This window comes from Larus michahellis, chromosome 2, assembly GCF_964199755.1.
Source record: "Larus michahellis chromosome 2, bLarMic1.1, whole genome shotgun sequence".
Lineage (NCBI taxonomy): Eukaryota > Metazoa > Chordata > Aves > Charadriiformes > Laridae > Larus > Larus michahellis.
In genome coordinates this window covers 33,472,491-33,616,669 of record NC_133897.1, presented here as the reverse complement: position 1 = coordinate 33,616,669, position 144,179 = coordinate 33,472,491, and the positions used below count along the sequence as shown (strand labels likewise).

Below are 144,179 nucleotides of genomic sequence, written 5' to 3'. Positions count from 1 at the left end.
AGTCTGGCGCCACAACCCCTGGAACTGGGAAGCATATTGCACCTGCATGTCAGCCCTACACGAGCAGCTCCCTGGCTCACCCTGAAATCAGAGACGGGCATGTGGCAACCCAGGGTGTGCACAGAAAGGAGCATGTAGGAGACAGAATGCCTTTTTTCCTATTTTCCAACATATAAGATCTAAATGTGCTTGTCTTGTACTACCTTGCTAATGCTTTGCTAATTGCTAATTGCTTTGCGTGATACTGTTCTCTTAAATTCTCATTAAATGATACACATGCACGCACAATTCTATTACAATTTTTTTTTGAGATCCCTACCAGCTAAAAAGCATTTAGAGGTGCCAAAACTAAAGATTGTGTCCTGTACAAGGGAAACTGACTAACTAGTGGGTTACATGTTACACTCGCTGCACTTGAGTTTAACATGAGTTTAACTTGAGTTTAACTGCTTTAACATTTCCTTTTATCAGTCTCCATTAGTGTTCATGGCACTGGTGTAACTAGGATCAACATCAGCCAAGCAGCTTGCAAAAAAAGTTCAGACCATTCTTCAGAGATTGGACTCCTGTAGCAGTGCATTGGAAGCAAACCCAGTCTTTAACAAAGAAAATGGAAACTAGTTGCCACAACTGTATAATCATAGAATGGCTTGGGTTGGAAGCGACCTTAAAGATCATCTAGTTCCAAGCCCCCTGCCATGGGCAATTTGGTATTCACCATGAGTTGTTGAAACTGGTTGGGGTGATTTCAAGCAACCTTTCTCTCCTTTTTTAGATTAATATATGTCTTGTCAAGACAGACTGTTAATTTGTTGTAGTCCTTGGCACCAGTCTTGAGAGGACCATGTAGAAATGTAGGCTCTACAGCAACCTTGGCATAACTTGTTTGCCAGGGCCATGTGGCAGGTTAAAATCAGGTTTATATTTGCTACTGAACAAACTTACAAGTTAGTTACCGCTAATAAAGGCCATTCCTGTTAACAGTGAGATTCCACAGATTCCTGAGGCAGTCTGGATGAGCTGGATGGATCCATGTAAAATGGTAGTCCAGGACTTCCTCTGCAGAGCTGACTGTTATACGCTCACACCACATGTGCATTGGTGGTAGGTTATAAAGCACTAGCAGAGATGGGAAAAGACTGGATCAGCAGGTTTATGATATAATGCACGATTAAATAGAACTGGCTATCATCCAGCTTTGTGTGCGACAATCAGTAGCAGGCTAGAATGGCTGAGTAACAGATGGCTGGTACGGATGTTAGAAAGGTTTGTGTTTAGGCACCCCGCGCTAAGCCAGCTAATCTACTTCACAGATGTCCTTGCTTTTGCAGCTGTTTTCTTTAGATGTCCTTGAAAATTCACAATCTGATCCAGGGCTACTCCTAGAAGCACCTGACATGACCTGTATTTCATGTTGCTTTCACAGAGATAAATCCAGTGTTCACTATAAGCACTGTGAGGACGTAGTATGGTGGTTGTATTTGGCTAAAACCTGTCACTGGTCCTAGCATAAGACCAGATCCTTCGTCTCAGCAATCAGTTATATCTAAGATGCTCTGACAGAGCACTTATATCATGAAATGGATTTTTTTCCACACAACTTTCTTGAAAGTGATATATTTAATCAGACAGTGTGAGACTAGCAGATTTTTTGGCTAAGGCAACTGCTATCAAATTCAGCATCCCATCAGGATCTCAGGATTTCTGGTGGAAAAAGGAGTTAAAGTTAGATTATAAGAAATGAGGCAAAAGTAGCAACAGTAAGCCAGACCATCAGGTAGTTGTACCTGAGATGATGAAAAGGGATACTCTTCCTAGGATGGCTGTAAAATATTTGGATATTTCTAGATAAAAGACCTTGTCCAAATAAAGGAAAAATATCTATAGTGTATGAAGCCTAGAGGTTCAGGTAGAGCTACTGTTGCAGGAAGGGCAGTGCTGGCATTGCCAAAGACAGTCTGTCTTAAGGAAAGAGGGCCCCATACACACTGGTATTTTAAAATGTTTTATTGCAACATGTAGCTGTCAAAGTGCTAAGGTATTTTTGAGAAAGGCCATGCTGGACTGTAGCTACATGCAAATATTGGCTGCTACTTATCCATTCAGATACCAAAAGGCTGTGGAAATGGCATTGGCACCAGTGAATGAAATCTGCAGTGATTCTCATGTCAGTTAAATTTAAACACAGATCTGAAAACTGTGAGGTTGTATGGATCCTGGATTTGCAAGGCTCTGCTTCGATAGTGGAAACATTAACCATAATCATAGAGTTTTAACTGCCTGTTGAGTATTGTGCTCTTTTTTCTAGATAGTTTATAGAAAACAGGCCTGTGATATATAAAATGTAGTCCAGTACTTAGATTTGGGCATGTGCTAAAAATATCTGCCTTATTTTCTTTCTGGAAAGCCTCCAGAGAAACAAATCCAAAATTTAAGAAGCTTGTAGGATAGAGCTTCTAGACTTTTTTTTAAAATTTTTTTCTCCACTGAAAATTGGAAGAGTTGCTGCAGGATTTTCCAGTAAAGAGAGAAAGTGTCATAAAATAGTGAGTAGTAGGGACAGAATACATTCCAGCTCACAAATTTTACAGAAACTGTAGTTTCTTCTCAGGACTACACTGAGCGTGGCCCTTCCTTGGTAACCAAAAGAAAAACTACCATGGGGCTTGGAACACACTCAAAAAAGTGATTTGTACAGGAATTGAATTAAGATAAGGTGAAACATTTCCAGAAAAAACGGCATATATATCAGTGCTTTTTTTTTCATCGCTGATAGTCTATTAAGTTATTTCTCTTTCTCTTTGTTTGAATAGATGATCAAGGTGTGTCGCTTTTAGACCTATTGGAACAAAAAACATGAAGCTAAGGTGGATTTATCTTTCTCCAGAATTAATGAATTCAACCTGCTTTTTAGGTAGCAGAAAGAGCGAGCTAAGGTTATGCTTCCACAAATAAAATACCAAGTATAGTGCCAATTCAGATGATCTGTGTGGAACGATATTGCTTAATATTGTTTTACTCAACTGTATATGCAGAAAAGAAGTTTCTCAGTTGGAGAACAGAGTAGGGAAAGAAGGGAGCTTCAGAAAAGCTTGCAAAAGCCTGTCTGGAGACAGTGGGCTTTGGGGCGGAGGTGTTGGCTGAAGGCTAAGAAAGTGTTTGTTTCGTTGTAGGTCCAAGGGAGAAGGATTTTGTACGTTTTTGCCATATGCCTCAGCCTCAGAACTTGGTAGGAGGCAAGGACTTTTTCTGCTGTTCCAACCACATTAGAGGTGCAACATTTCTGCTCCATTTGTGCTTTCCACTGCTAGAATTTAGTAGTATTGTTTCTATTCTAACTAGGGCTCCTTCAAAGACGACCAAGTCTAGCACCATTTTTTCTTCTAATTGAAATATCCCAGCAAAAACAACTATTGGTTAGCCACTCAGGCTAGAAGGGCTACTGCTCTAGCTTTATAATAACACTTTTGCATAACATCTTTCACCATGTGCCTAGCAAACTGCAGGCATCCTTGAAACCCTAGGAAAAGGGGCAGTTGCCTAAGTGTCTTTGAATAACCCAGTACAGTTGAAGAAAGTAAATCACATTAACTTTTTATTATGAGAATTTTGAATGGACAAATAAATGAAATTCTACTTTTCAGAGCCAAACCAGAAGACAGGCTTTGTATAAAATAACTGTCTGCTGGTCAAGATGAAACCGTCACCCTTAGCTTAGAAAGGGACAGTTCAGATAACGGAGCCTTGACAACTGATACCTCCCTTCCTTTCATGTGTTTATATGCTGCATGTCACTAAATTTCTGAGCAACTCAGTGTATTTTCTCTAGTCTCTCTCCTTGTTGCCGTTATGGTCCTGGTGAAGAGAATTTCCTCAAAGGTTAGAAGGAGCCATGAGTGTCTTGCACCAATAGGTGCAGCATTGCAGAGCTGTAAATAAGCCAAATGAAGCAATGACACATCTTGTCCTGTAAAAAATGCATGGAATTCATAAAGTTAAGAGCTATTAGAGTGTCAGCTTAAAATCTCCTCTGAAAAAGGACAAAAGCCAGGATAGGATAGATACAAAGTGACTGCTGGGGAGGGATGACATTAAATAGACCTTAACACTGCTTCTTCCCTATTTCTACTAGAGATTGATGATGGAGGTAACGTCTAAGTCTGCTAACTTTTTCTTCAAAAAGAGAAGAAAGCTCTAGTGTGAGGATGAAAGAAATCTTAAATCTCCTTTAAGGGTTTGGGTCCAGGTTCCACATGGAACCCTGCAGCAGAGCAAGGGCGTCAATCCAGACTCCCAAACTCCTGTTTAAGGCCTCCAGCGCCAAACCATTTATTTGCTTTCATATTTTTTCTTGAAGCTATGGCCCTGCCAGACTCTGCTTAATGTATGAGAATCGCAGGCAGAGGTGGTATGGCTATTCTCAAGCAGCCTACGTAAGCAGCCTACGGACCAGGGTGGAGTGGGCTTAGCTTAAAATCTTTGGAATTTTAGGGATAGACCAGAGAGAGCACAATTAGCGCAGTGTTACTGAGACTCACTAGCACACTGCATTGTTAACCTGCCAGGCATAAAATTCACTTTATTCTTGGGAGTTCGTAATTCCACAAAATCCCCAACAATTTTCGGTTTTAACATCTGAAGAGACCTTGATGATTATAGCACAGGTTTGCTCATGATCTACTGAGAAATTCACCACCCCCGAGATATGTTACTGGCAGGTATGACCTTTTGGGGCAGCTGGTAGTCTGGTTTAATGCTTTGTTTATTTCTTCTTCAAAGCTAAAAAGTAAGTAACACAGAAAGCGGTCGGCCTTCTCTGGTATTAGAAAAGGTTATTTTGATTCTTTGCCATGGACAGTTGATTTATGGCAACTCTGGCAGCATTTGTCTTACCAGCATATGTTTTCAGAAACTAAGGGGTTTTGCAGTACCTGAAATATAACGGGGAAACAATGAGTGTGTTTACATAGCAATTTTGTTCAGATCGGGAGTGTTGAAGTCAGTCTCCTGATTGTCCCCTCCTGCTGTACTTTGTCGAGCAGTGTTTCCAGGGCTTCTGAAACTGTATTCCTTTGGATGAAACTAAACAATTACATGCTCTGGCAGTGGAGCTGACATGGTCCAACCATCACTGGTCATTCAGTCTACTGAACCAGGCTAGAGGTAGCCTGAAATAAAAAGTCCCGAAACACGTAACATGGGCATCAGGTCCTTAGTACCAGATGAGGGGACCAACTACTCAACAGATGCACACTTATCGATCTGTAGTACCAGTGGTACTTTTCTTCTTCCCAGTGGTCCTTTTTATCAGCTAAGTTGTGCTTTGTGCAGAGACTTTTCTGTAGGGTGGTAGTAATTCCTGAAGTTCCAGGAGTAACCGGGACCCCATGATTAAACAATTCCTGTATCAGTACCTTCAATCTAAATATACTGGTGAAAAAAATCACTGCAGAAGAGAAAAAGAAATGGGATGAAGCGATGTGCACAGGATTATACAGATGATCTAATGAAGAGCCAGTGAGACTTCTGATATTATTCTCATAAATTGCAATCTTTGCTGTGCATGAGGTGCCTGTGGGACTATCGGAGACATCTCTTTTTACAGTAGTATGTTTTAAAGAAAGCAAGATGGTATAAAATAGTACCTCTCAATGTCAACTCAAGGGTAGAGCTTCCACCATGCCCACCCCTGCCTCCTGAAAAAAAAAAAAAGATCAATATTGAGTACTACTCCTCATTTAAGATGGCAATGATCAAAGTTCTGACACTCTGAGAATTGTTGCTTTTTCCCAGATCACAGAGTTTTGCTTTGAACCGTATGAAATGTAACAGAATGCAAATGAAAGCGTTTACACCAGTAAATTGGGATTGAGTTGGAACACTGTTTAATAAACTCTATGCAATTGTCTGCACAGTGGTAGCTGGAAGGAAAACAGTGATGTCTCTGCAGATGCAATAACAGTAATCAGCTGAACACAATTTCTGTTCAACACTTGTGCCTCAGACACCTCAGTCCTCTGCCCCATCAACATCTGCCAGCCACTTCCCCTCCAGCGCAGGCCAATTAATCTGTCACAGTTTGGGCCAGGTTGTCCAACGAGAAGACAACAGATGCTCTCCCCTACCTCTCGCTCCAAGGAGAGGAAGAAGAGGTATAAAGAGATTTATGAGTTTAGAAAAAAACTAAACTACTTTAATGAAATATTAATAATAAATTAAAAAGGATATAATGAATGATACCATATAAATAAATATATACAAAAGCAGATCAAGTTCCTAGGAAGATGTCAGGTGACCCTGGTTGCCACAGCAACATGCATAAGTGAGAGCCTCTTGTAATGAACAGAAAGTTGGCTCTGCTTCACCCCAGACCAGGACAGTATACTAAGGTGACTATTGTGCTTCTTACAACATGAGGTTGTATTATTTGGGTTTGTATCAATTGTATCTGACATTCCTTGAGGACAATCTGTTACTTTCGTCATTACTCTTGACCTCCCAAACACCCATTCCACCTGTCTGTCCTCCAGGTTATGCGCCCTGTTTTGTGCCACCTAAAATAATTTTGCTGCTTCAGAGAACTCATCATTAGAATTGTGTGGTATTTGTGCTCGCATGATTTTCCTCTGGGTGCTCTGATGTAGCAGTGATTGATCAGTCAAACTATCCATTAACTACCTATCTGCTTACCTATATTTTTGTCAGTCATTCCCAATTCTTTTGGACAGTGATCCTTGACTAGAAATTCGGAGGACGAATATATCACCTCCTCTCTCCAGAGCGTTGATAATGTAACCAGATCATGCGGAAACAGGTTACAATCAGGCCCGCCCTTAGAGAAAAATCTCTACACAAATGCCCAGGCAGCCACAGGATTTTGGGCCCATCAAAACACCAAGAGGCAGATTTGGCTGATGCTACAGCCTTGGGGCCCCATTGTGCTCAGTGAGGATTTCACATCTCCATGTGTTTATCCATGGCAATTCTATTTTTGCTTCCCTGTATTTATGAAAAAGGAGCTTAAAGCTACATTTGCAATGATAGTATCTTCTCAGTTTTTTGACACACATGGGTCATGACATTTGTGTTTATATGTAACCCAAGCCTAACCAGCAATACGTGCAAAGCAAGGGATAAGCCACTGGAAAAGGGAGAACTATTATTAGCTAGCAATTGACTCAGCAAACTTATCTCTATTTTCTCTTTGTGAGTTACCTATTTGTCCCCACTGGATGCTTCCCAAACCCACAGAAGTGTTTCTAATGACCGCTGCATACCTCTGGCATGAGCACTTCTGTGAGCACGTAATCATGACAGCTTCTCATCCCATAAATAACTTCACAGATAAAATGAACGTGAAGTTTAACAGGACATGAATGAAAAGCAACTTTCAGTCCAAATGACTCAATTGCAGCCTGTATCCAACCAAATTTACACAGCTATTTATTTACGATGTTTGTTACCTACAGAATACTAAAATAATTATACAAGGAACATGTAGAACTTATTTACTTCTACAAGAGCTGGAACGTTATGAAGCTGCAAATGCCCATGTCTACACACAGTACTGGAAAGTGCATTGGCTAATGTCCTTTTGTACTGAAGTAATGCAATTAAATGTTCTTTCTGTGGATGAATCTTACAAGGCATATTTTAAAAGCGTATTTCAGGGTGGTTCTTTGACTTTTGAAACACAAAAGCTTGTGTCAATGACACTGCCTTCATCTTATAAAGTAGCATTGGACACAGTGGGCATACTTCAAGGAAACATTAATGCTTGTCACAGTGGAAAGTTTTTTGTTTCTCAATTGAGCTAAATTCCTTACTCTACTCAACTCTGTATCAATTGTATCTGACATTCTTTGAGGACAATCTGTTCACTTCAATATAGTAAATATTGAATATTTTTATTTTGAATATTGAATTTTAATACAGTAAAAAATAGTACGTCTGTTTTCAGGATATAGTACCCGTTTGGAGCTGAAGCTGTGACATCAGGGAGCCAGGATTTCTGCAATATGATATTGTCTATCTTTTGTCTGTCTGTCTCTCCCCCTTAACTCTCTCTTTCTCTTTTCCTGCCCTTTCCCCACAAAATATCTCTTTTGTATGGGTGAGCAAGGATAATAAAAATAAATGGTAGCAAATGGAAACAGCTCAACTAACCACAAATGTGGCTGATTAGAAAATTAGAGAAAAGTGTCCTACTCTCAGGAGACTTCTGTTCTTGGAAAACAGTAGGGAAGCAGGAGACTGTACTATGTTTTTTATTTATTGTCTCCATTTATTACATTAAAATAAGTATCCCATTTTTGTTTGTGCCTCAAGTCCAAGTGGACAGCAGAGTACAGCAAATGAAACATCCAACACACAACTAAATATACAAACCAAGTCGGCCATTAATAGTTCACTCTCAAGCATCTGGATCCTGAATATACAGTTATACAAGTTGAATTAATATGCTTGTTTACTCACATTCTTCCGGAGCATTTTCAGCCATCAGCCCTTTGCAATATTACACCCAGCCAGGCTGGAGTCTGGTAACTGTTTTTTCTTATGCAGATCCCTAAGAAAACTCCTGAATAAAAAAAATAAAATACAGTATCATTCCTCTTTACTTGCATCTGAGATGTAAGTAACGTGATTTAAAGTCTATTCAGTTACCTGTGTCCTTGTTAGGTATACTAAATACAGTAGAAAGCTGGCTAGCACAGCAATGGTTTGAAACTATTTTGATATTCCTTCAATCTTTAACCCCATGGACTTTTCTAAATCCAGCCTGCCTTCAAAACATTAATTTTACTTGGAAGCAAAACCAAAGCTTATTTTCCACCTGTAGAACTTCAATTCTTTTTTCATGGATCTTTCAAAAGTACCACTTTTATGGGGGAAATTCAGTCAAGGCAGTTTTGTCCAGCCTGAGGACTATGGTTGCAAAGCCTCTACATGAAAATTCAGCCACTGATTAACGCCCTTTTGATTTACTGTCCATTTTTCCTCCACATTTGAGAGGTTTCTGCAAGGCTATGTACAAGCTGTTATTTCACTGGGCTCTCCAACTACCTGTAAAATGTCAGTTCAGGTGTTAGGAAGCCCTTACGCTGAAATCCTTCACAGTTCTCTGGAAGACCCCGTCCTCTGAAAGGAATATTACAATTATTTGAAAACTAGAAAAAGCCAGGATCATGGGATTTACTTCCCAGTGGAATTTAAATCTGAGATCCATAGGGATCATCTGAAGACCATCTATTTAGAATATCCAAATGCCAGACTATGTCAGTATCACATTATACACTTTGATCTATAAAAGGAGATAAGATGTTTCAATCAGCACTGAATAGCAGCTGTCTTTAATGACTTTAAAGATAGAATAGACTATTTCAGCTATTATATAGTGTCATCTTTTAACATCTCAGTATTAGGAGTGGTAAGCTGTGACTGTAAGATATACAGTATGGTATGAGGTGAAGTTAAAACATTTCTGTCAATACATAAACAAAAATAGCATCTGAAATGAAATTTAGAGAATCTGAAAAGAATATTCAGAAAAAAAAACTTGTGAAAACTTATTTTTGGTATTCTTATTTCTCATGAAGCCTCAATTTTGGAACAAAAATTACAGAAACTTCAATGTTTCCCATGAGATAAAAATTCCAGATTTTGACCAGGTGTTGTTGGGAATCATAACAGATAGACAGCTAAATGTCAGCTCCCACTTCAACACTGTAGGTAAGAGGGCAAACACGGACACATAGGCAAAGGAATAATAAGTTGCTGTGGTATTAGGAAGATTAGGACTGCAGTGCTACAGCCTTCGTTTTTATATCTCTTATGAGACAGAGTTCAGAAAAGTGTTTCTTGTGAAGACCACGATCATAGCAATCTATTGATTTAGTTCAAAGCAAAGGTTAACGTTCATTTAGTTACACATGTCTGCGAAAATCAGGTTTTACAGTCCAATACAGCTGACAAAAGCTTATCAAGGTCACATGCCTGCAAGGGGAAACCTGAACAATTCAGAGATAAAGCGAAGAACTTTGTAGCTAAGACTAGTTATTTCACCGGCACAATTTTGGTTTTGGTGCCCTACTACTCTTTAAAAAAGATTTGGAAATCTTCTTGAAAGAGACTCTGCACCCTCTGGGTACATTTCGGGCACACTGAGAGAAAGCTGAGAGTCTTTGCTATCCTGCTAATCCCAAAATTGATGGGGGATTTCAGATCACTCAAAGGATACTGGTGTGGTCACAGAAAGAATTTGCTTTCACTGGGGACTGTCTTGCCCTATAATTAGTAACAACAGAAATATCATGCTCTTTCCCTGCTTTGCTTCTCAATTTTTGCCCCTAAAGGAGGGAAATACATTTTTTCTCACCAGATTTGTTCACTGCCTTTCTATGGCATTTATGATGGGGTTCAAATGTTACGATTTTTTATTGAAAGCTCACGGTTTCTCCCCACCTTCCCTCACACTTCACATTTTTTGACAGCCCGAGCACTTCCTCCCATCTTCTCTTTCCCTTTCTCCTGATTCATCTCTCTTCTTTTCTCCACTTTTTCCTTTGTACATGAATAAAAAACACAGCAAGACCCAACACAAAACACAAACCTTCTTCCTGTTTGCAGCCACCTTCTTCAGAGTGAAGATTATGTCTGTTTCTTTTTTCATGAATTATCACAGCTCTGCACAATGTAACGCATTTGTTACCTATGCCAATTTACTGAACAGAAACACACGGCAAGATTGTTTTTTTGTGATACAAAGCATAATCCTAATGAAATTTCTTCCCAGAGTGAGAGAGAGACAGAAGGAGAGAGGGAGAATTTTCTGTTTTCCTGCTTCCAGCTTTATCTACTTTAGGATCAACCATTCAATCCAAGCTTAATGAAGTAATTAGGTCAGTGCAAGGCAGTTTCCCAAGAGCTGAGCCTTTTGGAATTTTCTGTTCCTTCTTAAATGCAGAGACGTTATCCAATACAGCACAGTTCCTACAAACAATGTTGTGTAATGCACATTTAATCTCTATATAACACAGCACCGCAGCAAGTCATGATCATTCAAACTAAACCTGGTGATATTTCAATGTCTCTCCCATTTTTCTTTTTCCTCTTATTTTTCAGGACCCAAAGAACTTCTTTTTCTTGTAAATATGCTTGTTCTGTATTGCTACCACCGGTTCCATGGAGTTTTTCTCAACGATGAGGAGATTGTGTGTTACAGCTCAGTTAAGTGTGTTTTCACTCTCTAAATGAGGACATTGTGGCAGCAAGCTACCATAGTATCTACACAACAATGTGCACAAAGTTGTAGCTATAGAGTATATGACAAAGAGGTCTACAAGTAACTCACAGTGCCATTAATATATTTTCCTATCAATAAATGATAGAAATGTCCCATGACATTCTACACACTACATTTCTGATACAATTGAATTATTGTTTAGTTGGCATCAGTAACAGTCGGCTACTGCTTCTGTACAAACTAGAAATGCTAGAGTGAAAAAGATACTCCTACGTCAGTTTAGCTATAAAGATTAATTGCTGGAAAGCCATAAAATACTTCTGTGCTAATCAGTTTAAGCAGCAATAATCTCTTTCTGGAACTAGAAATTAATTAATTAATCATCCCAACTGTAAATGCAGTCTAGGCAGAAAAATCAATAAAAACCCCAACCATTCTTTTAAGGTCAGATGTTATCAACCAAAACTCTGCTGTTTTACTTACGCAAGACTGCACATCTAGTTAGAGATAAGGAAACCACTGCTGAAAAAAATCTTGTATATCTGATGACGAATTTTCATAGAGACCTGAAAAAAAGTCTTTTCAGTTTTACTGAACTTGCTTTTATCCTCATCCTTCTCACACCAGTACTGCCTCATTTGCACTGCCCACCCATGGGCAGAAATCTAAGTAGGATCGTCATTTAGCCCAAGGCAAAAGGGCAGTTTTGATCATTATTGAATTTGTAGTTTTAACAGTTGTTATTCTACTGATGGACTTGGGAGGTTTTCCTAAGTATGGATATAACTTCTAGGTAGGGAAAAGTCTTACATATGTTATGGAAATTCATGAATGACTGAGCAATAAGTAATTTTAATAAATAATTTATTAATAAATTAATAAATAATTGAGCAGTAATAACAGCTTCTCTTAAGAAAGGATGGGGTGGGGACACTCAAAGAAAAGACAATAGGTGTAAAAATAAGTAAAGCCATTATTTTTCACACACACTATTACAGTGTGGTACTCAGCACAAGATATACTTGGTACGGAATCCTAAATTGCTACCAGATTTGTCTAAATCAGAAAGATTTATCCAAATCAGAAAGATTTATCCTACAGAATATATTTGAAAGAAAAATCCATCAAAGACTATTAAACACTACTAAGGGCCTCAAAGACAGACTGTTACATTTACATGAGACATATATTCTTACAATTTTCATGCATTCTTTCTCTAAATATCGGCTTCAGTCCTTTGACAGAGGCAGGATCTTTGGCCTTTAGTCTGTCTTTAACATGAGTATTTCTTATCTTCTGCCCTAGCTTTTGCTTTGTATGACTCACTCATCAGTATTTCTGTCAGCAGATGGCATTACTCAATATGACCCATGAATGTAAACAGAACAAAAGGGAGTTAATTGTTTCAGAAAAGGAAGTCTTCATCAGAGTATGGTAACAAAGCAGTCCGATCTATTTTCATTTTGGAAATTCCACTCCGAATGTTAGGCAAAGGAAAATAAAAATGGTTCTCAAATATATCCCTTAAAGCATTACATAACATAAGCAAGAAACTAGCTTTCTGGAAAAAATATGAATTGCAAGTGCTGTATTTAACTCATATCTTTCCTTGAAGTGTAAAATGTATTATAATGCAAATAATTTTTTAAGTAACAATAGCAGCATGATCAAACATTAAAGTGTTTCAGCCAAAAAAAAATTATTCTTGTTTTACTGAGACTCCTTTTACCCCCAGCTGGTTTTGCATAATTAAATCTATCCACAAGGAAATGTCTTAGAAGTGGTTTTGGTTGTTTACTTAAACCTTTTACTTTTTCATTTGTTCTCTCTACATGCTGTCAGGCCGAATGCTGCTCTCTCCCAATTCCATCTCTCAGGGCTGTAATAAAAGATTCAGCTATTGAAATGAATACGCATTGCCAAATAAAATACTCCATCATGGTTAAAAAGGTAATATTAAAGAATCTAGTTTACCAGGCTAATGACTAGTTTCACCATCCTCACTCACGTTACAAATGTCTTGCTATATGAACGCACTTGATGAAATGTGTGTGCCTACTTCTCCTGATAATGGTGCTGGTAGAATTCATTCCTTCTTCAAAAATTCAAAAAGAGATCTGATTATCAATGGGGAATGGCCATGTGAGCGGGAGAGAGAAACTCTTTGGGACTTTCATTCTCTTCAGCAAAGCTGACAGAGATTTTATGAATATATTAATTCCTAAAAAGCAGACCAAACCAAACACCAGAAACTGAATGTCGTCTGAGCTGCATTCAAATCAGGGTTAAAACAGTGTGGCTCGCCTCTGTCTACACTGGATAAAACAACATGTGGGTTTTGAAAGAGAGACAAGGAAAACTGTATAACTGATCAAATTCCTGGTTACGTAGGTTACTTGTCAAGTGAAGTCATTACTCTCTGTGAATCATTCCTTGACGTTCTGATCTCAGGTCAGGAACCTTCTCAGCAAACTTGAGAGTTACCTGCAAATTTACAGGCCTTCAGAAATGGCTTTTTGTTTTACTTTCATAATAAACTTAAATTGACTTTCAATCTGTGTTTCACCATATTTAAGTTTTACATTTGGGAATATTTACAAATACAGGGAATGTGGTTGACGTCATGTTGAACACTGACACTGGTTAAATTGTTTCAAACATCTCACTTAGGTACCGCTTCTCTTCCTCCCCCTTTTCCTCTCCCACCCCCTGAAGGCTTTCACCTTTCTCCCCTTTCCCTTTATGAGGAAAAGATAAACCCCTCGTTAGTTCATTGAAACACACTTAAACCACATGCCTAAAATGAGACAACACAGATGGCAAAAATACCCGTTCATGTGTAAATACACCTAGTGTACAAGCCATACAGAGCAATCCCTTTGGGAAAAGTACACTACTAAGAAGCAACACACATATCTCATGGGCCACTGAAAGAAAAATCATCTATGGGGGGAATATTTTCAAGCAGCATTTTTTTTCTTACAAAAAGAACATCGCTGAAAATTTAACAGAAAACTTTTAAAAAAGTTGACTTAAATTATGCTGTTCATTTTTCCAAATGTTTTCAATGAATGAGGATGTTCAACAGCACAATACCTACAAAGATAATTTTAAAAATTATGGGGGAAAAATCGATATGACAAATCACTAATATACAGTCATGTTCAAAAGGAAGAAAAACTCTAACAAGTTATCTTTGCTCTAAGCTGGAGTACTGCAGCTAAAGATACGATGCTATTCAGAATGTGATTTACATCACTTAAAATTCCATTTGCAAACCAAGTGTATTTAAGAATGCAGCTGGGAAGCATGATTTCGGAGTTCATTTGTTCAATTCTGTAAAAATTTCTTCCTGAAAAGTCTTTTTCGTTGATTTTGTGTCTACCAGTGAGACATAACTTTTCTTAGGTTAGTTTAATAGAAAGAATTGCTGCTGTATTTGTATTTTTGCTTTAAAAAATGGCAGTTTATTAAGACGAACATTTTATGAATGTTTTGCTAGAACTGGAAATGCATTGAAAGCTTTTGTCGCTCCTACTTCTGTACAGTTTTAGGGAAATAATTTTATAGAAATCTTCCTCATCAAGAAATCCCCAAGAAAATTAATTCCATTCAAACATCTGCAGCATTTCTGTGTATTCCTAATTTGGCAGATCTTGCAGGGGTGACTTTCATAATGTGCTTAGCACCACCCTCAGGAAATCTTTAAGATGTCTCCCACAGAACTGGAGAAATGTCGTATCACTACTTTTTAAAATACTTATTTCTTCCTACCAGGGAAAGCTAATGATATGCGACATACGAACAAGCATGAGAACTCATGCATATTCCAAGTTAAAAGAAACCTATAGCCTGCAAAAAAAATATTTCCACAATGGGTAAGATGAGCAGCAGGTGAGAAAAAGATGTATGGGGGAGAATCACAGATTATAGCTACCCATAGCTAATTGCTGTTTAGATGAAACATGTGCATCTGTTTTCAGCAATTAGTGTGGAGATCAATAGAAAACATATATATTTAATTAGACATATGGTTCATTTTAGGGTAATTGGAAACCCATGTCACTTCTGGCTCTCCATATGCAGTATGCTCTAAATTGTTTTCTGGGGCGTATTTGCATCATATGGAAGGTGAAGCGCAGACACCAGCTGATACTCAGATCTCATTGTCTTGTGGTGCTGTTAAATGTAGGCATTTACGGTGACTTAACCAGACCAGAAACCAATAAAACTTTGATTTTGAACGTCATTTAACCCTTTCCCTGATGACTGACCACACTGCATGTCTTGTAACAATACCAGCTGTTAATATCACATCTGTTCACCAGTGTTCCAGTTTACCAGTACTTCGAAGAAAGCTGTTTCCCAAATCTCTAAAAACTAAAGAATTTTTCATTTCAACCCTTCTGAGAAACAGATACATTCAGAATAAGGAAGAATGGTAGTCGAATTATGTTATTTTACTGCTGAATGACTCTTAACCAGTGATTTATGTTTTTAAAAAAAGAAAGGAGATAGAAACAGAAAAAAAATCTTCCATCGAAGTCTGAATCGACAATCTCACTCCAGCTCCCAAGATTTGTCCACTTACATAATACCTGGTTACTGTAGGTCAATCTCCTATATATTAAACTGTAAATGAGGGGAAGCTTCCTCTGTGGTGTCCAAGAGCAGATATAATAAGCAACAGAATTTGGAAGGGAGTTAGTAAAGCTTCTTATTCTCAGTGCCTAGACTGTCTATTTGTGTAAGTGTGATATCATAACATGTGTTCATAAATATTTTAAGTGTTTAACTCCAGTGTCTAACTTAGATTATTTTATATGCTAATTAAAATATTGCAATATTCCTTACCAGATTTTTTATTAATTTAGCAGATATAAAATGAATGAAACGGGAACAATTTAATGAAAATCACAGCTTTCACATAGTTCTTGGTCAGAATACCTCACGTTGTAAGCATCTGGTTCAGGTTAGCGGATCTATTTTAAGCAGAACTCTTAATTAATAGCACAAGAAAGCTCTGTTAGAGAGGGTAAGGGAAGTGGCAGAAGGAATGTTGCATCAACAGTAGTTGACAACTATTTCTTAGGCTTTCATGTTAAAAATTCTGTGCTCAGTCTGATGAAAGATGCAGATACCAAAAAGTATAGCAGTGAAAGTATTCTTTGAAAGGATCAATGGGTACCTTTGACATCTACCTGTCAAATGACCCAGTAGCTAAAGATTACACAGAGGAACTAAAAACTGAAGTAAATCAGATCTCTCTGAGTGAAAGATTTCAAAGCCACATATCAGGAGAGCACGCTTGCAAACAGATATGGGACATTCTCGGTGAGGGAACTTCCAGTCCTCTTGTTTTGTGCCCTGCTAATGTCGGGAAAGGATTGCCGTTTCATGGGGAAAGAAGACGAGCAAGAACGTTAAGGCACCGAATCTTGATTTGGTTCCCTTATATACAGCTACATATACATTTTGTAAAGTGAGACGTTCAGTGTGCATAAACAGTCTTTGTTTCCAGGATTATGTTTCAGGGATGGTGATCTTTGAACCAAATACTCTGGACTCAAAACTGAATATTTCCTCCCAATGCCCTACACTAGAATATTTGATCATATGCACTAACATCTCTTTTCAGTCTAGCATGAGTGTAAGCAAACCTTGGTTTCACTGTATCTTAATGTACTGGCCTAAAAACTTCTGAAGTTGCTGAATAGTCTTTTTATAAGAGGCAGAAGATACAGTTTTGTCACTCCTCAAGTTAAGTAAAAACTTTAACCTTTCTTCCCACTTTTTAGGGAAACATTCTAAACTAGTAGTAGGCGCCATCACCACTATTTTTTGTGAATCTGTTCCTGCCAGAGAAGAAGGTCTGGAAAATGATTCTTCTCATGAGTATTACATGGAAAAATATCTTTATATAATTAATTTGAGGAGAAATTTGGCAAAGTACTCTTCAAAAGAGAACAAAGTTGGATTTTAAATGTCTGAAGAACACCAAAATCAAAGAGTAAAGGATTTGCAGATTTAGAGCCAAGTTTATGAGGAAGTTTCTAGATTGCCATGTTGGGTATAGGTCCTGAAACTCTATCCACGCCTCCTTGAAAAATGTTGAGTCCTTTTCTTCTTGGACTTACCACTCTGTAATGGTACAAGCTTCCATCTTGTACCCTCTTCTCTGTCTTTGTTCACTCCATATTGGTAGAGGAGTCCATTGACCCAAGAAACTTTTGGTCTTAAGGCAACAGCTGCACATAGACACACTTCCAGGAGACAAGTCAGCTGCATTAATTAGTTTTCTCAGAAAGTTACTCTGTCTTAATTATATAAATGGTCTCAGAACAGAGCAGCCAGGGAGCGAGAGTTAGAAATGCCAGGGAACGTCATGTAGTTCCTTTCTCATGCACTGCTTCAAAGATCCACTTTGTCCTGCCTAATATTTTTTTCCTTCCTGGCCCTTTAAAGTGAAATTGTCCAGATCAAAAGTATTATTCTTGGACTGATGCCTATGAATATTGTTGGTAATTGCCCCAATTAGTGGGAACTTTCTAAGTAATGTTGCCATTGAATAAATTGCCATCACTATCTCTGTTTTACAAGGGGAAGTTTCTTTCACTGGTATCTGCATTCTTGCTCGCTTCATGCTGCGGTCTCATATTGTTGCTGTACCGAGGCCTCGGCATGGAGTGCAGTGATGCCCAAAATTAAAAAAGAAAAAACACCTCTAGAAATCTATGGAAAGTGAAATTGTGTGTGTGAAATTTTGTTTTCGCAGTTGACAGAAGAGCAGCTGTTTCAGCCAGGAGACAGAGCGTGCTGTGCTGAATTCCCATGCAATGCCCTGTCTGCGGCAGGAGTAAGGGCACAGCTCACATGACAGTCCCGGTCCCCTTTACAAGAGATATTAACAGTTGATATCCTCCTCCCCTACTTTATTCAAAACAATTTTATAACTCAGGATGTCATCATCCTTTTTTGGCTGACAAGGCCAGGTTTATTGCAAGGGCCACTTGGCCTACCTTTGCCCCAAGAGCATGTTCCCACTTAGGCTCTGCTGGGCTTCTTGGCTTTGTCTTGGCCACATAGCAGGATGTGACCCACAACTGATGGACATGAGTAAAAAGCGTGTTCAGATCAAGATGCTTAAGTGAGAGTGTTGCTCCAAGCTCTCACTCAGGTGGTGTCTATCTCATCCGTGTTGATAAAAGCACTGTGTAGCATTGGACGTTGTTCCGAGAGCAGTCCGTGGAGGAAGGCAGCAGAGCAGTGTCTGTATGAACAGCTCTGCCAGTGTCTTTGTACTCGCCAGGAGCCCTCGCCCTCGGGCCCGGAGTTAAGCATTGGACTGATTCAACACCTTCTGCACGTTACCACCCACACAGAGATTATGCCTCTGTTCAGGCTGAAAGGATTACTGTTTACCTCAGCCTCTGCCATGGGGTAGATATTGGCAAATATTGACTTTTATGTGTCTAGCATTGCTAGAAGAATCAAAGAGAAAATAATCCAAATGAAAGGCTTCGGCTCCATCTTGGTATTTTTTAAATTTTATGTGCAATTTTAACATTTTATGAGGAGTGATGAGCCTATTCTCTTCTCTTTAAACTGATTTTAAAGAGAAGATATTCTTTTGCATCAGGAGGATAGGTGCAGACCAGGTAAATGTTTACGGATGTAACTGCGTTGCCTAGAGATCAGAGATCCGTGCTAGGAAATGCAAAACTACTGCTGCCACCTCAGTGAAAAGCCCACTGCTTGTAGCCATCTCACTAGCAACATCTCTGAAGACTTAACTGCTCTGGGGAAATGGGAAAATGTCATCTCCTCCCAGCCTGAAGTTATTTAAGTGCTCCAGTGTCAAGCAATATTATTCTGCTTTTATGTTTTTCTCCATTAGACAGCTGCTGGCTCTGCCTTTATGGGAAAGCCACCCTTGAAGTCACTTGACCTCTTGGTGCCTTAGTCAACACAGATGGAACATTGAATAAAACCAGGATGTTGCTAGAAATCATATGACTCATTTGAACTGGGGAGGGAGGACATTTTTGGGAGGTGTTTTTCTTTCTCCTTGGGTAAATAGGAGTTCGGCTTATCTAATTATATGCAAAGGTATACAGATTCTGTTTTGCAAGAATGTATTTTCACAGTCCATCAGTCATCTTTAAAAATTCAATAGCTGTATAAGAAAAAGTAGCATACATTTTGATCTGAAGCAATACCCTATACTTCCTGTATCCAGATACCAGGATCACTGCACGGGAAGAATTGGCATATAGATGATATCTGCTTTATGTATCAAGACTTTAATTTGTTTTATAATTATATTTAGAAGTGTAATTGAATTCTTGTTGCATGTAAAACAATTTAATAAATTGAAAATACAATTTTTTCACAGAAACAAAATGCCACAACCTATAGTGATGACTTTTTCACTATCATGACCCAACAGCCTCCCCAAAGAGCTGCCAGCAGTTGCCTGGAGGTCATGAGCTTGTTTCCTTCCCTTTTTTTCTGGCTTTCTGCCAAAGCAGATTTGTTCAGACATTAAAATCAGCTCTACTTACTGCTTCAATATACTAACAATACCTAATCATCCTACTCTGCCAAATCATGGAGTGGATTTACTGAAGTACCATGGGAAGCAGGAGTAAATACACAGTGTTGCTTTAAAGGCGGGCTGAATATAAAAAAATATGGAGCTGTGAAGTCAAGAACCATGTGGCAACACAGGTGGAAGCAGTAAAGCTTGAAACCTCAAACTGGGAAAATGCACACATTATCTATTAATCTGTCAGAAGGACAATGTCTCACTATTTTTCTCACATCTACTTGATTGAAGTCAAGTAGGTTCTCCATTGTTATACCTTACTGAAAAGAAGAGGCATTTAAATATTAAATTGATGTGAAGCTGTCAAATGGTGAGCAATTCCAGAAGGCTGGCTCTTTCGTTTAGATGCTTGTAATGCCGACTGAGGAGCTCTGGAGGTGCATGATAGGAATTCTAGTACATCGTTATCTATCTGGACACAGAATATCTCTGCTTGCAAGCAAAGATCAAAGTAATTTTGATTGGAATGCAATGTTCTAGCATCGCTTGTTATTGCAGTGCACTGCTAAACAGTGCCTGGTCAGAAGTTTTCCTTTCATGATCCCACACAAGCACTTTCTTTAGCTTTGGCGAAGGGAGCCTTCACCTCATCGCTCCTGATATTTTCATTTAGCTTTCACATTCGATTTCAACATCAGAAAAGGCTACATTGAAACCACACAATATTTACAGCTTCACGTGACTTTTGGGACCACCAATACATTATGAAAGGTTTGTGAGGTTTAGCGGGTCAGTTGACAGCCCTGGGCTGCACTATCTTCTGAACAGGAAAAGATTGAATCAGGATGATCTCAGAATCCTAAAATGCCTCTGATGCTGTGGCCCTCTTAAAATTCTGTCATCCATTTATTGGGAGAAATAAACTCTGTAATAATGGCAGTAAAATAAATGGCTGCACACACAGTATGAGAAAACTGCATATACCGTACGGCTTGGAATTCCATAAAAGAAGCACAGAAAAAACAGATGCGTCAGTGAATCAGAAAACAAAGGACAACGGTTAATTCCAGTGGAGAGGATACATAAGCAGTTTAAAGACATGGCTGGAAGCCCAAATCTTAAGAGAAAGCCTTTGTAGAAAGGGTGACATTAGTTAGCACGGCTATAAAGTAGGGGCTGTGTTCAGTCTTGAGGTCTACTGGTTTAGGCTCACAGAAGGTGTTGATGGTCTCACCGAGAAGGGACCAGCCCACCGAGAGGGACAAAGCACAGGCTTGCAGCTGGTGCATACGCCAAGTTCACATCACAAGCTCAGGAGTCCTGGGAAGGATTTTCATCTCTCCTTCCTTCAGGGAAGACGTGACTCAAGATGGAGCTGTGCCTAAACACCGCGATTAATCTCCATGTTAACATGACAGATACTCTTCGAGTGAAATGTACTCACAGCGCAAATTGTATGGATAAGGCTGCTTGTTATTTACAGCGTACTCCACTGAATCCCAGCTCGCCTCAGTTAGTGATGTGTCCTCTTAAGTACCCTATTCATAAGGCAAATAAAGTTATATTGACCATGATCACATGTTTGTTTCATAACCCCTCGCCTATTGTGAAGCGCTGGTAGATCGGTGTAATTCAGAGACCTGCTTCTTGACCTACTTCAGTGATAACTGCTTTTTGTTCCATCCTTTGATAAACATCATTTCACATCTGGAAGACAGTCCCACATATTTGAATGTCTGTAACAGATGTTTTGTATATAATTTAAAAATAGTTTTTAAGTGAAAGTTTAAAGAGTTGCTGCATATTACTTTTATTGTTGTTTTTATTGAAAACAAATAATTTGTAAGTTTGCTTCCTCCATCATTACAGTAGTAGAAATGCACAAAGAACTCCAGTTATGTGTAACAGAGGTTTCTACTCAGCAGAAGTCACTTTAATGAAGTTTCATTGAATAGCATTTTTATTAACCATTGATGCAAAATCCTGATGTAGAACTTCCCCCTCCAACCCTATACTAGAAGCAATCATCTCATATTGAATGTCCTTGTAAGTTATAAAAAGAATATATGTTCCTCACAGGTTGTAGGTAGCCAAAAGTTATTGTTTGTCAAAAAATTTTATAAGAAGGGGCTTAAACTCTGATATTAATGCTGTTACGGCAAGGATTATTTTGTATGCAGACACACACTCTGTAGGCATAAAACTTAAGAGCAGACTTCACCCTCCAGTCTCTTTCATTGATATTGTCTTCTACTAACTTTAAAATCTCCGTTGTCATGATTTCTCTTCAATTCCTAGCATGGCAGAACAGAAACCAATGCAGCAGATGATGTCAATAGGCCTTTATATTTGAAATCTCAAGGACAAGACAAGCATGGGAACAGCACTGTTTTCAGAGACCTATTTGGCTCTCTGCGAAGCACAGCTGAATCACACTAGTCAGTGGCACTGTTGCATCTGTTCTGTGCATTTAAAAAGAGTTTCAATCCTCAGTGTGCTTTTGATGGTACACATCTTAAAGACATGTGTTCTTAAGGAAATCCATTCTCACCCAATAGTGGGAAAGTAAATAAAAAAGCCTCACTGTTCTGTAAGTGTTAAAAGTGGCTAAACTCTGTTACCTAAACAAAAAGGTTCTTTTTACCCGCATCTCTGTTCCACTCAAAAGTACATCTGCAGAAACTACTGTTTCATAAAGTTGCTGAATTGTTCATTGAATTAGCCAAAGGGATTCTGAACTTTATTGCTAATGGGACTGAAATAGTTATTCACGATCCAAATATTCAATTCCTCAAAAACAGTTAAGAAAAAAAAAACACGAGATCTTCATTTTGCAACAATAATAGTACAAATATATGCTGGAAAGTTTATTACATTGTAAATCACTGCTATAAAAGAGTTTTCTTTGGAACAGTTATAAAATAAATTGATGAAAGAAGATAAATAGAATGATTCATATCTTCATGTGAACTCTGCTAAACTGCTTATGAAGTGAATGAGAATTAGTGGTTTGTAAGAAGTCTCTGCTATCTTAGCTATGAAGTTTTGGTGTTTGACGGAAGAGTCTGATTGAAAATAATGACCTCATCTACTGATTTACAATTGGCCATTCTGTTATTAGGGATATAATGAGGCTTTCTGCTAATTAGAGCTTATTGGGGCTCATTATCTAGAGACTGACATTTCCCATAAAATAAGAGGGTATGCTGGAGACGTGTATGTCGCAGCTATAGTCTGGCATTCTGGTATCATTTGAGGACTGTAATTTTGAAAAATAACTGTAGACCTCATGGGCTGTGAAGAGGAGGAAGCAGACAGTATAAAGGCTAGGCACTGTGCCACTGTAAATACAGAAGTGTTTGCCATCCATCACATCTCTGGTCTGGGCAATACCCAGATTTATGCCTCCAGGCCAAACTCAAAATCAGGTTGCGTGCCTCTCAAAAACAATTAACTGAATCTGGTATTTGTTTAACCCTTTATTGCTTATGGAACTTATATGAAATGTATCCATAGATAGAACCACAGATGCTGCCTGGCATTCATGGAAACCTGAAGAAAGTAGAGTATAGAAAGTGTTCAGCTTAAAGAGCAGTAAGACTGAAAAATATTTCTTCCTAAATGTGGGATCAGAGAGAGCTAAAAAAGCAGTATTTGATCCTCAAATATTGCAAAGAACCTTCTAGAATAATTACAAAATTTTTTTTTTTCCTATTTTCTGCTTTCATAGGCTTTTGATACATTTCAAAATGTTCTGCAAACCCAGTGAAGTCAGTGAAGTTTCTTAGGTATAACTGAGATTGAAAATACACCTTTCTGAGCTTTGTCTTGCTCCCTCTTTTGAGAGTAAATGTAGACACTTGCAATTATGAAAAATTCCTGTCAAACCATTTGAATTTTCAAATGTTTGTGTAATATTTGCAAACAACTCTGTGCAGTATTAGGCCTTGCTCTGTTCTGCTGCTTGAAGAGTGGTGCATACAAAAGGTACAAATGTATCTCTCCTGGCTTCCTTCTGAGCAAAACAATGACTAACCATACATTCCTTTTCCTAACTGTGTAGAATATCTTGGCACATTTCCCACCTTCAAGTGTTTGTATGTCTCAGTGGAGGCATGCGGTCTGACAGCACCTTTTAATATTAATACAAACCTTGCCGTAGCAACACAAGTGTTGCCACAAAAAGGGTCACTCAAGTCACTTAGAGAAATAATTTTAATTACTATGGGGAAAATTCCAGATTAAGCCCAGCTTCCCAAAATTGTTGTAAGACACACAGTTGTTTCAGTCCCAAAGTCTGGCTCAGTATTGCATTCCCCATCCATTTGCAAGGAAACATGGCTTCATTTTTCATTAGATCTTAATAGTAAGAAGCAAGAATACACAGGACTCCAGCTCTAATTGCCAGTAATTTGCAGCACTTCAGAGTGATTTATGGTCAACACAGAGAATTAACCCCCTTAACCAATAAGGTCTGTAGGCCCTGACCCTCAGTAGATGTTCTTTCCCTTCATGGCAGCTCTCAGGAAAGAGTCTCAGTAAGGGTGGTAAACCTCCTCCAAGTGCTCAGGGCCTCCGCAAGGGGATGGAGGAAAGGACTCAGCCCTCAGAGCCACTTCAGTCAGATGCAGGAACCAGCTGGCTGCAATCGTCAGTACTTCAGGCCAATCTGTCTGATACGTTGTAGGACATGGAAGAGGGAATTAATAAGAAATGGAAACCAAAACATGCACTAACACATCTAGCAGTGCCGAGCTGAGAACTGGGTCAGGCAACGGACAGTTTTTATAACCTCTAAGTGTACCTAACTTCCTCCTCCTGTAAAAGCAGAGGACTAATGTTCTCCTATGTGAGTCTGACCATCATTTTCATTATAGGACCATTAATTACAGTGGCAGAGGAGACCCCAGGTACATAGCAAGCAGTTCACATGATATGTCCTTTAATCCATCCCTTTACTTACTCTCTGTTCTGTGAATCATTGGCACGAGATTTTCCACAGGAAAAGTTGAAGTTAATACGTGAAACCCTTGACCTGAAGAAAATAACACTGAAACCCTCCAACCTCATGCTAATAACTCCTACATGACTCTGTTGTCCCTGAGTTCAGGCCAGAAGAGTGCTACAAATACAATGAGAAAGCACCTCTGGTTAGGCCACGCTGCCACCTCTTCTCCAGACCACACCGTTACTCCGCAGGGTAAGGCAGATTCCGAAGCAATATTCACTGTGCCCTTGTCTTAAGTTTGCCCATGTATTAGGAACAGAGGGGATATCAAAAACCACAGGCAGAGGAGGGAACTCCAGCAGTTCTCTGAGCTCAGCTACCCTGAGGAAGCAACTCTTTTCATGCTTTTTCGAGAGAACACTAAAGAAGAAGCAACAGGCTTTTGTTTTTAAATGAGATGCACCAGACAATTTAGCTACTCTTTTTTTAAGCTTTGTAAACCCAAATGCCTTCAGAAAAAATTTTCAGAAAGAAATTGTGGACTCTTCAGAGCATCTCTACTTTGGATTGGTGCTTAAAGATGAAAAAATCTCTTTGCCTTTTGAAGTCCACTCATCAGTTGTCAAGGAAAGTAGTGAGGAAAATTTATAGGATGTGTCTGGTACTTTGGTCAAACATGAAAAGATTTATCAGAAACAAAAGAAACCATCGAGTTTACTTTTATCACATGCTCAAGGATCACAAAAAATATTTCACAAGAATCAAATAGCTGGAACGGGCGCGGCTGATCTGAAGCAGCATGAAAAGACAAGAAAATTCATCTGTGCTGGGATCTTAAACTGCCGCTTGATGAGTATTTTGTTTGATGACGACAATTTCTTTGCTGAAGCTGAGGGAAGGTGCTATGAGTGGCAGCTACGAGATGATCATGTACAGAGTCTGTCCCCATTGCTGTTGGCAGCGTTGCAGAAGAGGCAACTGTGAAAGTATCATTATCCATGTGAAGACATGGAGACCACTCCCTTCGAGGGACCTTGGAGTTGAAAATTGTCCCAACGGGATCCTCAAATAGCTAAAAGAAGGCATCATCGTGGACGAGCTACATCTCAAAGTTTTGTCCTGAAAAACACGCAAGCTAGAAAATTGCTGAGCTGCGATGAAGTTATTAAGGCTGCCAACTGAAACATGCAAAAGAGTAATCTTAAAAGCCACCACCCTCCATGTATATATGGCAATAGGGATTTCAACTAACTAATTTAATTGCTTCCAAGACCTGATTACTTGTTAAGTGTACAGGATGGTGATGAAACAGCTCTGCTGAAGAAGTCCAGGTCCTCCAATATCCTGTCAGTTGAGACTTGGAGGTACAGCACTAGAGCCTGCTGTGCACTTCCACCTTCCACTGAGCTGGGAAATATACAGACACTACCCCACATAGGCACTATGGTCCTGAGGATCACAGAAAAAAGCAAGGAAAAAAAAATCAGTTCTTTCCTGACTAGCATTTGAAGAGTTTGCAGTAAATACATCTGGGGACTACACACTAAATACAAGGAGAAAAAAATAATTTGAATGCATACTTATTAGGGACACCTTATCTATGCTGAGCATTGGACAAGGCAAGGGTGGTCTGGGATCCTACCTTAATGCATACGCACAAAACAGCCGGGTTATAGTCACAAAGACAGCCCTTAAGTCTTCCGTTTCCTAACTTCTGAATTATGTGGCTTTTAATTTTGTGTTTTTTCAAGATTTTACACAAGACTGTGTGTATAGTTTTAACGTATGGAAGCCAAAGAGTTCAAATGAGGAGATACAGCCTTCCTATAAACCTGCTGAGAATTTTACTCTTCCTTGAAAACCACAAGAGTTCTTGCCAGAGGTTAAATGGATTTTTGTTGCAGTGTAGATTTCTCACTAGGGCAAGTGACTGCAAATCAAGACATCCTCCTTCTGTTACAAACTCAAGCTACAAAAGTTTGGAGAGATTGATTAAACTTACCTTTCTGTCCATTCAGCTCATACTCCTTCCTGACTTACTTTTGATGCTTAAAATCTTCAGGGCCTAAATTCTTGTATGTTTCTGTCTAAATCCTGACATCATAAAACATGCAAGTGTGTAACTCATGACTAAGCACTGCATGTTGCAGAAATATGTTAGTATGCCTTTCCTCTCAACTCCTTTTAGGAGCCTATGTGATGCTTATCAAGAAAAACACATTGATTAAAGCCCATGTCTTCCTCTGTCCTTCATCACTGAGAAGTCCACGTTGAGAGGGCTTAGGCAGGATGGGGCTATCGAAATACAAATCATTCCTCTGCCTGATCTGTGTGTGGGATTTAAAACTAGATCCTCTAACCACTGCAAAGCTAGAGATGTTCAGTTCCAACATCCTCTCAGTCTCCCTTGCCTTACTGTGTAAAAAATACTTAAATATTCATTGAGCTTGGACAAAGTGTGAAAATTACTATATTTAGATCCCAACCTCTGCTCATACAGCTACTAATGTGTGTAAAGTGGATCACCTTCAACAAAAATAAAAAAACTTTGCTAAGCCTGTTCTATGGTTTAAGTGTAAAGGAGCTCTCTTAGGAAGAAATCAATTTTATTTCAAAGCCTTGCTCTAAATCACATGTAAAGAGGAATTGAACCTAAGGATTCAATGCTTTTATTTCACTACGATGACAGCCTTCCTCTCTTGGCTTTTATAACAACACTTCTGCATCTACCTTACTTCGGAAAATAATTCGTGGCTATAAAGTATACATTAAAGGAATCCTCTGTCCCTCTACTCAGTAGTTTGCAGATGAATCACCTTTTAGAAAAGAGCTAAATCCTACTCTTGCCTGGGAATTCCCTGTTGGCCATTTTAAGTTGCCTCACATGCATCTGGCTGTCTTTTCTGAGCCTCCTGGGCTCCAGATATTCAAATGCACTCTATCAGCTGCCTGGCACTGATTTGGCTGTTGAGGATTGCCCATTTGCGCAACTGTGACTTAATTCTCCCATAGGTGCTCAGGCCAGACAGGAGGCAGGGTGAATGGCTCTAGTGGCTCTTTGGAGGTGGCAGGGACAGCAAGGGTGACACTGCCACCTGGGTGGGGTAGAGTGCCCAGAGGGGGAAAGTCTTGGGAGCCCCAGGACCAGGGGGTGGCACCAGGTAGGGCATAGCCCACCCCTCTCTCTGACAGCACCTGGGGCAGAACCCAGCCCTGCAACATCAGGGAATTGTGCAAAAGCCAAGTAGAAAACATACGGAAAGAATGAATTCAGGTAACCTTGTAAAAAGACTGCATTTAGAAAGATGAAAAACATGGAAAACAACCTGGGAGCCTAAAGCAAAACCTATGGGCACTGCCAGTCTTTTTCTGTGCAAATAGAAACCTTTGGCCAAGATTTGAGGTATGAGGTGTCTGTTAGCAATACTATGGCTAACCAATATCAGGTTGGTACACTTGCAATACTTTTATTTTATGAAATGGGGTGAAGTCAGACTTTCAGAACTTCTTGCACTTGACAAATACTAATGAAAATACTTTGGGTTCCTCAGAATTCTTATCCACATTTTTCTCTCCAGTTCCCATTCCTTCAAATTCCCCTAAGAAAATGTGGTCTCCTAGACTGTGTACCAAGCAGAAGCTTCAGGTAAACCCTTTCAGGGCATTGCCTCCCTGCTCCGTTTGCTATTGCTCATTTCCTTTATTTGAAGAGAGAGAGGAATGTGTCCTGCCCCAGTGAATCTGCTCATCACAGTACAGCAGAAAGCCAGCAGTACACTTGTTGAACCAGGGCAGCTAAGCTACTCTCAAAATACTTTGCTGACCCGTCAGTTATGGCAGTGTGCTTTGCATCTTTTATGGTGATCACAAGAAAAACAAGAGCTGGCAAAGGTAGTGTGTGTGATCCTCATGGCACAGCTTGCAGCTGCAAGTGTCCATGAATCTTTGTTTTGCGTGCATACCGTAAATATGAGTGAAGTTTCTTTCTTTGAATACAATTGTCAGTCATCCTTCGAAGCATAAAAATGTTTTGGGATGGAGTAAATTGCAAGCATGCAATTAATTGAATTATTTTTTTGCAGCTGAGCTACTTATTGGATTCCTCTGTGCTTACGTTGCTCAGACTTTTTTACTTTGCTTCCTGTTCGATGTTTGTTTTATGATGTGTAAATATATCACAGGAAGGCTATTGTCAAGGGATACATGAAGCTAACATTTTCTAATTAATAAATTAAGAATCAATAGTAGGTTACACCTAATATTTCTGAGAATCCAACTTGAACTTTTAAAATTGATAACTCTACATCATCAGTGACTAAAGCTAACAATGATTCATTCTCCTTCAGTAAACTGTGTTTTGCTTCCATAGGCAAATTTAAGACTTTTTCTTATATAACCAGAAAAACCAAGATTAGTGTTTGAAAAGGTACCTCACACAAATTAAAGAAATGAATTGATAGAAGAACATATGTTAGAAAAGCACAGATAAAACCCCAAAACTTATTAAAATTGAAATACCTTGTTCAGGCCAAAATATATTTCATCCCTATTCTGTAACAGCCTTGAAAAGGACTGGATAGTGTCAACATTAAGCTTTCGGCTAGTGCACCTGAAGTGCAGTAAATATGTTTTGCTATTATCTGTACCTGTCTGAACTTGCTGTGCTACTCCAGGGCTGCTCTCCGCACTAGTGTGTCTGATGGCTTTGCTTGGAAACAGCCAGCCTGTATGGTGGGAAATAAACGGGTCTGTGGCACACCTACTTAATTTTTTTGTTATGCCTGCGTTATCAGAGAAGGAATGTACACATTGCAACCTCTCCTGTTTTCTGTTAATGTAGAGTGACTATAGCATTCTTTCTGGATTACTCTGCAATCTGCAAGAACAAGCAATTACAGTAGGTACAAGGTATTACCTATAACACCAAGCTTACACTTATCGTGTAAGCAGTGAGTGCTTACACGATAGCCATGCTCTGCAACTTAGTTATCTAAAACCCTGCCAAATATTTTAAAGACCCGTTCACAGGGTTCCCCAGCAGTATAAAAAAAAAGAAAAAACAACTTTAAAAACCCAATATCAGCAGATGATATGTAGCCGCTGTGTTTTTAGCAGATCTGGGCACTGAAAAGTACCAAAGATAATGGTTTATGAGACCCCAAACTAATTTTTCACTTAAAAGCACAGTGGGCATTCTGTTACTCAATGCAACTAAACCAAAAAACTTTTGCTTCAATAACATAATTGAAAACATCAGAAAAAATAAACAAGTTAGTCATCTAAAATGAATGCAAGCCATCTTTGATCCTCAGTTGGACATTTCCAAGAGTATGTTTCATTCTGATCTAAATTACACTGGGACACCTATTTTTTTACACCGTAGTGCTTTTTGCAGCTTCTTAAAAATAGACATTAGTAATCACTTCCCATGTTGAAAGCTGACTATTTCTTCTTGCTTTATAGCCAACTCCTTACCCATGACAGAAATTTACCATTTATGCTCTTGCCCATTTGTTGAATTAATATTACCTCATTACCTTAATAATAAATATATTTCTCAAAGGGAATTTAATTCTGTATAGGTTATTACAGGATTTTTATCAGCCACTTATTCATCAACCATCTTTTTGTACATCCACTCAGATAATTCTGATAAATTGAGCTTAATTTTCCATGTGTGGAAGATACAAAAGAGTAGTTTAATCACTGTGGACAAGACACCAGGTGTGCATGAGGGTTTGGGCTCTTGTAAAATTACTTTTCAGCTCTCCTAGGAGTTGTCGGGGCCTCTTCCACTCACATTTGTAACCCTTTACAGCTGGAACTAAATTCCATTGGTAGTACTCAATTTCTCCACACAGGTGAGCTTGTGATTCCTCTGGCAGTGGTGTGCAATGAGTTTGCCCCAGGTCACCTTTACCCACAGAGCGCCCTGAAACATCCTTTCTTCCCCCTGTCAACCAGTCAAGAAGACTTGCTCTCCCCTCTCCTAACTCCTGCAAATGTGCTCTGGGACTGATGGAGGATTGGGTACAGGGAGGTGAAAGATATTCAGAGAGAGGAAAAAGAACGGGGAGGGGACAATTTATCACATTGCCAGCAGCTGATGGAGAGCTTGTTCTTGCCCAAGAGACCCTGTGTTCCCTGTAAAGTACAGGCATATTACCGAATATAATGAAAAAAAAAAATGTATCTTTGCAATGGCATATGATGCATTAAAAAAACTATACTTGAGCCTCCATCACAAAAAATCTTAAGCTCAGCATCTTCCCTGAGATAACATCTGTCCTTCATTATCTTCACATTCAGTCTTCTCTCTGATGTGTTTGTGAATAGCTCTTTTTTTCTGTGATAAGCCTGACATTACAGACTCTCACTTACACTAGAAAACAAGGGTTCTTTTTGTTGAATTACCGGTACTGAGTCTTTCAGAGTTATGTTTTTAATGAAAGTTTCCATAGATGGTGGATTTTATTTGGATGGCATAATACTTCCATAAAAACCAGTAGATCTTTATTGTTTCCATATATACCTCTTACAGTTGTTTTTTTGAGCTGGTCACAGGAAAAGCTGATGTCATGTAAAACTTCTATGAAGGGACCCTTCCAAAATTTTTTGGATCATTATCACAGAAATAGAATAGAGAAGAAAAGTGTCTGAAAGACCAGAGAAATTTTTATTAACCCACCTTTCTCATATTGAAGTACAAGGCCCAGCTTAGCTGTTCCTGGCCATGCTTACTCTCACGTGAGCCACAGAAAAAACAGAGAGTGTGGTGCTCGCTCTAGACACGGTTAATTTTAGTGCTAGGTTTTAATTTCAGTATCTGCAGATCTCTACACAGAAAACGTCCAGACACCTACATAAAGTGAGTTCTAGGACAGTGTAACAGATACACGTCTTCCTATTCCCTTGGTTAAATCAGAGGTGAATAGTATCTGTGGTTTTGGTTTAGCAGTGTCAAGTATGTAGGATCTCAACTCCATGTATCTGGAGAAGATATGAAGATGTTTCTGTTTCCCTAACTTTCTGAAGATACTGAAATAGCTGCATGAAATAATTTTGACGCTATTAGGCAAGCGTAAGAATTTTCCATAGTAACTTAGGGAGAGGGGCTGGATTCTTCTCATGTGACTTTAGGCATGCAAGTAACAGTTGCTGTGTATAAGCTGGTTGCCTAGGCTGCTTCTGCAGGCACTAGAAAGAGAGAAGAACGTCTATGGGGCAACCTGTCTCACTTGACTTAAGAGCCCTCAGCAGCCTTTGGATCTATATAGCTGCCACACTTTTGGGAATAAAACTGTGGTAGGCACCCTTAACAATGTACCCATACCAATTACGTTGCCACAAAGCAAGCGAGTCTCTGCTTAGATATACTTGAAAATCCATCCTTCTTATTGGCATCAGTGGATGGATAGCATGATTCACATGATGGAATAAATGGCACGAATGAGGCAAGAACTGAAAGAAATTTTAAACATATCTTCTCCATAGCCTTGAAGCTATGTTATATATACTTCGGCAGGAGTGTGCACAGTACTTTGCAGGCATAAGAGAGCTCCCAGGGAATTTACCATCTAAGGTTATTTGTCAGTGCTTTACATGAAACTACTAAATTTGGCAGGATCCATATTCTTTTCTAATATTATGAGGCATAAAATAAGCAGCCAGGGATCCCACAGACTGAGTAATGCTAAAAGAAGGTGTTTTATACTGTAAATCTGGCACCCTCCACTCCTGTATCTTGAAAGTAGAGATGCATCTGGTTTCAAGATGGCCTGGAGTGGAAGTGGACATCATGGTCATGTATAAAATTCCTCTATCTCAGCTTGAGAACTTGGCTGCTCCCGAGCCGCAGGTGGTCCTCTGCTGGGGACACCGCTTCTTGCCAGGAGCCCTTAGCCGAAATGGGAGAAAGGAAAGCTCCAGAGTTTCCTGTGTTTTTGAACTGAAGTGTCAATGACCATTATTTATTAACTGACAAAGGGGCCTTTTTTTCCTCTCTTTTAATTAGAAACTACAACAACTTGCTTTTCAAAGCTGAAAATACTTGAAGTGATCCCAAGTAATATTCCAAAACCACTAGCCTAAAGCTGGCAGTTAGAAACCTAATGAAATCTGATCGACTGGCTGAGCCCTCCTTTTCCTACACACATACTCACATGCACACACACGCTCCCCTTGCGCCGGCACCGCAAAAAAAAAGACCCCAGACAAGGCGACCGCATTCCTTTTGAACAGCCATCTACATTTGTTACACAGCGGACAGCTTGGGATCCATCCATGAGAGATTACATGTACTGCTTTGAGAAGCAAAACCTCCTTCACGAAACCTCCCAAAGCAGACTAAGAAAAGCACATTCATTTCACGGGCTATTTTTAATGTCATTCCAGGCTCATCACAGGGCTTTATAATCCTCTTCTGTGGGGAATATCTTCATGGTTTGGACTCCCCTTTAGCGGGGTAGATTTAGTGTTTATCGTGGGAGGGGGAAAAGCTAAATGAAGCTGCATTGAGTTGCAGCAGCTGCTCCATCACAGGCCCTCTCCTTCCCCATTTAGCATGATTGCTATTCTAGCACAGGCTTCTGCAGCACACACACACACCGGCTCACAAGATGTGAGAGGGTTTTTTTGTTTTTTTTTTTTTTTTAATGGCAGAGTTTGACAGACAGCTTGCTGCTGAGGTTCAGCCAGATACAGCTGGTCAAAGCAGTGCTGCTCATTTTACATCTGTCTCCCATGCACTGAATTCTGTCAGGTTTTATTTGTCATGGATGGAGTTAATTGCAAAATGCTCGATACTGAGAGAATACGGAAGATACAACATAAAACAAGCATCTGTTCTATGAGAAAAATGAAATGCTGACACAAAGCTGGCCTAAAGCTCAACCAGTTTAAATGGCTGCTTAGGCCCCATGCGTTTGAGTGCTCCAGGACTATTTAGTCTGTCCCTTCCAGTCCTCTTAGCAAGTTCTTCTGCCATAGCCTGACGACACAAACAGCTTCTGAGCCTGTTCTTGCACTGTGGCATCACAAGAGGTGCTTGAAGATTGTGGTAGGACACAGATAAGTAAGACTATGCCCCAGGGGTATAAACAGAGATAAGGTTAGAGCTGATATATGGCTGAAAGGGTTTGAGGAAGAGGGACTTGTGGGGATGAGGGGTGGGCGGAAGCTGAGGAGGCTGGAAATGCATCAGTCATGAGACAACATAAAAAAAATACTTTCTAAATGTAAAGTAGGGACTGACTTCTTGAATTTTGCTTAAAGCATCACCTCAAGCCTATCTGTTATGCATGGTCTATGCTCCTTTTGCACAGGAATGCCTATCTGCAACATGCTTCCTTAAAGTGGGGTCAGGTCATCTGTATGTCGTCCAGCAACAGCAGGATCACTGTTAGCTGGCCACAGAGCCTTCATGATATATTTGCCACCAAGTGGAAAATAATTTTTAAGAGACTTTTCTGAATACATTATGATGCCCAGAAGTTTCCACAAGGAAAATATTTCATCTTTCTGAAAGCATGGGAAAAATCCACTGATTTGACTTTGGTCAGTGACTGTCTCTAGGAAATCATGGTTGTAGGAGTATATGAAACTGGCATGTGGCACTTCTCACACAGTGATGGATGCAGCAGAAATGCAGTCCTGACCCATCAGAAAGGCTAAAAACATTGACATTCTTGAGTCAGGAATGAGAAACTGTACCAGATGTGAAGAGGAACAAATCACAGCTAATTGCAGAAAACCGACTGACAGCAACCCACGGGAAGATGCAGAGCTCAAACAGGAAATCCCACAAACTTCAGGAAGAAAAAAAATTCCTCTAGCCCGTGGTGCCTTTACAGTCTTTCTCTAAACCCAACCTCTAGTCCTTTTAATGGTGCGTTAGCTAAGCTTTTGCTTCTTTTGTGTGTATCATTCTTTGCTGCTTTTTTTCACAATCCTTTTCCCATCCTCCTCCCCACTTCCAAAAATGTACAAGTAAATAAATAAGCAGTGACTGTGACCTCTCTCTGACTTTGTTCTGCTTTCAATAGAAACATGGTGCAGGTTCATGCCTGAGCAGAATTCATGATGATTGTAATCCTCTTGAAACAAACGTTTCCCTGTTTTTGTCACCTGAAGCCTTAGGATAAACTTAGGAATAAGAATATGTTGTCTATAGTTGTTTTCATTGTTTTCAAGATCTTTATGTCTATTTGATTTTATTGGTATATAGTGTATTGTCCACTACTAAAAGAGAAGGTGAAGTCTCTGTGGAGCCATAGCTATCTGTGGTAAATCATTAATTTTTCTGTGCTTCACAAATTTGGAATTCTCTTCCATGTTCAGGGAGTCAAACCCCTTCAGCAGATCACCTTCACCATCCTTCTGAACAGAAAAGGCAATATTGTACAGGTTTTTCCTTTGTCTTTGAAATGTCATAGAATCATAGCATAGTTTGGGTTGGAAGGGACCTTTAAAGGTCATCTAGTCCAACCCCCCTGCAGTGAGCAGGGACATCTTCAACTAGATAAGGTTGCTCAGAGCCCTGTCCAACCTGACCTTGAATGTTTCCACAGATGTGGCATCTACCACCTCTCTCGACAACCTTTGCCAGTGTTTCACCACCCTCTTTGTAAAAAATTTCTTCCTTATATCTAGTCTAGATCTACCTTCTTTTATTTAAAACCATTACCCCTTGTCCTATTGCAACAGGGCCTCCTAAAAAGTTTGTCCCCATTCTTCCCGTAGGCCCCCTTTAAGTATTGAAAGGCTGCAATAAGTTCTCCCCGGAGCCTTCTCTTCTCCAGGCTGAACAACCCCAACTCTCTCAGCCTGTCCTCATAGCAGAGGTGTTTCAGCCCTCTGCTCATTTTTGAAGCCCTCCTCTGGACTCGCTCCAACAGCTCCATGCCTTTCCTGCACTGAAGGCTCCAGAGGTGGACACAGTACTCCAGGTCAGGTCTCACCGGATTGGAATCATATGAAGCATGCAGAAACAATATAGTTTTTTTTCTTAATTTCCCCACTTTTTTATGTCAGTAGTTCTCCATCCTTTCTGTTCATATAATTTCTTTTACATCATCTGTTCCAGAATAAGAAAATCTGCCTAGTCTGCCAAAGATACATGAAACTCTGCCACATCCGTAGAAGACCAGCTTTTTCACATTGATAAAGCACTGGACACATAGGAGGCAGACAGTGTGAAAGCAGGTTGTCATTTATACCCACAGCTCACCAAAACTCTGTGACCGAGCACAGGGCTATGGATATTTCTATTCCACAGCATTCAGAACTCCATTCTAAATGCAATAGGTAACCAGTTTTGGACATTTTGCCAGGTGTTTTCCCAAGGAACTTATGGATTTTCCTGGAAGAAGTGAACTGGATTGCCAGAATATGTCAATTAGTGCTTTTTGAAATCCTGTGTTGGGCTCCACATTGTGAGCATGTGCTTGCGGGTTCTGCATTAAGACAATGGAGGGTCAGGTCTCAGCTTGTCCAGCTGGCAAATGGCAATATTTACACTTCCTTGTCTACATTAGAAATACATAACACATTGATTTAGAGCATGTTAACGTAGGTGCCCAATGTGTACCAATTTCTTTGGGCCCATAAATACAATTTCTTATTTTTAAGAAATCAGAAGGACTAAATAAATACAAAGGAATAAGTGTACTTTGAATTTTCCCACGCTTTAATAGTTGAAAGAGCTTTAAATATGTAGTTGTTTCTAGGTCTTGCAATACTAAGTCTGAGATCAAGCAATTTAAAAGAACATAAAATTTATTGGAACCATGATTAGCTTGTTCTTAAACCCCAACATTTTGTATAAACTCAGATTATTTTTATGGGAAATTAGTGTGTGCTGCTAATAGCTGGATTCAATTCTAAGAAATTATACCAGCAGCAATCTTCTGATAAACAGTTAGAGATCACTTGTAAATTATCACGCGGCCCAGATTCAAACTTGGTCAGGTTCCCTACTGTCTTCATTTGCATTAGTGAGAGCTAATTCTGAATTAAGGGGCTTAGTTAGTTGCAAATTTTTGAAGGACAGAGATGATGTTGATTATTGTATGAACAAAGCCTAGGATTTTTGAAGAACTTAGGGAATTAAATACCCAGCTTGCAGTGGAATGTAGACACCTAAAGCTCTTAAAGCTTATTTATATTATGACTAAAAGATGTTTTCTTACAGAGTTACCTCCTTCCAGAAATGTCGTGCTAACTATTGGTTAAGTTTTGACCAGAGACCTCTATTGCAGGCAGGAAGATGAGAAGTGCATGACCCGTATGTAGCATTGTCTTTCTGGGATCTCCAGCCATAACCATTAACAAAAATGCCAGGCATGGCAGAATGAAGCAGTAACCCATGATAGGGAAAAGGTCCTTGTTTCACATCATGCTGTCTTAATGCATCATGGATATGAGCAGAACAGGGACAGCTGGGAAGATGCAAACTCAACGTAATGAGCAGTGGTTGCACGTGTCAGCTTCTGCCACCCCAGTAATTGTGTGTAACTGTCTCAGCTATTAGAAAACCTTACTGCTGTCCTTACCACCCACGAAGAACTGCCTCAACAAAACCCCAGCGGGAGATGGGAATAAGAAAAATAGTAGTTTAAACATGAGGGAGAGCCTTCAGTTTTCCTTTTTCATTTGACATGCCTTTGCTGAATCCTCAGGCTTTCCCTGAAAGTGTTACTTTCAGTTGAATACGTGGCACTGTGCAATCCTGTATTTTGGGCATAGGGGAAAAAAAATATAAAAAAGGGGTTTCTTAATGCTAATTGTAGCCAGTTTTTGAAAATGTGTGGTGTTTCTATCTTGCGTGTTACTGTTGGCAACAGAGTTCTGCACCCCAGTTTGTGATACCATTCACAGCTCTAAAACACCTCAACTGTGCTGCCTGGGGCACTAGGAGGGAGCCAATCTGAGCTGTAAGGTTAATGAGGTGTCAGTATTTGAACCTGGTGATTTCTAGCTGTGCCCATGGATGAACAAGAGTAAAAGTACTAAGTAGCTCTTTTCCACTTGCTCCCCTGAATCCTGGGTAGCCAAGAAGAGCAACAGCTTGGTGAAGTTCAAGGTCAAGCAACATTTCAATTAAACGTGGTGATCTAAAGTAAAGGGGGAAAGATGTCTTTGGTGGAAGAATAAGTTTGGTGATTGGAGATAAGAGTGTGAGATGAGTGTTCCCATTGCCATATAGTACAACAATAATTTTTGAGGTGGACAAGCTGTGCAGTGCCTTGCTTATTGCATTAATTTTATTGGTGAGGTTTAATAGGATGTCATATGTAAATTTATGGGATTATTCAGATCACAATCTCCCCAAAAAGAGAATTTTTTTAGCTGTAACTAATAATTACAGGGCACTAACTTGGAGTTCTGGTCCAGATCACAAAGAAATTATTAGTATAACATTCACCAGATGAGGGCAAGCTGAGCGCCCGTCTCCATGCAGCCACAGGCAATGGTCAGAAATCCTCAGACACACCAGTGTCATTATGTCCAAGGTGCAAATGTAGAACTGGGAATAAATGCCACAGTCAAGTCGACTCTGGTTATTTTACGTGTGTTGCTTTATGCCAGGTTGCTCTGCCAGCCATCACAGCATCTTTTCCCTCAACTCAGAGGACTACCAGTAGCATCTTATGAGCTGGTCTGTTCTGTGTCTTTACTGATTGAAAGAATAAATGGGCACCACCGATGTTTTAGACACATTTTTAGATCACACTTGGCAAAACCCAAAATGGTTAGTGCGCACACACACACACTCTCACTTCAGATTATGTTTCAAATTGAAGTGACACCTCTCTCTTTCCATTTACTTTAAAAACAAGTAATAAATCATTGACATGCCTCAAATGAGTAGCTGGCTAGCCCTATTATTTTTCTTGAGATGAAAAAAACCCACAAAACAAAACCTAATAGCCAAAACAGGACTAGTTTAGTTGCAATACAATAGAGTTTTGGCTGTAAACCCCACTTGTGGTGTCCTGTAGTGTTAGTAATTCTTCTACCCTGTGGATAAGACAAAAAAGAATATGGTTGTTCTAAAGCATATACACACACAAAAAAAATACCCCAAACCTTATTCATTTTGGATGTGTTTGTGCTTATCTAACCATAATTGCTAAAAGTATTTTGGCAGTGTAACAGTGCATTATATAGTTTATTGCTTTTTTGTTTTGGAAAATGAAAGCTGCTAAGATATTGTGGTTTGGAAGCTGTCCGCAGAGCGTGTACAGTGTTCCTTACAGGCATACACTTTCACTGTATTTTTGTTTTGTCAATGGATTGCAGACTTCTCATATAGTTAGACTTCCATGTACGTTTTTAAAGCCCCTTTTTAAAAGTGTAGGTCGACTCAGCTGGTTTAATTTGAGTCGCTCCTATGATATCAGGAAAGTTATGTATTATACCTTAATAAATTTAATAATAATGTATTATACCACCCCAGGAGATGTTGCTTTTTATGTGTTGTTATTACAGTTATTGATTCCTTACTTAATAACTAAATCTGTATTCCTCTCATCTTTCCTTAAAGAAGGTTTCCTATCTATAAAAGATATCCCTTTCTGAGATTTATTGAATAAATAAAAGAGAATGAAATTCCACAATCTTTTTTTATTGTGTGTCATGTTCAATGCCAAGATACATACAGAAGCAGTGTATGGAAAGAGAGGTGAACAGAGCAAAGGAATTCAAGGGGAAATGATGTGAGGGGTGTGCGGTGGGGGGTTGATTCTGATGGGATTGAAATCGCAACAACAAAACCAGGTTTTATACTGAGGAAGGATCACAATGTCTATGGCATATGGCTTAGGTTATTTTTTCAGGACACTGAATATACAGAGAGATATGATGAGCGATAGTGTCAGGATGGAGCTGGAGCTTAACACTTAACTTGGAGTTAGAAAGGCTGTTGACCAGCTTTACACATTACGGATGCTGGGTCCATCAGAGTTTTACCAGAGTTTTATTGCTTTGCCTGGAGACCTGGAAGGCTATCACTGGGTTGTTGATGGACTGTGTACCTTGTTCTCACCAGTATTTTAATCTCTTACACTTGTTTTCTAATTACATCTCAACTATTCTATTTAAATCAGGATTTATCTTGAATTCAGTGTGCTGGGTGGTGATGGGGAGATTCCTTTTCAATTTTGCTCAAAATGAATCCAAGCGTGGTGAGATTCCTAGGATTACTAGGGGTAAAATAAGTTGTTTCATGCCAAAGGTTATAGCAGAAGCATGAGCTCTGTTGGGTCTCCATGGACCAGACCTCTTTGTTTCCTAGCATGGTCCCAGTGATAATCCTTAATTTGGGATACATAAATTTGGTTTGAGATTTTTCACAGGTTTCTGTATTTCCTCCCCTTTACAAATAAAAGGGCGAGCTGCAATTTAAGCCCATTTCAGCGCCTTTTTCATTTTTTTCTTCCGCTTGTTTAGCACTATCACTGGAACAGTAGCTTGAGCAAGAAATAACTGACAGTTTTTAAAAGGGATAAAAAAGTTCTTTGTTTGTTCACTTTTATCTCAGGATAGAGAGACTGGTGAAAGTACAAGGAAATAAATGACTAACTTATTAAAGCGCTTGTCAAAGAGAATGAGCTCCCATTCTGCATAGCCCAACGTGTGAGTTGAGAGGAAGTGGGGAAATATTTTTCTAGTGGAAAAATACTATCTCCAAGACAGCCATGAGAGCGAGCAGAGGCTGAGGGGTGCCCAGGTGCCAGCCTCCTCCCACCACAGCCGTGTCTCGCAGGCAGCTTGTCTGGCTGTGCCTGGCAGCCCGCTCACCCCCAAGCATGCCGGGGCAGGCACCCTGGATTACGGGCTCCGGGTATGCCTGGGGCCACGTCTGCAGGCACACAGTACATGGAGCGGAGTCTGGCCATGAAGAAAGCCTGGTCCAAATGCAGTTGGAGACATGGCCAGAAATTCAGAGCTTGAGGCATCTCCGTTTTCAGTGAGGATACAGGTTTTAAAGACTACAACACATGGGGAATGCAGACTGCATTTTATATGTGGTTAAGTGAAGCATTTACTTAATAACCAAGCAGTTATCACAGTAACTATACACGCAGTGGTTGTTATAACACTATTCCTTTGTTATTGCTTTCTGTTACTGTAGTCATGCATTGACATATGATAAAGATATGTGGGTGTAATAAATATTAGGGTGTTCTCATCTATGGTATGCCACTGAGGGGAGTGAAATCAATAAAGAGGAGATAAAAAAGGAAATTAGTCTTAGAGGGTGAAGCTATGATTCAACCTTATGTAAAGTGCCAGTCAGGTTTATTTGGTGCTTTTACTGCAAAAATAAATAGCAATAGGAATTGGCTTGTGTAGGTGACATAACAGCAGGCAGGGCTCACAACCGCACCTTTACCTTCGCTGCCAAGGCCTGTCTCTGCCACCACCAGTATGCTCTGACACTTACAAAGGGTCTCCTTTTTTGTGTTAATCTATCCACGAGCATCCTGGCATCTGCACCCGGGCTCCCTGTCAGTGCATGGTGGCCAGCAGACACCTGGTGATGGAAGCCAGCCAGGCTGGCAGCCTGGAGAGACATTGACCTCACCAGCAGGGCTCGCAGGCCATGCCGCCAGGCTGGTTCACCCCCTCTTTCGCAAGAACGTCCTCCTCCCTGTCTCTGCTGCTGTGCAGCCATGCAATTCCCCCAGATCTGTACCAGATACTAGTCCAGGTGGGGGCCCACATGCTTCTACAAACTGGATGCAAACTTATTTCCAACACCTCTTCCAGGGACCGTAGCCTGCCTGCTGGCCCGACTGGGAAAGATAAGTGTAGGTCTAGGCTGGGTTCCCAGATCCTGCAGATAGCTATTTGGAAACAAAGGTGTTCTTCTGCAGCCCGGGCAAGTGCTTTAACCCCGCGAGTGTTGCAAAGGGGCCCCTCATGGCAGTGTCTAAAGGAAAGTGGCGGTCACGAGTGCATTCAGCATGCTTTGCAAATGCCTCTCCGATCATGCCCCTCTGGGGATTTAGGCAGAGGAATGCCTGGTTCCCCAGCTCCCAGCTGCTCAGCCCCATCAGAAATGGGCCCATTCTGGGAACGTGCTGAGATGTGAACCCTGGCACCAGGGAATGGCAGCGAAAGAGGAAAGTGCCTCTGGTGTTTGGGTGCCTGCAGGCTTATGTGGCAGCTGCGCAGTGGTATTTGGTGTCTTAATTTTGCATTCACTACTCAAATTCTGCTCGAGACCCCAAGCTTGAATCTAAGGTCTGGTTGCAACCGACTCACTTAGAGTGCATTGACTGGTGCGCAGAATCATCTCTTCCCTTTCTAAAATGTGTCTTTGCTTCTCTGTCTGTTTCCATTCCTTTATTTCACCTCTTATTGACTCCATCCCTTCATCTGGCCCCTAAACTTAACGTCCTCTTCTGACTCGCAGGCCTGGTCCCACTCTGGCCAGTACCAGGGAGCACCTTGTCCAAACTTGGCCTGTCCTCCCAGTATCCCTCCCCAGGGCCTTTCCTGACTCCAGACACATACTACAGCTCCAGCGGATCTGCCTCAGACTTTTCCCCAAATATCTCCCAATTTTCTCTAAGGCTGCAGTCAGGATCCCTCCAGGATCTCCCAGTCCCAGTGACAACTGCTGCTCTTCCCCACAGCTGTGGAGCAAGTACTAGTTTCCAGACGAAAGGGCTTTTATGTGGGAACTGCAGGGTTTTGGGATCTTTTTTTTTTTTCTTTATTAAGTGTTTCCTTCCTGGAAGTCTTCTCTGTGAAGGGACGGCAGGTAAAGCACAGCCGTGCATTGCGTAACCTGGTGCAATTATATGTTTGCTCAGGCAAACAAACAGGGCACAGAGCCCGGCCCGTTCCCAGATTTCATACTTTCCCCAAATGTTTTCACAGGAAAGAATTCACATTTCGCTTCCTCTGTTGTTGCAAAGGTTCAAAGCATTCATACTTGGCATATGGTTTTTATTTTATTTTGAGTTTTATTTATCCTTGTTTTCCCTGAATATAGAAGCCACCATAACTAAACTGTGCTGTAATTCAAATATGTGTTTAACTACGTAGTAAAACAATGAAAAGCAAATTTAAACAAAAAGTAAATGAACTTGCCACTAAACCACAGCATATTTCCAAATGGAACCATTACTGCCCCACAGAATCATTACACTACCTGCATGTCAGAAAAAAATGATAATTACCTCTGTGAACATTTTTCAGCAAAACGACAATGGAGACTATACAAATACATGTATATATACATACCTATGTATAACATAACATTGGCTAATATCACTTGAACTTTATTTCTCTCTATGATACCCTTGATTACACAGCTGTTGCCTTTGATTTATGTCAGTACAAGTCAGAGAAGGACCATGCCTTCCTTACCACTTACAGGCAATCGTACCACCATGTTCTCAAATGTAACCCCTCTAACAAGCATGTTGTTGATGCTGTACTTCGTATTTATCTCTGTTGTGATTTTTTTTTCTTCCGAAAAAATGATTCCTTTGTGGGAAGAAGGATTGAATTGATTTAAACAGCTGTTGAAATTTTCAAAAGTAGAAAAAACATTTATTTTCTATCATTTTCTAGTGTAAATTTATACTAAACAGATAATTTTGTCCAAAAGTGGTACTTCTGAATTGTTTGGAAACAAAGTGTACATGGCATAAAACCACCCAAACAAGATCAGAATACATAATCCAACATTTTATTCCACATGAGACTCTAAAAAATGAAAAAGGGCAATCTTCTTTATGAGAAGGGTGAATTCCATACATTAGGAAGATAATACTTTTCTAGCTAAAATAGCATTAGACATGGGATTTATTAGTGCAGGCAGATGTCAGTCATTCATCCTATTTGTTATTACTCCTTTGAAGCCAAATGCTCAATGTAGGTTAACAGAATTCCTACCAGTCACAAAAAAACACTGTTCCAACTGGAGAAGAAGACGTTGGCAAAAATATGGGAGAGTCATAGTTAATCTCATGGAGAACAATGAGCTCTTCAATAAAAAAAAAAATGGGAGTTTCTGCACTGCAGTAATTTTATATCCCCCATTTAAAATGAAATAATGATCAAACAATTTGCTGTGCAGATGCATTCTCGTTGCATTAATTGTGGCAGGGTGAACAAGTTCTAACATTATGGTGATTAAAACCGATCATATTTCAATCTAGAGCTAAAAAGACTGGAAGGTTTCAGTAGATAAGTATTGTGAGACAGTGTCTTTCATCTTTCTATAGTTGGCCTGAAGCAGCCCAGGTTAGTAGTAACCAAAAGTTTTTATTGTCCTTGATAAAGATCTTCCGAAGTCTGTTTTCTAAGTTAAATGAAGCAGCAGTTTCAGTTCCATGGACCAGTAAATCTCTCATTGTCGTCAGGGGCTTTGCGGGCTGTCCCAGCACACCGAGCAGGAGTTCAGCGTTCAGGACTGTGCACTTCTCACTCCGAGAAATATTCCCCTGGAGGACAGGTTTGGGAGAGCTTGCTGTGGGAACGTCTGAAGGACAGACAGCATTAAAGTCACCCATACTAAATTAACATGTAAAACATACAAATTGTTTCAAATAATTATGCTTTTTCATTTGACATGTTGAGACCTGCTACGGACCTGTTAGAGACCTGCTGAGCATCTTCAGAGCCTGCAGGAAATGTACTGAAAGTCACACGCTGAATGATCTTACTATGAAACCAGAGAGCATAGGAAGACTTTATCTTCACCTTCTGCACTATTTCTGTTGGTTGGTCTTTTACAAGTGAGTTATATTAACACTCAGTGAGAACCTTATACTGCTCGTTTCTGAATTTGAACCAGTCAGGAAAAAGTCTGCATTAAATTTAGAGAGTAAGCTTTGCCTTCTTTCTTTATTAGTGTAAATGATTTTGCTCTGAGTCAATACAAACCTCAAAGCTGCAAGACTTACGGGAAATGATAAGTAGGCCTCTGTTTTGCATGTAGGAGAAAAAGGTGGGAGGGAAACTCCCTCCGATTTATTTGAATGAATGATAGTATTTCTCTGTTGCCATGTTGTGCAGTGCTTGAGGTACCCTTGTTGAGGAGCTGATGCTCTAGTTGTGGAAATGACACCCTGTAGTGAATCTGAGTAGATGTACAAAACCGGTGGCAAAGAGAGGAGGGCAGGAACAGTGCACATCCCTGTACAAATAGGCACAGGACTCTTGCCTGAGTAAAATATAGCCTTTGACACGGCAGACTGGCTGAAACAATTTTTTCATCTCGTCTTGAATCGCTCAGCCCTATCTAGATGTTATTCCTCCTACTGAGAGCTACTCTGTGGGACTGCTTAGGTAATAGCTGAGTTAGCGAGCTGAATTTGTGATGCTGGAGCATATAGCTGATACCACAGAGATATCTCAGGTCAGACTCCTCCTGCCTCTTTCAGTAGTCTAGACAGATATGTAAAAGTAATTTGGGGTGACAAGGAATTATTTTCTAATTGTCCGGGAACTAATCAGTTAAATTTTTGGACAGCAGATTGGACTGCATGCCTGATACTCATTTATTGTCTTCTAACTTCAGATTCTGTAAATATCTTGCCAATCAAAACCAGCCCGTATTCCCAGAGATCTCGGGATGCTTTCGAAGAATCACTGAAAACATCACTGGTGGCCAGGATTGCTTATGACCCTCCGCCCTCCAATTACAGCCTCGATACGACCCCTCAGGAATTTCCCATGTGCTGAGAAAACCGAAATGTTCTAGAGCAGACTGGCAATTTGCCCGCTTGCTTCAATGTCCCCGTCACATCATATGCCTGGGGGACCAAAAAGAGGAGACCATATGAAGTTAACTCTGTACATTATATGTCTCTTGCAAGTATCACAGGCAGGAGCCTTAGAGGCAGATTTTTGTTTTTGCTCTTGAATAGAGGTAAAAGAATATGTTGGACAAGAGGATCTTCTTGACTATTTTTGAAGCGCAAAATGTATTTGTGGAGAGCTGGAAAAAGAAGAGTAATAATTCTAGATTCAGGAAATTTAATCTTTTAGAGTATGGGCAAAGCCCTGAAAGTCTTGAAAAACAAGGAGGTTTAAGAAAATAAGCCATATAGATACATAAACATTTTTTGAAAGTCGCTGCTCATGCTACCAAGGAAGATGAGAAACTCAGAGAGTCACTTTGCACACATGCCAATGTCACTTTCTAGTCAGAAATTGCAACTCGCTGAAGGCTTTTCACTTTGAAGGCAGGAGCCTGAAGATGTTTTTCTGTGGTGCTCACAAATAAGCTTAAGCTTGGGCAAGAATAAATTTCATTACAAGAAAGCTGACTAGAAGGCAATCAGAGAAATTAAAAGGACTCACATTAGAAGCGTTCGTTCTGCAAATGAACTCCATTTTGAATTCTAATGGATTCTGTTTTGGCTATAGTGTTGTGTGCAAGCTTGATTTGTAATGTTTTATGTACATGTAATGGTAGGTTAAAGTTACATGTTTATTAAAAGAAAAGCTACAGGGCTTAGCCAATATATGATCATCCTAGATAAAAGCTGATTCATTTTGGCCCAAGGGCAGAATCACTGGAATAAATCCTACTAAGCGCTAAAATCAGAGAGAATCAAAGCTACAAATCTGGCATGCAAGAGCTTTAATCTAGAAGCACTATATACATTGTATTATAGTTTGGATTTTAATGTACTCATTGCTTCAGGAAAAACCATCTGCTTTATATTATGCCTGCAGTGCAGAGTACATTGATTTCATCACATCTCTGTACAGAATAACAATAAATGGACTGTGAACCATTCTTCAAATAACTCCTTTAAGAATATAACAACTGGTATAATATTTCAAGGTATGAAAACATAAAGAGAATGAAATAGAATAACTGTAAAAATGCACTGGGAGAGCATGTTTCAGAACTGTATCGGTCATCTTCCATTTATTTTATTCTCCCTTTTGACAGTTGGCTATCTTCAGCTGTCACTGAAGAAATTGATTCAAAACTTTCACTTTGTTCCTATTTTAGAGATACTGTATTATGTTAGGAAGAGATATTGATCTGCAACATGAAAGCTGCAGGACATGTCCTGTGCCCTTTTTTTTTTTAAGAGAAAGTTATTACTTACAACAGTAAAGAAAAATTTAGCAGAACTTCAGATTTTCAAGAATAGATTAAGGCAGAAAACTTTTACAAAGCTTTATAAATTGCTGAGTTTAGAAAAAGCGGATGTTGGGTTGCTTTCTGGACCTTCCAAGGCAAAATAAAAACCCAAAAGCACAGTGCTTGCAAGTGTTTTGCAGAAGTCACTAACATGTTTTGACACAGAAGCAAATCTAACTATCTAGAACTTTCAGAAAAGGCAGAATAGACGTGACGATGGGCATAATGTTACACAAGGTGTATCACTACGCAAACATTATCTACAACACAGGGCAACATACATGGTTATTATGGTCACCGACCAGCACAAAGGAAGTTCAAAGGATGAGGTAAAGTGATGAAAGTAAATACAGACAACAGCACAGTTTTCCACTGCTTTGATGAAGAATGTGTGGTTGCTCCGTGCAGTGCAAGGCAATGGTATTACAGCAGGAACTCATCCCGAAAATATTGTCGGATCAGAGCCCGAAACTTCTGTAGTAGCCAAAACTGTCAAAACTTAGTCAAAACTAAGATGGACCTAAGTGACTGCATGATGCCAGGGGCAAGCCCTTAAGTCCTGTCGTTCTATCACTGTATGATCTGGGTTCTCCTACTTTGGAGGATAAATAATCATTGACAAACCATGATTAGGCCAGTAATTAGAAAATTTATCCTAGCTGTCAGAAAAATTCAATGGTGCTTGATAACTTTGCGCGTGGGTGGTATGACCAGGTTCCTTTAACACTGAAGGGCCAGCTCTGGTGACCCAGAAGTCCTTCTTAACTGGATCTGTTTATACTAGACCAGGCTCCAATATCTGAATCACTCTCCAGACTTCATCGACTGTAGGTCGAGATCTTTGCTGGCAATAACAATTGCAGCACTCGCACCAAGCTCACATGTAGATTTCTAAAATTAGGCATCTTCATGTGGTGCTTGACTCCCCACCCTTTCACTCTGCTGTTCTTTCTGTTGTGCTTTTTCAATCGTATGAGTCAGGACAGCAGTAAGTTATGACCATGCAGACTGGCTGGCACAGATCATTCTGATTCATCCATGGATCTGTAAATCAAAAGAAGTTTCAAACGCTCAGTAAAATGGTCTCAGATGCTGAGGTCTGCACACAGGGAATATGAAAACATTTTTTTTTTTGACTCAACCTTAATTAAAATAAAAGGCCTCATATTGAAGTGGGGAACTAGAGAGTAGTTACATTTTATCACTGGGGTAATCTCCAGTGCTTTGGGTCGGCCCCATTACATGACTCAGTGCTTCACAAGAGAGCAACCAGGGCTGCAGGTTCCTCATTTCCATCAAGATTTAATCATAATTATGGGGGGAGGTGAATGGCTCACTTTGGAATGAAATCTGCTCCTGCAAAGGCAGTAAAAGAAAAACAATTAAACTTTTCCATGGGAGCCCACTCATTCTCCCTGCTCAGACCAGAAAGGTCCATCGCCAGCAGTTGTGTGGGGTTGCTCAGTGCCTGTGCCATTTCACGTCGGTAATACCTGCCTGCCCCTTCTCCTGCCTGATTCCATGAGGTGGCATCGACAACGTCTGCCTATGCAGTCTTGAAAAACAGAAAGTTTAGAAATAAACTTAAGCAGTTCTGACTTCAGCAATAATGTGGCAGAGCTGGTCTATGCTGACTTCTTTGCAAGAGAAAAAAGGGGATAGGGATAGGGATAGGCAGCAACAAGGGGATGACACCAACACACCTGAACACAGATAGGGATCTTTTTTCTATTTTTTCTAGTCCTCCCTCACCACTCACCTCTGCCCAAAATCTCCTCTTGCTCAAGCACCACAGCACGCCTGCCCCAGTCCTACTCGCGTGTCTTCATATCCACCATCTCAGGTGCTTGGCAACTCAATCTCTACCTGGTTTTGGAAGTCCTGCTGCTGCCCCATGTGCCCTGACATTACATGTGCTGGCCCATGACTGTCCGTTGCTACCGCCCAGCAGCTTCTCTGGCTGAGCCTGACTCTGTCAGGAGAGAAAGGACCAGAGTATTTCTGTGAGTACATTAAATGAGCTACATTTCTTTGAATCTATTTTGACATACTTGTGAAGACGGAAAAAGCAAGAAATGTCTAATAAAAATGAAATATAGGCAATAGGAGCCAAAATTAATCTACATTTACATTTTGCTACTCTACATGTTATTTTTAGCCTGTGACAGAAAATAAGATTGATGCAGGAGGTCATAGAATCATAGAATATCTCAAGTTGGAAGGGACTTGGAAGAATCATGTTATACCCTAGACCTTCATTTTTCCATTTTGTGTACAATGCATACTTTTTCCACTGCAGTAGGCAGAGGAAGTGACCATACATTTCTAGTTCCCTTTTTGGTACCTAAAAGAAGACTATGAAACTAAATGAAATTATGCTAGCACTTTGCCTGATGTGACATTGTATATATTCTTTTCTTCCTCAATATAAGTCAGTGGCTCTCAGCAGACAGTAGAATCCAAACAAATGGAATAAATAGAAGAGAGGGCTTTCGCAAAACTGATCGAAGTCATGGGGAAAGGCTGCTAAGTGAGCCAAGGGGATGAAAACAAAACATTATGCTATCATTACACTAAATACAAAGAAGAGGTCTGAAGACCTGACCCTACCCAGCATCTGTCTGGACCCAGATGTCAGAATGTATCTGAGATGTTGAGAGTCTGGCACACATGGTCAGTGACTGCATGACTTCAAAGGACAGTCATTCGGTGTGTAGGACCTCAAGGAAAATGTGTTGTACAAAAAACCCCTTAAGTAAATGACCTTTCTGGCGAAGATCATGTTGGTATTTCAAGTAAATCAGACTGTGTTTAAAAGAAAATGCAGTAAAACCTTAATGAATGCCTCTGCATTTGGCATAAAGCCAAAGAAAAATGCTGTACCACTGCTTTTCAGAGAAAGTGAAGTTATTATTGATGGGTGTGGGATAATTATTATGCACTTCTTTGAAGCCAAAGTTTTTCAAAGGCAATTTAAAGCACCAGGCAAATTGCATGTGTCTTCAAAATAAAATACCCCTTTTATTGACAATACACACATTTGGCCAGGAGGAAATCTATGAAAGGAGCAGATTTATTGGAAGAAGTGACAGGAAGGTTTTCTAAAGATCAGGACTCTCTATAAAATACAATACTTCTGTGTGTGTGTGTGACTCTTACTGTCTGTATTCCAGCAAGCTGATTTCAGTGGGAATTTGGTTCCTGTGTTTACAGGGGTGTGTGTTTATATATATATATATATATATACAAATATATACATATAACTGCCCGATTTGCCTATAAGCCCAGACCTTGGTGCATGGTAGGAGTCCTCAGCCTCATTCACTTCATGAGGGAGATGCAGATTCTCAGTACACTACCTCTCTGCTCATATTTTAACGTTATTTAGAGTAAAATCTTGTCTTGGATAGATAGTCTGACCAATTTAATCACTTACACCGGCTAATATGGGGCCTTACATTGTGCGTATGTCCCAGGTGAGCCTTTCCATGCAGTTCTCTAAGTTTTTGAGTCACAGATCAACCAGTTTGTAAAACTGTGCAGAACTATCCACAGAATTTTTGGCCTCGTCAGCAAGCTTGTCTTTGGCCCATTACCTCATCTGCAAGCAGAAAGACTCTTCATAATGAGAAATAGGAGATAAGAGGGGAGCAGTTATGGCAGAGCTTCTATTGGAGAAGTGGATGCATCATCTATGAAAAATATCCAGCACTGTTCCAGCTAGCTGATGCTGCCCAGATACACGCAAAGCATATGCTTGAGGGATCACAATCAGCTTTAAAAGACTTTGCTTCGAAAATATCTCTTCAGAAACGTTCTCCCTCCCTCACCAGGCCAGAGACCTGGGGGAAGAAGAATTAGCATAGAAAACCGAGCTGAGTGCCAGCAGTTCCAGCAGAGCTGAAGCTCTGTGCTCACTGTATCTGGATTTCGTGTCTGCCTAAGGCAGCCTGGACCGATCGCTGCAACACCCAGTGGTTCTGGCAAACGGCCTGTCCTGTGTCACTGGAAAAACTTTCTGGTTGTCTCTCTTATCCCCTGTCACAGAGAGGGGAATGGACAAGACGCCACCGGCTGCAGCAAATGGATGATTCCCAAGGTCTTTTGCTCACAAAATACTCAAAAGCAAGACGCAACCTCGCTGAGTGTGTGGGATACTTGATCAGAATGGTTTTATATTGAAGGCCGAGCATCAGAGGCCAGAACTGATGCGCTATCATGCTGTCACTTTAGGACAAATGCACTGCATTTTCTTTAGTGAGATGAGATTGGCAGTTTTTTGCACATAAAAATGGAAGCTGCTTCTGCATTCCAGATGCTCGGGTGATAAAATTAACTTTATTTAAATTTGAAAAAGTTTTATCAGTACAACGTCAACCAGTTATGGGCACAAAATGACTACGACCTGGTGGCAGATTTGAAAGCTAAAATGTTACTAAATTCAGTTTTGCCCTCCTAATTTCCAGGTCTGTGAGATGGTAGGTAGTTCAAACTGTTTGAATGCTGCTCTAAAAGGTTGTGAGATTGCTTATGTAGATGCCTTGGATAGCCTGTAGCTAAAATGGCATTAGATGCCTGTGCTTAGGTCCCTGAATATCTTCCAATGTGTCATTCATTGATGTGGGTAGGGAGATTGAATTTACGAGTTCAGAATTTCAAAATTTATTTGTGTAACCACTAGCTATGTATACCCTGAGTAGTTAAATGGCTGATCTTGATCTTGACCATTAGTCATGCTCTTGATATTCTGTAAAATACAGAAGAAAGCTACATCTAGCATTACATCTGGTAACAGATCCTTTCCCTTTGCAGCAGTGAAGTATTTCAAATAGTCACTCTTCATTCCTCAGAGTTAAGAGTAAAACGGATGATGACATTATCGCTGAGCGAGAAGGAAAAGATGCATACCAGCAAGACTGTGTCAGTAGATTGCTAATACAGCAAAGGTTTCAATTTCTCCGTGAAGGGCAGGGATTACATTCTTTGAAACTACCCAGATGCTGAGGAGAGGTTGAGGAAAAAAATAGAAAGAAGGAAAACCACAAAAGCTGATTCTCCACCTGTAGAAAAGATAATCTTCCAAAAGGTGTTTAGTTTAGAAAATAAAGTAAAAAATTCTTTCTATTGCCTCAACCACTTCAAATAGTATATCATCATTTATGAAAAATGTCTGTCTAATAGACCAAGTTATGGCAGGACTGAAATGCGGCAAGAGCCCTGCTTTTGTTCTAATGTGATATTTTCTATCTTCTCTGCTTTTTTGACAAGAAGGTCGTAGCCTAAATCAGAAAACTAAGGTTAAAAAACCCCACAACAGTCAGTGTTTTCCCAGCTTGATCCATATTCATTTTTAAAATGGGCGTAAGAGCTTTTCTGTGTTTTATATGAATGACAATTGTCTCCAGCGTCAGAGGCAGTAACCACTACTGCCAGGATGGGAGCAAAATTAGGAGGTCCAGAGGTGAAATTCAGAGCTAGAGACTGCCAGAACTGCTTTAGGTGCATGTGGAGAGCATGGTTATTTTCGCAAATATGGTCTGTATTTTTCTACATGGACAGGTAGAAGTGATCTCTTTCCTGAGGCATATAGGTTCTAAGTAGGGTAGGCCACTTCTAAACTCACCTGTCAGCTTTAAACAAGCTAATTGTCTTACTTTGCAGACTGAACTAAATCCACTGTGACTGGGCCTCCGGGTGAGGGAGAACAGTCAGGGTACGGACACAGGCAGGAATGGAGGGGAAGGCAGAAAGTCAGTGGGTAAATTTAACCGTGTGTTTGTTCGTTTGTTTTTTCCCATAGGCCAAAGGGATTACAAAAACAAATGTTGCAGAAATATTTAGAAGCAGCAAATATAGGATTTACACGCAATTTTTGTAAAGAATGTCAGATAACTTACGCTGCAGTTTGTCAAGTTCCATGAGCTAAAACAATATCACGAGCAAAGGAAGATGTATGTTCAGCTGCCACGAGAGCATCCTGATGATAGCTGGGAACACCCGCTGCAGGCTGAGATACGACACACAAAGGCTGTCAGCTAGGGAGTAAACGCCTTCCCTTTCCAATTTTTCTGGATGGATTTTGAAATGTTTGGGTGAGTCACTTCCAAAGGCTTTGTACGTTTTTCAAAAATACGCGAAACCAAAAAGAAGAAGCAATTTGGCAAGCAACTAGGAGCCCTCTAAAAACACACAGGGAAGCATCCACTCTTGGGCTGTGCACACATGTTTTTCCCATAGACTGAAAGGCCCCAGTCATGGACTAAGCAGAATCATGAATAAAAGATGGGAGAAATCCATTAAGTTGTATAGATTGCTCCCAGAGTACAAGCTAGCTCAGCCCAGGTCTGAGTGCCCCCTACACAATGGCACCTTTAACTAACCCCCACGGGACCATCACTGGACCTGCTATTACTCCCTCAACCTTCCTTAATATTTTGGTCTATCTTTCTTTCACTTTTTTATCTAACAGCTTCCTGCTGCATCCTCTTCTGTCAGAAGAGTTCTACCTTTCCTTTTTGTCTTTATTGTTTGGGACATGCAGCTGTCAACTCTTTCAGAGAATGAAGAAAACAAAGAATTCTTAGCAATGGAGAAAAAGACACTGGATAGGACATTTGACAGGAGTTTGCAACATAATGTTCAGCAAAACCAAACCAATGCAAATTTGGCATGCATGAGGAATTTCCTCATATAAAGAAGGAGGCAAGAGATTTTCCCATGTGTGTATGTCTCTAATGCGATGAACAATGGATTCAAATAATGTCTCTTTGTCCAGCATTGACATAACGGACTGTATTCTCTTTGTCCAGCGTTGACATAACGGACTGTATTCAGTTTCAGAAAAAAACCAAACCCCCAAACCCCCAGCTTGCTAAAATGAAAGGATTTTGGAAATGCAATAATAAAAATGGGCTTGTGTTACAAGGGAAAGGATTGAGGATTTTTATTGAGAACTTGCTTTCTTTTCGAGAAAAAAATAGCAGCTGGTCACCTGCCACTTCTGTTGGATTGGTGTATTTCTTTTAACTTGTCTCTTCATACCAATTATTTTATTGCATGCTGTATGGAAATAGCAGTCCTTGAATCCATACTGTTCAACTATGAAATGAGTAAGGGTAGTAGTCAAGAAATATTTTGTTCTGCGGCTGTCTGGGAGGCAGTATCTTGAGATACCTACATAAAGACACTGGCAGGAAGCAATGAAGAGTCGGAAAAGGTAGGATGAATGAAGGGGAATCTTTCTCCCAGGGAGAGCTTGTACAGGCTGACCACAATCTGGAGTGAATAGGATTTGCCACAGTTGCCCTAGTCAGACAGACGAAGCTTTTATACAACAAGGAGGAATCCTGTTCTGTCGGTGAGAGGAGAGGAATGATGCAAGAGGTCTTTGCATCATTCTGTGATTCACTAGTAATATTTCTGTTTACTGATGCAGTTGATTAAAGTTAATCAGGTGATGTACTTCTACTAAAGGCTTTGCTGTGAAATAGCAATTTTGAAGGTTCCTGACTGATAAGCAGAGATTAAACAGTCTGATCGCAAGCTATAGAAAGCCATAGGTCATAGCTTGTTTATGCAGCTCCCCAGGAAACACTCCAGCAGAACGGTGACAAGACTTTACATGAGCAGGGTAATGAGCACAATAGAGCTGCAACTCCCAGCACGTGACTATTTTTAGTTTCTAATGTGCCTAAAAAGCAGGCTTTGAGACATTAAGAATCAGAAAAATCAGAACAGGATGCAATTTATCCTGCAAGGCCAAGAATGTTAGCCTAAAGATCTCTTTAATGTGATCTTAATGGCACTGTACTGACATTCATCTGATATGAATGATTTTATTTAGGCAGACTAAAAAAAAATAAAATATCTTAAAAGCCACAGAGCCTGCACTGTGGTTACAAATGAGCATGATCCCAGAAGCAGATAAGTAGCTGATTTGCTCCCAAATGCGCAAGATCTCAAAATACATTCATGGTGGGTGAGACTTTTTTAATCTCCAGCCAGAAGTTACTATTTTTCCTCCTTCTGCTACTAGGCAAAATGTGCCTGGACATTTTACAGCGTGTTATAAATTAAAGAACACCAAAGGGACCTTTCCTCTTTATTATAGCAATCTACACCAAAACCACAGTCTGATTTTATATTGTAAATAAAACAACATATCTGGTTTCTAAATCCAGCAAGCTGAGCAGCTAGTTGTTAATGTGGCTCTGAAAAAGCATTTCATGCATGATTTAAGAAGCTGAGTGTAGGTAATTGTATCTGAAATTATACTACTAAAAATATAGTATGGTAAATGAAAGGTCAAATAGTGGTTCTTGAGGGCTGGAAGAAGGTCCTTCATCATTTGTTGCATGCTATTTTTAAGTAGTGTTTCTCAAATTTTGGGTTACAACTAGGAAGTTATAGAAGGCTTCAAAGAGGTGACGGGTGGAGGAAGTATGTAGAAGTTTTATTCCTCTAACATTGTGAGCGACGAGGGAACATGAGTGGGCTGTAATACCTGGCTGGGTATGTTTATCTTAGCCAGGGAATTGCTACCTACCTCTTACTGCTGGCAGTGGCTTGGTTCCTCCTGGGCAGAAGAATTGACTCAGGGCTGCATGAAGACTGACAGGCCAAAAAGTTGAGAAAGACTGCTTTGAGGGAAGACATGACTCAGAAGCGACTGGCAACGAGCGCGCTGAACTATTGCCTTGAGTCTGGCACCGGGACAAGGTCTCTGTTCCCAGCACACAGCGGGCAGAGGAGGAAGGGTGATGACAAGGCACAGACCCAAGACAGGTATCCTACTTTCCAACTCTGCTGTACGACTGACCACCGAGGCCTGAAAACAAAAATCAGTCTCTCTACTAAAGGTGAAAAAAGGACTATTATGAAAAAATTCCCCATATGCTGCAAAGTAGGAGAAGCTGTTGAAGTTAACACACACAGACACGTAGGTGAGATATCTGTGGTTTTTTCAGTGTTACCTGCTCTGAGGTGCTGCAGCAGGAACCAGTCACGGAAGCGCCACGGTAAGGAGAGAGGCTGGCAGAGCAGTGAGAAGTCGCAAAGAACAGTAGCGAAGAAGTGTGGCGAAGCTACAAAAAGCAGGCAACGCCAGCAACTTAGCAGCTGTTCCAACCGGGTTGTGTTACCCAAGAGGTTTTATCAATTGAGGGCTGCTACTTAAGGGATATTGCAAAGTGGACATGAGTTGACCCAGCAGTTGCCACATCAGAGCAAAACAGACACAAAAATAGTTTGGTATTTGCTTTAGGCATTAGGTGTTATAAATCATCCTGTTTACACAACTTGCTGGAATTTTCTCCCCCCACCCCCCTTAAATAACAACTGTTAAGTGATCTGTGTTTGCAAGCGGGGAAGTCAGCTCATTTTGAGCATTAAGTAATTCAGATCAGTTCTTCCAAGTTCCTGGGTGGGAGCTCACCCGGTGTGTTTGTTGTGATGCTCTACATTTGAATGCAGTCCTTCCTGCTGCCAGTCAAGCCCTGGCAGAAGGATGGTACTAGAACTACCAGGCTATTGCATAAAAGGGAGTCACGAGTTTCTCCACAATTGTCTCAGACAAGTCTGGTCTAGGAGCTTACAGTCAGTTTTGGGCTCTGCGGTGTGAGTGGCACTTAGCAACATGGTTCTCCCCGCAGTATCTGTAAAGGGGTTAAGAGCCTTGGCAGCAATCCTGAGCCGTATCCTCCTTTTCCTGTCCCGTTAGCAACTTCAGCTGTGCGCAGTATCGCGGCAGAAGTCTGGCTACCTTGTTCCATGAGGAAACAAGCAACTTCTCCAGCCATAAAACAACTATTCTTGTGACGCAGACTCCCATCTAAACTCCTTGTCTGCCTTTGCCACGTGGGAACAACCTACCAAAGTGATTTGAACAGACATTCACACTATACTTTGGCTCTTTCTGCAGAAGCTACTGAGCTGTCTTCATTAGGAAGCAGCATAGGCTACGAGAAACATCGATAACATCTAAATGATAAACTTAAACTGGTCTTATTCCGTTAGCATCTATTGGAGCAGACTCTACACAAGGTTTACATGACTCTTTAGAGTAGGTAGGCAAGTATATCCATTAATACACAAATACCTACTTCTAAAAATAAATAAAAGCACTGAAATATGTTCCAGCGGTGCATCCACTCAGATCTGGGTCTTTTGCCACATGTTTCACTGTTGTCCAAATTTTATCATTAGGGAGCAACTGGCATGCTGACTTCAAAGCACTTTGAACTTCCACAAGTTTTGAAGTCACAGCTGAATCAGAAAATCTGTCTTGCTCTCATCTCTAGCAAGTAACATTTTAAATGCTGGGTTTAGATGTTTGCAAAACAAGGAGGGAATGGAATCAACTTGATGAATGTGACTTCACACAGCTGTATCTGAGGGGAAAAACATGACTTTAGAAACGTGTTAATGAGGTTTATCTACATTCTTTTAACTGACCATTTCCATATTTTTGCTGCTTAACAATAACATTCTTGGACTGAGGTTCCTGCCATTGTTGTTTTACCTAGCAATATTAAAATTGAAGCATTAAGTTAAGAAAACTTTTCTTTGCCTGAGAATTTTTTATTTATTTTATTGAGAACTACTGAGGGATTGAAAGTAGACTTGAGCCATAAAGCTAAGTACATAAAAGTTTACGCGCTGATTATAAGTCTAGGTCTGAAGCTTAACACAAGTCCTTCTTTATATTGAATGAGGTGTCACAGGCTGTTATTAGCCTTTCAAGGTTTGATTAGGTGCCAGTGAAATTAAAACATTCTTTGGCACATGATCAGGTGCCTTCATGATCACAGGCTGCTCTGTGTGCGTGTTACACAGCAATGGTACCACCGCCCACCAGGGACTCACACATGCTATACCATTTTGTCCGGTAATTTTAGGGACTTCTGCACGCAAAAGACTGTTCTTATCTTTTTATAATGTTTGGCACTACTGGGAAGCCCTGACCAGCTCTTAGCATTGTATTTGAAGCTCTACTGTAGAAAGTCATTCTCCTCTACAGTTCCATTTATAACTGGGAAGAGCAATTTGCAGCTTCTGTAGAAACAGGTCTCAGAGACACTGATAAGAATATGATATAATATGATATGATGATTATAATGTTTAAGAGAACTTGGAAAATATGTGCTTTAAAAACCAAATACGGCAGCATGGACAGCTAAAATCAAAGGGAATAACCTCTCTCATAAGACCATCTATAGCATATTTCAGCTACAGAGATCCTTCATCTACTGCAGACGTAAAACCAAACCAAGTATGAAGGTCAGGCCAAGTTGGTTTTTTGTTTTGTTTTGAGTCTTTTACATTTAAATCTCCATCCAGAACTGATGACAGTTCTCCCCTCAAGAGAATGAAAAAGATGCTGGTGAAGAATAGAATCAGTGCCTGAACTGCTGGGCCACAGACTGCCCTGGGCACTTAGCACCTCTTACTGAAGAACTCAATTGTCCTAAGCGCATGTCCTAGCTTCTAGACTAAAGGATGCATCCCTTACGCTCTCAGTTATTCATGAACTCTTTGTTCCAAGTGGAACAATTTAATAGGAGAGTTTGTTTCATTCAGGATGTCCTATGAACCACTTCAGAGACCCTGATTTCATTCACATCCTAACTCCAAACAAGGTAGAGGAGGGAGCTAACTTGAGTGTTCACTTGCCCATTAGTTCATTTTGACAGGCGGCTTTCCGGCTGCCTTCTGTTGGACAAATTTTTTCAGTATGTTCTGAAACCACTTACTGGTTTGGGCCCCACAAAGATGAAGGAAACACCTGCTACACAACTTCTCGAGGGTTTGGTCGCCAAGTAGCTCAATGTTGCCAGGATCTGAGTGGTTATGGAAGAATCAAGGTAGCTGGCAGCTGAGTAAAGACTCTGAAGGTTTAAATTTGGCTCTTTAAAAAAGTGTGGATGACGATTCAGAAAGCAGAAAAGAAAACAAATACCCTCAGGCATCTTTCAAGTACCTTAAGGGTGAGACCACCCTTTCTCTTCCTGCACTTCCCTCTCAGAACTTCAGACTGGTGTCACAAAGTAAATTCAATCGTTTCTTCTAACTTAGGTCTTACTTTTATTAACAAGGAGCCAAATTCCTCTGGCTCATACCATGTACCAACAGATGCCCACTATTCCATGTTGAAGGAAGTCTTTGTGTCCATAGTCAGTAAAAAGGGGGAAAATTGATAATTTTTTTTTCTCATTTCCTTTGTCATTCTGTAAATACAGCAGGGATTGTAACATTGAATATTATTATGCAGTATGAAGGATTGCAATTAGTCCCAACATCCCTCTGGCTTCATCTTCTGTATTTATGATTTTTTTTTTTTTTTATAATGAAACTCCTCAAATTTATTTGTATGGATTTTAGACATCCACACAGTGATGATCACACACAACCTTCAAAACAGTATATAAAAAAAAAATCTGTTGAAGTTATTACTTTCTGAATATTGCTTATACTTTTATTTGCAGCCAGGCTGGATTCAAGAGAAGATAAGATCCTGTTGGCTTCAGCATAAATTATAAAAGCCACAGTAACTCTAACGTTGAGAGCTTCTCCCTTTCTCAACGACTGGCTACTTTGAAAATTAAATTGTATATAGATTTGTTTAATGCTAATAACATTCCCTGCTGGAAACTTGACTAGAAAGGTTAGGTATAAAAGAAGAAACCTCATTATCCCACAGACTCATCACATCTTCAATTTCCCATCTTTGGTGGAATCACTGAAAATCTTGCACTTAGCTGCTGATGCCTTACAATTATGGTCCTTCTCTACTTGTCAGAAGGATCAGCTTCAAGAGGTGAGAGGACTTATAAAAATGTAGGTTCACCACAAAAATCAATGCACTCAAATTTGCCTGAGAAAGAATGGATGTTTTTTTGACGAGCTGTCTCAGAGTCCCTGGTAAGCAGTCAGAGTAAATATTGCTCGCTGGAGGTAACAGAAATGAAAGGGGGAACAGCGACAGTGGCCCATGCTGGAAGTCATTAAATGTTCAGATTATGCAGAGTATACACAAAGGGTGGAATTTCATTACTAGTTTTAGATGCCAACTTGTATTCTGGCTGCCTGAAGCTGGTTTGATCTAGTGTTACTTATTTAGCACTAGAAGTGACAGCCTGCAGGGAAGGATGCCTGGGCAGAGAGGGAAGAGGGCAGGAAGATAAATTGTCAACTTAATCAATGGACAGAATCGAAATACTAAAAGTAGAATCAGCCTCTTATTCTAGCTAGTAACTTTAACCTAAATTAATAAGCCAGTTCTCAGGTGAACAAAATCACCTGAGAATAAAACAGCTCTCCAGTTTAAGTGTGTGAGTGGGAAATGTGGTTCCTCACTAGGAAAGCGCATCTCCAAAAGAGCTATTTGGGAAAGCCTCCCTCTGCCAGAGCCTTAAGTAGGATGACGACTTCCATCAACAAACTGCCCGAGCTCACGATGCAGTGGCCTACTGCAGTTTAGGTACCACCATGGTTAACTTTCATGTTAAATTAGAAATAGAAGTGAAATTCCATACGTCACAAAGAAAATGGCTTAGTCCAGGAGAAAGTATCTCCCTCCTTCAAACAAAACTGCATAGTGAGGTCTTACACTTCAGGAAACAGGTTGATACGTGGCCTGAAGGTATCCTTTTAACAAATGTGACAGAGTACAAAAAAACGATGGCCCGTGTTGCTTATATTATTGCCTGATTATTTCCAGATGTTACTTAATAGATTTGCAGCCTTTTTGAATTACTTTTGTAACTTAGCTTATCTTTTTGTGGTATGCAAGAAGAGTAAACAAGAGGACCTACATACAGAGCTCACAGCCTAGTACTGATTCTGGATAAGACATGTGTCTTAATACATTACAAGAGAATAGCGTAGTTGAAGCCAATTACAGTCTCGCCCATCACGTCACTAAACCAAAGAACTATTCTAAGTTTGGTAAACTGCATAGGGGATTACGGTGCAACATTTGGTTCAGCATTACAACTGATTTTAAAAGATCACCATGCAAAGCCAATACAGCGCATGGAAAACAGTAATATCAGTAATTACAAATAAACTAAAAGAATTGTTTTCTTAACTTAAATCCACCATTTGTGAAATGGCAATAAACAGTAGATAGGATACCAATGGCCATCTACGAATCTGAAAAGAAAATATGCTTATTTTTAGCAGAATCTATGCAGAAATCTATTCCTGCCTCGGTACTGTTCAACTGTGAATTTACTGTCACTAAGCAATGAATATAGGAGCCTTTCAACTGCTAATTGTGGCTTACTATTTACAAAGTTTATTTATAAACTCATTTTCATGCAAGTATAAAATACTAATTCCGTAGACAAATACACATTTGTTCACCACTCTAAATTATATACATTGCATTTGCATCTAATACTCAGAGAAGTGCAAAGTCCACAGTGACGTAAATAACAATAGTTCTGTAAACTATTAGATGAACTCTCAAAAGATATTAGGAACTGCATGATACTGTCTTTTTGAATACTGCTGACATCAAACTGTTTTGCAGTAAAAGAACATACATTTCAGCTACATTCAAGTGATTATTTTATTACCATATATTACGTCTTACAAACTTTACTGGAGATGAGCGAGAGCGCTACAAAACCATACCTTAATGCAAGAAGTGTACTGCATGGTATGTGCAGGCATAGCAAAGGAGAGAGAAGAACTGGAAAGAAAAACAAGCTAAGAAAACTTGTACAAAAATGGATAGTAATACTGACGAACACTGGGTTATAATCTTACTTATAACAGACCTGAAGGGCTAACAGAGATTGAATTTAGAAACATCTGTGCACTGTAGGTACAGTTTGGTGCAGATCAAGAGTGCGCTAATACAGTCAATGTTGTACGCATAAGATAATGCACAAAATACGCTGATATGCATATAAACAACTAATTTGTTTACAGTAAGTAGGGCAGCACAGTTGTGGTACTGCATCCTTGGCACTTAGTGATAAGACGACGTGTATTTGGTTTAACTAAATTCATAAACAGGATATATACTGGTTTGTAAGATGTAAAACGTACATTATCCCTTTGAACCTTCCAGGTTTATAGCGTTTTTCTAATTTTCAAGTTCAGATGCAAACATGATACACTCGGCTAGATATGGAAGACATTTCAGATATTGGGTTAAAACAAGACCTTCGATAAAAAAAATGACATAATTGCAAATTAATTCTCATGATATTAATTAAATCTGTTACTGCTGTCTTGTGCTGAAAACAAAATCTGAAATGTTAAAAAAAGAAAAGCAACCTTTATTTTCCTGAATACTAATCGTTTCCTTAATGTCCCTTTCGTATATGGTAATTTCACGTTAAAGAACTGCTGAAGTTACTCATCTGAAAAGCTGTAAATTAATTGGGAGTTTGGCCTAGCATATTATATCACACAGAATGGAAGAAAATACGCTCTTCAAAGAAACCGTGTTTCGGCTATGAAAGGATTCCAATTTTAAGTGATTGTCCTTGTATTAAACAATATTAACAACCGTCTGGAGGGAGCCAATTTACTTTTGCCTGTTTTAAACAAACTGGCTAAACTGCCATTTTATATTATATATAACAAATGTAATAAAACTGTTCTTAACATATAATGATGTAACACTTTAAAATTAACTGGTTTAAAATATTTTACAAAGACATTTTATTATATATGAACTATACAACACACAAGAGTATGAAATACTTTGAACATATACACATTTGTGTATTTTTCACGTAGATTATTATTTTGCACCAAACATTGGTGTCTGCAATTCCAGCAATCCTCTCAGATAAAACCAAACGAAACCCCAAGATGTTTCAAGGATGTGGGTTTTTTTTTTCCTGAAAATAAAACCTATTGCAAGGAGAATGTCTCTAATGACTTTTTTCTTTTCCCAATTTCATATTCTGCACAAAGCTTTTCAAATGGATCAACATACATAAAAAGAATAACCTCTCTGTACTTTCCAGTGCAATTTGCTAGGGATAAAGTTTAAACCAAAACTGACCCTTTCCCCACTACGAACATTGGAAACTGCAGTCAAAGTAAACGTCAATACCAATCGCTATTGAGACTCCTTTCCCCCTTATTTAAAACGCAATCCTTTTCAATATCCGTTTTAATGAAAGTATTTGCATAGAGCAGCCTTGTATTATTTCTAAAGAACATTATGAGCATTTTAACACAAGATAAGGCACATGTTTTTCAGCATTAATAATCTAAATCTAATCCTGAGGATCTGCTCCTCCCCCTCAGCAAAATCTGCTTTTTTAATATACCCTGTATTACCTGAAGAAAGCAGAAAAGCAGTAGAGAATAAACCAAAACTGAACTAAATTTAGCTGAACTAAATTCAGAACATTAATAACTCCTGATAATAACGTAACAAATCCACAGATAAAGAATTAAGTCAGTCTCTAAACAAATTATCTTTAGGGGGGAAAAAAAAGAAGATACAGCCAGTAGCAATGCAGACGTTAGATAAAATTCACATAATATGGATGACATTTATAGTGAGTTTTGCTAAAATAAGCTCCCATCAGAAACAAGGTAGCTAAACTGTGAGGCACTTAAGGTTAACAAGAAAAGGAGGAACGCAAGGGGTCTGTTTCATAGAAAACCTGAAGTTGCATATCATATCCTCGTATTAAGCCTTCTATTAAAGTGCTAGAAATGGAGACTTAAAACAAAAGGATTTAAATATAAAATAAGTGATCAAAGAGCTTAGTATGCATTAAAATTAAGTGCTTTTGATTCTCATGAATTCAGAGCTTTTTAACGGTTTTTAAAAAATAAAGTCTGGAAATAATCCACGTGTGAAATCATCTTCCTTGTGCCATTGATGCTACTTGTAAAGTGCCCAATTATTTTCCTAAACAACAAAACCATTTGCCTTATCTTATGTTGTAGAGCATGACATAGTCTGTAGTACATATGTAATCCATACTGCAACGACACAGTCAATCTGATGGAAAACAGCACGTGCATACTTTTAGTCAGAAGTTTTAATTCCACCTGCCACTTTAAAAAGCCAGGTCTTGGATTACATATCCACCAGTACATAGTGCAACCAACCTCATATTCTCAAAATGTAATTTAGCTGTTAAAGTCTGATGCTCAAAGATAAATTTAGCAAGCTTTTTCTCAGAGCAGCCTGACACCCAGACAAAATCACAGATGGAGCTCTAGATCTGAATCACATAAATCCACTAGATGCCAAATCTGAGAAGGATCTGGGTTCTGTCGGATGATGAAGAGGCTGAAGATGTGTGGCAGTCTGTGCATTACTGATCACATCTAACTGAGAGGGATATGCTTCATTTACATTTCCTCCATTGAAACCGTTTTGGAACTGGCAGGAAAAAAGACAATATAAATAGTTAGTATGGGAAACTGATTTATTTATAAGTTTTTAAAAATCTTCCTAAAGACACAGATTGGATGAAAACATCTTAAAATATAATGAATAGTTTTAAAACCTTTTTTTTTTGATGATGAATGATGAGAATTTTATTTCCATTAAACACAGCCTCTGAATCATCATGGTAACTTACCCGTGTTGAAGTCAATGGGAACCCTACTTCTGGCTAAATAAGGAAACCGCTATTATCTAAAGCGTAATATAGTTTCCATTTGTAGAAAGTACAGTCTGACTGCACACTGCTAATTTCCACATCCAGCTGTTACTTTTTTTTGCAACCCATTTACATATTTTCATGTCTGCAATGGGATCCAGACTTTACAGCTCTTCCAGGAGTGCACATGCACGTCCTATTCATAAGCTGAAGCGTACCGCGTTCAGTCCACAGGCTGAGCTGTCGGAGGGTAGGCTTTTTTGACAAACAGTCTTCGTATTGACAATGCCAAGTAAGAGCAATGAACGGCTTTCATCAGCCTTGACATAATTGTTCATAGGATTATTTTAATCATCTGATGTAATGCTTCCTGTCATCCTATGGAAAAGTCACTTTACCTACAAAATACTCCATTCAGTCATGCAAAGAAAATACAACAAAATATTTTAAACATTTCCATCATCTCTTCAGAAGTAGCTTATGTCATAAGTACTCATTCATTCAAGCTTTGTCCTTAAAAACATATATTATACATTCATTTATTCATCTATCAAAATATGCTGCGTTTTGGAAACTTTTTTTTCCTGCTATGCAAACACTGAAATTTGAACAACTGTGCACAGTTCTTCTAAGTTTTTAGCAACAAGACTACAGCCATGTGAGTTATGTTTTTATGTCATGCTTTTAAAAACAGCTACAATAACATAAACTAGGATTACTTCTGACAGAAGCAGATTATTTCAATATTCTTCATTAACAAGATGAACACACTCATTAAAATTTCTACGAAAGTTCTCAACACAATCTAGTAATTAGCAAGTTTTCTCCTGTTTAATAAAGGAATACCGACCTTAAACAAGCAATCAAATTATCTAAGGCCTTTCTGCCCTTCTCCATCACTGAAAGTGTTTTTAGACTACATTGGCTGCGATGCTACTGCAATTACAAGTTAGGCAGAAGGTCAAGGCAGATGACAATAAACCCTTCTGGCTTTCTAATCCCCTAGTCTTTTCATGTAGAAATCGATGGGAGTTAGAAGGCTGCGGAAAGGATAGCAATCATGGCTTGTGTACCAACGTCTGTCCTCTCTCCAGACTCCAACCACTGATAAGGACGTGTGTGCGCTAAATCCAGCCACAAAGACTGCCCTACTTTGGTTTGGCTGTGTGAACGTAGGCTCAGACAGTAGGATCCTATCTGCTTAGTCACATCCTTACTAAAGTTACCAATCAGCAATAACAATCGAACCTTACGTTTATTACCATAAGCAGTCCTATGTTCTCTCTATTTACAATAAAGAAATGTATATTATTTGCTGTCATGGCTTTGGCACAGGTGATATTTTACAAAATTACTACAAGTGCAGCAGCCATACTTCTGATTTACTAGTTCCAATTGGTTCACATATTTTCAAGTTCTTAACTCTGATAACAAGACTAAATACAATCTCTGTCATATAAGCATATATAAATATAGGGTTATCTTTCTCTGGAACAATGACATTTCTCAGTTAAAAAACCCCCCATTTCTGCATTAAAACATTTCTCAACATAACAACTTTGGTTTACACAGAGCCTTACTTTGCCCTCAAACTATAAAAATATTAATCGGCAGATGTGACTAGAGGCCAAAACTGGGTGCACTGTGATACAAGAGATGTTGTTTTTTTTCCATGTGAACAGTATATAGCAGTATGGCCTGCAAAAGTTAATGCTATATGGTTTAGGAACAAGCAGTCTCTTGCCAGCCCCCACTGCACCCAGTTGGCATACATTAAGTTTTCAACCCCCAAGGACTTGGGGAGAGCTATCAGCTATCTACGATCGCTCTTTTACAAAAGGGGTTGGGGGAATCATCCTTCCTTATCTCATCACGAAGGGTGCTCCTCTTTTAAGCTCATTTGGACAAATGTTCATCAGTTCTCTTCAGAGGTAAACAGGAGCCAATGGGCACAAGGGTAACGAACATCAGTTCTGCACTGGGCTTCTGCTTTGCAATGCAGCGCAGGTATACCATTGCAAGAGGGGCTGAATTTGCCCCTGAACAACTTCAGTAACAATAACTTTTCACAAAGTGGCCTTTGTTCATTTTTTTTAAGGACAAACAAGCTAAAGGCAATATTGTTATTGCAGTTGCAGCACAGCATTCTAGTAAATACGAAGTAATAGACGTATTCATTTATTGCATTCAGAAATGCTGTCTTAGTCATTAGTCACTCAACTTTTTACAGATAGATGAGAAGAAAAAGTAAGCTAGAAAATAACAAAGAGGGGGCGTAACAAACACAATTAAGGCAGCATAACAACAAAATAAACTACAAAATAAATGTATTCGAAACCAACCATTAAAAAGAAAGAAAAGGAATTGCTTATGTGCTGACAGTTCAAAACTGATGCACCACAGCACGAGAGCTTTTGTGAAAAGAGCAATTCTATACTATTATAGGGGCGAACTCGGATGACCCTGAAACCCTATTATCAAGCACTACGAAGGACTAATACACTGACCACAGCCAGGCAACATACAGCCAAGCACTGTGCAAGCTCGCGCACTGCATTGTCAAAGTCTCTTCATGCCATTTCAGCCCTTGGGCACTCAGGCAGAAGCTATTCATCTTGCTGAACCGTCCTATATTTTAGCTAAATTTCTGCAGTTCTGCAATTATATTTTTTCCCACTAGTGAAGCAGTTTTTAAAAGGATATGTTTTGTACTTGCATGAAGCATACCAAAAAACTGGGTATATTCTACTTGCATTCTTCACCTCTGTCTTGTGTATGTTAAATGCCAGCTAATACTTTAATTCTGTAAATGCTTATGCATGTGCATAAGCATTTGTAGGATCAGTACTTTAGAACATTAACTCCTTGAGGTTAAAAAAAAATAAAAATGAATTGTGGCTCTGTATTTGAGCAGCATTAACAGAAATAAAAGGTACAATTTAAAGTACTTCAACACAGGTTATTAAGAATCAGGAACCACCTTAGTAATTGAATTTTTTTATTTCTAAGTTAATTTTATCTACGAAGAACTGCGTTTAAAACTGTAGCCTCTGCTACAGCCAGGCTGCTCTCTTCTACAGTTTATTTTGCATTCTCCTTAGCACAGTGTGAAAAAGGTCCAACTTATCTATTGTGAACATAATTTTTTCCTGCTCTTTTGTCTTCAGCAGAGAATCCTCAAGCTGACTGTCACTTATGGCAATATATGAACATATTTTGCAGTATCATCGTGTATAGAAATGCAATAGTTCACAATATTTCATGCTATTTATGTGATATTATCATCTGGTACTGTAAGCAATCCTAAAATCATCAAAGAATCTGAGTAGCTAGAGAACACTTACATTTTAAAAACAAGATATTTTTCTGGATCCTTACAAAAAATGTCATGAAAAACAATGTGCCAGACTGCCATCATACCACTCCTCTAAAAAAGGTATATAAAGCAAATTCCAAGCTTTTGACCATTCTGCTTTTCCTTTGCTCCTACTGGGGAAATTACTGGTAGGTACAACAGACTACTTCACTCAAGTCTTCCTTTAATACTGCCAAAGAGAGTTACCAGGATGTGGATAGGTGTACATAAAAACTTGACCAAATGCAGCTCTCTTCAATCTAATGACCAAATAAAAACAAGGACATTCACACATTGCTAACCCATCAGTTTCAGACTCAGAGGTTCAATTATGACAAACTCTGCATCCTGGTAGCCACCCAAAACAATAAAAACACAATTCAAAATGCAAGCAATATAGCAACGCCGTTCACTTTACCTTGTTCAACAGCGTTTGTTGACTTGACGTCATAGGATCGTATTGCATTTGATCCACACAGCTGGGCTGTGCTTCTTGCGTGCACTGGTACATAGACACAGCGCCTGCATAGCATGTTTGAGGAGTTAGCATAACCGACTCGGAGTTTATCCCACACTCATGACTTTCAGGGACTTGCTGCAAACAACTGAGAAAATCCTCCAAGTTGGAAGAAGCAGAATAGGTCGATCTGTCAAAACCTGCTACAGGGAAATCCATTGGAGCAAAATCAGAAAGCTGTGGCACCACCCCTGTGTGTTGCTTGTAAGGAATAAACTCTTGCCTGCACGCATAAGGGGAAGTGTTTACTTCTGATTTGTAGAACTCGGGTGCAGTGGCGTGCACGCCAGGGAACGCGTATTGCTGGGGCTGCTGCTGCGAGCAGCCAAGAGGCATGCTGGTGCCAGAGCTCCAATTTGTGAACATCCCATTGACTTGCATATGTTTCATCTTTTGACAGAGCTGCTGCTGCTGCTGTTGCTGCTCCACGAGCTGTTTCTGGTGCTGATGAAGTTGATGTGGATCTAACTCCTGCTGTACCAAGCAACCTTCATTCTGGACCAGGGGCTGCTGCTGGTTACAGCCTGAATATAAGAAGTCAGACTTACTTAAAGAATCCTGAACATAAGTCAGGATTTCATCAGTTATGTCAATGTCCCCAATATCATCCACACCAGATAACTCAGTTTTAAAAAACTCCTCATCCTGCTGAATACACTTGAGATCTTCAAAGTCAATACCCAGGTTTTTCATGATGCTGTACAAATCACTGGTTTTGTTGTCTTGAAAGAGTGCTGCACTGTCTTCAGGAAGCGGAACAGTACTGTCCTGGGAACACTCCATAAGCTCCCGTTTGAGAACGCTGTGATTTCCAGCAGGCAGGAAATTATCCGTCCAGCCACTGCTAACACCACCCCCCAGTTCATCCCTGCTGTCTGCAAAGAAGTTCCGCTCAAAGGAAAGTTTATGTGATGCTGGAGGACAGAGATACACAGACTCATCTTGCCTTAACATGGCACCTAGGAGGGAGTTTGGATCCACAGAATCATTGTGCAGCGCTGCTTTGGTGCCTTTTCCCGTCGTGCTTTTATTCTTCAGCTGAGAGGGATCCATAAGGCTCGACATAGGGAAAGATACCTCATACAACACAGCCTCACCAGTGGCAAACATGAAGGGCAGCTTCATGTTACGCTTTCGTAGATGTTCTGCCCCTTCTTCATCTCTGAAAATAAATCATATATATATATATAGCATAACCCTGCAGTACTAAACAGTTACTGTAATCTTTTTGTCCCCTGGAATTAATATTTAAAAAATGAACTATTCTATTTGCAGGCATTTTTCAAATTCCCAGCTATTCCAGCTCAACTTGGTTGAGTTAAACCAAGAGGCAGATTATGAAATAAGGAGCTTATGACTGTAATACCACCTTTACATATTACATTTGTAATTAAATCTAGATAGCATACACCGTTTTCTGTGCCTTATGAGCTGAAATGAAAATAAGTAGGCTTTGTTCCATGCGTTATGTTTTTCTTGGCATAGCAAGTAAACGAATACTTCAGTACTGAAGTATCTCTTTTTCTCCATTTTACAGACTCCTTAGCAAAAACCTGTATAACAATGCTGAATTCCATATTATGTAGAATTTAGTTCAGCACCATAACGACCTAATTTCTTTATGTTATCTGTTGTTTCTTTTACACAACTGCAGTTGGATTTCTTAATTTTTGCTGACGAGGATACTGAATTAAAAATAGGTTGGATAGAATAACTTGGTGCTAGTAGCACTGCTCTTATTCTTTACATGAGATAAAAATGTCTAAAGATTTGCACATAAATGACTATGACACATAAGTACCCAAAGACCAGAATTCTTTTCAATGTTTGTTCAATAATTGAAAGAGCTTTTCTTTTTGGAGTTCAGGATCTAAAGGGGGTTTATTTAAAAATAAAGAATTTCTTTCTGAATATAAACAAGCTCAAAAATTTCCAGTTTTTGAAGTATACTGCTTTATGTGATGATGCCTTACGTAAGAGGTCTTTGCGTGGCAATGATGTAATCCGGTCTTCCATTTTTGTAGACAAGACGTGCGTTTGCCTGTACCCAGGCCCATCGATTTTCTTTGGTTAGAAGCCTAAATACAGTCATTCCACTCTCACCTGTCTTCATCACTAGAGTTAAAGAGTGAGCATAGTGTTTACTGTCCAGTGAACAAAAATAGGAAAATCTGGCATGTCATGAAAATACTCCCATTTGTACAGCAATTTTACAAATCTCATGTTCTCAATCACTCATTTCTACGTGGCACTAATGTATTCCTGGTGAAACAGGAGGATCGATTCCTTCAAGATGTCTGCTTTAATTTTCTGGTAAAATAAAAGGCAAAACTGCAAGCAATTGTATCTGCTACAGATTGGCAACATCCTATATGGAGCTTCATCCATTATTTCTGCAATAACAGAAATTAAGAAACACTAGAACACGTAAATAACAAAAGCCTAAGTGTCTTTTACATCTGAAAAGTGACTTTTACTTAAGAAATCAGAATAAACACATTAGCTCTGAATCCAATTCTTTCACATTTTGACTAGTTAATGCAGAGGTACTTCATTATTTTCACTCCCACTATCACTTCACTAGCAATGCTTGATGAACATACTACATTTTTGTTGTACATGGCTGAAAAAGCTGCATTTCTAGACATAAAAACTAAATAGAAAAATACTAGGAAAGTTTAAGAATACTAATAAAAAATAAACTTTGCTACAAGACTTATCTTAGCATAAGAAATGGAGAAAAAACAGTTTCAAACCAAAACTTCAACCCAAAATTTAATCCCATTCTACTCTGGCAATATTTTCTTTCTTATTCCTTACCAAACAAACAAAACCACTGATAGGCAACAGTGACTGCGCTATACCTGAAACAGAAAACCTGCTTAATACAGGCTGAGAACTAACATACTGAGGGGGGTTACTTAATTGTATATAAGGGGACAAAAGAAAAAACAGTTTTTCAAGAGAAAACAGTAGTAATGAAGCACTACCAAAATATCCTCAAGATGTTTCTGTAACTTCCAAAGACAAATATGTTACAGCTAACAAAAAAGTAAAGAAAGAAGTCCACTAAATAGTTAGATAGCGGATACTTATTTCCTTAGCTTAAAACATTATACTTCTCTCCTTAAGTAGTTACTTAAACCAAATCAAGCTGCAGAGAATGAAAACCACAAACCTACAGGACACTGGCATGCTAAATCAGAGATTAATTTCTGTTAAAAATCTTACATTGATATAAAAATGAAATTCTTTATTTAACTTCCTAACAGGAAAGCTATCTTTGAAACAGTCCCTTTGCCCAATGGAAGTTGTAGAAATAGCAGAAGTTGGTTTGAGCAGAGAAGGAAGCAAGAAGAGCAAGACGTGACAGAAACTGGAATATAGAACCTAACAGGGTCTAGACAGGAATATTAAATATTTCTTCATCCAGTGTAACGTTTTATAGGGAGGGAAAGATCACATGAAATGAATAGTATTTTGTTAAAGACCACTTTTTTTTTTTTTAAAAGAGTACTTCATAGTACTTTTTCAGTATGAATATAATCCATGCTTTGATTTTTCAGCCTTTATTAGGGAATGAAGCTTACTTCGGACATGATTTTCAGCACAATAAAGCATATCAGCTGCGTGAACAAACTGGTATCCTGTTCCTCTCATACACAGCTCTGCTTCGGTGTATCCCAAGACAATCTTTCCTCTGGAAAGTAAAAACAAAAAATTGCAACACTGCTGATGAACCAACTCACAGAACAAATGCCAAGCAAGTTAATTATGGCTAGAACATTTCAGACGTAAATGCTAACTGCACTTTCTTGCAATATCAATTGTATGCAGAAGCACGACAGTTCTAATAAAAAATACAGTCAACAAATCATAAAATTTTTACTAGTCCCTCAAGTTGCCTTCAGTGACTAGTAATGGGTTCACAAAATTATTAGATCATTAAAAAAAGAGGAGTATGTCTACAGTTCAGCTGGACTATAATTTCCATACTTTTGAATTTATTTACTTCTAGCAGGCAGCTCCCATTTGTTGCAAAGAAAGACGCTGTTTGCCTCACCCTGTTTCACAGCATATACCTGTAAGTGCTCGCATGTAGAATTAAGTAGGGTCTCAACTTTAGTTATCTAGAACTTCTTGCCTAAATTAGTATTTTTAGTAGCTTAAAATTAAAAACAGGGCATTCCTCAGAACTACATCCCTTTTGCTATTGAGTGTCTGGGGTCCCCTTCAATTTGCATTTAAGCTTTCTAAGATACACCTCAGAGGAGTACTGTCAATAGAGTCATGTTTGACCTCCACAGATAACATTAGAGTACTTAACTAGAGGTCAGGGAGATGAAGAATTTTAACAGCATTTGTGTGAGCACTATGAGATACAGGATAGAAACAGTCAAAGTGACTGAAACAGGATTTGGAACAAAGAAATGGAGATCCGAAGATGGTGCGGGGGGGGGGAAGGGGGGGGGGGAGAAAAATAGGGATGGGGAACGATATATGCAAAAGCATAAAACATGGCAAAAATTGAAGGTTTCAAGTGAAGCATAATGAGAAAAAAATAAATCAAACACAGGAAAGAAAAGCCTGCATTAACATTTTGTTAACTTTTACTCATATCAGTTCATAGAACCCAAGAAAAACATTTTAGTTTATCAGTAGACAGAATAACAAGTAATTTCACTCTACATGATCCTATAAATAGGCATGGAAATCCATATGAGAGATTCCACTGAAAATGAGTCTGAAAGCACTATTGTCAAAAATAGGAGGGAGGGGAGCAAGACGGAAAGAGGCCAGAGGCTTTTCTTTTGATAAAGAAGCATCTTAATTAGGCTTCTTGTCATATTGATGCATAGTTACATTATGTTGATCTAGTAATGGAATAGCGTTTCCAGTTTTTATATAGGGAAAAGAATGGGTATAAGTCATAGTGGGGGGAAAAAAAAAGAAAAAAAAAACCTTAATTTATTTAAAAGTAAATATTTCCATTGTATTTTACATCTATTTGAACTGAAGGGGAAAATATGCACGTAAACCAAAATGAAACACTTGTTCTATCCATTCCAAAACTAAATTTCAACCAGATTTAAACATTAAACTTTTCTTCTTCCCTAATTCATTAGTATTCTGTCTTTTGGGGTTTTTGTTTCGGTTTTTGTGGTGGTTTTGTGGGGGTGTTGTTGTTTTGTTTTATAAATGATTGAGAGTCAGAAAGCAATATGCCCTTTCAAGGAAATGCACTCTGACAAGCCCATTTCTCTTTTTTCTCTTTCAGCAGGGCTGAAGAGAAAAATCCTAACAGTTCCTAAGCAATCATCAATATTGACTGAAACAGTAGCCAGCTTTGTATTTCAAATACACACTTGAAGCCTATCTCATTAGCAAATTATTAGAGTATTATGCAGAATAATTTAGACCTACTTTGCATCACAGCCAGTAGGCGTGAAATCCAGTTTATGTTTTGTTCTGAAGATGAAGTTTTTGGTTCGTATCTCAAGGATAGATGGTGGCTGCAGGGGAGTAGCTACTGCAAACAGAGCAAGCTGAGGAGACAAAGTAGCACCATCCTTCCCTTTCTTGTTTTGTCCATGGAGAAACTTTAATCGTCCTTGAAAATTCATAGCCTTAGGGTGAGGAAAAAAGTAATCATTATATGTTGGAGATACTTAAGAGTAAGATATTTCTGTCACGATGTAAAAATATATATTTATTTCTTTAAGACTCATCAGATTCAAGCTTTGTAACACAGCATACAGAGAAGTTAGCAAACGAGTACAGAATACTGTTGTTATACCCCTGAGCACATCGTTTTGAGATCTATTAATAAACTCACTAGAAAAAGAACTAATGAGAAGGTTGTTTTTTAAAAAAAAACACAAACACAAACATAGAATAGCAAATGCCAACTGTATCTTCTAATATTCTAATGAACATGGCATTATACATATATACAATTAGCGTAACATTATTTCTCTTGCATTTCTGTCAGTCATTATTATAAAGTATGCAAATATGCATGACTGCAAAATCATATATAAACAATTCTATTCATAAGAAGTCACCTAAAGGGTGATAAACCTATATTTCTTCCAAAATCTACAGCATTGACAAGCAAAACCATGTATTAAAAAGAGCAAACACAGACTTTTCCAAGTAAAAGGAAAACTATGGTTTTGTTAGTTATTATGACTTATTGCATCTCAAGATACCTAGCAGAAAATAATCTTTGTAATGCTTTTTTATCCGCAAATCACTCAGTACTTCACAAAAGCAGATGCTTATTCGTATTGCACCGAGGAAACTGAGCCATGAGAAATGAGAGAACTGGCACCTGGTTGTAACAACGTGTTAAAGGGGACACATTTAGCGTCACTAACTGAAACATACTGGTTCAAGCAGCTCAGGTATCTATGGAGACTTAACAAATAAAGTAAGTTGCTGTACATACTGTAAGGATAATGCAGATTGCCAACTTGCAAGCATGTATGGAAGTTTTTACATAACTCCATACTTACCAGGAACCCAGATGAATTATCCAGGAGGCATCGTAACCTGCAGATGAAATTCCTTTCCATAAAGGAAGAGTTCTCTGGAGGAAGTTGGTCTGGGTTATAATAGGTTGCTGGCTGTGAAAAGCCATTATCTCCTACAGGAAAGGATTATTTATAAGGATTATTTTTAGAAGAACACCTAGCAAAGGCTATCTATAACAAATCATCTTCCGTCTCATAAACAAAGTGTTAGGTCGTGACCTGAGCAAGAACAATGTAAACTGGAAAAATCCTCAGAACCTACACTGATTATAACACTAGGTGAAGTATCAGTTCTTCTCATGGGATTATGTTTTATACACTGTGCTATTTGAAAACTGCATGCAATTTTTTTTTTAAGTGGTGGTTTTTGTTCTTTTGGTTTGGGTTTTTGTTTGTTTGGGTTTTTTAATTTATTCATTATGTTTGTCAACAATCCAGGTTCTGAATCGGTTGTAGAAATTAGAGTACTCAGCAGACAGCACACCACATTTCTGCAATGGCAGGATCTGCAAAAGGCACAGTAAACGAGTATTCCGAAGTTCAGTAGATGGTATCGAATTGTGAAACTGTTACTTTCCAGATAGCCAGGTGAAAGCTGTAGCAATAAATAAAAAGAAGGGAATCACCACAATAAACCAATGTGAGTACTGCCTCTAATGGGTGCAAAAAACCTCTGCTAAATAGTGAAAATGTTTCTGGGCCATGCTGATCAAGAAAACACAGTGGTTACCTCTCCAGAGGAACCTGGAGCATTTGGGTTTTGTTTGTGGGATTGCTGTTTTTTGTTTTTGTTTTTGTTTTTTTGGTTTGTTTTTTTTTTAAAAAAAAGACTCAAAAACATGATTGACAACTAGGATAACATGACATTCTTCTGCAATTTCAGGACAAGTATTTGCTGCTAAGTGGCATTTAGAAAACAGACTTAAACATTTGGAATATAAAGTAAAAACAGAAGGTAAATCTATAAACTTATGATAGAATACGTATGTTCTGCATGAGACTACGTACACAGAGATACCAGAGCACATCTACTCAGAGCAAATTTAGCAAAATTATCTCGTTTGTAATACATACAAAAAAAAAAATTTACAAACTGTTCATTCCCTAGGAATTCATACATGCAGAAAATTAAGAAAAAACAGCGTAAAATGCTATTTTAGAGTGTTAACACTGTAATTTTAAAAGTAGTCCATATGCTCTCAGAGAACGGATTGCCATGGACAGACAAAAGAAGAATTCAGTTTTTAAGAAAGAACCCATATTGACCTTCCAGACTTGGAGATGAAGTCAGGGAGAGCAAGTCACTTAATCACATACCACATTATGTTCTCTGGAACATAATTCTGTCTCTTGGACAGATGGAAAAACTCACAGATAGGCTAGGTGGTTTTTACAATGGCAAATCAAAGCCAATGGAAAACAAATCAAGACCAAAAGCCAGTTCAAATTAATCTCCTATTAATTCAAGGGACTGAACTGGAGTCAAATGAGGTTGCTGCAGGCTCACCAAGAGGCCTTGCAACCTAAGGCCATATAAATCCAACACGAACACCGAATAATCCAGCTTTTCAGATAAAATCAGGAGATACCTTTTTTTTTTTTCCTTAAAAGAACTGCCATGCAAGGTCAATTTTTGCTGAACAAACTTCAAAGTATAGAGAAAAAGAAAAAGGGCTGTAGCTGATAGTGCATATGAAAAGGGATAATCTGAAATTACAGCCATCTGCAGAACTATGTATTGGCCAAAGCCACCATTATGAGCTGATCCCACAGGTACAGAAACTCAGATTCTTCCAGTCCAAGATAGTTACCACCTAACTTTGATATTAGAAAATAAATTGCCACACACATGGTTCTCAACAGACAAAAGCAAACTTAATTCCTACTGCTGCAGATTATTTTTTTAATTGCCTAATTGCTGGTGAGAATTTTCAACACTTCTGAGGTACTGCTTCTCCACAAGGCGCTGAAAAGGGCTAGAAGCTCTCTGAAGAAGCAATGAGTATAACAAAAGGACATCAAAGAAACAGCTTGCAAATCCCAACTCACCTTTCGAAAACGCCAACTCTAACATCCTTGAGAATCTCTGCATATACATTACTCGAGGTCTCCTCAAAATGGTTAATACACCGCATATATCAACATTCATGAGTATCAGCACCAAGGAAACCACTAAAACACTTTTTTTACGCCACCACCACCCCCCTGCCCCAAGCAATCCCAGTATTTCTGTTCCTTTTCCATTGCCATAACTTTATTCCTGCAAGACCAGCTACTACTGAAAAAGATACTGACAGCAGTGAGTAGTTTAGAGCCTTAAAGACCCTGTGTGTGTTTCTTCATCCAATTTTTTCATGGAGTTTAACCAGACTATGGGCAACTTCTTGGAGGGGATGTAGGGAAAGACTTTAATCATCAGTAGCAGGCTCCTTGAAGGGCTCTGATTAAGTCCTCCAACTCAGCTAAATCTGGCTGAGGAGCGCCTACCGAGTATATCTCTAGTATCCAAGAAGCAGTGCAAGGCTTTCTGCTGGCATCCGTGGCACTGGTAGGTATGCCTTTCAGCATCTCTGCTACAGGAGCACCTCAGTGTTACTCTTTTGGCAAATACAGAGCATTTGAATGCAGTTATCTTTGAATACAGGTATCTTGTCTGGGTTCTCTCGAGCCTCTGTCAGCCTCTCTTGGAAAATGGGCAGTTCCCAAGAGTGAACAAGGCTTTGGTGGAAGAAGCAACAGTCTGTAGTTCGCTAGAGGAGGGGAACAGCACTCAACACAGGAAGGAATGGGCTTCAAGCCCAAGCCTCCTACATTTGTGAAAGGAATACTGCTGCATTTTCCCAGGCAGACAGGAGGCAGAGAGGTTTTAGTGCCAGGATCTTGGAGAAGTGACTCACCGTAAGAAGGCATAGAGTCTTACAGAGCATCTGCAATCCCTGGAGCAAAACTACCAGTTAACACTACAGTGGCTGGACCCGTATCCCTCATGAAGCTCACACCAGATGTCATCAACACCATGGAGCGATGTGCAGAACATGCTGCGCATTAAGTCCTTTTCTTTCTCTTTAAGCTGAAGACCATACATGGTTCCATAGCAAGCAAACTTTAAAACATAATCCAGACTTAAGGGCCCAAAGCAGATATTTGGGACTGAAAAAAATCCAAATTTTGCAAACTTCTCCAGGAACATGACAGGACTGGGAGGAGTGTCTGTGAATAGACACTCCTAAAACACAGAAGGATATTGAATGAGAAACAACCAGTCCAGGCTGAGGCAGAATTAGTTCCCAGACTCAGGTTGTAATCTGTGCTTAAACCTGAGCACAATTATAATATGTCTATAAATATCTACAAACGCTATCTGAATGTATTAAAAAGGAAATGGATTAAATTAGCAAAAATGGAGGGGATCCTTTGATCATAGCATTATCCTTTGTTATAAATCTCAATTCAGTTTAAAAATCCTCCGTGTCCAAACATTTTACATTAACTGAGCCCCCCCCCCAAATTATCAGCTTTTATTAAACTAGGAACACGAGATACAAAGCGAACGATTGTTTGTTATCCTGCTCAGCACTTCCTGTCATTCAGTCAAATCTGATGCCAAGTCAACCTGGCATCGTACTTTTCAAACACAACCTTTTCTAAATTCATGTGTACTTGCTCAAGCGCTATAGAACACCATTTCACTCTAAAGCAAACAGTAAGCCACCACATAAAAACCTGATTTCTGAGGGCCAGCAGCTGTTTGCTATACCAAATTGTAATATTAACTAGTTCCGTAGCATGTTTTCAACTGGATTGTGTAGATTGATCCATAGATGATATAATAATGTTGACCATTAAATGAAAAATTGAAATATACTGAGCTGTGAGACAACAAGTAAATAACATTTGCTGTTTTTTTATTTCTCTATAAAAGTATGGCATTTCCATACTATAAAATATTAAATGGTAAGCTGTCAGAGTTTTAAAATCAAGTTGCTTTATAAATGAGAGATTTAGTAAAAAATAATATGGAGTTTTTCTGAATTAAAAAAAATTATCTATAAACAAGTAACTTAGAGTAACATATAGCTTTACCTACATATTTCAACCACTGTTGTGCAAAATGGAGCATTACAGTTGTCTCAACAGATCTGTTATTATTATCAGGCAGGTATATGCTTCCCGAATTACACATAACTACCTGTACCAACACATCCCTGGACCAATATGTAAGCAATGTGTTTCTCAATATAGCAGGTCACTTAAGCATCAGTCAATAACATGTGACAATCTGATGCTCTAACAAGCATACTATTTGGTCTTAAAGGATCATCTATTTAATCTTTTATTCCTCTTCCCCTTTTACTCCCAAGAGAAGTACTGGTCTATGCGGCAGCCTGCATATAACAGTGACAGATGGGGAAGAGTAAAATTCTTCCATGACCAGGAATGCACTATTCCCTATATTAACACTGTAACTAGCCCATTCTTAGTCATGGAATGGATCTACCAGCCTGAAGAGCTTAAAGAAGCTGTCGTACCCAATTGTCTGCTGGCCTTCCTAAGCTAATAAATTTGGGGTCATGATCTGTAACCAGGAGTAGCAGATGTAAAAGGGAGATCATTACTTCAGAGAGATCACTTCCTCATTCAAACAGTGATTAAAGGCGAGCTGTATAATTGAGGGCGAACATATGAAAAAAAAAAATAAAATCAAACGTCCTTTTTTCTTATGTCACCAAAAGAAACTGTCCACTTCTGACTGCCCTGTTTGCAACACAAACATGCAGGATTACCTGCTGTGCTATTTACCACAGGACTACTGATCAGGCATGTGAGACGTTCAGTCATTTATGCTTCAAATTAAAGTCTTCCAGTTTCAATCAAAATTAGTGTTTTAATGGTGCTATGCTATGAATAGCAGTGCTTATTTTAAGTGCAAAAATGACTAATTCCCACTGTCAGTTAAACATATCCATAAAATTCAAACCAGTTTAAAAGATGTTATTCCTTCCTTTGTTCATGTAAAAGAATCTATTTTTTTTCACATACACAAATTAAAAAACCCCAACTAATTAGACAGGCAAACACAAGAGTTGGCTGTATTCTCACCTTGCACGCTTGGTGCAGAATCTGCAGACTGGGCAGGATTTAATGCCCAATGTAGCTGTCGTTGAAACTCAGGTCTGTCTTCCGTGTGAATCAATTCAAACACACTCTGGTGTATAATATCAGACTATGTACAAAAAGGAAAAAGGTGGGAATAAGAAACATATATCAATATGATATAAGTTGCCTGGTTGACAACACTGCTATGGATATAACAAAATCCATTTTGCTCAGAGATAAAGACATACATTTGCATGCACATGGCAAAGCTTCATGAAACAATTTTTAGCGGCACAGAGAAGAATTCAGTCATACCCATGACTGCAACGACGAGAAATAAAAATAAAAAAAATATTACCTTAGAAAAAAATAACATTACATCGGGTATTTCTTTACCTGCTTTTACCTAAGCAAACCTGGAACTATTACGCTTAAGTCTTCTTTAAATCATTTAATTTTACATACTGGTAGATAAAGTCCTTGCCAGCTGGTACTTGGATCTGACCCATTCTAAGTGCTACAGGAATACAAAAGAAGCCAAAGGCCCAGAACCAAACAACTTCCGAAACCAAGCAAAGTGGACTACAAACATTGGTTTTGTTTGCCTGAAAGCTTTGTCACTCCTTAAGGATGCATTAAAATCTGTAATTATTAACCTCTCAATATCACCACCAATTGCATGGTTACAAACGTCATCTAAATGGCAAAGCTACAATAGCCGGGATCAGTGGTTGAAAGAAATTAAAGGGAGGGATACCCACCCAAAATATTCAAGAACAGCCTCAGTCAACTGAGAGGAGTTAAATTACCTGTTTTCTGCATGGATCAAAAATTAACCATTATATAAAACAGAAAATATTTAAAACAACGTACAGATCTAAAGAAATTAAGATGAGCTGGCAAAAGCAGAAGCCTAGCTCAAACTGTGCTTTGATGAAAGTGCTTTCATAGAAGAATCAGTATTTTCCAGAAATTCTAATTTTTGTAACTTTAGGACTTCACTTCTATATCATGCACTTGATTAGCATTACTATACAAATTTTATGCCAGATTTGTCTTCCAAGCTTTTTTCTTCATTCCCCAACACTGAAAGAATCTGTAACCCCAGGAACAGCAATGTTTTGCTTGGAATATTTTCTTTTACACAAACATTCCCCAATCTTTTATCGGTTAGCTAAAATTGCAGACCAAGCAGAGTTTCTCCCTATTTTTAGACACCAACTGAATCTATCATCACCCAGTACCCAAAAACATGCATCGATAACTGTAACTAAGCTTCTATCATCTTAACATAAACTAATCCCAGGAGTTCTCTAAGGAAGGCAACATGCGCCCGCTGGGTCTTGGTCTTTACTACTTTGGTAACTGGCTTGCAAGCCCAAGAAAGTTAGCCATATGTGATCTGCACCATAAATTGTAAATAACAAATGCTTGTTTTGAAATAAATAAGTAAATATATAAAGTAAATATGAGCAAGAGAACACTAAAATTCTGAAGATACTAAAATCACTCAGTTGATGCTTAAAACTCTACGGCATACGGAGTTAATTTTGTATGAAAGGTTTCTATTAAAATAATTACCTTCCCATTGAATTATGTCTCACTCAGCATCATAAACTGGGTAACACCACAGTATAAATTTCAAACAGTTGTTCCAGTAAAGACTAATTAAGTGTGAAAATTTCCTATCTTGCCTAACTCAGCTTTGGAAATTATATTCCTGTTGTGTTTGGCCTGAGGTCCCATTTCAGCTATGTTAGCGGATAGAAAAGTAGTATGATTTCAAAGTAATCCATCCCAAAGTACCTAACTGAGATTTTTATTACACAAACTATCAGATCCTAAATATGAGCAGTGATGCCCTCTGAAATTAAGCAAAACCTTTAGAAAAATTAGAGGAAAAAATATACTTACTTGTTGGAACCCCAAGTAGTCTTGGATAGTAGAAGAGACATAAAAAACCAGAGCATCGGCCGTAACAACTAATACAAAACCATTTAATGCCTGCGGAGGAAACACACCAATGTGTCAGCTTCAGAGACAAAATTCCAGATAATTATTGTGGCTGTAAGTCTACCCATATCCTAGTGTCCCAATAAAATGTGAAGCATGCAAAAACATACCATTATCTAACAGCACAAACGGAAGGATTCATCATTGCACCTCTACAGTATACCTGGCACCCCTACAGTATACCTGGCACAATGAAGAAAACAGCATCTCATGGAAAAAAAAAAAAAGTTCTTTTGGAAAATTCAGGGGAGAAGCCAAAACCTGTTCATGAGTTTTAATTACTCTTGATTGTAGGAGATGAGGGACAGCGGTATGAACAACTCACTATAAGTTTATCTAACATCAAGCATCGCTCACAATGCTCACATGGCTCAATCTTTCCGTACACCCAGCTTCCCCCAGCCCAATGGGGAGCCATGTCACAAACCCCTTCCCCAAATCTGTTCTATTCATAGCACAGACAGGCCTAAAGTGGACAGGAAATCAAGTGATCAAGATCCCCTATAAGGTCCAAGAAAACATTTTATGGCTTACTTAAAATAGAAGACCTCTGCACAAGCAGACTGTTGCGAGTAAACAATGTTTTTGAAGAGATTTCCCCCTTGGTGAAGCAGCAGACTGAGCGGCTCCTTACTCAGAAGTCACGCAAAGGGCATTTATCTGAACTCCCAATCAATACGGTTCATGGCAATTGTTGTGATAGCAAACAGTACATTTGTGACTTGGCAGCTCATCTGAAAGGTGCTGATTTACTTCTATGGAGTTCAGTCAAGATTTAACAAAAGGCTGTCTCGAGGGATTGAATTAAGTATATTGTGCCACTTAATTTCCTCAGCTGCATTCAAAGTCAAATTTGGCCAGCGTACTCAAAACACATTTTTTAAAACTCTTTATTATGCAAAGTTATTGTAACATAGAAAATGTAAAGTAACTGTAACAACTTACTAATATATTTTTATTATAAACCAGCATCGTTCTTCCATAAACATTAACTCCCATAGCCCCACACCACGGTAACCATCATAGTTGCTTTTCTATATTGTGAAGGGATATGGTTTTACTATTTATTTTCTTTTACTAATACAGTCTTAATTAAGTCAATTTAAATATCCAATTCAATGACTGGTCTTTAAATGCTGTGAACCACACCCATTTAATGTGGAGTCATTTCTTAGTCTATTCTTATAAACAGCTGTGCGCTCTATAAAAACTCCTTATATAAGTTTAGTCAACTTTACCTGAATACAGTACAAGCTAAAAAAAAAATTTAATAATAATCTGAAATTAAATAGCATAGACAATCCAAGAAATCTTAAACAGTTACGTAGAATCCTTGGTTCTGATGAAGTTCACAGTAATTCCAAGGGAGCAGAATGCGGCAATGGCAGGTGCTTATGTCCTCTGCCGACCTATTCTGCAGGGCAATTCACCTTAAGTGGCTGATATAAAAAGCCTGCAAGCTGCACAGTACCTAATTCTGGCGCACATGTTAAAATTGGTTTTTCTGCTCCGTTTCATACAAAGCTACGTACAGCTCTTGTACCGGGAATTCAACCACATTTTACAGTGGCTCTGGTACGCGGTTCATCTCGAAACAGGATGGTTACTGCAGAAATCAGATGCCTTCTGTAAGCCAAATATTCTGTAAAATATAAGTTTTTTGCCCAAAAATCTAATGCAACAAATTACTGGAAGTTCCTTAAAACATGCAGGTATTCAGGATATGCCAATAAACTGGGGATCGGTTCTGATGGAGGTTTTGGCAAAATGCAATCCTAAAATAATTATCTTTAAAGGCATAATGAAATTTCTCAGTGAGTTTATTCTTCTGGAGCACTGGAGATAATATTTGTGCTTGTAAAAAAATGCTCTCATTATTCCAAATACAGGGGCAATTACAAAACTGTTCATTACTGTTGAGAATAAAAAAAGATGTCTTAAAAATTTCTGAGAGGTTGTCATTTGACTCACACTTCGTATGATAAATTGCTTAGACTGTCATAGATTATGTATCTAAAATAAGAATTTGAAATAATTTAAATAATTTTAAAGGAGATGTAGCTTAATTTTAATGAAGGCACGTCTATGTATTTGATCTCTATTTCCACCGACAAATTTCTGTTTGTTAGGAAACAAGAAAAAACATCTGATGAACAAATAAAACCAATATGGTATATATTCATACCACCTTTGCAAAAAATAGAGAGAGAATAAAAAGGAAATGTTCATCATCAGTTATAACTTATGGAAAACTCTGTGACATAAAAGACTTCCGAGCTTATTCAGAAGGGAAAGATTTTACCAATATTTACATCTTACTGATGCTCAGTATCTTCTAGAAAATCCCCACTTTCATCACTCATCATTTCTTACACTCCCTAAGAAAACTAAATCTGCATATTCATTCTTGAATTTTTTTTTATATGTAAAATATTTACAAAACAAATTCATTTAAGAAATTCAGTTATTTCCCAAGGGGGCAGAATTTGCAGGAAGAAATGCATCACCCATTTCATTTTCCTGCCGGAAAGCACTTTGCTATAGCAGTTCCCTCACGTAACTTCCATTCAGAAGTCATGAAAAATAACTAAATTTCACATCTAATAGATGCCTCCAATATAAACCATACACTGTAACTTTTTAGATAATTTCTGTTTAAAAGAAAACCGTTCACCTGCAGTAATTCCATAACAGTTCTTTGCCTTTGTCATATGTCCATAACATACTTTATTAAGGTTAGAAAATTACATACGTGTCCTAGTTTAGTCAGTTAGGAAACAATTTTCAAACAGCACTATTTTACAGTAATTGTTTTGTGGGATTCTTAGAACCTGTTTTCATTTCTACCCTTTGAACAGTGAAATTAATTTTGTTCTAAGCAAACCATTGGAGCTGACTGACCTAATGATCTGCCACTTCTGATAGATACATCAGTGTGAAACCCGTGCACAAGACAGATGATCAACACATTTTAAATGGAGCTGCAGGTCACAGTAAAATCTATTTTGTGAAACTAATTAGAACATTGGAATACTTACATTAGTAGTTCTTAAATTTAAGCTAGACCTAGTATTATATAATTACATTTCATATGCTTTGACACTCTAGGACATTAAAACAGACTATAAAATTAAAAAAAAAACCCTATTTTTCATTAATACTTGCCATTAGTTCACACTGTTAAAACTTATTGAAAGTATTTTAAAATTTGTCCTGAACCTATACTGTGAACTCTGAGTTCTTTCAAACCACTGAGAAAGCAAGATATTCCAGCAGGTCCAAGATCTTTTAAAAAGAAATTGGTTTTTTTAGACAATTAGTCACCAAATTTACAGTAGATGACTAATCTTTCTGACCTTTAAGAGGACTGTTTCTTTATATTAATATCTTTATTAACAATATATTCAAAAATATGGGAAAACACAGCTCTAAGAAATGACTCAGAGTTAAGAGGACCCTGTAGTCTAACTGCTCTCCGAAGTCACAATTATCACTAGAGAAAAGTGCAGGAGCTGTATAATATTAACCTAAAGAAAATGAGGAAAGAATTTGACAATAGAAAACTTCCTTTTTCAATCACTTCAGTGAATAACTGGTATGTTAAATGCAATATAATAGGTTTTTTTTAAATGTAAATCTCTGTATAATACATCCACTGCAAAACATACCTGCAGTAAGAGTTCTCCTTCCAGGATCTGCATCCCTTCTCCACGTTTTGCTGTTCTGCAGTTTTCCTGAGCGCCATTTCTTTCTGGTCTTGTAGAGTTAGAAGATTTTAATGCAACTAGAAAAAAAGAAAGAAAAAATATGAGTGATCTTTGAAAGGCTCACTAGCAATTTACATGATGATGTGCTATTTTGTTTAAGAAAAAAATGATATTTTAAAAATACTTATAAAGTCAATCTAATGAAAGATTTCTGCTTCATCGTCAGACTTTTTTCTTACCTTTAGGTATAACCCCAAGTTTGTCATCCATCTCCTATCTAAACTATAATACTTTCACAACAGAATCAGTATTATTGAAATCAATCCAAATCTCATTATTCCTTTTTTTTTTTTTTCCTTCTCTTTCTTTTAACTATAAGGCTCACTTTCAGTTTGTCAGTCTTGTTAACAAAGGACATTTCTGTTTTCATAGAACAACCTCCTATAACCTGATAACAACTCTGCTTTAAGGTATGACAACACTTACACTTATTCTTATACTACCTAATTTCAGACATCAAACTATGGTACCTCAGATATAAGCCTGCTCTAGACCTAAAGCTCCCTTCAGAGAAAGAAGGGAAAGACACAGGAACCCTAAATGCATATTACACATTGAAGAAAAAGTAAAAAAAGGTAATGCAAACAGAAAGGCTTTTTTACTTTCTCCCCCCGCCATAGTTAAATTTTAACAATTTAAACAAGTATATTTTTCCAATTTCAGATAAAATACTATAACCAGGAATCACCAATCACCATTATTCAGCTCACAAATAAATCCAATTGAAAGAAAAAAAAATTACTCAATGAACAAGGGATGAAGAATCAGACCACATTGCTACAAAGTACCTGAAAAACATACTATCTCCCATCTCTGCACTGTGTCTAATAAAGAGGATGCTGTCACATAATACTAGATACTCAAAGACTGTCTGTAACTCAGAATTTATCTACTTTCCACATAGTTCTAAAAAGAAAAAAAAAACAAACCTCTCCAAATCTGAAATTAGTCTGAGTGGATCTGTAGTATTTAAACAGCTTAAAATTACTTGAGTAATTGTGCCTTAAACCTTTACCATAAAGTTAAACACCACCCCCAACCCTCCTAAACCCAAAATTTCTAAACTGCAAAGCAAGGGAAATTTATAGAAGCAACTGCACTTCTGTAAAATACCAACAGTTTATCTCATAATGATCATATAGTCACCCTAAATACCAAATGATTTTTCAACCTGCTGAAAACCTTCATTTTTCAGCTGCTCAGAACTTTAGTCAAGAATCCTAAAGAACTCCTGCTCACTCGCTTTTCAGCTATGTTAAATGATATTTTACACTAAGTATATTAACTGAAAGATAAATTATGCCTTTCAGGTTTTTTTAAGCTATCACTGCAGCTAACAAATTTCAAGCCAGACAGTTTTCATTAAAATATCCCTCAAAGGCACCGCAGAGGAAAAACATGTTCTAAAAAGACATTAACTGATTAATCAGCCAGGAATTTATCTGAGTGTTTGCTTTGAAATTAAAACCTTAATGTTCTTCTTCCTACCAGATAGCCAAAAAGTCCTGTAATAGGCCACACAAAGTTGCAATTACAAATTCATTTTAAATTCAACTGAGTGCAAGATGTAGCAATTTTTTTTTCCTAAGCATTATTATATCCTAAACGATATCTAGAAGATTCACTAAAAACCCCTGAAAACCACTGGCAGTAGAAGAAAACCTATTATCCTTTTAATGTTTACTGTATGATTATTGAGAAAGCCCATACTCGGCTTTGGAAGTTGCAAGTAAAGATACCTAATTATGCTTGCCATTCTGAAAAATACCATATAAAAATACACCCAGGTGGGTTGGTTTGGTTTTTTTTGTTTTGTTCTTTATAATGTGCAAATAATAAACGAGGGGGAGGAATTACAGGTGCTTGACTCTTCTGCTCTACATCTATTATCAGAGCTCTAGAGCTCAAGCACAGCCTACGCGCGGGTATGGCTATATTCCTCCTAACTTTCAAAGCCTTGCAATAGGTACACATGAAGTTACATATTTTGCTGAACGGAAACCTTCACCTTTGAGAAATCAGAATGTGAATGAAACCAAGCTGCTGTAAACTGAGACAGACGGAACATTGCTGACCATCTGAGTTAAAAGCAAAAAGGAAGATACAGTGGAAATTACAGCTGTATGCACCATTGGATGTGTACAACTCCTGGGAAAAAAAAACAAAAAACACACGACTCAAAAAAACCCACAAACACAAATTTACCTTGTTCTGACAGATAAATCACAGGCCTGGTAGTGCCTGCTACAAGCCACGCGGTCCTGGGAGCTTCTTCCCCAACACCCATACACACGGTGAAGGGATCGCACTACAGGGGACTTCACGTTCTGAGACTTTGGAGAGACATCACTAAGTGACAGCTCTGAAACACCCACACGCTTCTAAAGACTAAGTTGGAAAAAGGTTAACTGTTCCATCCACGGAAAGGAAAATTTTTATCATCCCTCCTCTCACTTAATAAAGGGGCATCAAAACTGAAGTGCAGATGTTGCTTAGGTAGGTGTGGTCTTCACTTGATTTAATAAAAAATAAATTGTATTTATTAAATAAAACTCAATTTTTGTTTAGCTGATACTGAAAAGGTCGATTTCACAAAAATCAATTCAGCTAGAAGCACATAAAAATCGCAACAACAGAATTGGTTTGCAGTTAGGTGGAAGTGAGAAAAATTTAAATAATAACATAGAAAAAAAAACAGGAAAGATGAGCAAGTATTTCTATTTAGTACTTCTGAGAATAAGTGAGATATTCACATTTCACGATGACAGTCCTTTTAGTCCAGCAGAGCTAAACAGAAGTGACTGAATACAGATATTTTAGATCAACAAGACTTGATAAATTTTAGTCAAGATTTTAAAAACAGCTTGCTGAATTTCCTACTGGGGAGACAAGACAATGGAGATGGATGATACAGAACTTTGAATAAGAAATATTTAAACAAAGGTAGTAGTAAAAACAAAATAAAAAAAAAAAATCAGTATTCAAACTAAGTATAAACTTTTATTAAAGAAATTATAAATGTAACTTGTAAAGTTTACAATGTTAATATAATTAAGGTATGGTAATTACCAGCCCTGTGTGATTAAACTTCTTTATCAATACTTTTTAAGAAAACATTAAAAAAAAAAGACTAGTAAGATTTTAGGTTGACACAAATACAATGGGAGTAACAGAGAGAGACAAGACAGGTCCCTGACACTGAGCACCCCCCGCTACCTGGATGCAAACTTGCAAGGTGCTGTTCAAGGCTACCAGATCCCAACAACAAGTGGCCTTACAGTATGGGAGGGACACCCTGGGATGCAGTAATTCTGAAGAGAGTCGCTGTGCACAATGCTGCAGCCTCAGAAATACCAGCCAGAGATACAGTAACAGATGATGATACGGAGAACTAAAGCTAAAAATCCTGAGGTAATACTAATAATAAATAATAAATAATAAATAATAAATAATAATAAAAAAAATAATAATACTAAAAATAAAATAGGTCAACATCGCCTAGTTGAAAATCAGCCACATATTCTGCTGCTTCCCAGAGTCTATGTTACTCATGTTGTCAGACGAAATAATCCGAATAGTTCACTGCTTTATAATCTTTGAATCTCTGACTTAAGTACAACACGTCAGCCTATCCCCTCTTAATTTTCAGCCACAGGAAATTAAAACATGAATACTCCCATAGAGTAAATAGGGAAAAAAAATCCCTATACACACTCTAAAAGACACAATCAAATTACTTCTCAGAATTTCCTATCAATAACATGAAACAAAAAAACCCCAAACATAGTTGTTTATACCTGTACAAAAAAAAAATATTTCCTGCTACGCAATTTTAGCAAGAGGACTGGACTGTAAGCACTCGCTTTCCAAGTAGTTTAATGATTGTCACTTAATCCTATGCCCAGCAACAAGCATCATTTCCATTGCCTGGACTTCCCTGATTTGAAGTAAAAGCTAAATCCCAAAGACAACAAAACTAGATTGCAACATTTAATAGGTTTTCTAGACACAGAACAACATTATAGTTTCTAGTACATTTGTTTTACAATTGTGAAATGCTTTAGCACCCAAACCAGCAAATGTAAAAGATAGTTTTATATCATATCTATAAAGACAAATTATAAAGACAAAATTATATCATATCTATAAAGACAAATTAAATAACAATGATAACATCAGTGGTTTACCAGCTCCTTATCTCTGGTTCTAACTGTTACTTTCAAGCGATGGGAGATTTGTACAGAGATGTAGTGTACTTTATTACAAAACAGTATATCTGGAAAAAAAAAATAAAAATGTGACACACAACTACTTCTTCAGGTCTGGAACAGAATTCAGGCAACTGAGTTCTAATTACTGCCAAAAGCCATCTTTCATTTTAAACCCATATAGTAGTCATTCAAAAATTATTTTCAAAACCCAAGGAGAGCAGGTATTAAGCAGTCTCCCTTCTTTCCAGGGAGTGACATTCAGTATGAGAAAGTGCTTTGGGATATATCCTAATCTGCATGAGTTACAAGCAGTGTGCTGAATCAACTGATAGTACACGATAGATGAATTTCATGAACTATTTGTTGAGATATTTAGAAATTATTCTCTTTGCTATGATGCAGAAAGTCAGTATGGTTTGCAGATGCTGGAGTTGTAGGAATAACAACACATCTAGGTCCTAACTGGCCTGTTAAAACGCATTTCTCTCAATATTAGACCTATTGCTTTCACCTTTTATAGGAGAAAATTCTCAGATTCTGCCTCTTTTCAACCAGGTCCCTGAACTAAGACCCACTCAACATCAACTGTGATCACTCAGTGGATCCAGCTGGAAACAAACCTTCAAGTCATTCCCTCATTAGCTGGGACCAGCAACCAAATTAACAGATTTTATGTAATGCAATACTCTTTACTAACGACACAAACATAGCAAAGAATATGAGGAAAATTATTAAAAAAACCAAACAAATGAGTCTATCCTCCATCTCATTTAATCTCCACGCTGTCCTCCAAGAGAGGCCCTAGACCAGGGTGACAAAGGCCTCTCACCTTCAAACACCTGATGTCCAGGGTTTCTATCTGGCAGATGTGCTTCCCCCCATCTTCAACCCACAACTGGTGTCTGCTTCCTTCTGGGCTCCCACTCCTGTTCTCAGCAACCTTTTGCATCATTTCCTCACTTGAGAGCCAGTTGCTTTGAAGTCCCATCTCCACTATTTCAACCACTTCAGCTTGCAAAATCAATGACCATGCAGCCACCTGCAGCTACCAGAGCACTTTCAGCTGGAATCCTGTAAACAATGACTCCTTACTCTGTTTACCAGAAGTTACACCACCAGAATACCGTAAAACTGTCACAGAGCAAGTGCAAATACACTCTACTGACATACTCGAGGGGACACTACCCATAGTAATCGTTGATAAAAATAAAGTAACTGGACATACAGAGAATTCAGGGTAAAGTATGTGTGAGCAACTATCTAGCCAACTTTATGAAGGACATTCACACAGAAGCCTGATTTAACACACTAATGCTTGTCTACGATTACTTTAAGAAAATAATATTGTCAGTTAAACGTCTTAAAGTAATTGAGAGGCATTAAAAAATGGTTCCAGTTCCCCTTTCCGTGAAAGAAGTGACAACACTTACAATATTTGGACAAATATGCAAAAGGAATATCAGTAAAAACGAAATCTAATAAAAATGCCTTTGTCCTGTGTGTGACTACTGTTTTATGGATTATTCAGTTGTCCGGCCATAGAAAGAGATAAGAATCCCTCCTAGTAGTGTATCAGGACACTGGCAATACTCAACTCAGTCAAACCAAGTTCTATTATACTGTTTTCCTCAAATCTAGAAACTACTTAATTTGAAAAAGAGTGCATTTTGCAAAACATCAGAAGGAAGAAAATAGCTAGCAAAAATAAATAAAGGTACTTTTTTCTGTGTTGAGTGAATAAATAAGTTTTTCTAACAGAAATGAAGAAAATATACTACATGTGCTGGTGCTCAGCTGTGGGGGCTGGAAAGATTATTCTCAACTGAAACCTGCACGTTCCCACACCAAACATCTCTTATTATTATTAAAGGAGTGAAGAAATGTATGATTAAACAGACTTGCCATCTCAAAATTTGCCTAAACCGGACATGTGAATACAAACCGATTCAGCGATTGCTAGCTGAAAACCTTTATGGAAACCCTGTGAAGATACTCTGCAGTTAGAACCTTTTCTCTTTCCTACTCTTTCTTCCCCAAAGAAAAAGCATAGCAAAAAGTTTTTGAGGAGCCAGGGTACCTCACCCGCAGGAGGTGCAGAGAAAGGAAAAATCAAGATGTCAAATTTTAACTGGGCCTTTTAAAATCGTATTGAGAGGCAAAAAATTACTTAAATCAGGCTGGCAACAATTTTGACTTTTAGGTGAATGACCTGTTCAAGCTTAAAACTGTATTGAAGTAACACTTGCCTAATATCACAAGTATATCGTTAGCACATCAGTCATGTACTTCTGGAATTTAATCGTAAAGAGCTTCCCAGAACTGCATTATATCAAATTTTGGCACAGTTCCCGCAATTTGGCCGAACAGGTCAAAGTTTGCAGTCAGAGCCAATTTAGACTGTTTCATAACCTTTTCAGTAGAATTACAAATTCAACTAGTCTGCTCCAGATTACTTCAAAAACAACCATTCTCACGAGGGGGATGGTTTTACTCGATTCAGCAACAAATGCTAACCTCTAACACGAAGTTCACCAGCCCAAACAAGACACCAAGGGCGCTAGTGAGAAAGCAGAGTTTAATATTAAAGTCTTGCCTAAATCATTAACATACGCTAAGCTGTTTATACTGGCAAAAGATCCATTCTAAGCATGAGAAAATACATTATATATATCAGTGTATCTATATGCAACCTGAGCTATCTCCATTTCTTAAGATTATATGAAACATTTTGCACCTGCTATCTCTCAGACTGTAAAGTGAAAAATGGTTGTGAAAGTTATTAAGTAACGCAAAGAAAAAAAAAATGCAATTACTGGTTTTTTTTTAGAAAGATAAAACATGCATGGATTGCACATTTTGTAAATAGGTACACTTGTACTAGATAGCGTAAGCTGTACATTTCATTAATAAAACTTGCTAAAGATTGGTACTTAAGAGATACAAGAGAAAACAAATACACTTAAGTTTTGCATTTCCTATCCCTTCATTTATGAATTCTGAATAAATTTCAAGATAGCTTTATATTGTTTATTGATATCCCACTAACAGTTGAGCAAGTATTTACAAAGTACTGAAAAAAAGAAGGAAAGGCAATGTATGATAGACAATTTCTCTTTGTTCACAGAAATTCTGATAATTCAATTAAATTTATAATTATTCCATCAATTTAGCAAAATTTTGTCATTTATTTTGTCAGTTGGCTCTTGCTCTCATGCACTCAGTTTCCAGGTGATCAGATTTTTGACACATCCTTGTTTTTAATACTGACAAGTTTTTAATATTGAAGAGCTACATATTTTCATCTTCTAATTTCAGTATCTTGGCCGCTAATTATCATGCCCTCTATTAACAATTAAACCTGAAATTTGTGATATGCATTAGCATTTTTGTTTCTTACATGTCTGAAGAGGAAACAATTTAAGGGTGTCTTCCTCATAAACTGTATTACAATTTACTATACAGCTTGTAAGTTACAGTAAACTGTGAATGGGTGAATGTATAACATGTTTTTTCCACAGTATCAAAACACCAAAAAAGTAAATACCTTAATAAAACTGTAAAAAAACCTCATGACTATTCTGACACAGTTCATAGCAATATGTGCAGAAAACAATTTACAAAACTAGTCGTTGAAGTTGAATAACAGGATTTTGCAAACTTAAGCAAAATTAGGGTGAAATTGTACATTTGGGAGTGACTAGTAACAAAGGATACCTTTTTGCTCTTAAGCATGTGAATGACTGAATATACCAAATTATAACAATGCTAGAATTGCTTTCAAAGAATGTATTTTACTTTTAAAGCAGAAAAATACCAATAAAAATATGCAGGAGCTGCCTGTATTTTGACATTTCCATAACAAAAGCCAAACAAAGGGTAAAAAATTAGTAACAATGCACCTTTGACCTCAGAGGAGGACATGGTGCTTTGATTTATGAGTGTATTTTCAGCTAGCGTTGAGACATATAAACATGTCTACATATTTAGGAAAAACAAGTGAAAGAAGCTATGAGCCATGGGAGACAGGTTTTTCTTCATTTGGCCTCAAAGAAATCATTCATGGTTCAAGAGAGAGAAAACGCCGTGAAGCAGCTATCACAAGAGGATAAACATCACCATGAATACTTGCAAAGAAATACTAGTAGGTTATGGCTGGTTATTTACGAGAATAAGTTTTAACAAGAGAGATGGGGAATAAAAAAAAAAAAAGCCTAAAACCCATTATTTCCACTAACTAAAAAAGGAGAAGAGAATAAGGGTAAAAAATAAGTGGTCAGGTTCTGGGAATTTCCTGGGCTTTTGCAAGTCAATAACTTAACTGCTGTACAGATAAAAATCACCTACTGATGTGTAGAAATCTCTAGAAATCAAGAATTGCCAGGCATGTGTCTCATTTGCGATGCAGATTTTGTGCCAGTGACTCAAATCAGAGTCCCTCGGAGCCCCTCGGTTCCACAGACCTGCACTAAACACAATACAAGTTCTGCCCGTGTGCATTCCTCAATTTTCAGTCATCCAGTACTTTCTAGTTCAACCCAAATTCAAACCAAGGAAAACGCAGACTCATCAGCTATAGAATCAGACACAGCAGAGAGAGCACAAGTCCACCCAGCTGTGAGGATGTTCAAGTATCCAAGAAATTTTCTTTAAGGGAGGAAGAAATGTAAGCTTTGCCCCAAAATGCTCTAGCTAGAGAGAAAACAGAAAAAAAGAAATTTTCATCTCCTAAAATGGATGACTCTGAGGGTTGAAAGTGCCTGAATGCAAAAAGGTTTCAATAGATACCATCAGGAACCTTTAGGGGTTGCCACCAAAGCAACTACTAAAATAAAGCTCCATTTGTTTGCTAGACTAAAAAGCACCATTTATACCATTGGTATAAACAAGATAAAGAACTCGCAATGTTAAAGTTCTATTAAGAACTGTCCTTGAAGGTTTCACAGACCATGGATGAAAACACACTTAAAAACCAAAAATAAACCAGTAAATATTTTGTCAGTATTGGAGTGAAATTACTCAAGGTACAGCTCCAGAACTTCCCGAGGGCCTGCTGTACCTACTTTTCAGACATATCTTTATACATATTTTATACTCAACAACAGAAAAGCGCAGAAGTGGTACATGTTACTTTAACTGCTGCAGGAGTCTAAAATAGTCTCTGAACTGAAATCAAGATATAACCAATATACACGAGGAATAAAACCAGCACACAACATTTTTCTCAATGCCAAGTAATATGGCTTTTGAATGTGCGGTATTTCTGATTCACCTAAGAAAACCCACCTAATTTTAAGATGACCTTGGGTTTCCCCCACTATACAAAAAAGGTCCAAAAATATTATTTTCCATTTATCTGTGATCAAACACCGTGCTTAAATAATTTAGCACAAAAGCTATTTTTGGCATAAGGAAGTGTGTTGCTTGCCCTTTCAAAAGTGACATTTCTGTGAGCTCAGACCAGTGCTACTTGGTTTCCAGGTCTATGGCAAGGATACATTTCCAATGTTCAGAGTTATAAATCATAAGATGGACAAAAACTTGGCAGAAGTATCACCTTTTTTTCTATCTAAACTTCAATCAAATTTCACTGGCCAAGACTCAAAGGGAGCCGCAAATTTCCCAGAAATTACATTTCTGGATCACAAGATTATTTATGAGACAGTAAACGAGTTTACTGTTCTACTGCAAAAAAATATTTTTTTAAAAAAGTCTAATATTTCTGCTTGGTAAAATTCACTAACACCAACAGGAAAACAAAACGGGAAAAAAAACAGGAAAAAAAACTTTCAAAAGGTTTCAAAATCCTTCTGTACAGCTTTTGTTGATAAAGCACTTTATCCTGCAATACTGTAACATATTTTAATTTCCCTTTCTTCAGTCTGGTTTTGCTATGTTGTACTTTAACACAGTATGTATTTGAATATGTGTCTTCCATAGAAGAAGATTTTTATTTAAATTCATCATTTTTGTCATTTAAATAATTTTATTAGATGGTATATTCGTAAAAAATTTCATACAAATGCACATCGGCAACTTTTAAAAGTTACACGAAGGTGAACCAACAAGTCAGTAATTTCCTTGGCGTTTTACTGCATGTAAAGTTATGCGTTTACTGAACTGCAATTTCAATCATAAGACTCATTTATAATAAAACTAGGAGATATATTTTAATAGTTTGTTGTATTGACAATGCATTGTTCTGCTAAGTGCGTAACTACATGGGTAAATACTAAGCAGGAGGAAGAAGAAAACCATAAACCCCTTCTTTCTAGCACCTGAAATATGAGAAAGCCTCTATGAAAAAGTTCCAGCTCTCCCTGGTATTATTTTTATACCAGCATAAAGCCTCTTAGAAATGAACTTTAACCTCACTCTCCTACAGAAAGCCGAATAGGTAACAGCAGGTAACCAGGACAGGAATTAGATCTTACCTAATGAGTTTATTTGTGATGGGCTAAGCGTACTGCAACTTCCTGAGCCAGAATCTGGACAAGACACTGGGTTTCCACTGTGATTTTGAAGAATCATCACAACATTCATGGTTAAATATCCTGAAAGAGTGACGTTTTAATTGTAAGAGTCTCCAAAAGTGAGAGCTACGTTTCCTCACGGCTTCAGCCATGGCAGGGCTTTAAGGCAATAGAACTCGTATCTAAAAATGAGAAAGGCCATAAACAGTACAGCAGCTGGGCCTTAGGTATATTTTTCACACGGCAACAGATACTGTTATACTTTTCAAGTAAATGCAGGTTTACAAGCTACACTACAGTGCACACATGGGGCAAGGTGTGTGGTGGGCGAGTGAGAAAGGGAAAGCCAGAGAGGCTGAAGACCAGGAGGAAGTTATCGAATACATGCCTAAAAGTGGAGAGGATGGATGGTTTTGTGGTTCCGACACCGTCTTCCTGTGCGATGTGGTGGAAATCATACGGGCACCACCACACGCTTCATTTCCTTAACTGTGAAACCGGAATAAGAGCACTTCTAACTCCAGCAGCACCGCAAGGATAAACACAGTAAAGATTTAAAAGTTCAGATTCTCCAACTGGGACAGATTTCAGAGGCTCATATGAAAATCATAATAGATAATATATTATTTACAGGTTATGATTTCACATTATTTCAATATCATCTTTCCTGACAACTTTAGTTTGTTACACTGAACGGTAAAGTTTATGAATTAAAGACCTATGAATGGTTATGGTCTAAATATAACAAACAAGGTAAAAAATTCAAGATCTTTCTACAGAGAGAGCAGAAAAAGAGAAAAAAAAAAGGTTGGACTGGATTTTATCCCAGGCACTTTAACTGAGGACTGTGCTCTGGGGGGGGTCACACAGGACAGTGGTCTGTGGTTTTGATCAAGCAGCAGAAAGCAGAATTAGCAGCAGCAAGCATTATATAACTTACGTTGTTGAAGGTTAGACTGTGACGCAAAGGGAGACTATATTTTATTCATTGCAACCCGAAGGAGGAAGGAAGGAGAAAAGCAGGGAGGGCTGAGAAGAGGAGGCACTGGAGCACACAGGCTAAACTCTGGAAGAGGACTCGAGGGAAATTGGAACCTCTGCCTCCTGTCATCTGCTCTCCCCCCCGAGGGCTGCATTTCACAGAGGGCCTGTGTTAGTCCACCCACGAGTGAGCCTGTGACTACCTCCATCTTCATACAGAGGCGGTCTGATAAAACCACAGACAAACCAGGGGTGTAAGTCTTGCAAAGCTTATTACATTAATTCTAACATTAGAAGATTTTATACTAAATATTAAAATATACCTTGGATACATTACACTGAGTATTAACACACACTTACGACTGGACATTTACTCATTTACTAGTCTCTCAGAAGAGTAACTGCTCAATTGAGTGGGAGGTGTATGAAGACAGCCATGGTAAAGATAAAGCAAAGGGCTAGTCTGATTAGTGCGTTACCAGGCACATCTACCAGTTCTCACAGACAGAACCTTTTTTTTTTCCCCTTAAATATTTTAACGTATTTTATGTTTTTCAGATGCAAAATTTAATTAGAGTTTTACTTATGATTTAAATAATCAGTCCACTTAAGGGTCTATTCCCAATAATTCTAAATACAGAAAACATACATCCCTTTCACAGCACAAGCTTTTCAGTAAACCAAAAACTACATAAAAATTGTCTCAATATTTTCAATACTTTCATTCTACTGTTAATATACTGCCTCAGAAATCAAGGTAGATACTCAAGCAGTATTCATTAAACATCACCACTTAATTGACCCACTGATATACATAAACAAAGCAAGCTCCTGCCTTGAGAATATTGCACTGGAGGGCAACCACACAAAAATACCCAAAAGATGAGCGACAGTATCTCAGACTTCTAATACAAATTTCAGTTTCTTGTTATAGTTTCACTCTTTATAAGAGCTACATGACTTGTGTGGACTTGCAGAGGTTTGCTTTTTTTGCAGTGGAAGGGAGGGATTGAGGGATTTTGACAGTTTGGCAGTTTTTGTTTTCTGTTTGTATTGTTCTGTTTGTATTGGGGAGGTTGTTTTCAAACTATTTAGACATACAACTTGTTGTGAGAATCTGACAGCACAAGGGACCTTTCTAGAGTTGTGACACTACTCGGCCATGGAGCTGATAAGGTACCCATGATGAATTGTTACAGTATCTTGTATCTCTGAAGCTGACAATTCTATGCCACCATTTAAAAGGTATTTCCATCTGTTTCCACATAACTTTGTTCGTTTTATGGAAACTATAAGACTTCACTAAATGCACAGAAAGAACGGCCCACTTCACTGACTTCATTTCACACACATTCCTTTCTTGTTTGGGAATTCCCTATATCCTTATTTCTGAAGAAACTTTGACACTTGAAAGGCTGAACGTCAGTAACTACCATTTCCTCTCAAAATGCTTTCTGAAGCATATTCAACCTTCACTGTGGCTGAAATGCCATTAAAAAGCTAAGCTGGAGGTGCAATGTCTTAAAGGAGACAAAGCAACATTTTCAGTCAGTAACTGCTGTAAGAATTTAAGACTTGAGAGAAACCACAACACCACAGTAAATATCATAAATATCAAGCTAAATCTTAAGAATACTTAGTCCCTTCCTCTTTTTTTTCTGAAATTCTAGTAAGGCTTATTTTGCTACTAGAAACCTTCAGATCTCCAGTGCACATTTTATCATGTCCGGTTTATTCCTATGTCCTCCTGTGACACCACCACCCTCTCTGGTATATTCATAGACAGTAATCATGACCCCTAGCCTTCGTTCTGCCACGCTAAACACGGTAAACTCAAGAGTAATTTCCTGTAATAATATACACTCTCTAGGCCTTCTCTGCACCTGTTCCAATTATATTTGTAAAGCCCTAACTCGATTTTACAAACTGAACGACATCTCGCTCTCTCGGATCTTATAGAGAATCTCAGTTGTTTTAAATTCAATTTGATAAATGGAGTAACCATGTATCATGGGGACAGACCATCCAATACTATCTCCAAGACTGCTTCAGGGGACTTCACCAGAATCCTCAAAAGGAAGATATGAGAGACAAGTAGTCCAACTTAACAAACAGTCTTCCTCATCACCGTATTTAAGTCCCACCAGAAAAGCTGAAAGAAGAACAACTACAAGTTTACAAAAATACTTTTCATCAGTATTTATTAAACTGTAGATACTGAAGTGAAAAAACATTCTTAACATTTTAGTAGGTGGTTTGAACAGTTATTGTCTGGTTCCCCAACTTCTGAAAACAGTTACATAATAGGAAATACTGTTTTAACATGAACAATTGTAATAGAGATTGATATGGCTGTAGGCCAGAGTACTGTACAAATCGACTTCAGAAGGCCAGATCCATATAAAGGACTTGATACATGAAATTTGGGGTTCTATACCCAATATACCACTTAGAAACCTCACAATCTCAATATCATGCCTACTTCAGTTTCCTAATTTTCACTGTATGCCTCACCACGTACAGCTGCCATACATCCCTCTGGATGGGAAAGAATGGCTTGGTACCCACTTCACCCTGACTCCAAGTGTGGTTTGGAAACTAGGTGCTCTTCTGACTCTCCCTCATACGGCTTAAGTCTAGGTTCTTCTGACAGCTGGTAGCCACTGATTCTTTTACATGTCTGGATAAAGTGACATAGCCCTTTTTCACAGTATCAGGATATGCTAAACCCAGGTTCCCTTCCCCCCCTCTACAGGTGGTTCCCACTCCTTTCTTCCCCTGCAGTATAAGTAAGTCTTAAAGCTGGGGGTACAGGTAATACCTACTCTTTCTGTTGAAAATTTTCCATCAAACAGAAAAGAATAAAAAAGTTTCCCAAACCTGAAAGTTAAAAATCAGGAAGCAGGTTCCCAGCTGGGGCAGTGACCGCAAAGGCCAAGATCAGTCCCTGATCCAGTCTCCACTGAAAGGGCCATTCCACTCTTACTGGATGAAGGCTTCGTGGGAAATGCATCTCCTAGTCCAGAAAACTCAGTTTTGAAAGGACCTTAGATCTAGTAAGTTAATTAAGAGAAACCAAAAGTCATTTAAATAGGGAGCATACTGAATTAATCTTGACAGCACATTTCTTATGATGTAAAAAGTGTTTTTTTACAGATAAGGCTACATCAGTAAGGATATCTGCCCGCAGAGTGGACACTGCAAGGGAGAATTAGGATTTTGGCCTCTGCATAGAAAGAAAAACAAAAACAATCTTAGAGCCAAAGTTTGATGGCAGCTTTATTTATAATGAATGTAATAACGTGCATACATTTGCTCGTCCAACACCTGCATGATATTAAACTTGTTTTTACAGTTACATAGATTGTTCAGGTTCTTACCAAGATAAATGTACTTTGGTTTCTTTGCTTCAAAATTTCAGTTAGAAGTTGGTGCCATGCCTTTATCAAGTATATTCAGATTCATATTAGAGTAAGCACAAATCAACTCTTATTCTAATGGTGCCATCTGTCATTTTTTTTTTGTAATCTTCTGCCAATACAGCGGAAGATCAAATAACATAAAATCTAAACATGAGGTTTCACTTACCCTGCCACAAGAAATAATGTTCAAGGTGGCAAAGACAGATCTGTTTGATAATTATGTATTTTCTGCTAAATTGTTCCATATGCTTAGAATATTTGGGATTTAGTCAGGAAGAAAAGCAAAAGCACTTCTGGTAGTTGAGCAGTTCCTCCTCAAAATGTGCATCAAGTTGTCTTTGCACAACTGATTCTTACATAAAAAGATTTACATTAACTATTTCAGTTCATTATGTTCACCAGAAAAAAAAACCCACATAACTCCAAAAATACATGCATTTAGCTTAACAGTTTAAAATGAGAGAAAATTGTGCAAAAATACTTTGAAATGCACTACTGAAAGTTTCACTCAGTTGACTCCATCTGCTTTACTAGGCCTTTAGAATTATGAACAACATTTATAAATATATTCCTTTGTCAACTGTCATTAATGAAAAGATATTGTTTTATATAAACAATCCAGCACAATTGCAACTATTCACCATCTCTGTTTAATCTTTTAATAGAAACTAAGTTTTACTCCCATGTTTATAATTTAAGACATTTGCTTTAGTTCTAAAATTAATCCATCTAATTAAAGATTAACTTTGATAAGACAGAATGAGAAACTATAATTAGTTTTAATATGTCGGTGAGGGAAACACATAGCGGACAGATTACAGGATGACACGGAGCTCTCCGCGGGATTCAGACAGTGACTAAGAGGAACCCCACTTCCTTCCTGCATCCCAGACCTTTGTGCAGGGGGAACCTGAACTCATCAAGACTCTTTTAATTAGCGATTGTAAACGACATCATATTCTGGTTTTCTTCTTCCCCCCCTTCTCCAAATATACTGCTGCCATGAAGTGTTTCATACAAATGAGTACCACTTGATTCCGGGCACAGCTTTGTACTATCTCCCAGACACTAAAGTACGAAAGAAGGAAGCACCATGAGAATTTCTGGCAAAAGCTATATGCATCTCCCTTACTGCCTTGCACGTCACCATTTCTGTAACAAAACTGCCAATCATAATTTAGGGAATTAATTTCACCTTTACATTGAATACATCGCGTTAAGTTTGTAAGAAGAAATAGAAAAATGTTTCTATTTCTCCAACAGAGATAAAAACTTCTTAAAAGAGTTGATAGCACTCGCATACAAACAGATTTTGGATACAGTTTATTAATTCTGCAGTTCAGTTTCAGATATCTGCATTCCAAATGAGTATGAAGTTGAATGATCCTCATTCTGACAGCAAAACACAAGTAGCAAGATGGAAACAAATGCAACAGTTCAAATTATGGAAGGATCTGATTTGTGAAGGTAAGACAGCCATCAAACACTACCCCCAGCTTGCTTTCCCACCTGGAAGGGGACATTACTAGCTCTACAACTTGGGTAGCTTTATCAGGGGACATATTTGCCTTTAAGCTATGATAGTTCACAGTATATGGCACGCATGTAAAACAAAAACAATAGTTCTTCCTTAATACAGCAAATAACAGACTGCTGCAACTCAACATTCATAGCCACCCAGCTTCAGCCAGTGCAGCACAGCTCAACTGCTAACGCAAGACAGAAGCCCAAATAAAGTTTAACAGAACAGGTTTAGTAGCATCAGCTGCAACCTCTAATTTTGTAAGCCCCCTTTGCATACATTAAATTATATTTGCAAATGCAATGACCAAATATTAAACACCGCTGAATCCAACATTACATTTATCATCAAAGAGACCAGACAACCCCTACTATCTTTTCCCTACAAATGTTATTATTCCATAAACAGCTCTTAACTCTCTCTGACCCAAATTTATTCAATTAAAACTAGGCTGTGCAAGGCTGCTAAAAAGTTAGTGATTTATGTTATTTTACCAATTTAGGAAAAGTGAAATGAGCCTGTACTGTCTCCAGTTTAGTGGTACATATGTGTATCAACCACTAGCAAAAAAAAAATAAATAATAATTTCACCCTGCTAAAAGCATAACTTCCGCCTGGTCTCTCAGGTATGTTTAAACAGAAAAGTTCAAGTGCAAAAGGGAATTAAAAAGCCATATTAATGGTGATGACTATACTAACGCGTGAGCAGAGGAAGGTACCAACCTGTACAAAGCTAGGATAGACACGGTCTGTTTTGCCTAAAGCATATCAAGAACCTCTGAGATGGAACTGATCTTATTCAGTCACATAAAAAGACAGATGCAAAATTGCCAGGCATTGGTTCTTCAGGACAGCCTGGCTTTCCAAGGCAGACAAAAAATTATCACATTGCTACGAACTTTCCTAGCCTACTTGTAGCTTTAGCAACAAAAGAAGTTATTAAAAAAGCAGCATCTATAGTATCAGATTTGTTTTCCTGCTCGTCAGACATGGAAGGTTGTGAAAACTAGCAATAGTTGCCTCTCTCCTCAAACATAACTGGCACAATTTAATGTGAATTATAAATAAACTAGATGGAGTTCAGTAATGTATTTCTTAAGGAACTATGGATGTTTAGTCTAGTTAGTACTGTAGTAATTTACAACCTTCTGCTTTTAAGTACCAAATGGCATTTCCATCCTTAGATCCTAGTGCCAAAAAATCTACTATTTCATTCCAAACATTTAGCAGTATTACACTGACTATGCATACATAAACACATAGTTGCCAGCTTTGCAGAATAAATTCAAGTGACAAGGTACTTGACACCCAACCTGTTCCCTGGAAGCAATTTACTCTACAAGCAAAACAGCAATAGCTTCTGCTATAAACAATTCATCCTGCTCATAAAACTAAAAATAAAATTTGGGCATCACAGCCGATTACCACTTTCATTGTTGCATGGCAGAAAAATACAAAAATAATCAGCTTTTATAAAATTATTTATTATTTGCATCTCTTAGCTCTATTTATCTTGTGTGTGTAACTTTGTTATACAGAGTCTTTAAGTGGGGTGATGATTCATCTTAAATTCAATTTGAGAAATGTGCAGTCCATTATCCCATTCAGAAAGGAGACAGCAACCTTTATTTTCAGAAAAGTACATAGAAAAGATGACATAGTAGCAATGTTGTATTTGAACTTACTGCATCAGCTAACAATTTACTAGGTTGAGATTAACTTTTGAGTTACCAAGAAGTATCATTTAAGTGTAAATCAGTTAAGGCTATTATCAATGCCTTGAGAGGAAAAAAGTTCCACTTCTGGCATTAATATATATCTAAATATAGTAAATATCCCACAATATGTATTTTTTTTTATTTCCTAGCTTGATTTTTGACAAAAAGTAGCATTTAGTGAATCGTTTTAGTGCTTCGGTTCCTACTGATTTAAACAATGAAGTCACAAACAAAAATACAAAGCTATTAAAATACAGAACTGATTTGCTAGACATCTCACAGATGCTGTCAAAAGAGCTACACCCTCTGTTAAGCATTAAGTTTCTAATTAAGCGAGATTAAATCCTCCTATGTCATATCACAGTGGTAACATTGAAAGCGATAATCTTGACTGCGTATCTTCCCAGAGAACCTTCCACACAGGTATAGATCTGAAGTATGCCTATAAGCATGTAATGGTATGATTTGCAGGTTCAAAGTCCCTCAAACATGGAGTTCAAAATCTTGATGCTAGGAATGGTCCTAATAGCACCTACTGGGTTCTTCTATCAGAGAAGGTGAATGGAAAGGAGAGAATCTGGTCATGACATATAGTCAGTAAACATCTACGTAAAGACAGGAATTCCCTCCAGGGAAAGACCATGGAGCCCGAGAAGGATGCCTCTAAGAATCATGTAGCTGTGCAGACAGTGCTCTGAGTGAAACCCTGAGTTAGAAAATCTGAAAACGTCTGAAATGCAGCTGTATTCTCACTGCTGTAGCTTGCTAAAGGAAAAAAAACAAAACAAAACAACACAACACAAAATCGACAGAGAGAGAAGAATTAAGGCAATTCTTTCAAAAGTGTCTTGTACCTTCCATTTAATTTAATATGGCTCTAATTTGACATTTACTTTAATATGGCTGTGGGTATGGGTTTGGCTAATGCAGCCAAAGAATCTTCAGACTACTTGAAAGGTAACTCAAGTATGAAAATATTTATATACAGTGTAAATTCCCATGTTTTATTTTCATCCTGAAAGGAATGTGACCCATTTTACAGAAGAGACCAACTGTAGGCTTGGGGGCCATTACCAGAAGGGAGACAGATCTTTTCCCGTACAATTTCACAAAGATGAGATCCCATAAAGTTTCAAACAGCACATAATTTTGAACAGCACTGAAAGATTCTCCAAAGGCCACTTTCTCTAAGACGTGTTTAAAGCACAAGTGTTTTCCAAACAGTTATAACCATCTCACAGTGTCTCATTTGAATCTCCCCCTTTCCCCTAATACTGCCTTCTCTCCCGGTTCATTTCCATTTATGTCGCTTAATCAGACAAGTTCTCCACAAGAGATTATAAAGTGATTTACATAGGGGCTTCCTGTGAGAGAAGAGGCAAAAAATGAATATGGCTATATTCCTTCCTAGGATACTTAGGAGCTTAAACTGGGAAGATAAGGGGAAGGGCTAAAAATGAGAGAGAGTCTTAGCTATTTATCACCAGGTTAGAGGAAGGCATGAAAAGACATCAGATAATCTGTCCCCACTCTTGTACTTCATATAGTTTCTCCATTAAAAGACAGAATAAGAACTATCTATAAAATGTTAATAGCGTTCCCCAAAACATGTCTCTGTATATAGATAGATAGGTGTATATAGATATAAATAGACGTATATAGATAGCAACTCGTTTGAGCCATACTATTCCAGAGATGAGACGCATTTCACAACACAAGCTGCTCCTCAGCATTGCTACCTCAACTGGTAAATGGAAACATAAGTAAATGGTAGCACCAGAAACACATCTCCTTCACACTAGACAAACATAGACAGGAATGGATGTTGCAGGTGACATACAATGACAGTCAAGTAATTTGAAGTTGGGAGGTGGGGAATACAAACACCTGACAAGGTTCCTCTCAAACACAGCCATATTTCCCCATTTTTTGCAAGTGTTTTGTTGCATTCTTCTGTTTTGGTCTAATTCAGATGGATTCAAATCCTGCAAGAAAAAAGCTTGTGTGCACACATAACAAGTAGAGCCTGATGTCATATTATTTTTAAAAGTTCACCTGCTCAGACACTTCCTTTTCTGTCATTAGTATCTCTAATATTGTTAGAAGAGTCAGTATAAGGCTCACTACATTTTTTACATTATTAGTAATCCAACTCTTTGCTTGAATTTTTTTCCCCCCTATATAGCTTATAACAGTTATTAGACTATTCCACCATTCCATCTTTTTCCAGGCTTCCTTATTGCTTAATGTAAAATGCTCTTCTTTGTTAGTCTCACTGTGCTTTTAAACTTCTCGTTTGTATACACGAATTTTATAGCTTTCCTCTCTCTTTGACCAGGTGTCTGTCTTATTTAATTCTCTGACCAAGCACCCTAATGATTTTATAGAAGTGTCCTCTGCTTTTATCCAGTCTTGGCTCCAACTGCCTTTTTTTTTTTTTTATTAAACAGTCTATATTTTACTGGAAAAGGATTTGCTGAAGAGGTCAAAAATACAACAACAAATGCATTTCATGCATTCTTCACTTCTTGAAATTGAAATTTTGCCCCAATTTTTTTATTCTGAACATACCCCAAATCACATTTTATAAGCCGGCAGCTCAGATTCATTTGGTGAAGGGTGATTCTGCTTGCATACACAGGCTTGCTCTCACAATATTTTTTTTTTTCCTTAATATTGAAGCCTGTTATTGTTTACAAAAGTTAACCTTTACTTGGCCTGCACAGCAAAACATGATCGGGAGGGGGTTTTAAAGTCTGTTCCCACTACCGCAAGCACTTTCAATTAAGCAAGCAGAAGTTGTGTTTGAGAAGGAAACCACATTGTACAACATAGTGCTCAAGAGGCCAGGCAATTAGCCACATTTGTTTTCTTTAAATATTTTCTCAGTTGGTGTTTCTTTCTGTATCAATAATGCAAAAATGTTAAAACAGCAACAGAAACACAGTAACTTATCATGAACTAAAACTGCCTAGTAACCTTTTCTTCTCATATGGTTTGAGAGAAGCTAATGTCTATTTTGCTCTTGAATTCTGAAGTGAGTTAAATATTTAAGTGCTGGGTTTAAAATGTTTTCAAAATATACAAATCAGACTAAACGCAATTGGAAAACCTGCTGACAGTGTTCCTCTAAACTCCTCCTAATTCAGCTCAAATACACAAATCTCATAACATCAGCAGTTTATCCTCAAAAATTTCTTGATAGAGGTCTCTTGACTTTTGAGGTACCAGAAATATCACAGGTCTGGGGGGGGGGGGGGGGGGGGGGGGGGGGGCGGAAAAAGACAACCCAAAAAAATTCCAGTGCTAGACCCAGTGAAATGAAAAACTAGCATGAGCATCAGCAGTTCAATGCCTGAGCTCTTACTGTTTTCTCCTCCCACCCTGAAATATCTACAAACTGTTGGCTAAATCCCACTCCTGAAGTCACAGCTGCTACTGTCTATAAAATTTACTGCTACCAAACAGTAAAGTTGTATTAGCAACTACAGAAAAATTATGGCCAAAAGTAACGAATTGGGGTGGGGTATTTTTCCACATCTGTAGCATTAATTCCATTTTCCATACCTTGCATAATACTGAAGTCCTTCATGTGAGACATCAGAAGAGGGATAGTTTATCTAGTTACATGGCAGATGATGTTGATCAACCCCACTGGCTTACAGAAAAATGCCAGCTGCGGGCTTAGAGCAAAATGCTTTGCAAAATGTAAGTTGCAGAGTAATTGAATTCTTCTCCCTCCAATATCTCAGCCACATAGAGTCAGTGTTTCTTTTAAAAGCATGAACAGCAGCTACAGCATTCTTAAACAAGACTGAAGTTATGACATTGAAGAAACACACTTACTGGTTTTAAAGGCACTTTACAGAATGAAGACATTAGATTTTACTAGATTTGCCTAACATATATGCCATAAAGGTATAAAGACATGTTTTAAAACATTCACATAACCCGAGCACTTGAAGTTTAACCAGATCGTATACGAGATTTTCCTCGGCTTTCATAGGATACTTTCTTTTGACCCCTTCCCAAAACGCAGCTCAGCAGGCCTCGAACTGTTTGTTGAAGCAGATTGGTGTTTCTCATATAACCTTTAAAAGACTAAAATAAATAAAAAAATCTGCTGTTAAAGATCTGAAAAACCATTATACACCACTGAATTGCCCACAATACAGATTAAAACCAACTCAAGCTCTGCTACACAGGACAGCTGAACTCAGGGTTTTTCTATGTTCTTATCCTTTTTAATGTTGCTTTTTAAAGAAAGAGTAACAGCACTATTAAGCGTGGAATGTTAAGTGTTTATGCAGTAGTCTCCCTTAAATGAGGGACATATCTTCAGTTGCCACAAAGTGGTACTTAACACACTGCTATGTTTTCTTAAGTAGAAGGAAAAACCAACAACCAAGTTGTGTATTTTTTTTTTCCTTAAGTGACTAACTGAGTGATGCTGAACTTAGTTCATAGCGGGCTAATTAATCACTCCAGAAACACCACATAAGTCAACATGTGCCCACCTCCAAATATGAAACTTCAGTCATTGCACTTGGAAGACTCAAGTCTTTGTTCCCACAAACACTTGCACTACCTAAGGCAGATGTTCCTAAACCGTGCTATGCAAGACACTTCGAAGTTACTTTATGTATGCGGTAGACATTAGGAGCCACTGAGCCAGGGCTGGGGGGAGAAATAAAGAGGAAAAAAAGAAAAAAAGTCAGAAGCTGTCGCAATGATTACGCAATAAAACCTCATTTCCTTAAAGCCTTCAAGCTTGTGTGTGCTTCTTGCTCTGAATACCCCCATCAGGCTCCCAAATTGGGAGAATGTAAAAGGGAGACAGAACAAGACTTTTATGGGAGTTGAAAGGCAAGCAGTCATTTTCGAGAGCAAGAAGCAAGCAGAGGGTTACAGGACCATGAAGTGTAGGATCAGGAATAAACTATGATGTCTTTGTCTGAGAGGGTCAGACAGTCAGGTATCTATATGCTGTCTGGAAATTTATGAGCTTCTAATACACCAGTGATAGTTCTCCTCAACTTAAAGTAGAGCCTGGAGTTGAGAAAAAACAACCCTGAAGAATGACTGTACATGACATAGCTATAACGCAGCAGAACAGCAATTAGCGTGCAGTGCTTTTACAGCTAGCCAGTTGTACCTACTCACCTGATGCCACAATTTTAGTTCAGGATTTTATTTTAATTTTTTTTTTTCCAAACACACATAGGGAATAACACTTTACTTTTGCTTTTATCATTCACTTTAATACAGAAAAGTAACTATCAGGAAGCATGCAGTTGTTCAAATTTGTCAACTCTCACTTGGGCTTTGAAGCTTAACAACCACATACCAAACCATACACTGCTTGTGGTTTCAAAATTTAGAGGCAATGAACTCTGGTTCCATAACTATCACAGAGATGACAGTCACCTGCTGAATCACCAAACCCATATCCTGGCACACCCGCATTTCTTCTGAGGTATTTCCCATTCAATTGCTTGTCTGGGTACATCTTCCTTGCTTGTACAGAAAAAAAAAAGTCAGCGAGAGGTGCATGCTTGTAAACTGTAACCTGCCATCAGACCTATTAATATGATACTGCTTTAGCCACAAAAAGGGGAGGAAAAAAAAAGCTTGCTAAATTTTTTTGATGTGAGGGAAGTGATTTATTTGCTTGTGGAATGAGATCTACAGGAAGTTGATCCTAGATGCATAGAGGTACCTACCTATCATGTTCTTGAACCTTCGGTTCCTAAAGCAGAGTTTTCTTTTCCTATAACTTAATTTTTCCATATGTTAAAACAATGCAGAAAGTTTATAAGCATAAAGCTAATCAGACATTACATAGTGTTTAAAAACTATCATCCATTTGTTATGATTTTCATTTGTAGAAAAGACAGGTTAATACCAAGTAGAAAATGACAGTTAATACCATAGACTTTTTTTAATTAAATCACTAATTCTGAAACAAATGGTTAAACTCCTCCCTAAAAAAAAAAAAACGTAACAACCTCTTATCAAAATAACTGTTCTCTCAGTTTTACACATCAATAGTCATTTTTTTTTATTATAAAGCCCAGGAATCTAAAGTGATTTTTAAATTCTCTTTACAGTTCACAGTTATTTTCTCACCTATCAGTTTCAGCGAGGAACTCGACTCACTCAAACTTGGACCTGGTACTACTGAAACAGCACCTTAACTTTGGCTTCACCCAACTGATGGCTCAATTGCACAGTATTTTTGCCTGGGGAATTTTCTCTATGATTTTAACTAAAAAAAGGAAACAGTCAATCACATCCCACATATGAAACAGGACAGTTTAATTATTCTACTAGTAAAATGTGATGTTGAGTTGCGCCACTGTTATATTAGAAGGTATGGAGGTGGGTTTGGAAGGTGTCTTTACAAGACCATTCAAGTCCAACCCTTGCTCTATAAGGGTATTAATGAATAACAACTTTCTAACATAAATATCTCTTATTAAAATTGAGGAAAAAACCATGCATTCCACCAAAAGAAATTAAGTTGTCTTTTTATGCCAACTCAAAATTTTTCAGCAATTTAACAGAAGACTTTCTGCAACGATTGAAGCACAGCAAAGGAGTCAAGTAGGCTTTGGGAGGGTTGCTTGCTTTCCAGCCCAGGACTGTCTTTTCTCTACTTGGGATATTGGACATATTCCCAGCTTATTTCACTGTCAAGGCCCATGGATGTATCCTGTTAACGCCATATGCATGTCCTCAGTTTGAGAGAGGAGTCCTTCCTTGTCCCCTGCAGGAACCTCTAGTCACCCCCTGCACTTCACAGGTTACTGTTGAGGTCGACAGTTAGACCTCAATTGTACTACAGAGGGGAAGAGGAACTGATCACTTGGGACAGAACCGGAGGGATGCTCTGGAGAGACCCTAATGCACCAGCTTGGTGATACAAAAACAGTAAGAATCAACACTGAAGACCTTGTTAAAGTTATAGGAAACAACATCCACCAGTCTCCCATTGTCCACAAAACCAGGCATCATTCATAAAAGGTAGTCAGGTTTGTCAGGCATGATTTGCCCATAGTCTACAGATGAATAAGACTAGTATTCTCACAGGGTAAAAGCTGAGGAAGAACTTCTTCGCTTAACTAAGGCAGTAGCCATTTCAGAGTAATATATCCATGTTACAAGAAACACTGAGGAATTCAAGGTAGCTGATGTTCCTTACACTGAAGGTAAGGAATTCCAGCAGAGGGTCCCCAGCCAGCTAATACAGCTGGAGACAAGCAGAGGAAAGGGGGACACTTCAGAAATACACAGGCTGACGCATTCCTAAAACTTCTTACAGCCACGGGGCCCAAACCCTTCCTGCAGGAGAGCGTAAGTTTTGCGTTCTACCCTCAAATGCTGATGAGGTGCATGAAGAGGGGAAACTTTTTTTACCTTCCACATCACTAGGTATAAGTCATTAGCATTTATGCCACCTGATTCACATACTGACCAGGAATTCATATTTGCATTGTTATCCTTCTGAAGGATCAGCTACAAAATGCAAAATTACATATATTAGGCTCCACCTGTCTACAAATATTCTCATTAAACAGGTCAAGAAAGAATATTAACAAAAGCCTTTGGTATCAGTGTGCTGTATGACACCAGATGCATTTCAGCATCCTTTAGTATGATCAAATCAGCAGCCTGGACTCTGGTTAAGATGCTACATACAGCACCATACAGACCATGACACTATCAAAGCAAAATTAAGAGCAGTTGTGAGAAGGACAAGATGAAAAGACTGCGATTTTTTGTTCTAGATGCATCTCTCATCATTGTCTGATGAAAGTGCACCAAGCAACAACTGGTATAAGCAAGGGGAAGACCGGGGGATACCCTTACCTTTTCCTCCAAACACATGAAATATTTGTGTGTCACAGTGACTAATTTGTCAATAAAGAAAATAGCTTGTCAATAAAGGAAAGATATCATCCTTCACGTTGTAACTCTGATGTAGACAGCAAGAGACCAAAATGAATTCACTACAACTGAGTATTTCCGTATGAAAAGCTAGTGTCTCCTGCTGGCCCACAGGACTTGTACCACTGAAGACACGACAATGGAGTCTGATGGGGGAGTCAGAATATTTGACCAGCCAGGCCATGGACTTGCTCCAGTAAATTCCTACTTTATGCAATCAGTTAGAATTTGTCTCGAGGGGCCAAGTTATGTATGTCTTTCAGCTTATTAGATGTTATATGATGCCACGCATAAAGTGTGCAGTGCTGAGCAATTCAAAAGGCACATGGGTTGAATTTCAAGAGGCAATTATTCAGTGGAAAAAAACAAGCATCTCTTTGTTCAATTAAAAACAGAGTTTAGCATGCATCACTGAAGGCGACTAATTCCTATTTGTGTGTCCCCTTTAATGTTCACAGCTGGCAAACAGCAAACCTACATTTTCTTAAGGCAGTTCCCTATATTCTGGTTCTTACAGTTTACTTCATTTAAGTTTCCAGAATAACTATGGTAAGTTTTGTCATTAACATAATGCCTTATTAAAGTCCATCACTGCACTGAGATGCAGGAACACCTGTGACGCTTTCCACAGGAAACATTTATCACCACATCATCTGAAACTCTGAAGAGCATTTTTGAAATTAGTTATTTCTTTTACCTTTTTTGAAGTCTCTTAAAAAGAGATTCTAAATTAATCCATTACAACAACCAAGCTCTGGTAAGTAGAATTAACTTCTAGCTATCTAGCTAGATTTCCAAAACGATTCACAAAGTAATCATTCTTTAACCAGTTAGTGCCCTATCAAAACATGTATGGAGCAGAAACTGGTTTAACAGAGCTAAAGTTTTTGTTTACTCAGGAAAAATAAACAGTGTTATAACTGGCTAGAACTGTAAACATCTACAGAGCTTAATCATACAAGCAAGTCGTATTTCCTTATCAGAATACAGATAAAGTCAAACAGGAAAAGCTAGGGCATTTCTCCTATCAACAAGCACATACAGGAGGAAAACTCCTGAGTCATAATGGCACAGGCAGCATTAAAAGCTATTACAGTATTAATAGATTATTTGTACACATTTTTAAAGTGTATTCACACTGAAGTCTTAAATTACCAGAATGTATTTTTAAGGTCGTAGTCAAGTAAGCTATACTAGTACAAATAATGAATCACGAAGTCCACGGAAGCCAGATGTTGAGACACTGGTGCTACCTCCGATTATACTTCTCCACTCGAACTGTCTTTGGAGGAAGGATCAACAGTCATTGTGGCTTTAATCACAAAAACTCCAAATCTCATTCTTTTTAGGTGCCACAGTATAGTAATAAAAATGTTAAGGATTGCAAGATTTGGAATACACGGATTCAGAGAAGCAGTGGGTACTTCCTGAGGCCAGGCTTTTTACCTTGCTACCTGTTCTGGATTTGAATATCATATTAACCCTAACAATGTCGATCTGCAGAACACTTACATGGTTAGCATAGGATAAATTCTATTTTAGGCTCTGATCTTGCAAACGAGAGAATATTCACTGCAACAGGTATCCAGAGCAAAGCCCAGAACAGTATGCTTAAAACTAATCTCCCTATTAACAAGGGCTATAGAGAAAAGACAAGCGCTCTGCATACTGGGACAGGGTTTTCAAGAAATTTTACAACAGCTTTGTGGAACTTAAGAGGCTCCTACACTGACTTTCCATATGCCTTTGATTAAATAATACATACAGGGCAGAGAAGAAGAGATAACCTTTTATTTCTCTTCCTTGCAAAGGGAGTTTGAACAATTATTAACATTAATCACTGAAATACTACGGTGTGAAAGGAAAAGAATACCCAAAGAATGCATTAACTATCCATATTTGTATGTGGTTTCTCCTCTTTATCCTACAAATATATTGACATATTGTGCTCTTACTTTGTGATATAAACAGAATTTTCAATTTTAGATGTTTGGTTTGGGGTATATTAAAAATCAAATATATCAATCCATAGGGCTGCCTAGCTGCATGATGTGCCTAGTGACACAGCACTCCTAAAAATAAAATGTTTCTCAGCAAGCTAAGAATGAGCATGTAACAATGAAAACATACACATTTAGAGATTTAAAGTGATGTCACAGCTATGTGGCTCTCTAATCATTATTTTTGAAGATCAGAATTTAGGACTTCAAAGCCTAAATCCCTACTTATGTTCTGTTACGTAAAATACAGGCTAAAATAGCCTGCAGCAGACAGCCACAAGTGGCCAGTGTGAATCTCGGGGGACTGGGGGCAGGCGGGGAAACATTTGAAAAGAAAAAAAAAAAGAAAAAAAAAAAGAACAAGTACAGCAGTGTGGAAGAGCAAGCATGGATTAGGAAATAACTTGAATGGAACGATAGCCCGATACTGAAATAACCATACAATTCCAAGGTTCACATTTTGTAATAATTTTGGATTAGGGCCAGGAGGGAAGACAGTACAAAGGGAAACACAGTTAGTTTGTTTGGGGTTTTTTCAATTATTTTTTTTCCTTCAACTCTCAGATAAGATTCAAAGCAGCTCACTTAAAAATGTGAAAATGAATTCATATGCATGGTAGAAATACTGAACACAAGAAAAGCTAATTAGACAGAGAACGACATAACTTCCAAGGCAGGAAATGAAGCAAATTTAAATCTGAATAATATTTTAATAGGATGATATATCTGCTAGAAGAATTACCAAGAGATGTGGTGGATTCTCCATTTAACTACTTCACATCAAAATCAGATGGTGTTCTACAAAACCCACAAACAATCTCTCTCAAACTCTGGGGCGTTTTGTACCTTGGGAGTACAAAAATGGCTCATGACTGAATCATTGAATCAAATACCACTATTCAAGCCTACCAGAAGCTGCTGGCAACAGTCAACTCCTATATGGCATCAACATAAACAGTTGAAAGCAGTAAGTGCAGCCTGACTACCTGGCTCCATCCTGGAGGGCTTTCGCTTTTCCTGAGTTGGGAGTCAGGAGGGGCTATGTACACAGCAGGAGGAGCAGGGAAAGGGTAATGTGAAAGAGAAGTCACACTTTCAAAAAATACACTAGGAAAGCTGCGTTAGACAAACAAGACAGGTAAATATAGTGACAGTCTGAACTAAAAGCAAGCCAGGCCAGACCTGCTGTATTATCCCAGCCTTAACGGGTTGAGTTTTAATCAGTTGGTTTTGTACTTCAGGTTTATGTTTCAGACTGCCACCTAACCCTTGGCAGAAGAGATATCTATACGCGCTAGACTGCAGATATGTTGCAGCCCTTCTCAATGTGACAGAATACATACATTGTCTCCCACTTTGCCTGTCTTTCCCATCTGTACATCTTATCTTAAGCTATACTCTCCAGAGCAGGAACCACATACAGTCTGTTCTCTCCAGTACACAGTACGATAGAACAGCGGGCATCACAGGAAAAATAAAATCTATTCTTTGATATAATGTATGTGATGACAATGGGTGCGTTGCGAATTTAAGCTATGTTATGCCAAGGAATGTGTGTTAATTATATTACAAAGTAAAATTAGGCAATGCAAACTTACTGGAAAAAATTCTTAATTATTTTGTTATTGCTCTGCTTGCCAGAATCACTTGCATACAACATAAGAAACCAATTCTAAACTAATTTTGAGCAGAAACTTTCTTCTGTAATTGCAGAATACTGTCCAATAAGCAAGAGGGAAAAAAACACATACTTTAAACCACAGGAATTCTTAGTGAAATGGATGAAAGGATAATTAATAAGCAACATGTTAAATTTTGTTTCTAATATATAGATACACACATGTAGCACGGCTACTTCATTTTAGATTGTGCAAGCCTCTCCTTAATTCTCAGTATACCTTTAAAATGAAAAATCATGCCCCTAACATTAAAAAAAGCGATCAATCATACTAACTCTACTTTTATCCCTTTAATCTAACCGCTCCACCAAAACCCTGAGAAGACTCATTATAAATGTTCTTCCTTACAGCTGAAAAGCACTTAAATGATTATCAATTCATCATATCAGGACCAAAGCTAGAGGCAAAAGGGCTTTTCCCTTTAGTATACATGGGGAGCACAGGCTATGCCTAAATGATCATCCAGTTGTGCTCCAGATGCTGAACTCACACCAACCTGCACCCACACAAAGAGCTGTTGTCCCATATTCCACTCTATATTTTTCACCGCCGATTGCACACATGCATGGGCACTTAGCATCAAAACGGAGTGAAATAATACCAGGACAACATATAAAGTCTTTCTTTACTGGCTGTCAGCAGATACCTGCCTGATTTATCCTAGTCTCTTAGAAATAAAAGGCTTGCCTTAAGCCACTTTCCGAAAGCATCTCACAGGCACAAAATAAACACTCCAGCGGTGATTTAAGCTAACCTGCTTGACTTTGAGGACTGCTAATCCACTTCAGTACAGGCAGGTAGCATCGCACAGCTGAGAACTGACACCACCTTAGATCACTTCTTAGCTTTGAAATCACCACGCAAGAACTTTGACTTTATAAAGAAACAGACTTGAGACATTATTTTAAGCCACTACTGAAATTTCCTTCTTGACTACAAGGTCAAATTCATACATATAAAAGCATGCCAGAGTGCTTGACATGGGGATACAGAAAGCCTTCTGACACCACGTGGCCTTGAGACTAACCTGACCACACACAACTAGTGTATCTAAAGGGTAATGATACAGAAGGATCACTTTGCACAACTTCACTAACTACAACAATCAAAAGCAACTCCTTAACAGAATACAATCACCAACAGAAGAAAAAAAGATGTTCTGAGGTCATGGAAGAGGAAAATAAACCAAAATAAACACCTATTTTCTACAACCTGAAATATGGTAAGCATGCAGAAGTCTAACACATTTCAGTCAACGCTATGGAAAAACTCGTCTGTCTTTAGCCCTGAAGACAATTTGGTACCATCTTAATGACTGAGGGCAGGGGAAGATGCTTTTTTGTTTTGGGTTGTTTGTTTGTTTTGGTTTTTTAATATACACACACTTAAATTTTAAAGTAACAAAACCATCCCTTGTAGATGTCTAACTGAGGTACATTTATTCAAATTGATGTAACTCCTTGAGATGTCTTGCACAAAACAGGTTTTTCCCCCTTCCCCCAGACTTCCGCCTTCAGAAAATAGACATTCACTCTGGATTATTTAAACTTGGAAAAATGCAAGTGTTTTCTTTGAAAAAATATCTATTGTTACAGCAAAAACTTGGGTTTCCTTTCAAGCAAGATCATATGATTACGCGTTTATATTTTACTTTCCGCAGGAATTTACACACCCCCCATTTGCATCCTGTTATTCATTTAGCGTTTCCCTTTACTTCAGCATGCTGCGTTAATAAAGTGGACCTGTTGGCTCTGTCTAGGCACTCAAGGTGACAATCAGTGCTCACTCTTGCATTTGTCAGATTTATTCTATAGGGCTTTCCGCATATATTTAACAACACAAATCATCGCTTCAGAAAAACAGTTCTGTGAGAAGCACTGCATAGACAGATCGTGAAACTCTGACCTAGGGGGTTTCAAGGTATTTCTGTTAATTCTGTACTTCAAAGCACTAATTTCTCTTTTGGAGAATAAGTTTCAACTGAAATAGATTCCATGTTATTTAAGTACATTGAAATAGTACAAAAGGTCTTACTTTCAGTACTGGATCTGTCAGTCATAGGTTGGTTACTCTTGCTTATCTTTACCTTAGTTATTGATGTAAGCCTTTAAACACCTTCAGACAGATACTGATTACTAACCTGATTTAGTCCTACAGTTCAAAGGCCTAAAAAAACAGTATCAAAAATCCTTTTTCTGCTAAAAAAGGTAAGACAGCTTCTACTGAAGCTATTCCATCTGAAGGTGTATGTTAAACTTGCTTCATCTTACACTGTTCAAAGTGTCTTGCACAAGATGAGCAACATCAAATTATTTATCTTTTCACATTTACCAGGCTTTTTTATTTTATGGAAACTACAGGAAAAATATTTTTAATGCACCTAGAATATGCACTTCCTTGTTGCTTGAGAAGTCCTTTCCCACGAGGCAAATCAAAATTCTCCTACTTAATTCATTATAACACAATTAAATACCCTATACTCTACAGCTGTGGTCCAGTATGGTAGCATTAGCTACATATGTTTGTCTGATGTGGATACCGTCTTAATAGTATGCTACTGAGTTGAAAACACAGGTTAAGTTTGCTTCAATTCTGGAACCACAGGAGTTAAATTGCAACCTGAAATGCAAATGTAACTTCTCTGTCACTAATGCACACCTAACGTCACCACTCTAAATGGCTGAAAGCTACCTTCGTGTTCAAATTAGAAATGAGCAACTGATATAAATTTTGGTGTGAAGTGATTCTGCCTGACTCTTTACAGCCAAAGACATGAATTTTTTTCCTATATAGAAATCATAGTCTTAAATCCCTTTATTCCAGGACCTTCAAGTCCATTTTTTTTGGGGGGGTGTGTGTATCAAAAAATCAAGCACTTCCATCGCATCCCAAGTAAGGCAAAACACTTGCAATCTTCCATTTGTTTCAGACCCATAATTTTTCAAAAAAAAAAAAAAAAAAAAACAACAACTTGAGCAGATTCCATACTAACAATTGTCCTGAACAAGCACAGAAATCAACACACTTGCATATATTCTTCAAACAATAAACCACAGTATATAAATTTATAAGCACTACTAGAATGAAGCCACTAGACACAAAAAATGAAAATAAGTGTTCTGCATTCCTGCAGGAAAAAGTGGCACTATCTTAGGCAGTTTTAGGTTTCTTCAGTCCATTCATCCATGATATGGAGTCACTATCAAGAGACTGAAACACGAAATCTTAAACTGCTGGGGACAGAGGTTATTTTAATATCCAAAAACCTTAGTAAAAAAAACAAACACCAAAACAAAAACAAAAAAAAAAACAAAACCAAAACAAAACGCAAACAAAAAAAAATCCCACCACACTTGCAATTTAATATCAACTCCATTGCAAGCAAGATTCCTTAATTACAGCTGATCAACACAATTCCATCTTCAGCATAATATTGTAAAACTTCACTGACTGATAAAAAAAAAAAAAAAAAGGACAAGCACTTAAATAAAAGCTCCCTGCTTTATTCCAGCAATGAAAAGGACCAGACTACTTCTGCCTTTGAAGAAACTGGCATGAAGCCAGCCATCCTCTTCTCACCCTGCAGCACAACTCCAGTAGGGAAGGAGAGGGGTAGGACTCCTTGGCCAGCTCCGAGATGGTGTAAGACGACACATGTTTCTGGCCTGATTAATACTCCGAGCACTGCTGTATCACCCTTGCCAGGGCTGGGGCCAGGGAAAACCTGCCCACACAACTGGAGAACCTCAGCTGTCGTCTTAATGCCTCACGCCCTGCATTAATCAGGGCTTGAACACAGGACAGACTTTGCCTCTATTTCTTTAGAAGTCGCCTTTGCAATAAACTATAGGAAGGGGCACTAGCAATCACTTTATATCAAAACAAAGTCATTTCTGATGCATCATTAAGCAAAACATACAGCTGATGGGAACTCATATGACTTGCTTTGATCAGTAATGGTTTTATGAAGTCGATTTTGAGAGGGGAAAGAAATAAGTCTTCTCAGTGTCTTTGAAAGTCTAAGGAAAAGAACTGGAAGATTCATTAAGGGCAATATTACTTCCAAATGCAAAGCTTTGAAAGGCTGGTGATTTAAGTGAAATATAAGTAGTTACATTTGGTTTTCAAGAAACTGGAAAGCTTACTTTATCCAGTTACATTGTATATACCCAAGAAACTGGATGTTCCATTAAAATACAGATAAATTAACGGTTTTAAGTACTTAAACAGCTGAAATCAGCATACAGCATGAACAGAATTTTACAAGCAGTCCAAACCCAAATAAATTCCCAGCTCTTACCATCAAAAAAACTTTTGGCTCTCAGGTAACTGACGCTAAGCCTAAGCACAGACAGCTTATCCAATTTGGCGATAACATCTTGAGGGAAAGGCAGAAGGCTGGCCAAGCGGTCCAACTCTGCATTCAAGCGGTCCCTGTGTCTCTTGGATGGATTGGACTTGACTCCTTCAGCTGGGGATGGCTTTACTCTGTGGCAAAAAAAAAAAAGCAAAAACACAAACACAATATAAATATCAGTTCCCACACAAAATTAAGGTAAATATTCACCAAGCCTAATGTTACAAATTGTCTTTTAAAATTTAACAAGCAAAATGTTTTTCCCAATGACTTCTGCTTCCCATCAGAAAAATAAATAAATATCTAAGACGGTTTAACCTCACCTCCAATACACACGCTGTTAAATGAAGCGGTTAGAGCCACAATAGCTATCTGAACAGGTAACGAGCATTTGAAACCTTTGACATTCAATGCTTTTTTATAAAAAGCTTCCCACACTTTCACTCAAATGTCACATGAATTCTTCCAAATGTTCCTATTAGAAACAGTTCACTAACTTTTAGTAATATTTGTGTACAAATGCATTTGACTGTACACTTTTTCACTTCAATTACAATTTTTCACAAGTGTCCTTAATTTCTGTCAATGTTTGGAATAGGCTACTGTCAGCTGAATACAACAAAAGTTTTGGTAACTTGTTAGACAACGAAGCATCCGAAACTGCACAAGAAAACAAGAGATACAGTTCAGTCAGCAAGTAGAATCTTTGTAGCAAACACTATTGAGCTTATCCTTTAAGTCACCTCCTAGCTGAAAGCATTTCAATTTCAATAACGAAGGGATGCCTTTGTACCCTACAAAGTACAATTTAAAAAGCTTTCAGTACATAATGAAGTTTTTGGAAACTTGCTATTTTCCATTCGTATCCACCCTGAGCTCCAATTCCAGATACTTGGATACTCACACCTTCCCACGTACGCAGAAGTCCTCAGAACAGGTTTAAACCCCTACTCATTTGAATTATAATTAGTCATTACAAGCCAACACTGAAACCAAATAATTTATCTCCACAAGCCATAGTACATTTTATGATATTTATTAAACAGTTTTCTAATTAAGGAGTGATTCATGCTCACTTTTCCAGTATTGCAGTTCTACTTGAGACCTGCAGCAGTTACCAATTTGTGCTACTGTCATAGGAACGTTGGTTCTGCAAGACTTATCACTCACAAAAATAGTGGGCATAAAGACTTTCAGCAGTCAATTTCTTCAGTATTTCATTTAGTCTGCTTCCAAGCTTCATCCTCACATCAGTTTTACGATGAGAAATTGCAAAAGCTACAATAGTTTTACCACAGCTGAAAGTAAACCATACTGAAAAATAATTTCATTTTTTATTTCCAGTCAAATAAGTAGCGATAGAGTAGACATTCCTATTTTTAGCTTGTTTTTACTCGATGTTTCAATTACACTTCTTATTAGTTTAAATTCAAGCCCTTCTTTTCACAGGCATTGTTTATTCAAGTGTCTCTTGTCAAAAACTTGCTCTTAAGTCTTGCTGCCTGTTCCCTACCACTACGGCTGCCCTTTGCACGTTAGAGGCGGCTCCTTATGCGGAGCCTGGGAACTTGAAGATGCCGTAATACAAAATGTTGTTAACATAAGAAATATAATATATCAGCAGCAACTACTTACTCCCCAGATGGATAAAGTTAAGCTTGCTGTGGGGTAAAGATTGTCTATAACACGGTTCTAGTAGAGCTGTATCCTAAAAACATTGGAAAAGTGGGGAAAAAACAGATCACAGAATCATAGAATCTTCACGGTTGGAAAGGACCTTTGAGATCATCGAGTCCAGCCATATGCACACAAAAAACAAAAACAACAAAAAAACCCACCCCTACAATCTCTGCCACTAGAGATGAATCAAGAAACATGAAAATTCTCTCTTAAAAAAAAAAAAAGAAAAAAATAGGTTCATCATCAACTGCAGTGGATGACAAACTAAATATTCAGTTAGATGCATGTTTCAGTCACAAGCCCTGACTTTGAGATCTGCAGCTCACCATATCCCCAAGTGTATATTAAACTTAAAACTTAAAATAATTTAGTAAAGCTTTCTTCATATTCTCTTATTCTGGCAGAACATTCACTTGTAAAAGCCATTTGATTAATGCAATTTAAATATAACCCTAACAAAATAAAGTTCAAAAATCACCAAACATTACCAGTAACATTAAAAGCTACTTCATAAATATTTTTTACATATTAAACTGCCATAAATGAGACAGAATAATAAATTCCAAACTTTAAGCAGATAACTGTTGTATAACAATCAGTGAACAGCTCGCCGTTATCAAGTCAAACAGGTCTGCTTCCAAAAAGTGGAGGTCCCCATGGAAAGCATTCAAAACACACAGTCTTTTCCAAATGAATCAGCACTAAATACCAACTTTTCTATTTTCACAATTGTGCTGCGCTTTGCTTAAAACTTCTATAAGCAGTTCACCAAGGTAATTGAAACTATATGCAACTGCACAGTTACCTCGTCAAGTTGCTAGTTAGACCAAATTGTCTTTGCTTTACTTTGTAATGATTTCTCTTACTTCCAACTGGTTCAAAGCATAAAGATTTTCTAAACGTAGCATCCAATATTTCTGAATATTCACTTTACTGGTATTTGCAGCATAAATCTTACCATGTTCTCTCCCTCCAAACCAAACACTGATTTTCCCTAATCTTCCCTTTTGTCACTGAACTAAAATCCATTATATAAAAACGGATCCCTTAGTGACAAAGGGAATAAGGGCGGAAATGCCGGGGGTATAAGTAGCAAGCTAAACCTTTTTCCATCCACTTATGTAAACCCTTGCTGCTAAAGACAGCCCTAGCTGTGCCGCAGAAAATTATCTTCAAGGAAAATTACACGCTATGTCATGATTAAAGCCACGCATGTGTTTTATTTAAAATGGGGGAAAAAAGACAAAAAAAGACTAAAGGAGGGAATGGATTTTAAGCTGATCTTTCAGTTCTTGATCTTTTACCTTTCACAGGAAATTTGAATTCCCTAATCAAAGGCCAGAGGTCTCTGTACACTCAGCGTTCCCGAACTGAGCTACAGTCCTTATCAACCAACAGCTGCAAGACTAGCAAGCACTCTTAACTCTTGTTTTAACAATTCAAAAGGATTTGCCATCATAACATTAGCTGACTACTATTTTCACAGGTCTGCTACAGACTACTTAATCAGAAGTTCTCACAACACATGCTTACCATGTGCACCTTCACCGACATTAACAACACTAAATTATTAAAAAGAAAGTGCACAGGTACCTGAGTCTTAATTATTATCAAAAGACCAAAATAAGTTTCAATATTAAAATGTTAATTTGTATTTTTTAAAGGGAAATTGAAACAGTTCTTTGAGAAGGTGAAAAGAAAGCATAAATTTATTTTGTTCATAATATGACAACAAAAACTTTGAAGAGAAGGAAGAAAACCCAGCAACCAAGCACTGAAAAGCATCGTACCTTATTAACAAGACTGAGGTGTGAAATGACATCAGGAAATAAAAGAATGTGCAAGAAGAGCACTAAAGATACAGTGACATTTTAAAAATTTAATTCTGTTAAAAACAACTAATTAGAAGCTCATCAGAACTGTTTAATTGCTTAGGAAAAAAGGACATAAGGAAGAATATGTATATTAGCTATATATTTAATCTTTTCAGCTACATATAATTTTTCATCTCATATTTAATAGTACATGCAATAACATATTATTCTTATGTATATTATTTAATTTAATGCAGGTCAGGGATATAAAATGCACTAGTTACCACTAAGCAAGTATTACAATAGGTGACATGGTCCAAAATTATCTATTTACTTTAGCAAATGAAAAATACTTCTGAGCACTTACTCTTTTATTGCCCACACTGAATTTACAATTACTCAAAATTTAGCTGAAAATTCCTTTGGAAGCAACAGATGACTGATCTCTTTGATCAAAAGTTGTTGGCAACCTATCTTGAAGGGGCAAGACACCCTTTGCAGTGGCTCCTTCAGCAGGCGATGAAACCAGCAAAGATTTCGGCTGCTGAAGGGATAAAGTTGTTTTTACTAAGAAACCTCAACAAGCGCTGTGCTACTCATCTGATCCTGTGCAACTGTTTGTCATCCAGTGGCAAGCAGAGTTCTAACTTTGCTTGTGGTGTTTTGGTGTATGAAGGACTCCACAAGAGTGACAGAGACAGCCAGAGCACCAACCAAGAATGAAAGTTTCACACCCAGTTTTAATATATTTCATTACTGTTTAAGATGACAAGCCAAGATTATTTGGAAAAAAATAAAAAAAAATTAGTATGTTCCTATCTACTTACTGTGTTATCTACATTTGTCTATTCCCATTCGCTACAGATTCTCTTTTTAAAAATTATGCTTTTGCAAGACGCATTGACCAAAACCTAACCAACAGAAAAAACCCAAACCTTAATTTTAAGTAGCAGCCTACATGTAACATACAGGTACCCCAAGACTGACAAATTTATCATTTATATATAATAAATTTATTCTACATATGACAACAGCTTTATTGCCTGTGTTTCAAATAAGAGGTGCAAACTGCTGTTTGTAGCAGATGCTACAATCTTTTTATGATGATTTTTCTTTTCTGACGAACTTCTATTTTGAAAGCTTGTTCTGGCAATTCTTATTTGTTTGCCTTGAAAGAATCCATAAATGGTTTAATTTTTTAAATTAAAATATCTCTACACTGCTTTCTGAAATTACTATATCTACTCACAATTAAGGATCAACCAGTCAAACATACTTCTCTGGAGTATTTAATATCATAAATACCTTTAAGCTAACAGAACAAAATCATATCATAACTTCTCATTTAGTCTGCTAAAGAAATATGCCATTCCGCTTTTTGTGCCTGCTTAGTATGGTGCAAACATTTAGACCTCCTCACCCCGTTCCTTGTCTGTAACATTTATGTCCTTCCTTGTCTGTAACATTTATGCAGTTATGGAAAACAATTCCTATCCAAACACTACAGTAAAGAAGAACAAGGCAAATTGGAGCTAGAAGGCAGAAAAGTGGAAAAACTACAAGGTGGAGCTACTTTTATATAATATCCTTCACCTAATGTTAGAATCTATCTATAGTAAAACCCATTTCCATGAAATTTGCATTTTATCCTTCCTACTCCAATACTAGTATATTAATTCAGCAGTTCAGTTAATCACTAGAAAAAAAAAAAAAGAATTCGAGACTTTAAAAAAGGAAGAAGAAAAAGCAGGGGCCACCCATTGCTTCCCAAGTTTCAGTGGGGACCGAAACACCCCACAGACGTGCTGCCACCAGGGGGACTCGCAGTATTCAAACATTAAATGAGGAGGAAATTCAAAGGCTTCAAGGTTTTGAGAGTGATTTCTGTAGCATATTACATGCAATTGGAGTACACATGGTTCAGGGGGCTTTTTTTTATTTTTTAGATGACAAGATAACAAGATGAACTGCAGAAACAGTTGCCTATTAAGTTCCCCCATGATTGCTTTTCTTTTTCAGCTGTGATACTGTATTTCCCTACTGAATCAAAAAAGCACATTTCAACACTCAGCACTGTAAGGCAATAGCCCGAGTCTCCTTCTCAAGTGCAGTTCTTTACTTGGCACATAATAAAAATAGGGAGTTGCAGGGGGGAAGTTTCTTACGCTAGTTTTGAATTACCATCATGGCTTTAATAAGTGATTTGCACCTGAAACAAGTAGTATTTCTTCTACTTCATTTTTTTCCCATAGCAACTACGGCATTATGTGAATAGCTTCTTCCATTTCTATAAACTAGCTGCCTATTGCCACAGGTTACCAATTACCATGCTCCATTCAGAGTTACATATATGACAAATAAATCATTAGAAGAACTATCTACAGAAACAGTCTCTTCTGTAAAAGATACTGGTCCCAACAATGTGTCACCTCTTCCTTTTTTTGTTTTTTGTTTTTTTTTTTCTTTTTTTTTTCCCCTCCCCTGAAGAGCTACGAATTCTACTTGGGGGGAGGAAATGCCAACTTCAAACAGATTAAAATCACAGTAGTGTCAAACCATAGGACATGAAAACACAACACTGGAGCTGTTCATGAAGTTTAAAATCTTTCTTAACCACCAGCAAGTATATCTTCCTTCCCTCCTGCAATCATTTACAAAAGCTTATTGTCTCTCCCACTTTTTTTGGCCTAAAGGTATGGTCTGTAATTAGCTACGTGAGAAATCAGAGCCCTCTGACCCACTGGCAATGTTCTGTAAGGTTGGTCTAACAGAAGAAGCAACCAAAGAGCATAGCCATTATGAGGAGAAAAGCAACACAGAAGCGAGTTACATACGAGACAGATTTGTCTTGCATAAACATAATGTCTAGAAATACACACAAGGTGGGTTAATAATCAGCCTCTGCTTCAATTTATGAGTGAGGAAACTATTTTAATATGAAAACTTTTATTTTAAGAAGAAACACACACTTCTCCCTTTGGTCCTAAAGGGCAAAGTCGCTCAATAGATAAATGGTTCTCATTAATAATGGAAAAAGGCTTCAAGTTCAACTAATCAGAGAAGCTCAGCCAACTTACATAAAGAGGAGATGCATGGAAAAGGATTACTTACTTAGATACTGTAATAACGTAAAAGAGAAGATTTCACATCCTCTAACCAAGACTAACCAGAATTTAATAGTAAGCCAGACATTAAGTGATCTTACCAAAAAGGCACTTCACCCTTTCACAATCAGAACTTAAGATTTGCCTTTAGCAACTAATTCACCGATAAATTTTTTTTCCTTCAAAAAACCCCACTCATTTCATTCTTAAAATCCAGATCTACAGTGTGCATTTAATTCAGTACCTCTACGTTTTTGTTTGGAAATGAATGGTCAAAAAAGCAAACACTGCTATTTTCATAATGAATAAGTCTTCTAGCAAGGGATTTTTTTTTTAAGTGCATTTTTAGACACACTGTGTTAATTCCTAGGGTGAAAACCCAGCTATGTACATGCATTCATTCTAACAACTCCAACCGTAAAGAAACAAGCACTCAAGCTAATTCCCCTGCCCCCAAGACAGTTGTCTGCTATAAATCTAAAAACATATCATTCACAATAGAATTTCATTAAATATTTGTCATTCTCTCCTTTAATGCTTTTGTAGTCTTGCCAGTTATTTCACATCTACAGAAACACCCCGCAGAAATACACTGGGATTTTTTTTGAGCTTTGCATCATGGTTAGCTTATTTTTCTTGCAACTCAGTAGTTTAGCTTTGCTACTTTTTATAACCTATAGATTCTCGACTTTCAGCTGAAAGTGCAAGTTAAGCATCTCCTCCGGCCTGAGAAAAATCACTCTCATGAGACCCGTCTTTTAGCAAAGCATGCAAAGCCTGGCAGTCAAAGCTACAGCAGGTGCATAATATGAAATTACTCAGGTACTAAGCTGTTCCCAGAGTTTCAAAAAAGAGGAATTAATAAACAAAAAGCCACCATACGGCCAGACTTCCCCCCCTCTCTCCTCCCCGCCTCTTTCGACCGGTCTGCAGCCCTTAGGTTTGGTTGGAGCCGAACAAATAAAAACATCTCATGTAATACCGGAGGGTTAAAGCCGGTTCAGCCCTCCCGGACCGGCTAAAAATAGCCCTAAAACGGTGGGAATCGGCTGAGCCTTTCCCGGCTCCCACCCGGCGCTCGCCGCTGAAACACCTGAGCCGCCGGCGGCCGCGGTGCGGGGGGGAGCGGAGCGGTGCGGGGGGGAGCGGAGCCATCGCTCGGTGGCCGGCCGGGGACGGCGCGGCACACACCGGCGGCACCCACCAGCGGGACCCGCTGGCCGGGGGGGCGAGCGCAGCCGCCGCTCGGGAGCCGTCACCTCAGATGCCTCCCAATCTGGGTCAGCCGGCTGCGCGGCCGGCACCGCTCCCTCCTTCCACCGCCCCTACGCTCCTCGCTTTCTCTTGTTTTTAAGGAGAAAAAAAACAAAAACAAAAAAAGCAACAAACACCCTGGCGGCACCCCCAGGCACCACCTCTCGCGGGCGCCCCTGCACCGCACCGCGCCACCGGCCGACCCCGCCGGGCCTCCCCGGCGCGGTGCGCGGCAGGACGACGAGCCGCCGGGGAGCCGGTCCCTCCTTCCCTCCCCGCCTCTCTCCCCTCCCGCCCCGCCGCTTACATTTTCTGCACAGGTTTCCGCCGCTTGCGACTGGCGTAGGTGACATTGGGATTCATCCTGCCGCGGCTCCAGCGCCCCGCGCCACAGCCTCCGCCGGCCGGGGGCCGCAGCCGCCGCCTTCCTGCCCGCCTTCGCCCCGGCTGTCGGGAGGGGGCAAGTCCCACCGGCGCCGCAGCCCTCGCCTCGCTTCGCTTCGCCCGCGGGCCCCGGCCCTGCTTCCCGCAGCGCGCTGGATCGCTGGCAGCGGCGGTGGCGCCTTCCCCAGGCGGGCGAGGACGGGAGGCGGAGGCGCTACGGGGCGGGGATCCCAGGTGATCGGCGGCGGCTACACCCACTCACCGCCCCCGGAGGGCACAGGTGTGGGGGCGGCCGGGGCTTTCCAGCGCCGCTCGTCCCGCGTCTACCCCACCGAGGCGACGCCGTCTCCCGGCCGGTTCCCTCAGCGGCGGCGGGAGGGTGCGCGGCGGCCTCTGCACCCCGGCACGGCCGCCGTCTGCTGGCCGAGCGCCTGTCAGTGTGCGCGGCGCCGGGCCGGGCCGCGCCGCCCCGCCCCGCCCGGCCCAGCCCCACCACCGCTCCTCCCGCCGCCGCCGAGCTCCCCCGGCCGCGTCCCGTCCCGCCCCGCCCGGCTGACAGCCGCCGCCGCCCCCTCGCCGAGGAGGCCCCTGGCGGCGGCGGCGGCGGAGGGAGGAGGGGGGCGGCCGTGCCGCCATGTTGGGAAGGTCAGGCGAGGAGAGGGAAGACTGGGGCCGCGGCGGAGGGGCTCGGGGGTGCGGAGGGAGTCGGAGGGTGGCCGGGGAGCGATGCGGAGGGTGCCCTCGGCAAGGTGAGAAGGAAGGTCCGCTCCGAGCGCCCGTGTAGCCCTAATAGCAAAAAATAACCGGGGGGTGGGGGAAAGTCACAGCGTCCGATTTTGAAAGAAAAATGACGCTACCGCAGTGGCGCGGTGATGCGCGTGTCTGTCACCCACCGCCATCCCCAGGGCTGCCACCTGCCCCGCGTCCCCGGGCGGGAACCGTGGCGGCTGCAAACCGCCTGTCAGAGAAACCAGAAATAACAACACCCCGGCGCCCAAAATCGGGCCGGGGGGGAGCCGCGGTGAGGGGTACCTAGCAGCGGGGGGAGGCGGCGGGGTCCGCCGGGGACAGGGACAGCGGGACACCTGGGGAGGGAAAGGAGGTGACCGGGGACGAGGCTGCCACCAAGGCGAGCGGACCGGCGGGGCTTCCCGGACGAGGACGTGGTTCATATCTCGTTAGGGGATAAACCCCTGAGTAATTGCACTGACGTTTTTAAGCTAAACGCTTATTTTAAAGGAGAGGAGCAGCAAAAAAAAAAAAAAAGGTGGTGCCAAACTGCTGACAAATAAAACCATCCGAGAAGAGCCCCCCGTGCCTTTCTGACCCGCCGCCGCCTCTCCCGCCCGTTTTCTTCCCCTCTTTCCCTCCGCCGCCGCCGCCGCAGAGCCCTTCCCCCGGAATAACCGCAATAAATTGTGTCTCGGCGCTAAACCGGGAGCCGGGGAGTCGCCCTGGGTAAACATGAGTTGTCCGCGGTCACGGCGGAGCCGAAGAGCCGGCGGCAGCTCCCCTTCTCTCCCCTTCCCCACGCACCCGTGTCCCGCAGAGCCGCGGCTCGGCCCCGGCCCCGCCGCTCGGTGCCCCCGCAGCCCCCGGTGCCAGCGGTGCCTCTGGCGGTCTGTCCGCCCGCAGGGGCTGGCCGGGCCATCAGCATCGCACCAGCGGCTGGGACCCCGCACCTTCCAGGTATTACCCTGCGGTAAAAATAAAAAAAACGTGGGATTGGGCAAAACCCGGCCGTCCCGCCGCCCGGGCCTCCTCCTCCGCGGGCGCCTGCGGCTGGGATTAGGCAGCATAACCCGCGCTTGTTTACCAGTTTAATTGCTCGGGTTTAATTGCCTGGGAAGCTATGCCAGATGCAGAGTACGCTGAAGCCACAACATGCAGATAAAATTAATTTGACTAAACCTTAATGATGTTAGCATGCCAGGAATTGATCAAATGATGTTCTGAAAAATAAGTCTTCAGCATACAAAATTCATGAAAAAATATGGTAAAAGAATTGTGCACCTTATGAGGTCGGTGCCTTGCAGTCACATTCCTGCCACATTCCTGGCCAAACGCCTTTGCAGAGGACGTCAACTATTTACTAGCTTCTTTCTCTCCTCAGTCCCTTCCCTCTTCACTCCTCTCTCTTCACAAGGTCTTACCAGCATCCTGGAAAAAAAGCTGGGCTTACTTAATTGCCTTCTCCAGCCCCTTTCTTCTTTCAATTTTAGGTCTGAAAGTGGAAATGAATGCATTTTCTTCACTCCAAACCCATCCATCTGTCCAAGCACTCAGTTTCTTGCAGCCTAAACTTCCCAGTCCCTTTCAGTACTCTTTTCATCCCTAGCGTCTCCCTGCTCACTGGTTTCTTCCTCTGTCAACACAAGTGTGCTGTGATGGCTCCATACACAACATAAATTGCTGCTCTGCTTTCATTCTTCTCTTCAGCTACATTATCTTTGTGCTGAAAGCTTACAGGCATTGTTTAAGGCTCCTCTTCTAATTTTTAATTTAATTGCTTCCAGTCTGTCTTTTACTTCCTCACTGAGATTGAACAAAGTCTCTTATTCTTCACTGGACCTCAAGATCTCATCTCTTTCTTGATCTTTTGTGCTACTTAGATACTGTCAGAGACATCCATACTTACGCTGTCTCATCTCCGAATCTACTGGGGGCTACATGAAGAAGGAAGTAGGCTTTAGCCTCCTATGGTGGACTTCATCTCCCAGTTCCATTCTGGGGCCATGGGAACTTGCAAGTTACCAGTGAGGTACTGTGCTTACTCTTCAACTCCCTAATTTGGGAATAGAGAGCAAGGAAAGCTCATGTTGCTAGGCAGAAACCACATCTTCTGAACATTTGCAATCCACTGCCCGCTATTGGAAATCCACTTCTATGGGTCAGCCACCCATTTAACAACAAATATGACATTTCAGATCTTCAGCACACAGAGAATCACAGAATGCATGGAGAGCTTCCTTATGTGTCACTGGGGCCTTCTAGACATGGTTGTCTAAAAATTTCTATATCACATTATCCGCAGCTTTTGTAAATCTGTCCTCACCTGGTGTTCTTTCTGTCTTATGTCCTTTCCTCTTTGATAATTTAGTTGCACTAAAGATCTTGCCTCATATTCAGTGTAAAACGAACAAACACTATACAACCAAGACTCAGAAATCTTAGAGCCTTCTTTACAGCATAAGTTTTTTTGTTGGGCTATTGTTATTATTATTCTTTTTTGTCAGGTTTAACAACACGTTTGGTCTTGCAAAAGATGACTCTGGCTGATGTCATGTAGACAATTAAAAGGACTTAATTCCTATGCAGATCATTTTCATGTGTATTAGCTCTAACTAGTCTCTTCTCATTTTATCTCTAGGCTACTACCCAGGTGGCTTACTAGGTCTAAAGACTACATCTTCCCCTAATAAATTCTTTCAAACCACTAGTGATCACTTTTCTCTTCATTGCTCAAATCCAGCATTTTTGCCTTTATAATCATGAATCGTGATGCCATCCAATAATGAGATTTTTAAGAAAAAAGTGTTTGTGCATCTAGTGAACCATGCCTTTCCCTACCACCAGCATGTGTGAGGTGCCATATTAACGAACACATTCTTCTGTATCCAGTATGCTTTGTGGTTATCATCCTCTGAAGCTTCCAGAGCTCTCGCTTGTCAGCAGTCGTGTCTGTTGCCCTGACTCCAAAACGGGTGATGTTCACATCAGTCTTGCCCCATTTCTGCTTCTCCTGCCCTGCACAGTCCCCTCCTCAGCTCTGTCTCCTGGTCCCTCACTCATTTCACAAGGTGCGAGCAGTTTGGAAGGGGAGACTTTTACTAAGCAGACAGAAATTCTTGAGTGGGCTGGAGTTTTACAGGATCATCATGAGACCAACAAAAATCTTGTCATTTGGAGGAATTTATAAGAATTATAAACACTGCTTGTTATCTTAGGGTCATCTCTGACTCATTTCTAGTCTTTATCCTACTTTTTCTGTCCATGGCCAAAATTTTACTTCCCTCAGCTTAATTCCGTCTGCTGACTTGTTCTAGCTGTTTCCTGTGCAAATAATGCAGAAGAAATCTTTTGACTATCTGTGATTTCTTTTCTGCCTCCCTAGAGGCAAGGAAAGAGGACTGTGATTTTAAATTGTGATTTCAGCATCTCAAATTTTGAGGATATACAGAACTACTGCCGATTTAGGCGTTATTTTCCATACATCTTTGTTCTGCTAAGGAAGAATATCTATGGTAACTCAGATGACTCTGTTTGTACCCATTTCAGGGAACTAGTCCTCTGGGGAATTTGAATTAGAGTCAGTAAATAGCCGACATACTGATTCTTTAGTGACTGTCAAGGTCTCATGAACATTTTACTGTGAGGAACCAGGAATACTGATGGAAATTCTGCCCCCCTTTTTAAAACTTAAACAGAAATAATTATATCTAGAAAAAAGAAACTTGGTAATGGGACTAATAGCACACGGCTTTGTGATGACTTTTCTTACAGAAGCCTCATTTGCAGGTACTAGTTGAACTGTATACAGTTTTAATGAGAACTAGATTGATGAGAAACTTTTTTTTCTGTCTGTTTGTGTTTTTTGTCAATATAGGACAGAACCAGCACATTCTTGTTTTCTCTTCTCCCATCTCCCACCTGGCTTCCCGCTCCCACTCCCCTTGCAGGTACTTCTGATAGGCCAGTGTTTAAAATTTCACTCGAGTTTCTATTGAGTGTTTAACTTTGGGTCCATTTCCAGAACTTGAAGAACCATATAAAGGATGAAAAATATGAAATATAATTAATATTTGGGCAAGTAGACTATGATTCTCACATAATGGTTAGTGCTGAAAGGTCTTTGTTAATAATGGTGTTTTAATTATTTAGAATTCATTGAATTGGACTAATCCAATGAAATCTATAGTCTTAATTGTTCCAACAGGGGCCAGAAAAAAATCCCAAGTAGACAAAAGACACATTTAGAGACAGTGTTCAAGATTTTTCCACTTTGAGAAAATTTGAGAAATTAATAAGCATCATCTGTGAGGCAGCATCATGGTTCTGCTCACATCCTAGGATGCATAAAATGAAAAGTATGTTTCACCTGTAAGCACAGGAATAAAGGAACAATATCATCAGAGAGTAAGTATAAAAATCAGTACATTGCTTACTGTTCTCAGGTTTTCTCTTGTATACAGAAATGAGCAGAAGAGAAAAAGTATATGGAAACTTCCTCTCAGTTCAAGGGAACTCTATTTTTTTAATCTAAATCAAAAAGGTTCTGAAGAGCTATAGAGATATAGCAAGGAATTTGAATTAACTTGCCTGCCTAAAACATTCATCAACCCTCTTCCACCATTAAAAGCATTAAAAGTAAATTTCATTATATATAGCTAAAATAGTCTCATGTTATCTTCCCCAATAAGCTTCATGGTTTTGCCCTGAAAAGTAAAGAGCCACTCATTATTTTAATCCAATGTAATCCACTCCTAATCAAGTACTGGAGAGCCATAAAGTAATCAGTGGTAACAAGTCATCTCTTCCCAAGGGCAAGTCAGGAGGACTTGGTAGAGCCTCTTAACCAAGACACCAGCAGTTAGACACCTGTATGGCCGACCACCACGCCTTCCTTCTCCCCACCTTCCTTGTTGAAGTGGTAAGCTAATGTTTGTTATGTGAATATACAAAGAGTTATGTCTGCAGCTACAAAGCCATTTAAAGAAACATACTGTTTCCACATACATTGGACGATGTTTCTTTCAGTCAAACTGTCAGGATCATCAAATACCTTCTGTTCCCAGGATCCTTGCCTGCCACCGAGGCTCACTGGCACACAGCGAATCAGACCCGTATTATTATATTTCCTTAGTTTCCAAACTAAGGTGGCTGCATGCTAACCCCTGAACTGCCCCTGGGAATGATGCGGGAACATGCCAAAACTGTGTAAAGCATGATTTTGACCATTTAAAACTACCGGTGACTGAGTTTTAATGTCCAGGAAGTTCCATAGCACTCATTAAATTTACTAGCACAGATATAACCTTAGAGTATATTTCCAATGCTTTTGGCCATAAATGTTACAAATAGCCTACAATTATTAGTATGCAGAAGCAGGAAAGTTTTGATCACAACAGTAAATCACCATGACAATCAGCAAATGTGGGCAGCATATGATCCAGCTGCAGCAGCATATGATCTTGCTGCATTAAGATCTTCTGTGCTGTTATATGCAGAACAAATACATGAAGAGCTGATCATTTTCGAGCTGCCCATTTTCCTTCTGCTTTAGAAACACTGCTGAACCGTATTTATTAACAGGGCTTTGTTGCTAAATTGGCTTATAATATTAACTAAACCTGTGGTTTGAGAGAGCCTGAAACAAGCTTACAATTATGATGGCTAACCCAGTAGGCTGCAAATTCTCTTTCTGCTCTCATTAAGAGGAAAGGGTATACACAAAGTAAGACTAATGAGTAAAAAAAATGATCTAAATTAGAAGTGACAATGTAGTTGCCAAGCCAGAGTTTAATTTCTGTACCAACAAACCTGAGCTAGTTTTAATAAATATAGCTAAATTATATTAGCTAAATATAGCTAAATTTAGCCTTATAAAACCTTTCCGTGATTAAGAAAAGCTACAGGTATTGTATTAATGGCAATTGTTTCCTCCCTTTTTTTAATGGGACTTCCTATCAAATATAGTAGGTATACATAGAGAAGAATATGAAAAAACATCAAATAGATACACAGACATCTGAATGCCAAAGACCAAGGCTAAAAACAATATGAAATTTGCATACACAGAACATGAACACAATGTGTAATTAATAATAAACAAGAACAAACAAACCAGAAAGCCCAAACACAGTGATTTTAATACCTGCTTAGGAAATTGCCTGCTTGAGAACAGAAATGTTGTATGTGGTACTGTTTTCATTGACATGAGACAAAAGGTAGTTGTTCAATGAGCCCATAGTTCTGGAAAGCACAGTGAGCTGTACCTGTGTCATGCGTGACAGATAATTGCCCTACCCATCATTTACAGCCTTCTGTCACAAGGAGACCACATCCTTCCGGGTAACGTGTCCAGGGCTTATTCCTAGAGACTGCTTCTCCATGAGCAATTGTAATTTTTGTAGGTTTTGTAATTTAGACCTGTAGCATCTTTCCCCGTCCAGAGTGACTACAACTTTCCATCATTCCAACAATAAATTTTCTTTGATTTCAGCTGTGAGTGAGACACCTGAGAAAGCGAAGAGAGGAGAGCGGACAGTGAGGCTGTTAGGGCAGGAAAGTTGGGAAACAACTGTCTCTGGAGAATTAAAGCCAGCAGGAATCTAGAGAGCTACCACATTACTTAGGCCAAACAATAATACTGGAGAAAGGGTAAGAGGAGCAGGTATCTTTGCTATGGGAAACACTTTTGTTCTACAAATAGTAGTCACGGCATGTTATTTCTTCACAGCATTGCAGGAGAACATGCATGTACTGAAAACTGCCCACAAACCGTTTGATATATTGTTTGCTTTATCCTTTCTTTTTTTTTTTTCCACATTTATCCTGTTAAGTGTCCTAACCAGACTGTGTTTACATGTATCCCTAAGCAAGCCACAACTGTTGCTAGCTACATATCATCTTTATAGTCCCATTATCTCCAGTTCTCTGAATTCAGTCTGGCCCACAGAGTAACTTGTAGTATTTAACACTTGCTGGGAATGAGTCTTCTGAAAACCTTCAAATCAATGTGCCCTGCATGCAAGATAAATATTTAGCTCCTCAATTATAGTGACTTACCTGTTAATTTTCACAACTAGCTATGTAGCATCTGCTTCAATGTAGAGCCTCAGGTGCTGTCTGAAAACCAAGGTTTTAACAATCTCAGCTATGCAGAAGCTGTCTCTTAAATGTTTGTGTATTATAGACATACAAAAAAACAGACCAATGTCTAGAGTGTTCCTTTGCAGTTCGGCAAGTTCTTTAAATATTTTTCTGTTTACACTAACATCATTGAAGAAACTGAATTAGAAAACTATCTGTCTGGTGAAAAAAGCAGTTCTTCTGTTTCTTGTAACGGAAGTTGCCTTATTTATAAATTGTATTCTCGATTATATGCTTAACTTTGTGATGTCCCTGACAAATAAAATACTGAAGTAGAAAAAAAGCTATCATGGGCATTCTTTGTAATAAAAGATCTTACGAAAATGAGTGCTTATTTTTAGTGTATGTCTTTAATCTTCTAGAAAATAGGAGATAAAAACAACTTCAAAACCTGCACAGTGCCAGTTTTTATGACCGCCAGTGCTCTTAGCAATTCCAGTGATCTCAGCACAACAGTGTTCAGAACTGTTTCCTCAGTGTTTCACACACATATTCTTGCTGTGTCCCTGTAGCTACAATAGGTTGCATCACCAAGAGGCCATGAAGCTTTAGAAGTTTATCATTTCCCCTAAATAGTCAATGGAGCTGCTATCTAGTCTAGCTGCCAGAGATTAAAAGTTGCTCATTTCAGAGGTATAAAATATTGCTAGTTTATTTCTGAGGACGTGTATCTGGAGTCAGTTCACTTTTCTTTCAGTTCACAGTTCTTTCATAAGGAAGGCTTACTAAAAGAGATATCCTAGAGGTAGCTGGACTCCAGCAAGCATGAATTTTTCATCCAGGATTTCTCTTATAAGAATTTCCTGACTCTGCACTTGGTAAATTTGGATCTGGGCTCTTTCAGGTTATAAAATTAAAGGTGAGGTTTGCCTAGTAATGGGCAGCATGATAGATGGTCCTTCAAAAGTGATAACCCTTGATTGATAATCCTTGATTGGAATCCTTTCAAGGATTCCAATCCTTTCAAGGAACACGTTACAATATTAAAAATAAAGTGGGATTTGAAAAGAAACCCAACAATAAGCACAGAAATTGTGTGAGGTGGTCTCATCCATGCTAACAAAAAAACCCCCAGCCACAAGGTGGTCTATCTGAACCTTTCAGCTGACCTTCAGGCTTGGTTTAAAGTGGCCTGTGGCCTGCATAATGGCCCAAGACCAGTGTGATTGTTTTTAAGCATGTTTTCAAAGATGGAAGAAATTTCTGATCTTGTTGCTACCCCAAACCTAAACGAATCAGGAATTACAGTTGAAGGTTACTTCAGTTATTGAAGTTATCTTTTTAAATAAAATACGATGACTCTGTTACATTTTCTTTTTTCTGATTTCTAGTAAATATTCCTGCTAAAATTATATATAGTTATAACAATATGTAGTAAATTGAGTCGGTGTTCCATTCAGTTCTCTAATTCCATCAGATCAGAAAATCTGGCAAATAGTCTTGTGCATGCTAAGTAATAAGAGAACATCATGTTGTTTTTGGTGCAATTATACATTCATTACCTGCTAAAAGTAACTAAGCACCTCTACACAATCTTGAGACTTTTAATAACATAAAGTCTTGTGGCATTTTGTCAGAGTCACAGACCTTTTAAAGACTTACACTCTAAAAGTGGGATTCATACAGTACATTCCTTGAAATGCTACCAGAATTGAACAGGAAGACAAATCTGGAGAAAAGGAAAGAGAATAAACACAGCAGACAAGGAAATCCAGAAATAACAATAAGCCAATCGTTAAAAGAGTTGCTTATTGAAGAGAAAACTGGCAATGGCTAAGAAAAAACTTGTGACCAAAGGAGACTTAAAAAATTAGAAAAAAGGAGACAAAAAAGGCAAATTAGATTTCCACTAGTAGCTCATAGAACCATGGAAGCTATTATTTCCTAATAGTTCATTTAGGAAAGTGACTCTAGGATCTAGAGATCAATATGTTGTTACGTTAAAAAGACCTTTCGTAGAGTTTTTCATGGCAGTAATTACAGTGGCAGAGAGCCATACAAGGAATTCTACAAAATTAACAGTGTATGTGTGCCTGAGCTGCAGTATCTGGGTCATTGCCAACATCTAGGCTCTACATAATTGCCTATGTAGATATTGCCTTTTATGCCCATGTTCTAGAATCAGCCAGTCCAAAAAATGGAGAAAGAAGGGGAAAGATATGGGATATCTTCAGCTTGTTCCCTCTCTATGGGAGCCTTTTGGCTGCGCAGAGCATCTTGTTAATTTGTAATAATTCTTCCTCAGTGAAGCCCTCAGGGAAAGGCATACACAGGGAAACCTCTACCTCCCCCACCACACAGTCCTTCTGTAGTAAACCGAAAAAAGAAAGCCTTTCTAAAAGGAGACCTGAAAACAAATTGACTTTGGGATATTAGTCTTCCTGTAGGAACCTCTCCCTGGCCACAATTGTTTCAGCAGTCCATGTTCCAGAATGTTATGGCTATATAATGTTTGTTCAAGATGTATTGCTCCCCTTGTATAAAATATTTAGGTCATTCCCATAACATTCTCAATATGTAGCAAATATGTATTTCATGGTCTCCATTGTTTAAGGCCAAAGTTTGAACTAAAGTCATGACAACATTTATAATGGACACAATGAGGCAGTTATCTTGATCAGGGCAGAACCTCATAGTTACCTTGTGTGTGTTTTCCCCTTGTTTTCCTTCCCTTTGTAGCTACACAGATGGAAGAAACACAGCTCAGTGGTTGGTTTGGGTTTTTTTCCTCCCTTCATTTCAAATTATTCTATTGTAGCCAGAGTAGAATAAAGAAAACTGCCAGTTTAGGATTTTTGGCCTAAAATGTTACTGCTCTTATGGTTGGAAATATGGTTACTTTAAAATCATGTCTGAGGGTCACCTGAACTGCTTTTATTAGATGAAAATAGCATTAAATACAAGAATTTCAGGTATGTTTGTGCCATTCTATTCCTGCTATGGCTATTGATGCTCTGACTTTGCTGAGTTTGTTCCTTCAGCATCTATGTATGCTCTACCCGCAAGCAGCTGAACAGTTGCTACCATAAAGTAATTTCCCACAGACATGATTAGCGACATTGAACTTGATGACGGTGCTGTAGGTAGCTTAGGCTTGTGGGCGGCTAGAACAACCTACCATGATCCTCTCCAAGTTTATTACAACTGCAGTCCATAAGCAGTGTAAGCTGCATGATGCATATATATGCGTCAAATTATTCTACAAAGATTTATATATGCCTAACATACAGTCAGAAAAACAATAATTTCTAACATCAAGCTACATGCAGACATAGAGCAGAATTTTCTGCAAATGAACAAACGGTTCTGGTTTAAGCCACAACGTGTTGCAGGGGAGGGAAAGGAAACAATATGATATCTTTTTTGATGTTGCATTACTATTATTAACTCGAGGCATTTAATGGAATTTCTTGGTACTCACATGGTGTAGGAAAGCCAATATTGATAATATTTGATATATTTTGCTCATTTAATTGAGCCTCTTTCACACTGATAACATATTTGCATGTATCCAAACAACAGAGTTACTACATGTTTTCAGAGATACTTTATAATAATGACATAACTTACAGAGTGAGCTTTGAACAGTAGTCCACATTCTAACTCACCTATGTCTTCTTTATGAAATAAAACATTATTTTTGAGTAGCTAGGTCATTTCCGTCTATAAAAAGCACAGAAATCACAGTGTTTAGTCTGGTAGTATTTCCCAATCCCTTCAATCTATTTAGCTTAACAGATGTACAGAGGCACACAGATGGAAACAAATCAGTCCTTTTCAAGCTTGTTGTTCAAGAAAATAATCAGGACAGCAAGCTGATGACACTGCTCCTGTCTTCTCTCATAACTGAAACTATTGCAATGGTGATATAGGAAGAAAAATCATATTAATTTCTAAAAAACTATGGCTTCCATGTGGGTTATCTAATATCCAGCCTATCTTCTCCTCAGCAATCACTCCGATTTAAGAGAACAGGTGTCTCTCCTTGTCAAGTCTGAGCAGTGTACTGCTTTGCAAAGGCTTCTGTTGAAATTAATGGTTCATCCAAATGGTGGGTGCTGCTAGTCCCTGAGCCTGGGTGCAGCTGCTGGCTGCATTCTATGGTGGGATGAAGTGAGCTGCAATTCAATATCATTTTCTCTGTTCCTCTTCACTTATTTCCTGTGTTCTAGTTTACACTGGAAGAAGAAACACCAATAGGAAGGAAAGTCAGCGTGTGCTGAGCATCAGGGCAGCTGAACTGCAGGATTGATTGCAAACTGCTCTAGGTCGGTAGTCTAAGCGCAATCCAGGGAGAGATATTACTGAATATAAAGTGAACAGAAGCTAACCAACAATGAGTACTTTCGCAATTCCATCATGCTTTTCTAAGGAGTGATAGGATTCAGAAAAAAAAAACAACCCCAGTGGTGCTCTATGGTTTGATGAGCAGCCACCTGTATTGCCAGATGTACAGATCCTCGGGCTTTTGTACCTTTCAAGTCGGTATTCTGCAATCCACTCACTCCGACCAGCAATCAGGTAACAGCCTCAAACATTCAGCGTGGCTCACTCAGGAATTTCAGCTGGGATTTGGACCCTACAGGACTTTCCTTGGGGGAACTTGTCATGGCATGTTTGCGCTGACAGAGGGCTTTAGAAACAGAGTAATTTATATTACTTTTTGCAAGGTAAAAAAGCCTTTAGGAAAAATAATGAATAAATAAATCCCCTTTGTGAGCAAATCCCACCACTGAAAAGAAAACAAACAAATCACTTTGTTGTTTTGAACAGATATCAATGGCACATTTTTGATAGCTTCTCCTTTCTTTTCAAACTTCCTCCTGTTTGAAGGATTCTTGAGATTTTTTGTTTCCCCTAATCCGAGGATTACTGATTTATCTGCATTGTATTCCTCCCAAGCACTCTTATCCCAATAACCCAATGTGCAAGCACTTTTCTCTGTAGCTTTGAAGAGGTATGGGGAGGTGGTACCAGCACCTTTTATTTTACTTTTCTTTCTCACTTTTTTAAGTCTTCCTTTATTGCTTTCTTTTCATCTAACTCTGAGCTGTTGAACAGGCAGGCAACAACACAAAGCTAAACACATCAGTTATTGAAAGTACCTCCATCACCCTTTACCAGAACGTGTTTTGTTTCTTCTGCAGCTGTACACTGCACAAAGACACATTCATGAAACCACACACAACTTTGGTTATTTCGAAGGCACGGGGAAAACAAGCAACAAGAGCAAAACAAGCAAAAAAATCCAGGAGTAGAAATATTCTTTTTAATTCCTTTCTTACTGAAATTAAACTGTAATCTTCAAGAATGAATGCTTAAGGTGTCTAAATTAAATACATGGAAAGTGATACTCGATATAATTAAAATACTTTTATTTTTTAGTAGTTCTTATGGCAATTCTTACATGCAGTTTTACCTACTGTCGCTCTTATTGTGTTAGTAAACAAACACAGAGGCTGAAATTAGAAGATATCAATAATTAGAAGATATCCACAGAACACAATGGAAAATTACAGGTGTAGTGTCTAAGTTGAAACCTATTCTTATAATGATGACTCGATTTTTTTTTTCGGGGGGGAGGGGGGAAGTGGGAGAGAATCAGAAAAGTGATTGATTTGGGCTGAACTGAAAACAGCAATAATTCAGGCTTGCTAGAAAAATGAACATTTCCTTATCTCCCAGCCTCTTTTCCAAAAGAAAATTCTTTCATTTAGGTGTGGGTTAATGTTTCCAACCTTTGGAGTAAGCACTAAAAAGCACTGCAATCTTTTTTTTTTTTTCTTTCAATGTCAGTTGAAACAAAATCAGGATTAATGCACAGTGAATTTGCTGAAATAAGTGAATCTCATACACATAATAAATTAACTACTTGGATCCAGCTTTACTCAAAATGGATGCAAATTTGCCTTTTGCTATGGGTTTATACATAGGGTTCGTAGAGTACCATGCACAATGAATCCAACACAGATTCAGAATTCAATTCAGGCTCAGATTTTAAATGGAATCTCAGGCACACTGTCCATGTGTTAACTATTCCATTTGAAGCTATCAAGCTGAAATAAATACACATCAGTTTACATTCTACATAATAATTAATTAGTACATTCAAATTATCCTGAGGAGTTGAGTCTTGAAAAGTCAGAATTAAACTGAACATCCTGCCTGAAATCTAACAAACATGGAATACCTTACATTCCTTAACATACCACGTTGCAAATACAAATAACACACAATACAGGTAATAACAAAACCCAAACAAAACCCCAGTAGCAATGTATTGGTGCCCAGTTGCCAAATTGCTCCTGAAGAGCTATTGTTACTGGGTGGAAAACGAAAAGCAGTAGAAAAGCTCCCATGGAAATGTTGTTTTTAAGGAATTGTTTCTTTTGAGTGGTTATGCTGCAAGCAATCACATAGATAATAAGAACACTAATTTAAATAACTAATAAATAGTTCCTGAACCATAAATACACTGCACAAACCCTGACTAGCCAAAACCCTAAGTCATGCCTGTTCGCCTTCATTCCAAATTTTCACCTTGGAGGGAAACGAAGCCAGCCTCCCCTCTCAGTTCTCCTCATAGGACCTCCAGGAATCAGGTGTTTCAAGCTCAACAGAGGCAGTGAGATAGCATGGGATTTTAGGGGTTGTTCTAAGCAACTTCAGAGGGCAACCACGGTATGAAATCCACATCTATCCTATCAACCACCATAGCAAGCATTTAAAAACTTCTATAGTGAGTGAGCTAAGATTCATAAATCCATACAGCTTTAGCCTTAAGGTGAAGTTCTGACGGCTCTGAGATTTCAGCATGAAAACTGCAAACTCCTGTTACTAACAGGGGCTTGTTCACCTCAGTCTGTGAAGAAGGAAAGAGAATATTATTAATATCAGTGTAAATCCATGTTATATGTATGGTACAACTAGCTAGTTATAAAAATGAAGAGATAGATATGTCCTAAAATATAATGCTGGTAAGTAATCATAGAGACAAGCTATATGGTAGGAATGGGCCAATAAATATTAATATAAATAAATAAAGTAATAAATCGAAATAAATAAATATAGTATCATGAAAATAAAATGAAAAGAGTAACCTGGAAACAGCACACAAACTCTTTCAAAAATCAAGCCAAACTGATGTAAAGCTTGGAGGCAATGAAGTAGAAGGGAGGTTAATCTGATCATGCAGCAGTCCTTATGACCCCTTTATGTTGATAGGATCATTCGTCTTAAGAGGAATTAAAACTTACGAAGGAATAAATATGCTAAATTGTGCTGAGATGAAAATGCTTATCAAATCATATTTAGCTGAAAGTAGCTGTGCTGTGAAGGCTGCCCATGAGATGTCACTTGCCATTACTGCATCACTACCTGCTTCTGAAGGCAAGGTGCTGATTTTGAACAACCTGCTTCTGCAGGAATCTATTGATTTGCTCAGTGTGTTGCCTCACTGCTTCAGTAGTCTTCTCTCTTCTCCATCCTTTAGCAGACCACCACGAAGCACCTAAGTTTTCCATTTTCTTCAAGTAAAAATAATGCTAATGAAATATCAACCAGCTTGCGTTCATGACTGATCTAAGTTTGGCAGACTGAAATGAGTAGGTGCTATTCAATTTTCGTATCATATGTGATACAAAGACCTGGATGTTTCAAGAAAATTTGAATTAAGATGCCTATAATTTAAGATTTTGAAAGAAATCCAACAAGTCTACAATTTCTGGTACAGATTGTGAACACGAGATCGTGCATAGTGTGTATAAACACTGAAATAAAGTTAGAAAGCTCAATCAGCTTTCATGGTTTGAATCATCTGGAAGGCAAATGACATTTTTACAAGAACAGCAAATGGACCAAATAAAAGGGAAAATAGATGTAATGAAACTAGTTAAGCAAATATTTCTCTTCAGTTACGATCTATTACTGTTAACAATGTTCACTTCAAGCCTTTAGCTCATTCCAATGGTGTCTTCCTTTGGACACAACTAATCAAATTGCCTCAGCATAATTTA

The 144,179-nt window shown here is 38.8% G+C and overlaps 1 protein-coding gene across 1 annotated transcript; it reads right to left on the bottom strand.

Annotated features, from left to right (window-relative positions):
- Positions 1 to 61,421: 61,421 nt before the first annotated feature.
- AHR (aryl hydrocarbon receptor) lies at positions 61,422 to 128,415 on the bottom strand. The gene is made up of 11 exons (XM_074574799.1): positions 128,216 to 128,415; positions 120,000 to 120,187; positions 85,648 to 85,763; positions 81,881 to 81,970; positions 79,970 to 80,093; positions 74,852 to 74,982; positions 73,758 to 73,960; positions 71,924 to 72,033; positions 70,307 to 70,448; positions 68,235 to 69,495; positions 61,422 to 64,238 (listed from the first exon to the last, which is right to left on the bottom strand). The coding sequence occupies exons 1-11, from the start codon at positions 128,269 to 128,271 to the stop codon at positions 64,083 to 64,085; spliced, it is 2,577 nt and encodes an 858-aa protein (XP_074430900.1). The 5' UTR covers positions 128,272 to 128,415; the 3' UTR covers positions 61,422 to 64,082.
- Between the last annotated feature and the right edge of the window lie 15,764 nt (positions 128,416 to 144,179).

What these genes read in the sequence shown, in the direction of transcription:
- AHR (XM_074574799.1), bottom strand. Translation starts at nt 128,271, where the DNA reads ATGAATCCCAATGTCACCTACGCCAGTCGCAAGCGGCGGAAACCTGTG. An exon ending in TTCTGCACCAAGCGTGCAAG is followed by an intron (nt 74,983 to 79,969) that starts GTGAGAATACAG and finishes CCTTTCCTGTAG; the next exon opens with GAGATAATGGCTTTTCACAG. An exon ending in CCTACTGGCTGTGATGCAAA is followed by an intron (nt 72,034 to 73,757) that starts GTAGGTCTAAAT and finishes TTTACTTTCCAG; the next exon opens with AGGAAAGATTGTCTTGGGAT.